The sequence below is a fragment of the Phyllobates terribilis genome, unplaced genomic scaffold, assembly GCF_046119375.1.
Source record: "Phyllobates terribilis strain yellow unplaced genomic scaffold, ASM4611937v1 Scaffold_5__5_contigs__length_657084704, whole genome shotgun sequence".
Classification (NCBI taxonomy): Eukaryota; Metazoa; Chordata; class Amphibia; order Anura; family Dendrobatidae; genus Phyllobates; species Phyllobates terribilis.
In genome coordinates this window covers 38,807,292-38,946,027 of record NW_027362765.1, presented here as the reverse complement: position 1 = coordinate 38,946,027, position 138,736 = coordinate 38,807,292, and the positions used below count along the sequence as shown (strand labels likewise).

Here is a 138,736-nt window from a genome sequence, read left to right as displayed (position 1 = left end):
GCATGACTGGGCTTACCCCCTCTCCAGGTGCTGCTGGCAGACTTCTTCAGCTCAGGCGCCCTGTTATTGGCATACTCGTCTGCCAGGGCGGCTGTAGCAGAAGCCCCTGTTGGTTTTCGGTCACGGAGGAACTGTCGGAGGTCCTCTGGGCAGTTCCACAAAAACTGCTCCGTGACGAACAGTTCCTGGACCTCCTGGCGGGTAGTAAGCGCTAGACCCGAGGTCCAGTGCTCTGCGGCTCTCAACAGCGCCCGCATATGATCGGTCCAGGTGTCCTTGGGGCCACGCAGCAGGCTCCGGAACTTCTGGCGGTACGACTCGGGAGTGAGGTTGTACTGCCGGATCAGGGCCCGCTTGATGCAGTCGTAGTTCTGTACCTCCCCGGCAGGTAAGTCCCCCAAGGCATCCAGGGACTTACCCCTCAAACGGGGGGTCAGGTATCTGGCCCACTGATCCCGGGCCAGATGGTGCTGAAGACAGGTCCGTTCAAATGCCACCAGAAAGGAGTCCAGGTCCCCATCCTTCTCCAGTAGAGGGAAGTCCTCAGCTCGGACTTTGGACGACTTGGTCTCCTGATGGGTTGGTTGCTCTAGCGGAAGCCCCCGCTGGGCCAGGTCCAGTTGGTGCTGGCGCTCCGCAGCTCGCTCTGCACGCTCCGCAGCCTCCCGGCGCTCTGCAGCTTCACGCTCCGCAGCCTCCCGGCGCTCTGCAGCTTCGCGCTCCTCCTCCGCTGCCTTCTCTGATGCTGCCAGGAGGGTTTTGTAGACGGCATCGCCATGAGACTGGAGACTTGCCATAGCCGCTTGTAAAAGGGCTTGTGATCTGGACAGGCTGGGCTGGGTAGGTGGTGGGCAGCCCACTGCGGGACCGTATACTGGGGACTGGCTCCCTGAGGTGCCCGGGCTGGACTCCTCCTCGCCATGAGTAACAATGTCCTCCCCTCCTGCCACACGGACCGTAGCATTAGCCTCCTGCAGGGTCTTGCTCCTGGTGCCGTCTGCCATCTTGGTAACCGACACCGCTGCAACCCTGAGTTTGCACACACCTTGTTATACTTTTAGCCTGACCGTCTAACGTTGGGCTGACCTTAAGACTCCAGCAGTGGAAGTTACCACTGGCAGTCTTTAGTGCCTGGGAGTAGGGGTCCCACAACACTATTATTCTGCAATCCCACCGCTCTGCCACCAATGTGATGAAAGCCGGCCGGTGGGTGCAGCTCTCTGGCGCCCCCTTACCTCTCAGGTCAGTCAAGGTACTGCACCTAGAGAAAGTAGTGCCAGGTAGCTGCAACCAGCGCAGGGAACACGGTAGTGTGTTATCCCTTCAACGTCACTACACAGCACAACTCGCTAGCGCCCTCTTAGCCTCAGGTCAGTCAAGGAACTGCACCTAGGATAAGCGGTCGCCAGAGAGACTGTCCTGTAACCTACTGGGTATCGGGGCCCTCTGTAGTGAGGGCGGTATATATATCTTCCTTGGCCGCGCCAGGAATATATATATCTGAACCTCCGACCGTCACTACTAGCCTTCCCCAATCCCCAGTTGGTATGCTGCCACCAGTCCCTATTTTAGATATACGCCCAGTCCGTGAATGGGCCTATATCGGGTCAGGAACCAACCCTGGGTAGCGTTTTTGGCTTGAGCCGAGCTCACACGGACGTGCGTTCGTTATGCAGAATAAAAGGCAGGCCCACAATTACTTGAGGTAATTGATTATAATAATACACTAGATACACGATATACAACTAAATATACACAGGTATAAGGTCAGGCTAAACTATACAACAATGGAATACAACACACAGAATCCCCACAGCATATCAGTTACCGGTTTCTTGATTTTCTTGTGACGCAGGGAGAGGATTCTGCGATCGCAGGCACGGTTCTTTGTTACAGGCTGAGGCCTACCACCGCATGGTCAAACTGCTCCTCCCCTTGGTGGCCTCAGCTGGTGCTCAGATGTTCAGCACACCACTCTTGGGTCAAGACTGACTTGTCTCTTGTCTGTCCTGCTATCTTACCTGCCCCGTCCCGCCCACTGCTGGTGAGGTCAGCTGGCTCAGTCTCCACCCTCAGGTCTAACTTCGATCAGAAGCCCAAATTCTATGGAACCCAATAACTTCTTCTGGGATGGTCTCATGATACCCCCAGGGGTTCCCATGGATTCGGGCCGCCGTAACCGACCTTTTGATATCAATTATGATACCATACGGTCCTCAGGAATGGCTCCGCGCTATATCTTGGCTTCCAGAGCATGTACAAACGTCTACCGCGGAGGCTTGTGTGCGCAATGGCTCCGGGACGCCGTGATATTTTTTTATTGGCCCATCCCACGCAACATGCGTGTACTATTCATGTTTCTATATCTTATGCCTCCATGCTTGTGACAGACAAAGAAACTAGTCCTATGGGACAAATGGTCAGGTACAGATAGACGAAGCACCCCCCCCTGCTGGCTGTGTTTCCTCTCGAAGTCTTTGAAGCTCCTAGCATTCAAGTGTTAAGTAGGCTTCTTATCTTACAGGAGCCTGGATGGGGGGAAACTATCTAGTTGACGTTTTAAAAGAAGGTCCCAAGGGTGGGGGCTGCTGAAGTGTGGCCATCCCTGGATATGATTTATCATTACCAAGATGGCGGCTACAGGTTCATCACAGATGGATTTAGCGGATAAAGGTGCTAGAGACATATGGAGTGGTCCCTTCTCTGACCTCAAACTAAAAAGTGTCAAAATGCCTCCGGTGGGTGAAACAAGCAGTATTGATATTTTTTCAAAATTAGTGACGGAGGACATTAAGAGAATTAACCATAAGATACATAAAATCCCTCCCAATTTCTCCTTCGTGGAACTTAACGCGTTACAAAACCTGAACATGGATACCTCCTTAGTTATTAAGCCATCGGATAAGTGGGGAAACGTGGTACTCCTCGATAGTTATCAATATGTAGAAATGTGCCAAACTATTGTCTGATACTACTTATCAGATACTCCGCAGAGACCCTATTCCTGACTATACTAAGATACTCTTGAATATCCTACGACACGCAAAAACGTCAGGTCTAATCTCATCAAATGAGTTCAATTTTCTGGTTCCTAAATACCCAGTTGTTGCCACCTTCTATGCGCTTCCAAAGGTGCACAAGGGGTATCCACCTCTGAAGGGATGCCACAGATGCCAACTTGCTCCTGGGCTGGTGGGAAGACACTGTTGTCTTCGAGAACGAGGATGTCATCTGGGCCCCCATATCCAGTATTGGGGTCGATATGTTGATGACATCCTCATCCTCTGGGCCAGTGACTGCACCTCTTTTGTCGCATTCATACAACATCTGAATGTTAACGACTTGGGTTTATAATTCACCTGTGAAATAGGAGACAAAATAGCTTTCCTGGATGTGATGATCTCTATTGACAAATTTGGCTCACTGAGGTCATCGATTTTTTGGAAACTAACAGCGGCCAACAGCCTGTTATGGTGGAAGAGCCATCATCCCACCCGCTCAGACAAGGTATCCCCAAGGGACAATTTCTAAGACTAACAAGGAATTTCTTCTCGGTTTTGGATTTTTTGCAATAAAGCCACTGTTTTAAAAAAAAATGTTTCATGGCTAAGGATACCCTGCTGATGTGATCAACCGGGCATACAAGAATGCATTGGGACAAGAGAGGTCCAAATTAATGGTGCCACGGATTAAATATGAATCTAACCCAATGACTAGATTAATCGGCAACTATGATGACCAACAGACGAAGGTCATGGGTATCTTAAGAAAACATTGGGGGATCCTAAGGACCGATTCAGATATCAGTAAGTGGATCTCCCAATATACATCAGTCAGTTACAGGAGGGGGAAATTGGTCAAAGAACATCTAGTGCATAGTCACTATCTCCCCCCTCGGAATGAGGGTACCTGGTTGGACAGGACATCTGTAGGCACTTTCATGTGTGGGCACTGCAGCTTCTGTCGACACACCGCTGGCAAAACACTTCAATGGATACCAGGAGGGCGATCTTAACTCCATTACCTATCGGACTGTGGAGATTATTTTTGCGTTCCACCACTGGGGCGCGATGGAAATGATGTCACGGCCAGTACTGACCGAGTGGCGGAAGTGATGTATTCATCATTGGAACGCATTTGTGTCTCATTGCTTTTAGCGCACCGTAAGTGACGTCACTTCAACATAATCCGGCGCAATGGAAGTGACACTTTCACCTTACATGTCGGGAATGTCTGACACACAGAATGCGTGTCACATTACGTACAAGCCTCCTACTTTTGGCGTGCAGTTTAGAAGGTACTCCCTAAAGATAGGGTAAGCGTCCTAGTGACCCTTGGCACCGACATTTTTCCGGTCGGGTCATTTCTCTTTCCCACATTTGCCCATTTACCCACTGTGGATATCTCCTAACATGGTCCCGTGATGAACCCGAAATTAGGAGGGGAGAAACGCGGTGGGACGGGACAATTGGGATCGTTTTATCATAATTTACAGATAAGTCTATTGCTTCCTAGTACATCAAAATGCTTAGAATACTATTTAAGTTTGAGGTTTGGTTAATACTCTCGTGTTGTGTACGCAATCAGTGGTTTCAGACCATACAGGAAGGTCTGTGAATTTTGTTTATGTGTGCCATCTTGCCTTTTTGAGCTCATCATCTGACTTGCAGTAATACTCTAGTGGTTTATTGATCGCCTGGACATATTATTATGCTTATGTCTTGTAACTGAATATATGGGTTTTTAATAAGGGTAGGGACATATTGTTGTCTCTTTGCCCCTTATTACTAGCACTTGTGCACTTTATTTGTCTAAACATTCTCTATATTCTATTAATGAGCTTACGTTTTGGTACATCTGACTCTGGTATATACACCACTACACTATATTTTTGCATTTCCCTTGTCTCTATTTGAATGCTATATTATATACTGCTTTTTTCAACATTCAGCGTAATGGAAGTAATATGGCTGTCTGTATTCAGCAATTTTGATGACTTTTTTTCATGTATATGTAAGTCTGTTTAAGGGAATAAAGGGTTAATAATGGATAGCCGACGTGGAGCAAGGGCACCAAATCGATTCGCTAGGGTGTCAATCTCCGCTGTCAGGCAGACCATCAGCCCATTAGGGATTTCTAGGGCTAGCCTGTATGCTGTTTGCTTTTTATATCTCATTACCCCTCCCCCCATACACATATCCTTGATGGGTTGTGTTTTTATATATATTGATAAGGGTACTTTTAGATCTATCTAATAAAAGTTATTTAGTAAGGGTTTTTTTTTGTTTTGCTTTGGTACTGGTTAATGAATATACCCCAACTTCTGTATCTTGTTGCCTTTTGGCATATGGTTTTGTCTAGTGATTCTATCACCGATATCCATCGGAAGAACTGTGACCTGTGCATTATTAACGGACTTTGCACCTATTAATAGAAACAAACTGTGTTTCTGCCCCCTTTTGCACTTACATACAGAAAATGGACCGTGTTTAGCCTTTGTTATAAAGACTGCACTTTTTCCTTCTTCCAGGGTCTTTACCTAGAAAGACCATAAAGAGATTACTACTAAGAATGATCTACCTCAAGAATATTGCTATTGTGTTTATATATATATATATATATATATATATATATATATATATATATATGCTGCTTTTATATTGCAGGTTTAAAGAAAATACTTTTTTTGCACTAACTTTATATATATATTTATATATACAGTACAGACCAAAAGTTTGGAAACACCTTCTCATTTAAAGATTTTTCTGTATTTTCATGACTTTGAAAATTGTACATTCACACTGAAGGCATCAAAACTATGAATTAACACATGTGGAATTATATACTTAACAAAAAAGTGTGAAACAACTGAAAATATGTCTTATATTCTAGGTTCTTCAAAGTAGCCACCTTTTGTTTGATGACTGCTTTGCACACTCTTGGCATTATCTTGATGAGCTTCAAGAGGTAGTCACCGGAAATGGTTTTCACTTCACAGGTGTGCCCTGTCAGGTTTAATAAGTGGGATTTCTTGCCTTATAAATGGGGTTGGGATCATCAGTTGTGCTGTGAAGAAGTCAGGTGGATACACAGCTGATAGTCCTACTGAATAGACTGTTAGAATTTGTATTATGGCAAGAAAAAAGCAGCTAAGTAAAGAAAAACGAGTGGCCATCATTACATTTAAGAAATGAAGGTCCGTCAGTCCGAAAAATTGGGCAAACTTTGAATGTGTCCCCAAGTGCAGTTGCAAAAACCATCAAGCGCTGCAAAGAAACTGGCTCACATGAGGACCGCCCCAGGAAAGGAAGACCGAGAGTCACCTCTGCTTCTGAGGATAAGTTTATCCGAGTCACCAGCCTCAGAAATCGCAGGTTAACAGCAGTTCAGATTAGAGACCAGGTCAATGCCACACAGAGTTTTAGCAGCAGACACATCTCTTCAACAACTGTTAAGAGGAGACTTTGTGCAGCAGGCCTTCATGGTAAAATAGCTGCTAGGAAACCACTGCTAAGGACAGGCAACAAGCAGAAGAGACTTGTTTGGGCTAAAGAACACAAGGAATGGACATTAGACCAGTGAAAATCTGTGCTTTGGTCTGATGAGTCCAAATTTGAGATCTTTGGTTCCAACCACCGTGTCCCTGTGCGACGCAGAAAAGGTGAACGAATGGACTCTACATGCCTGGTTCCCACCGTGAAGCATGGAGGAGGAGGTGTGATGGTGTGGGGGTGCTTGCTGGTGACACTGTTGGGGATTTATTCAAAATTGAAGGCATACTGAACCAGCATGGCTACCACAGCATCTTGCAGCAGCATGCTATTCCATCCGGTTTGCATTTAGTTGGTTTTTTGACCAAGAGGGAGAGTGATAGGGTGCTACGCCAGATGTCCTGGCCTCCACAGTCACCAGACCTGAACCCAATCGAGATGGTTTGGGGTGAGCTGGACCGCAGAGTGAAGGCAAAAGGGCCAACAAGTGCTAAGCATCTCTGGGAACTCCTTCAAGATTGTTGGAAGACTATTTCCGGTGACTACCTCTTGAAGCTCATCAAGAGAATGCCAAGGGTGTGCAAAGCAGTCATCAAAGCAATAGGTGGCTACTTTGAAGAACCTAGAATATAACACATAGGCATCAAAACTATGAATTAACACATGTGGAATTATATACTTAACAAAAAAGTGTGAAACAACTGAATATATGTCTTATATTCTAGGTTCTTCAAAGTAGCCACCTTTTGCTTTGATGACTGCTTTGCACACTCATGGCATTCTCTTGATGAGCCAGGTCATCTGGCGTAGCACCCCACCACTCTCCTTCTTGGTCAAATAGCCCTTACACAGACTGGAGGTGTGTTTGGGGTCATTGTCCTGTTGAAAAATAAATGATGGTCCAACTAAACGCAAACCGGATGGAATAGCATGCCGCTGCAAGATGCTGTGGTAGCCATGCTGGTTCAGTATGCCTTCAATTTTGAATAAATCCCCAACAGTGTCACCAGAAAAGCACCCCCACACCATCACACCTCCTCCTCCATTCTTCACGGTGGGAACCAGGCATGTAGAGTCCAACCGTTCACCTTTTCTGCGTCGCACAAAAACACGGTGGTTGGAACCAAAGATCTCAAATTTGGACTCATCAGACCAAAGCACAGATTTCCACTGGTCTGATGTCCATTCCTTGTGTTCTTTAGCCCAAACAAGTCTCTTCTGCTTGTTGCCTGTCCTTAGCAGTGGTTTCCTAGCAGCTATTTTACCGTGAAGGCCTGCTGCACAAAGTCTCCTCTTAACATTTCTTGAAGAGATGTGTCTGCTGCTAGAACTCTGTGTGGCATTGACCTGGTCTCTAATCTGAGCTGCTGTTAACCTGCGTTTTCTGAGGTTGGTGACTTGGATAAACTTATCCTCAGAAGCAGAGGTGACTCTTGGTCTTCCTTTCCTGGGGCGGTCCTCATGTGAGCCAGTTTCTTTGTAGCGCTTGATGGTTTTTGCAACTGCACTTGGGGACACTTTCAAAGTTTGCCCAATTTTTTGGACTGACTGACCTTCATTTCTTAAAGTAATGATGGCCACTCGTTTTTCTTTACTTAGCTGCTTTTTTCTTGCCATAATACAAATTCTAACAGTCTATTCAATAGGACTATCAGCTGTGTATCCACCTGACTTCTGCACCACACTACTGATGGTCCCAACCCCATTTATAAGGCAAGAAATCCCACTTATTAAACCTGACAGGGCACACCTGTGAAGTGAAAACCATTTCCGGTGACTACCTCTTGAAGCTCATCAAGAGAATGCCAAGAATGTGCAAAGCAGTCATCAAAGCAAAAGGTGACTACTTTGAAGAACCTAGAATATAAGACATATTTTCAGTTGTTTCACACTTTTTTGTTAAGTATATAATTCCACATGTGTTAATTCATAGTTTTGATGCCTTCAGTGTGAATGTACAATTTTCATAGTCATGAAAATACAGAGAAATCTTTAAATAAGAAGGTGTGTCCAAACTTTTGGTCTGTACTGTATATAGTGTGACCAAGTTGAGAAGCACTTTCCAAGTGATGCTAAAATCGCTTGTAAAGTGCTTTACAACCCGCATGCGGAAATGCATGTGAAGAACGCTTCACATTCGCATGTCCCTGGCAGGAAAATGCATGTACAATCCGCATGCGTTTTTTTCTGCCAGGGAGATGCAGAAACTCTCAGGAAAAAATCCTGAGCATTTCTGCATTGTGGGCACATAGCCTTAATGTATATTAATGTTATGGCGATTCAGCACTTTTCATACTAGTTTGTACAGAACAGTTAACATCCTCGCAGGTTGCCAAGAGAACAGTTGGTGGGTGGAGTTTTTCACACAAAACTAACATTACAATATAGTTTAGTTAGCAGAAGTAGAATAGAGTTATTCCAAGTCAGTTTGAGAGAGAAGATGTAGAAAATACGAGGAAGAGAGAGTCCATAATGGGTGTTAAGAAGAGAAGCTCAGCAAGCACCACTAAACATCCACAGTCAAGCATGTATTGAATTATCTTCCCTGTTTCTATCAGGCTGCGATGGAGCGGCTAACTTGAGGGAAAACATGAGGGTGCAAATTGGGGTGAGTAATCGCCTGATTCTACAGAGCACATACCTGTCTATTGCTGTTGCAAGTATGCCCAGAACGCAGGATCTACATTTGGACGTTTGGTGGTTACTCATAGAAGACTATGGGGATAATGTTATTCAATTGCACTTCATGTGATATGATGGTTAGTGAGGATGGGACAATTAGGCCTAGCATGGGTAGAGAGTCTGCAAGGAAGCTCTAGCATCAGTACTGGACACCAGACAGATACCTTGAGGGACTTATTGAAATCGTTCATTTGTCTTCCCATCTGTCTCCTCCGCTGCCGGATGTTGTCTGTAATGTGGAACTGTTTTACCATCAGCATGTTTGCCTGTACTGTAACCCTCTATGGCTGTTTAACCCTTTGAGCTGTGCAAGAGTAAAGTTACCATCTGTTTTACCGTTACCAAAGTCTCTTGGTTTCCATCACTCTCTCTCTCTGAACCTCCCCTCTTCCTAAATCCCTGTTCTCTCCTGCACCAAAAACCATGGGGAACGTCGACCACATCACAATGACGGGACAACATAAAACGACGTTTAACCCCAGCGCACCTGCAGCCGTGTGCCTCACATTTAATGTGCCTCTGCAGCGCCAGGCTTCGGGCACAGCCACCACTGACCTTGTGATCAGGGACTGCAGAAAGGATCCGATGCGTGCCTGGCGTAGTGGAGGGCCTCAGCCTTGTGCTTCGGGGATACCACATTTACAGTTCAAAGTCATGACGGGAATAATATGTCATAGTGCGGGAACTAACACCTACTCATGTTGAATCAACTTACCACCCGGGGGTGGCTGGGGAGCGAAACCTGGCTGGCATCCGGAGCCTGTGGAAAGTGGCAGCGGTGGAGCCGGGAGGTCCCAGGGTGAGTGGCGCAGGTGTCGGCGGTCGTGTCGCGGAGGAGAGCGGTGCCCCGAGCGGCTAGGACCGAAGGATCTGCAGCTACAGACGAGCCTGGAGGGTCTGATGAGCGCCGGGGAACTTGCGGTGGTTGAGCAGAGGAATACGCTTGCAAACGTCGCCGCCATCTTGCAATCCCCCCACACGCATCTACTTGTTGCCGCTGCCCTCGGATGCCGTCCTGCAGAGCCATTAATTCAAAGATTGAATTTTAATTTCAACTGAACCACAGGCTCCCCTATAGCACCAATCATAAAGGCCACACTGGGACTATTTTTTCAAAACAGACCCTCACCCCAGAAAGAATCAGGCTCAATCTCTGAGCGCCATCTAGTGGATATCTCAAAAACCACACTCCAAAAGAGGGGAAACATAAACTCTATTACTTTCTGAGACTTACCAACCACCTTCTCAATTCTCTATATGTAAAAAAATTATTACTGGACATTAGACAACCGGCTCTGGATTCACTCCATTCCTTACCATGAAGTAACCATGATTCTGTGAGTCTTCCGGTTCAGGCACCGACCATGTGATCTCTGTTTACCTGCTCTTGCTCTCCCACCCTGTACATCTCCTCCAAACTCCTAATTTTTGACCCCGCAGCTCAGAAATTTTTAGTAATTTTCACACAGCTGAAGGTCGTCTTCCAAAATTATCTTTGGCCTATATGGACCGCTACCTTCTCCGTAGCGGGCAAAAACAATCTTCCTCTTCCAATCATTCTGACTTCCCCAATCTTCATAATATGGCTCCTACCCCAGACCAAGAGGAACAGCATGTCCATCTTGAAGATGGAGGGGATCTACGTCAACCCCCTAAAACACCCCGCAATTCTACTTTGAGAAAAGGGGAATCACAAATGGACCCTTCGGAACTAGCGGCTGAGGTCACTGCTAGGCTACTTCCTGAAATCAAAATCATAATCCAATCCACACGAAATACTGCCCTGATGGATCTTCAGACCAGACAGGAAGAACAAGCCGAACAGCTCAGTGAGCTAGAATCACGAGTATCAAACATTGAAGATGATTCAAATGAGGACCACTCCAAAATAGTGGCTATGGCTCGTGAAAACTCAATTCTGATTGACCGTATAGATGACCTTGAGAACCGCTCTCGCAGGAGCAACCTGCGTTTGGTGGGTCTACCTGAATCATATCAGCAGAACACTCTGAAGCCCTTATGTGAGATCGAAGTTCCAAAAGCCCTAAAATTATCTGAAGGTAAAAAGGTAGAAAGGGTCCACAGAATTGGTCCTCCACCCTCTGTCTCTGGAGCCAACAATACTACAAGGCCAAGACAAGTCATTATGAAATTTTTGGATTTCAATGATAAAGCTGATATTATCCTAGCCTATAAACAATTAAACCACCCATTGATCATTCAAGGCCATAGAATCCTGCTTTTCGAAGACTACTCAATTGAAGTAACCAGGAAAAGGAAGGCCTTCAGCGCTTTATGCACCAGACTGCACAAAGAAAAAATCCGCTTTCAACTACGCTACCCGGCTACTCTACGCCTGAAAAACACTGATGGCTCCTTCCGGGAATTTATCTCACCTGATAAGGCACACTCTTTTGTCAACAGTCTCCTAGACCCTGGGGCCAGTCCTGAACAGACCCTCCAAGCAAAAACTCCCTCTAGTTCACGGTCCCCTAGGAGACCCACAAAATGAGGAGACAAAGGAGACCAAAGCTATAACAATCGCTGACTAAAGGAATTTCTCCTTTTATACGCCTGATGGCCCTGGAGTGAAAGTCTTTTATGGAGGCAATTGGTTTAGAAAATTTTGATAAATCACCTCAATTAAGGGGGGAGTTAGGTTTGAATTTGATTCTTATTTTAAATTTAATTGTAATCTGTTATATTACACACATAGTCGGGCAGAAGTGAAGCCCAGGAGATAGTCTTTTCCCTAGCGAGCAGTTAAAAATGTTTACGCTCTTGCTAGGTCAGTTCTTTAAAACTTTTGTATATTGTTTTTTGAGTTTGTTTCACATGTTCGAGCTTTGCTCGTTAGTACGTAATTTAACTACATGTCATCATTATTTTATAAGTTGTTCACCAAACATGTCTATCTTTACAGTCTTTGAATATGTATATCGTATCTTGGAATGTTAAGGGTTTGCGCTCTCCCCAAAAACGGATGAAAGTCCTTAGACATTTAAAACGTTTAAAGCCTGACATAGCCTTGCTACAAGAAACGCATTTGCCTGAAGCAGATTTCCCCCGGATGAAGAGGTTATGGGTTTGTGGTATCTGTGGTTCACCGTCCGTAGATAGAAAGGCTGGAGTCTTAATCCTTATTAATAAGCAGTTTATACATCAGGTCATAAGTCAGCAGCAGGATGGAGACGGGAGGTTGATTCAATTAACATTAGCTACGTCTTGTGGAACCTTCTCTATCTACAATGTATATGCGCCTAATATAGGCAACAAACCTTTTTTTAAACAATTGGAGACTAGACTCCTATTTGACTCCAACCCTAACAAAATAATAGGTGGAGACTTTAACTCGGTGGTTTCAGTTCATGAGGATAGGAAAAACACTACTGGTACTCCGCAATCGGTTACCTCTCATGACAAAGTACTGGCACCTTTTCTGTCTAGTTGCCAATTAATTGATTCATGGAGGTTTTTGAACCCCAGTAATAGAGAATATACACACTTCTCACACACCAACGACTCTTGGTCTCGTATTGACTACTTTTTTGTATCTTCTCCTCTGTTGGCTAAATTGGTAATGGTGCAAATTGATGATATTGTTATTTCTGATCATGCTCCAGTGAGGTTGGAACTGTCAAGGGATTTCCCTCGGGGCCCAGACTTCTTGTGGAAATTTCCAGATTATTTTTGCAAAGATGACTTTTTTTATTTCCTCTCCCAAGATTTGGTGGAACGAGTTCTTATCTGACAATTCGACGCACCAAGATAACCCCACATTATTATGGGAATCGGCCAAGGCGGTACTTAGAGGAAAAATTTTGGCATATACTTTTTCTCACAAAAAAAGGGTTATGAAAAAATATAGTGAACTGTCCTCTGAACTGAAACAAGCCTACACTACATTTCTTCTTGATCCTTCCCCTCTTAACACACATTAGTCCCAAAAACAATCCTTATTCAATCAATATGCAGATATGAGAGAAAAATTCCATTTATCTCAAACAGAAGCATTCTTTTATAGATTTGGTAACAAATCGGGGAGGATGATGGCCAATTTAGCTATGAGAAAGCCACAGGGAATTTTTCAATTAAGAAATAATAATGGGGTTATTCACACGGACCCTAAATCAATTAATGAGAGTTTAGGCTCATTCTATAAGAACCTATATAAAAACCAAAACAAATCTTGCCCCTCTCTAATACACTCTTGGATAAGATCAAATTACCATTTTTTTCGGAGGAACATAAATCTATATTAAATAAACCTATTTCATTGGAGGAGATTACCGCTACAATTAAAAATTTGAAACCAAACAAAGCCCCTGGACCTGATGGATACACTTCTTACTTCTTTAAATCCTTAATGGAAGAGGTGTCCCCACTATTAGTACCGATCTTCAACAAGATAATTTGTGGCAATCCTATTTTTCCTTCCGCAAATATGTCAAATTATTACTAAAGCCAGACAAAGATCCATTATCCCCCAATTCATACAGACCGATTTCACTTATAAATATCGACATTAAGCTTTTATCCAAAATAATGGCTGATAGACTCGCCTCCATTCTACCCCACCTTATATCCCCTGCACAAGCAGGCTTTGTTAAAGGTCACTCAGCCACACTAAATATTAGGAAAGTATTATTGGCGCTCGATAAAATCCAATCTACTCCTGATCTAAAGGGTTCCACAGCAATTATCTCCCTTGACGCCGAAAAAGCCTTTGATAATATAAATTGGGATTGGTTATACATGGTTTTGACTGAAATGTCATTGTCAGGCCCCTTTTTTAATTACATTCGTAATTTATACACGTCTCCTAAAGCCCAGGTATATACCCCGGGTTTTCTATCCTCCGCCTTCCCTCTTGAAAAGGGAACGAGACAAGGATGTCCTCTATCCCCCTTACTTTTTAATCTGGCTCTAGAACCCTTAGTATGTATTTTGTCAGACCCTAAAACTTTTTCAGGCATCCAATTTAACAAAAAATCAGTTCAGGCGGCTTATTTTGCAGATGACATCATTTTGTTCATGTCAGATCCCTTCTTACATTTACCTCTGGTGTTGGATCTACTTAATAATCACACTTAATAAGGCCTTCAGTTGTTTTATATGGAGAGGAAAATGGCCTAGGATTAGCCTTGACAAACTTATGTCGTCCAAGGATGATGGAGGCATCAATTTTCCAAGTATTAGAAATTACAACCTTGCTTGCCTTTTTCGCTACATAATTGACTGGCTCAACAAAAGACATACATACTCTGATTACTCTTTGGAATCGGACTATGCTTACCCCTTTAATTTAACTGCTCTTCTACACTCTCGCTACTCTTCTCTACCCCCAGCAATCAAAAAAATCATTAACTTTTAAAGACACCATTTCCGCTTGGAAAGCAGTTAGAAAAAAATATGGCCTTTCTTTCAGAGTTTCTAAACACCTGCCGCTATGGCGGAATCTGGAATTTCCACAGGGCAGCGAAAATAAATTATTTCTTAAATGGCAGCAAGCAGGTATACATAACATATCTCACCTACTCCATCCAACCGATCAGAGATGGTTGACGTTCCCAGAATGTATAGATAAATATGATCTACCTCTACAGCATGGCCTCCAATTTGAACAAATTAGATTATCCATTATGTCAAACTTAAAGGATGTCACCTTTGAGACCTTTCAAAACGAATTAGATATAATTTTACTATCTCCAACTGGTACTCCCTCAATTTCTAGTCTTTACTCGGCTATGAAATCTAATTTATTAAAGATACACCCTGATGTCTTCTTTAAATATTGGAAACAGCAACTAGATGACGTTGAAATCCCTACTAAGATCAGATCGGGTTGGAATATATTTAGAAAATACATTATAAACGAATCATGGAGAGAGACTCAGTATAAATGATAGGATGATTGCTTGCCCTAAATGTCATCACCCATACTCTGATCTTATGCACGGCCTATGGTCCTGCCCTGATTCAACAGTATACTGGAATCAAGTCTCAGATGTGATAAAGACTATTTGGGGCCCAGGATACACTCTCTCTCCATATGTAGTCATACTTCATTATTGGAATAACCCAGAAAATCCTGACCAAACATCAAAAGGCCCCCCAAAACTGCTTCATACTTTACTCCTCCTGGCAAAAAAACAGTTACCGTATATTCCGGCGTATAAGACGACCTGGTGTATAAGACGACCCCCCTACTTTCCTGTTAAAATATAGAGTTTAGGATATATTCACCGTATAAGACTACCCCTTTTCCAACGCATACCAAACACCGGTAAAAATTTTAAAAAAACAGATTTGAATTTAACATGGTCCTTTTTTAATTTAAATTCTTATGACATGCAGGTATATAGCAGGAAAACTGTCACTCATAAACATATTAAAATAGGGGGGACCCCACGTCATTTTTTGGGGGGGTCCCCCATTCTAATAGCTAGTAAAGGCTAGGTATTCAGCTGGGGGCTGATATTAGTAGCCTGGGAAGCTCCGTGGGTATTACCCCCTTCCCAGACTTCAAACATCTGCCCCAGCCGTCTGCTTAACCTCCGCTAGAGACTATAATGATGGGGGATCCCACGCCAATTTTCTTTTTAAAAAATCCTTTATTTTAACACTAAATGACAATTGAGGGGTTAATAAAGATGCAGTCCCTAAATTATTATTAATTTTGTAATTAATTTTTCCCAAAAATGTTGACGTGGGCTTCGCCATATTTTTGTGTCCAGCCAGGTACAGCAGGCAGGAACGGGCTGCCCCCAACCACCAGCTGCCTATTTGTACCTGGCCGGACACAACAATATAGGGAAGCCCTTTTTTTTTTAATTATTTCATGAAATAATTAAAAAAAAAAAGACGTGGGGCTTCGCCCTATTTTTGTGTCCAGCCAGGTACAACTAGGCAGCTGGGGGCTGGAATCTGCAGCGCAGGGAGGCCCAAGCTTTCTGGGCCCCCCCCCGCTGCAAATTGCAGTCCGCAGCCACCCCAGAAAATGGCGCGTTCATAGAAGCGCCATCTTCTGGCGCTGTACCCAACTCATCCAGGGCCCTGGTGCGGTGGCTCACTGGGTAATAAAGGGGTTAGGGCCAGCTTGGCATTATCAGCTGGCCCTAAGCCTGAAATTCATGGGGTCACGCCAATATTAGACATGACCGCCATGAATTTCTAGTAAAGTAATTAAAAAAAACACAACACCCAGAAAAAAGTCCTTTAATTGAAATAAACACACAATTTTTTAATGTTCTAAATTAAACCATACTTACCGTCACGCCCATTCCAGCTGAAGCCAACGATCTCCTGCAATAAAAGTAAAATAATAAAGCAACCTCATCCTTACCTCTCCATGGTTCCCAGGACCGGTCCAGCTCTGCTACATCGAGATGACAGGCTGCACCGCAGCAGAACGCTGCCATCCAGCCTGTCATCCCGCAGACACTGAGAAGCGCAGGCATGCTTGTGCTCCTCAGTGTCTGACTGTGACGGCATCCAGATGAGCCGAGATCATGTCCAATGAACTCGGCTCACCTCATGCACGTCACTGACAGCGTGGGAAAATTCTCCTGATCCCCGCATGCGCAGTAGAAGTTTCCCACGCTGTCAGTGACGGACGTCCAGGAGGTGAGCTGAGTTCATTGTCGGCTCATCTGGATGCCGTCACAGTGAGACACTGAGGAGCGCAAGCATGCCTGCGCTTCTCAGTGTCTGCGGGATGACATGCTGGATGGCAGCGTTCTGCTGCGGTCCCGCTTGTCATCTCGATGTAGCAGAGCTGGACCCGTCCTGGGAACCATGGAGAGGTAAGGATGAGGTTGCTTTATTATTTTACTTTTATTGCAGGAGATCGTTGGCTTCAGCTGGAATGGGCGTGATGGTAAGTATGGTTTAATTTAGAACAATAAAGAATTGTGTGTTTATTTCAATTAAAGGACTTTTTTTCTGGGTGTTTGTGTTTTCTTTTAACTTTGACTATGGGGTTAGTAATGGGGGCGTCTTATAGACGCCTCTCCATTACTAACCTGGGCTTGATGTCAGCTGGCATTATAAGCTGACATCAACCCCAACCCTATTACCCCACTGCCACCGCTACAGGGCAGTGGGAAGAGCGAGGCTAAGTGCCAGAATTGGCGCATCCTATGGATGCGCCATTTCTGGGGCGGCTGACGGCTGGTGTTTCTAGCCTGGGAGGGGGCCAATATTCATGGCACCCTTCCTGGGCTATTAATATCAGCCTCCAGCTGTCTGCCTAGCCTTTGCAAGCTATTAAAATAGGGGGGACCCCACGTCATTTTTTTGGGATCCCCCATTTTAATAGCTAGTAAAGGCTAGGTATTCAGCTGGGGGCTGATATTAGTAGCCTGGGGAGCTCCGTGGGTATTACCCCCTTCCCAGGCTTCAAACATCTGCCCCAGCCGTCTGCTTAACCTCCGCTAGAGACTAAAATTAAGGGGAACCCCACGCCAATTTTTTTTTAAATAAATCCGTTATTTTAACACTAGATGACAAGTACAGTAACCAGCACTGTCACTGTACTTCTTATATATGTGACTGACATGTTTCTATCTATCTAATCTATGTGTGATGCTCTATTCTTTCGTTTATAAATTGTCGGGTACAGATGCTGAATTGCCGGCCGGCTTTTTTAAAGAGACGGTGCATGAAAACACTAATATTTGTTTTAATAAATCCTTTACACTAAATGACAAGTACAGTAAGCAATACTGTCACTGTACTTCATATATATGTGACTGACATGTTTCTATCTATCTAATCTATGTGTGATTCTCTATTCTTTCTATTCTAAATTGTCGGGTGCCGGCTTATGCCGCTGCTGAATTGCCGGCTTTTCATATATTGTCACAGAAGCGATGCGAACTTCCCTGCTCCGGACACAGCGCAGCGCTTCTGTGACAAGTGAAAGCTGTCGGCACAGAAGCCCTGCGCTGTGTCCAGAGCTGGGAATACGCAGCGATGTGTCAGTTTCAGCACAGAAGCGCTGACTGTCTGGACCTACCGCCGCCGTATTTTAACTCCCTCCACCTTATATTAACTCCGACATGGCAGGGATACGGCCACGGCAGCTTATTAACACCCCCAGAGTATCCCCGCATGTCAATTTCTGAAAGTTCAAAAGCATTACCGGCGTATAAGACAACCCCAGACTAGACAGAAGATTTTTCAGTCTTCAAAAGTCGTCTTATACGCCGGAATATACGGTACTTAAACACTGGCTGGATCCTATCATTCCCCCTATAGCAGAGCTAATAATCCAAATGACACATTTTATGGGAGTGGAGCAATTAGATGCCCTTAGTGACAAAGAACAGCAAGCTGGGAAGTTTCTATCAAAATGGAAACAGTTTATTATAACTTGCTGTTCTCTGTCTGAAAAGAATAAAATTGTCCAACCATTTACCTCTACAGAATGGTATATTCTGGAGGATCTAAATAATAACCTAGGACTCTTACGTGTTAACTAAAGCAGGGGAGAAAATCATCACAATTTATCGTTATTTAATTAATTCCATTGAATGTGGATGACTGTAACTTGCTAATACTTAGTTTAGATGTCTATTTGTTAAGCCAGCTAACCGGAACTTATTGATTATTCATTGTACATGATCAGTGTACAGGTCCTTTATTTTGTACATCCTGGCTTTATTTTATTTGTTTTATATGTTTTTCTTTGATTTGTTCTGTTAAAAAAACAAATAAAAATGTTTGAAAAAAAAAAACCACCCACTCATGTTGGGCTATGTCCGTCATTGGGCATAAACAAGTTAATCCATTAAAAAAAGTGAAAAAATATACATACTTTGCAAAATGTTGAAGTGAATACCCTCCATAAAAAAACAAGGGAGGTTACACAGCGGCAAAAATCTCACCAAAAACTCATCGTGGGCACACAGACTACAGGGATATTCTGGCGCTGCTCACTTCACTTCAGTGGTGAATGGTGGTGATAACGTTCCGCCTGCACACACCGGCCGAGGCTGTGCACCATCAGGAGCTGTAGTCACCGGCTCTCGGTCATTAGAATATGACGTCTGCATGATACCGGCCGATCGTGCAGGTGACATTATTGGAGCAGTCACCTCTGCAGCCAGAGCGGCGCCATTAACAATCTTCCTTAACAGATAATGAAAACTTTCATAGATGAAGAAGATAAAATAGGAGAAATTCTGGCCCCTCAATGTCACTTCAGAAATGAGTCGTCTCCAAAAAAGAAAGATCCATTCTGGGAATTTCCTGCTAAACTTATAAGACTATTAATGTCCTAAACAAAACAGGACATTCAGCAATGTAATGCCGCCATATAGTAGAGGTCCGGTCACTGGGGATAATGACCTCCGTTGTGGGGTCTATTTGTCTCCAGAGAAATCACACGTTACATAATTGTGCCGTAGTGCGGAGCAAATAATGCTGTAACCGTGACCGAGGGTCCGTGTAAGTAAGAGACTGGGAGAGACTTCTACCAAGATGCCCCAAATCTCTAAGAGAGAGAGTGCTGGACCCCCGGGACTGAGCTCAGGGCAGAGAAAGGGGCTGCAAGGGGGAAACTGGGTGTGCCAAGGAGGAAACCATAATATACACACGGCTCTGCTCCGTACACCTCGTAGACGCGCGGCTCCGCTCCATACACCTCGTACACGCGCGGCTCCGCTCCGTACACCTCGTACACGCGCGGCTCCGCTCCGTACACCTCGTACACGCGCGGCTCCGCTCCGTACACCTCGTACACGCGCGGCTCCGCTCCGTACACCTCGTACACGCGCGGCTCCGCTCCGTACACCTAGTACACGCGCGGCTCCGCTCCGTACACCTCGTACACGCGCGGCTCCGCTCCGTACACCTCGTACACGCGCGGCCCCGCTCCGTACACCTCGTACACGCGCGGCTCCGCTCCGTACACCTCGTACACGCGCGGCTCCGCTTCGTACACCTCGTACACGCGCGGCTCCGCTCCGTACACCTCGTACACGCGCGGCTCCGCTCCGTACACCTCGTACACGCGCGGCTCCGCTCCGTACACCTCGTACACGTGCGGCTCCGCTCCGTACACCTCGTACACGCGCGGCTCCGCTCCGTACACCTCGTACACGCGCGGCTCCGCTCCGTACACCTCGTACACGCGCGGCTCCGCTCCGTACACCTCGTACACGCGCGGCTCCGCTCCGTACACCTCGTACACGCGCGGCTCCGCTCCGTACACCTCGTACACGCGCGGCTCCGCTCCGTACACCTCGTACACGCGCGGCTCCGCTCCGTACACCTCGTACACGCGCGGCTCCGCTCCGTACACCTCGTACACACGCGGCTCCGCTCCGTACACCTCTTACACACGCGGCTCCGCTCCGTACACCTCGTACACACACGGCTCTGCTACATCCACACTGTAAACCCCTCCTGACCCCACACATAACCTTCCCCTCATCCAGCACCATGACAACCAGCACAGCAGAGTCCTGCATCCACTGAGGCCCCTGATCATGTGACCCCTGACTCCTCCCCTCCTGTGACCTCATCACAGGTCCTGTGCGCACAGAACAGCCATATATGTGGTGGCGGCTCTGCAGGTGGAGGTATGTGGAGATCCCCCATTACTGGGTGCAGGGGGCATTAACCCCTTCAATGCTGAGACTGTTTGATGCTTTTCTGTTGTTACTTTCTAAGAATTACAACGTTTTTGTTCCTTCTCCTCTGATAGATACGACCCAACTATGGAAAACAGGAAACACATTTTGCTCTCATAGTACAGGGCCCTTTTATTGGCCCCACACAGTATAATGTTCCCCCAGTACCACCATCCCCCCACACACAGGGGACGTACTAAACTGCATATTGGGATGATGGGATGATGGGCTGCAATGCTAGACTCGACCACTAGATGGCAGCACATTTTTCAAATGCAGACCAGGAAATGATTTCTGGCCTTGAGGCTATGTGCCCACTTTGCAGAAATGAAGCAGAAAATTTCTGCTTCATTTCCGCATGTACTCTCCCGAAAAAACGCTTGCGGAATTTGGCAAGCGTTTTTCGCGCGTTTATGATGCGTTTGGGACATGCGGAATTGCCTTGCGTTTTTTATTGCATCGACAAGGCAATTCCGCATGCATGTCCGCAAAATTAATGGACATGCTGCGGATTTTTGAGCGCAGCATGGGCATTGAAATTGCAGATTCTCATTGGGGACCATGGGGGGCGGATTAACAAGCATTTCACAAGCGTTTAAGCTGCGGAAATTCCGCAGCATATATGCTTGTAAAACGCTACGTGGGCACATACCCTGATACTGGATTAGAAGAAGCTGCAGTTTTTAACTCTTGACCTGTAATATAGAAAGAAATCAGAGGGAATTCAATGGAAATACTTAAATGAATCAGAACATCCACAGGGCTGGATTAAAGTTTAATAATAGAACCAGGGAAAACAGATTGTAACTATTTGGGATTATGTGTAGAATATCAGGGTTACACATGCCTGGTGATATATCTCATCAACATCTCATAGGAATATAGGTATAATTATTGTTCTGTATGGGGATTATGGCTAAAATATCACAAATACACATGCCCAGGAACATACTTCATCTATTTTTCATAGGAATATGGGTATAACTATTGTTCTGTATGGGTTTTATGGGTGAAATATCACAAATACACATGCCCAGGAACATACTTCATCTACTTCTCATAGGAATATGGGTATAACTATTGTTCTGTATGGGGATTATGGGTGAAATATCACAAATACACATGCCCAGGAACATACTTCATCTACTTCTGATAGGAATATGGGTATAACTATTGTTATGCATGGGGATTATAGGTGAAATATCACAAATACACATGCCCAGGAACATATTTCATCTACATTCAAGCTTCTGGAGGACGGCGCGGAGCTGAAAATGACAGGTAAGTAAAAAGTACACTGACTCTTTAAACAGATCAAAAACAAGGAAGATTGCTATTTTTAGCCTGGAATCCAGAATTTTACAAGTAATTTGTATTCTATGGGCGCTTTAGACTTTCACTATTTTCCAAAAGTGCCCATAAAATACAGTAAAGAGTGTATAAAGGCTCTGAATTGGCATAATGTGTGTTCTGTACATCAGGAACGAATGTGCTGAACATAGGACTTTTTGATGGTGGCACAGCTAAACTGTGCAATCAGGGAGGCAGTGAGGGCAGAGGGAGAGGTGTGGGTAGGTCTGCCCACTGCCAATCCCTATTGCAGTGGAGAGGGAGGATGATGTCTGTGACCTATGTCAGGCAGACATCATCCTCCCTTGATGTCCACCCCTCCACATGAGTGTTCCAGCAGAGGTCAGAATTCTCCTGAAGAAGTAGAAGGAAATATGCCACGCACTGGACCCGGTTTCCGACGCACAGCAGAGGATGATAGTGGCATCACAGAAACGGACACACAAAAAAAAAATCTGCCCTGTATAGCGGGGAACAATATGAAATTTTCCATTCCCATTCAAGTGAACCTGGATGGAAAACAGGCACATACGATTCAATTATGCCTTGCCTACTGACTAAGAAGCAATACCGAGTCCTATATCAGACATGTGAATGTAAGCAGGATAATTTATTGTTCCATGAAAGCTATTTTGTTGTATTTGTTGTGATGGCCTTTGTATTAACCTAGAGACCAGTATACACTAAAATACATGTTCCATTTCCAAATATTTTGGTTAAGATGAAACCTATTATTTTATTAAAAGTTGTTTAAAAATTTTTCTATATATCTCCATTAAAAGTTATTGATGTCAACAAACCAAAGTAACCAATAAAACCCTCCAAAAGATCCAACGTCCTATAAAGAACAATGTGTTGAGAATAATATAGGTATATAAGCAAGAAGTATGGCGCAAGACTGCTCATCACTCTGACATGGCCAGCCTATCTAATAAGGAGCTATGATGCCAGGGCTCACATCTCCCAGGGGTGGGAGAAGGCAATGGACATGTAATCCTGTCAGATGCAAATAGGTTACAGGATCTGTATATCCATGGCATTCTGACCATAACCCCATATAGAATAATAAATATACCCATATTCTTACCCGAAGTTAATGAAATGTTTCAACATGTGAATTCATCATATTTTACCAATAATCAACATATAAAACAATAATTGTACACATATTCTTACCGGGAATTGATCGAATATGACACTGGGCATGTGTATTCATGATATATCACCTATAATACCCACAAAGAACAATTATACCCATATTCCTAGCAGAAGTAAATCATATATGTTACTGGGCATGTGTATTCATTGTATTTCAACCATAATTCCCAGTAAAAATATTTATACCCTGTGACGACTTCAGTCTCGGGATCGCCGCCTAGCGTCTCCAGGCGGATGGCACTCTTCAATTAAAGGCACTTCACATGGGTTTTAAAGGTAATTCTGGCTCCTGCCAGGTTTATTTCAACAGAAAAAGATACGGCTCAGTTACAGCACTGTTCAAACACTTTTGGGCCCCGTGCCCCAATAATTTTCCTTGCCCACAGGCCTCTCTCGCCTGCATGGGACCCTTCAGACTTCCGGGTCCGGCTCCCTCCTGGAGCAATGCACCACACTGCTGTGAGGGCATAGGGCCAACAAATAACCCTCCCAACAGTGTCCAAATTGCCCCACCCAATAGATTAACCCCTATGCTGCTGGGATGGCTGCTAGGAGGCCATATGGACACCCAACAACTATCATTACTGTGGTCAACCTGCCACAACTCATATTGTTTTTTTAAAATTGTTCACATATGTATTCCTGATATGTCACCCAAATTCAACATATAGAATACGAATTATACCAATATTCCTATCAGAAGTACAAGAAATATGTTACTGGATATGTGTATTTGTGATATTTCACCCATAATCCCCATACAGAACAATAGTTATACCCATATTCCTATCAGAAGAAGAAGAAGTGTGTTCCTGGGCATGTGTATTTGTGATATTTCACCCATAATCCCCATACTGAACAATAGTTATACGCATATTCCTATCAGAAGTAGATGAAATATGTTCCTGGGCATGTGTATTTGTGATATTTCACCCATAATCCCCATATAGAACAATAGTTATACCCATATTCCTATCAGAAGTAGATGAAGTATGTTCCTGGGCATGTGTAGTTGTGATATTTCACCCATAATCCCCATACAGAACAATAGTTATACACATATTCCTATGAGAAGTAGATGAAGTATGTTCCTGGGCATGTGTATTTGTGATATTTCACCAATAATCCCCATACAGAACAATAGTTATACATATATTCCTATTGAATGTAGATGAAATATGTTCCTGGGCATGTGTATTTGTGATATTTCACCCATAATCCCCATATAGAACAATAGTTATACACATATTCCTATTGAATGTAGATGAAATATGTTCCTGGGCATGTGTATTTGTGATATTTCACCCATAATCCCCATACAGAACAATAGTTATACCCATTTTCCTATGAGAAGTAGATGAAATATGTTACTGGATATGTGTATTTGTGATATTTCACCCATAATCCCCATATAGAACAATAGTTATACACATATTCCTATTGAATGTAGATGAAATATGTTCCTGGGCATGTGTATTTGTGATATTTCACCAATAATCCCCATGCAGAACAATAGTTATACATATATTCCTATTGAATGTAGATGAAATATGTTCCTGGGCATGTGTATTTGTGATATTTCACCCATAATCCCCATATAGAACAATAGTTATACACATATTCCTATTGAATGTAGATGAAATATGTTCCTGGGCATGTGTATTTGTGATATTTCACCCATAATCCCCATACAGAACAATAGTTATACACATTTTCCTATGAGAAGTAGATGAAATATGTTACTGGATATGTGTATTTGTGATATTTCACCCATAATCCCCATATAGAACAATAGTTATACACATATTCCTATTGAATGTAGATGAAATATGTTCCTGGGCATGTGTATTTGTGATATTTCACCAATAATCCCCATACAGAACAATAGTTATACATATATTCCTATTGAATGTAGATGAAATATGTTCCTGGGCATGTGTATTTGTGATATTTCACCCATAATCCCCATATAGAACAATAGTTATACACATATTCCTATTGAATGTAGATGAAATATGTTCCTGGGCATGTGTATTTGTGATATTTCACCCATAATCCCCATACAGAACAATAGTTATACCCATATTCCTATGAGAAGTAGATGAAGTATGTTCCTGGGCATGTGTATTTGTGATATTTCACCCATAATCCCCATACAGAACAATAGTTATACCCATATTCCTATGAGAAGTAGATGAAGTATGTTCCTGGGCATGTGTATTTGTGATATTTCACCCATAATCCCCATACATAACAATAGTTATACCCATATTCCTATTGAATGTAGATGAAATATGTTCCTGGGCATGTGTATTTGTGATATTTCACCCATAATCCCCATACAGAACAATAGTTATACCCATATTCCTATTGAATGTAGATGAAATATGTTCCTGGGCATGTGTATTTGTGATATTTCACCCATAATCCCCATACAGAACAATAGTTATACCCATATTCCTATTGAATGTAGATGAAATATGTTCCTGGGCATGTGTATTTGTGATATTTCACCCATAATCCCCATACAGAACAATAGTTATACCAATATTCCTATTGAATGTAGATGAAATATGTTCCTGGGCATGTGTATTTGTGATATTTCACCCATAATCCCCATACAGAACAATAGTTATACCCATATTCCTATTGAATGTAGATGAAATATGTTCCTGGGCATGTGTATTTGTGATATTTCACCCATAATCCCCATACAGAACAATGGTTATACCCATATTCCTATCAGAAGTAGATGAAGTATGTTCCTGGGCATGTGTATTTGTGATATTTCACCCATAATCCCCATATAGAACAATAGTTATACACATATTCCTATTGAATGTAGATGAAATATGTTCCTGGGCATGTGTATTTGTGATATTTCACCAATAATCCCCATACAGAACAATAGTTATACATATATTCCTATTGAATGTAGATGAAATATGTTCCTGGGCATGTGTATTTGTGATATTTCACCCATAATCCCCATATAGAACAATAGTTATACACATATTCCTATTGAATGTAGATGAAATATGTTCCTGGGCATGTGTATTTGTGATATTTCACCCATAATCCCCATATAGAACAATAGTTATACACATATTCCTATTGAATGTAGATGAAATATGTTCCTGGGCATGTGTATTTGTGATATTTCACCCATAATCCCCATATAGAACAATAGTTATACACATATTCCTATTGAATGTAGATGAAATATGTTCCTGGGCATGTGTATTTGTGATATTTCACCCATAATCCCCATACAGAACAATAGTTATACCCATATTCCTATTGAATGTAGATGAAATATGTTCCTGGGCATGTGTATTTGTGATATTTCACCCATAATCCCCATACAGAACAATGGTTATACCCATATTCCTATCAGAAGTAGATGAAGTATGTTCCTGGGCATGTGTATTTGTGATATTTCACCCATAATCCCCATATAGAACAATAGTTATACACATATTCCTATTGAATGTAGATGAAATATGTTCCTGGGCATGTGTATTTGTGATATTTCACCAATAATCCCCATACAGAACAATAGTTATACATATATTCCTATTGAATGTAGATGAAATATGTTCCTGGGCATGTGTATTTGTGATATTTCACCCATAATCCCCATATAGAACAATAGTTATACACATATTCCTATTGAATGTAGATGAAATATGTTCCTGGGCATGTGTATTTGTGATATTTCACCCATAATCCCCATACAGAACAATAGTTATACCCATTTTCCTATGAGAAGTAGATGAAATATGTTACTGGATATGTGTATTTGTGATATTTCACCCATAATCCCCATATAGAACAATAGTTATACACATATTCCTATTGAATGTAGATGAAATATGTTCCTGGGCATGTGTATTTGTGATATTTCACCAATAATCCCCATACAGAACAATAGTTATACATATATTCCTATTGAATGTAGATGAAATATGTTCCTGGGCATGTGTATTTGTGATATTTCACCCATAATCCCCATATAGAACAATAGTTATACACATATTCCTATTGAATGTAGATGAAATATGTTCCTGGGCATGTGTATTTGTGATATTTCACCCATAATCCCCATACAGAACAATAGTTATACACATTTTCCTATGAGAAGTAGATGAAATATGTTACTGGATATGTGTATTTGTGATATTTCACCCATAATCCCCATATAGAACAATAGTTATACACATATTCCTATTGAATGTAGATGAAATATGTTCCTGGGCATGTGTATTTGTGATATTTCACCAATAATCCCCATACAGAACAATAGTTATACATATATTCCTATTGAATGTAGATGAAATATGTTCCTGGGCATGTGTATTTGTGATATTTCACCCATAATCCCCATATAGAACAATAGTTATACACATATTCCTATTGAATGTAGATGAAATATGTTCCTGGGCATGTGTATTTGTGATATTTCACCCATAATCCCCATACAGAACAATAGTTATACCCATATTCCTATGAGAAGTAGATGAAGTATGTTCCTGGGCATGTGTATTTGTGATATTTCACCCATAATCCCCATACAGAACAATAGTTATACCCATATTCCTATGAGAAGTAGATGAAGTATGTTCCTGGGCATGTGTATTTGTGATATTTCACCCATAATCCCCATACAGAACAATAGTTATACCCATATTCCTATTGAATGTAGATGAAATATGTTCCTGGGCATGTGTATTTGTGATATTTCACCCATAATCCCCATACAGAACAATAGTTATACCAATATTCCTATTGAATGTAGATGAAATATGTTCCTGGGCATGTGTATTTGTGATATTTCACCCATAATCCCCATACAGAACAATAGTTATACCCATATTCCTATTGAATGTAGATGAAATATGTTCCTGGGCATGTGTATTTGTGATATTTCACCCATAATCCCCATACAGAACAATGGTTATACCCATATTCCTATCAGAAGTAGATGAAGTATGTTCCTGGGCATGTGTATTTGTGATATTTCACCCATAATCCCCATATAGAACAATAGTTATACACATATTCCTATTGAATGTAGATGAAATATGTTCCTGGGCATGTGTATTTGTGATATTTCACCAATAATCCCCATACAGAACAATAGTTATACATATATTCCTATTGAATGTAGATGAAATATGTTCCTGGGCATGTGTATTTGTGATATTTCACCCATAATCCCCATATAGAACAATAGTTATACACATATTCCTATTGAATGTAGATGAAATATGTTCCTGGGCATGTGTATTTGTGATATTTCACCCATAATCCCCATATAGAACAATAGTTATACACATATTCCTATTGAATGTAGATGAAATATGTTCCTGGGCATGTGTATTTGTGATATTTCACCCATAATCCCCATATAGAACAATAGTTATACACATATTCCTATTGAATGTAGATGAAATATGTTCCTGGGCATGTGTATTTGTGATATTTCACCCATAATCCCCATACAGAACAATAGTTATACCCATATTCCTATTGAATGTAGATGAAATATGTTCCTGGGCATGTGTATTTGTGATATTTCACCCATAATCCCCATACAGAACAATGGTTATACCCATATTCCTATCAGAAGTAGATGAAGTATGTTCCTGGGCATGTGTATTTGTGATATTTCACCCATAATCCCCTTATAGAACAATAGTTATACACATATTCCTATTGAATGTAGATGAAATATGTTCCTGGGCATGTGTATTTGTGATATTTCACCAATAATCCCCATACAGAACAATAGTTATACATATATTCCTATTGAATGTAGATGAAATATGTTCCTGGGCATGTGTATTTGTGATATTTCACCCATAATCCCCATACAGAACAATAGTTATACCCATATTCCTATTGAATGTAGATGAAATATGTTCCTGGGCATGTGTATTTGTGATATTTCACCCATAATCCCCATATAGAACAATAGTTATACACATATTCCTATTGAATGTAGATGAAATATGTTCCTGGGCATGTGTATTTGTGATATTTCACCCATAATCCCCATACAGAACAATAGTTATACCCATTTTCCTATGAGAAGTAGATGAAATATGTTACTGGATATGTGTATTTGTGATATTTCACCCATAATCCCCATATAGAACAATAGTTATACACATATTCCTATTGAATGTAGATGAAATATGTTCCTGGGCATGTGTATTTGTGATATTTCACCAATAATCCCCATACAGAACAATAGTTATACATATATTCCTATTGAATGTAGATGAAATATGTTCCTGGGCATGTGTATTTGTGATATTTCACCCATAATCCCCATATAGAACAATAGTTATACACATATTCCTATTGAATGTAGATGAAATATGTTCCTGGGCATGTGTATTTGTGATATTTCACCCATAATCCCCATACAGAACAATAGTTATACCCATATTCCTATGAGAAGTAGATGAAGTATGTTCCTGGGCATGTGTATTTGTGATATTTCACCCATAATCCCCATACATAACAATAGTTATACCCATATTCCTATTGAATGTAGATGAAATATGTTCCTGGGCATGTGTATTTGTGATATTTCACCCATAATCCCCATACAGAACAATAGTTATACCCATATTCCTATTGAATGTAGATGAAATATGTTCCTGGGCATGTGTATTTGTGATATTTCACCCATAATCCCCATACAGAACAATAGTTATACCCATATTCCTATTGAATGTAGATGAAATATGTTCCTGGGCATGTGTATTAGTGATATTTCACCCATAATCCCCATACAGAACAATAGTTATACCAATATTCCTATTGAATGTAGATGAAATATGTTCCTGGGCATGTGTATTTGTGATATTTCACCCATAATCCCCATACAGAACAATAGTTATACCCATATTCCTATTGAATGTAGATGAAATATGTTCCTGGGCATGTTTATTTGTGATATTTCACCCATAATCCCCATACAGAACAATGGTTATACCCATATTCCTATCAGAAGTAGATGAAGTATGTTCCTGGGCATGTGTATTTGTGATATTTCACCCATAATCCCCATATAGAACAATAGTTATACACATATTCCTATTGAATGTAGATGAAATATGTTCCTGGGCATGTGTATTTGTGATATTTCACCAATAATCCCCATACAGAACAATAGTTATACATATATTCCTATTGAATGTAGATGAAATATGTTCCTGGGCATGTGTATTTGTGATATTTCACCCATAATCCCCATATAGAACAATAGTTATACACATATTCCTATTGAATGTAGATGAAATATGTTCCTGGGCATGTGTATTTGTGATATTTCACCCATAATCCCCATATAGAACAATAGTTATACACATATTCCTATTGAATGTAGATGAAATATGTTCCTGGGCATGTGTATTTGTGATATTTCACCCATAATCCCCATATAGAACAATAGTTATACACATATTCCTATTGAATGTAGATGAAATATGTTCCTGGGCATGTGTATTTGTGATATTTCACCCATAATCCCCATACAGAACAATAGTTATACCCATATTCCTATTGAATGTAGATGAAATATGTTCCTGGGCATGTGTATTTGTGATATTTCACCCATAATCCCCATACAGAACAATGGTTATACCCATATTCCTATCAGAAGTAGATGAAGTATGTTCCTGGGCATGTGTATTTGTGATATTTCACCCATAATCCCCTTATAGAACAATAGTTATACACATATTCCTATTGAATGTAGATGAAATATGTTCCTGGGCATGTGTATTTGTGATATTTCACCAATAATCCCCATACAAAACAATAGTTATACATATATTCCTATTGAATGTAGATGAAATATGTTCCTGGGCATGTGTATTTGTGATATTTCACCCATAATCCCCATACAGAACAATAGTTATACCCATATTCCTATTGAATGTAGATGAAATATGTTCCTGGGCATGTGTATTTGTGATATTTCACCCATAATCCCCATATAGAACAATAGTTATACACATATTCCTATTGAATGTAGATGAAATATGTTCCTGGGCATGTGTATTTGTGATATTTCACCCATAATCCCCATACAGAACAATAGTTATACCCATTTTCCTATGAGAAGTAGATGAAATATGTTACTGGATATGTGTATTTGTGATATTTCACTCATAATCCCCATATAGAACAATAGTTATACACATATTCCTATTGAATGTAGATGAAATATGTTCCTGGGCATGTGTATTTGTGATATTTCACCAATAATCCCCATACAGAACAATAGTTATACATATATTCCTATTGAATGTAGATGAAATATGTTCCTGGGCATGTGTATTTGTGATATTTCACCCATAATCCCCATATAGAACAATAGTTATACACATATTCCTATTGAATGTAGATGAAATATGTTCCTGGGCATGTGTATTTGTGATATTTCACCCATAATCCCCATACAGAACAATAGTTATACCCATATTCCTATGAGAAGTAGATGAAGTATGTTCCTGGGCATGTGTATTTGTGATATTTCACCCATAATCCCCATACATAACAATAGTTATACCCATATTCCTATTGAATGTAGATGAAATATGTTCCTGGGCATGTGTATTTGTGATATTTCACCCATAATCCCCATACAGAACAATAGTTATACCCATATTCCTATTGAATGTAGATGAAATATGTTCCTGGGCATGTGTATTTGTGATATTTCACCCATAATCCCCATACAGAACAATAGTTATACCCATATTCCTATTGAATGTAGATGAAATATGTTCCTGGGCATGTGTATTTGTGATATTTCACCCATAATCCCCATACAGAACAATAGTTATACCAATATTCCTATTGAATGTAGATGAAATATGTTCCTGGGCATGTGTATTTGTGATATTTCACCCATAATCCCCATACAGAACAATAGTTATACCCATATTCCTATTGAATGTAGATGAAATATGTTCCTGGGCATGTGTATTTGTGATATTTCACCCATAATCCCCATACAGAACAATGGTTATACCCATATTCCTATCAGAAGTAGATGAAGTATGTTCCTGGGCATGTGTATTTGTGATATTTCACCCATAATCCCCATACAGAACAATAGTTATACCCATATTCCTATGAGAAGTAGATGAAGTATGTTCCTGGGCATGTGTATTTGTGATATTTCACCCATAATCCCCATACAGAACAATGGTTATACCCATATTCCTATCAGAAGTAGATGAAGTATGTTCCTGGGCATGTGTATTTGTGATATTTCACCCATAATCCCCATACAGAACAATAGTTATACCCATATTCCTATCAGAAGTAGATGAAGTATGTTCCTGGGCATGTGTATTTGTGATATTTCACCCATAATCCCCATACAGAACAATAGTTATGCCCATATTCCTATCAGAAGTAGATGAAATATGTTCCTGGGCATGTGTATTTGTGATATTTTAGCCATAATCCCCATACAGAACAATAATTATACCCATATTCCTATGAGATGTTGATGACATATATCACCAGGTGTGTGTAACCCCGGTATTCTACACATAATCCCAAATAGTTACAATCTGTTTTCCCTGGTTCCATTATTAAACTTTAATCCAGCCCTGTGGAGGTTCTGATTCATTTTAGTATTTGCATTGAATTCCCTCTGATTTCTTTCTATATTACAGGTCAAGAGTTAAAAACTGCTGCTTCTTCTAATCCAGTATCAAGGCCAGAAGTCATTTCCTGGTCTGCATTTTAAAAATGTGCTGCCATCTAGTGGTCGAGTCTAGCATTGCAGCCCATCATCCCAATATGCAGTTTAGTACGTCCCCACACACAGTATAATGTCCCCACAGTACCGCCATCCCCCCACACACAGTATGATACTACATGGTGCCCCCCACAGTCTGGTACCACCCACCCCACTGACTAATAAATACTCACTTAGCCCCATTCTTAATGTCTGTACAGTTGAACCCGGGACATATGAGATAATCATCACACGATAGTTGTGTAGGATAATAGAGTATAATAAAGTCGTTGTGGACGTGATTTCACCAACATTGTGCAGGGAGATTGTTTTCTCTATAGTGATGTATATTTCTTATTGATTAAATTCTGATATTTGTATTTTTTCTTCACTTACAATCTATTTTGAATCTCTTCTCCACAACCCTCATTAGAGCGATCATACAACATACAAGCCTCTGATTGCTGCGGTGATGCACTGCACTACTGTAGTGCTGTGTATTATCCCTCCTGTCAGTGTAACACTAATGGCCCCATACACATTAGATAACTGTCGGCCAAACGATCATGCGGCTGACGGCTATCTCTCCTGACTCCCCCATACACATGAACACTCTGGTTGCCCAAACCTTCCTGTGGTCTGTATGAGAGAGCTGCTGGCAGATTCCTGTGGCAGAAGATTATCTCCAGGGAGATTTTCCACTGTAATTTAGCATAACTGATCATTTACTCAACTATCATCTGTCAGGAGGCCTATTAGGCAGCCGATCCTGCTCAAATCAGCGGATTTACCTGAATTTAGTTTAATGTGTATGGGGCCTAAGAACATACCCTCCAACTTTAACCAAAGAGAAGGAGGGATAAGTCATGTGGCGCGCCTAGACCCAAATCCGGGACTGTCCCACTGTATCTGGGACTAGAGATGAGAGGGTCAATTCACGTCACTTCGGTCCAGCATGTTGGGAGGCCGCAAATCTTATACCTTCCAGCGTTCCCGATGCGTTTTTTTTTTTTTTTTTTTTTTTTAGCCAGGGCTGGGGCTGTGCTCATCTCCAGTTGGGACCTACGGATTTATTTTTTCTTCATGGTTGTAGCTGCCAGAACTTTCTTATTTTTATGAAAGCTTCACTATATGACATCTGACTTTTTAGTGACTGTAAGGCTGTGTTCAGACGTTGCATAAATACTTTTTGTTTTGTTTTCTGCAGGTATCCGCACCAAACTCCACAATAACAATCTTTTCTAGTTATTGCATTTCTGCTGCGTTTATAAGCAGTTTCCCCTTATTTGATGCATTTTTGGTGCAGCTTTTTGAAAGTGTTTTTTATAGTACAGAAAAGCTTAGATTCTGCACATAAAAAAGTAACTGCAGTTTTTTACATGCGTTTTTTTCAGCTTTTTTTCATAGGAGAAAAAAAGCACCAAAACTGCACTGTGCAACATCATATTTGGACGTACAGAGGACACCGTTTTCATGAAATCACATCAACTTTGCTTGGACAGTTAAACACAGCCGAATTTCTATGCAAAACAAGCAACAGAAAAAAAACGCTACATGTGAACACAGCCTAAATGTTGAAGCAAAAAGGATGTGATTTCATGAAAACTCTGCCCACAGTGCATCTAAAGAAGCTGCTGTACTGTGTAGTATTGGTGCATTTTTTCACTATTGGCTTCTATGTGGAGCTTGAAAAAACACATAAAAATGAAAGGGCGTTTTTTTCATTTACAAGTACAGAATCAAAGCTTTTCTGTACAATTAAAAAGCGTTAAAAATGCTGCTTCAAAACTGCACCAAAAATGCATGAAATATGGGGGAAAATGCATAAAACGTAGGAAACACATAATAATCCATGAAGATTATTATGTTGTGTGATTCGGACGTCTTCAGAAAACATGCGGAAAAGAAGCAGTGTACAAACAGCATGAGTGAACACTACATATTTATTCAATTTTTTATGATTTTAATGGAGAAAAAAAACAACAATCTTTCCATTTTTTTATGCCATTTACCTGTCATTGTAAATAATCTGATTGCTGTGTTGTGCGGGTTTTTACGATTACAGGGACACCAAATATGTCTGTTATTTTCTGATTTGTGTTGTTTATTATTTTTTTAACAAAAATCACATTAAACATGACATTATAATAATTGTTCTTCATTATTTTTTATTAATTTTATAGAAAGAAAAAAAATCTGACTTTTACTTTCCCTCTAGAACAGAGGTACGCAGAAATAGACTGCTATGTACAGATGTATCTCTATGTACTAGTATAATCTGCCTGTAGGTTCAGAGCCTGCACTGTAGCTTCAAGTATACAAAACTCTCTAACACTTGTCAGTGCAGGCTGTGGCTCAAAGTTTTAGCTACTGCTTGCAATGATAGAGGTTGTGGGTTTGATTCCTGGGAAGACCAAATCACAAAAAAAGAAGAGAATTGTTTATTTACTTAATATAAGTGTGTGCAGAGCAGAGATGCCATCCCTTGCTCTCGAGAAGGAGGAGCCGAGAGAAGACATCGCGCAGAGAGTGAAGAGAGTGAGTTGAGTGGAAATTGGGACACAGCCCTGATGTAGCAGGACTGCCCCCTCAAATTGTGGACAGTTCCGCCGAATCCTGGGATCGTTGGGAACTATGCAAAGAGGTATCTTATTATACTACACTCTGCCTTTGGCATGGCCTCATAGACTTTCATATGTTGCAGGCCAAGAGGCCATTTTTAAGCAAATAATTAAACAGCTAGGATTATCGTTGCAGTCTTGCCTATACCATCAATGTGACAAACATGAACGTTGTGGTGCTCAAAAGACTTAAATTGTTTTTAAACTAATGTTTAACATTTGATAAAAACGGAGCACGTCTCATTCTTTACAAAAATTGTTCTTGCCAATTTTATTTTGTAATATTTTAACACCTGCTTTTTTTCTGCCAATTTTCTTGTAATATAAGGAAGCCTAAAGGAAAAATCAGAGATAAAAAAAACATAAAAAAATGCCACAACACTGTCCATGTAGACTTTGTAACAGTTATTGCTGTAGGTTTCAAATAACTCCTGTCCCTGGTGTTTTTGGAAACAAGCCTCAAGCTTCTATGTGTGAATCAGACATGAGATCTAACACGATAGAGGATTACAGCTCAGGGAAGATGGGAAACATTCACACAGACGGCTGGTGGTGATGTAGTCAGTGACGGACTCTGGCCAGATATGTATATAGAGCTGTAGTAGAAAAAGAAGATGTTGTCCTCATCATGAAGTAATTATTTCGCTTTCACGTGTAATGAATATCTCCTGCAGTATTGCTAATGCTGATTCCAGTGTTAGTAAATGAGATGAGAATTAGTGTTATGGAAGATGAGTCTATGAGAAACGTATTCAGCTGAAGTGTCCGAGGAAGAAACTGCTTGTTGTGTGTGCCCTAAAATATATAGGTTTTATTATTAGATATGAAGAAAGAAGCAATACTAGAAAATAATACTGGGACTAGGCCTCACAAATGTATTATTACCATTTTTATTATTGCTGCACTATTAAAATTAAAAATGTAGCCGTTTTATTATTTATTTTTTGTAATTTTGTTATTACACAGGATTGTTTATGTTCTTATATTGGCTCATCTTTTTCCCATTCAGGTCCCTACAATATCGGATACTCTCAAAGGAGATCTTCTATATAAGAGAATTTTCCTAATTGACCCATCAAGGATGGATAGGGACAGGGACAAGATGGCGGAGAGGATATTACACCTCACCCTAGAGATCCTCTTCCGGCTTACTGGAGAGATGAGAGATTCTGATGACGTCACATTACATCATTCTTATCTATGGGAATAACAGATGGACAGAACTGGAGAGGTGAGGACTCTGGAAATGTCTGTAGTGAGATTTATTAATGTGTCTCTCCATAACCAGGATTACACAGTAGTGAAGAAGACCTCTAGTGAGCGCTGTCCGGCCCCTGTGTCTGAGGGTTGGGGAAGACCCCTGAGCCCAATCATGAGGCCTCCACCTCACCTCCTGATACATGAGGACAACAATGACCAGAAGATCCTAGAACTCACCTACAAGATGATTGAGCTGCTGACTGGAGAGGTGACACTGCTGGGAATTCTGGGATATTATACAATAACGCTATGGAGGGATCGGGGGGGTGACTGTGTCATTGTATGTGTCAGGTTCCTATAAGGTGTCAGGATATCACTGTCTATTTCTTCATGGAGGAGTGGGAGTATTTAGAAGGACACAAAGATCTGTACAAGGACGTCGTGATGGAGGTTCCCCAGCCCCTCACATCACCAGGTAATAGACAGGACTAAATACACACGGCCTATAATTATCTGTATGTAATGAATTAATTCAGTCCCTGTATGTGTTTCCTCCAGTTCTATCCAGTAAGAGGACAGCACCAGAGAGATGTCCCCGTCCTCTTCTTCCACAGGACTGTAAACCAGAATATCCCAATGTTCCTCAGGATCATCAGGTAGATGGAGAGAAGGTGTCATGAGATCTCCCCTATGATGTGTAGACTGATGTGAAGGTCTTGTGTTCAGTCTTATTTTATCCACCAGTATTATATGTTTTATACTTGTGTAATGAGAACGGTGTAGATGGCAGGATTAGAGCTGATCATAGATGTGACTTTTCCATCTATCTGTGACTTGTACAATATTTATTCCAGGGTAAAGATCTGACCCATATTAATACTACAGAGACATATGTGAGGGGTGATGAGCGGTGTAAAGAGGAGATTCCTACATATGACTACACAGGTGAGTTGTAACCACTAAATGCAGATAAGTCACAGATTCTTTTGGCTGTGGCTGCTTTATCTTCAGTGTAGTCTGGCCATATCACAATCAAGCCGTCACCATTCTCCTGCTAAAGCAAAACTGTCTCTATTAATTTGGGCATTGGAAGTTCTTATGTTAGAGTGAGACCTGTTCCGGTCAGAGCTTACATCATGGAGAATGCTCCTACTACCTGGAATTAGAAGATGCTGACCCTTACCTTCCCAGATCTCTAAACTGCAAAGCCAAATGACAGCGTAGGTAGAATGTGCTGACAGCATAGAAAATCATGTGAAAAAAATATAATCCGTATGGTGGGCTTTGCTTTTATGATGAGACCCCAGTCCAAGTACTTTTTATTTATATGCTCAAATATAAGCAGTAAACACATGAATATAAGAAATATAATACATTTATCATGTTTTTTCCTTTCTTTTTATATTTAAACGCTTCTCTGACACACATTCAGAGGAGAGAAAAGAAGCTAAAACTCTTCAACCATTAATTCTTGCCATATTTCCTAAACTCTTTGCTTCTACTTATCCCAGCAATTAATTTATTTGGACGTGTGACTTGGCCCAAGCTGTTGTTAGAAAAATATATATTTTTCGAAGTTGTCCAGTCCTTAACCCCTTAACTACCGGTGACGTATTAGTACGCACATTTGCGTACTGCCCGTTCAGTGAGGGCTGCTGCGCTGAGCCCTCACTGAACCGAGCACATGTCAGCTGATTCTTACAGCTGACATGTGCCCGCAACAGCCGCGGGTGGAATCGCGATCCACCCGCGGCTGTTAACATGTTAAATGCCGCTGTCAATCTCCGACAGCAGCATTTAACGCGCGCTTCCGGGTTGCGCGTCATAAGCCCCGCCCATCGGCGACCCCTTCACGTTATCGCGGGTCACTGATGGGTGGGCATGACAACCCAGGGTCTGCAGCAGACGCCTGTGGTTGTCATGATCTGGTTGCTATGAGCGCCACCTAGTGGTCGCCGCTCATAGCACAGGACCATTTCTGCTGCATGCAGGGGATCTGCTGGTTCCCTGTATGTAGCAGAGACGATCGGACAACTGCTGCTTCTAGTCTCCTATGGAGACTATTGAAGCATGCAGTAAGTGAAAAAAAAAAGTTTTTAAAAATATAAAAAAAATATAAAAGTTTAAATCACCCCCCTTTCGTCCCATTCAAAATAAAATATATATATAAAAAAAAAACCTACATAGACATATTTGGTATCGCCGCGTTCAGAATCGGCCCATTTATCAATATAAAAAAATAATTAATCCGATCGGTAAATGGTGTAATGAGAAAAAAATTCTAAACGCCAGAATTACGTTTTTTGGTCGCCGCAAAATTGCAATAAGATGCAATAACGGGCGATCAAAACATCGGATCTACCCCAAAATGTTATCAATAAAAACGTCAGCCCGGCGCGCAAAAAATAAGCCCTCACCCAGTCCCTGATCACGAAAAATGGAGACGCTACAGGTCTCGGAAAATGGCGCTATTTAAAAAAAAAAAAAAATACCAAATTTTGGAATTTTTTTTCACCACTTAAATATAAAATAACCTATACATGTTTGGTGTCTACGAACTCGTAATGACCTGGAGAATAAGAATGACAGGTCAGTTTTAGCATTCAGTGAACGTGGTAAAAATAATAAATAAAAAACAACTGTGGTATTGCACTTTTTTTGCAATTTTACCGCACTTGGAATTTTTTTCCCGTTTTCCCGTACACGATATGGTAAAACTAGTAATAGCGTTGAAAAGTACAACTCGTCCCGCAAAAAATAAGCCCTCACATGGCCATATTGTCCAAAAAATAAAAACGCTATGGCTCTGGGAACAAGGGGAGCAAAAAACGAAAAAACAAAAACGACAAAACCCAAGGTTGCGAAAGGGTTAAAAATCATTCCCCTTGCAGATAACAGTGAAGTAATTAGATCCTTAGTAGGACAATCCATCTTGACTCCTATAAAAGAAAATGAAATGACAAAACAATATTCAGCCTCTCAGCAACAAATGTGATAACTGGTTCACAAAATTCCCTAATTTCCCGGCAGTCCCAATACATATGAGATAAATCTGCCGCCTCTGAGTTACACATGAGACATCTAGAATATTTAATATATCCGATCTTCTGTATAAAAGCCGGGGACAGAGCAACCTGTGAATAACCATAGACTGGAACATTCTCTCATGTGACGTAGAGAAGAACATTAGCAGAATTTACAATCATTTCCCATTGTTTAAGATAAATCCAAGATCTGATTCCAGAATTTATTCTCTTCTGAAAGTCGATTAATCAAATGTTTTTAAAGGGAACTAATCCTGACTTTACAGATTTCACTTGACAATAAATAATCCATGAAAGGATATGTTCCCCCAAAACGAAAAATATAAATGCGCTAAGATTTCTCAATTATTTCTATTGTGATTCAGATTTCATATATTTCATGTTTGCATGCTTAGCGCTACTTTATTTGTTCATTATATATGGAGATGGGTACTCCTAGTAAGTATCTGTACACACAAGTATTCTGTTGGACATGAAGGTCAGTTTTTTTCGTTTATATGAATAGGCCTTCTGACTGAGCACTCTGCCTCTGAGCTACAGGCGTTTTTAATTACAGCAGGTTATTACCTTCCCATACACATTAAGACTTTAGTCTCTAAGAGCGGATACACATTGGTAGGTCCTGGTATCGAGAAATGCCTTATCGTGGCTACCAGGTACACATGAATTGGCTACTATTATGCGCTAAGATTTCTCAATTATTTTTATTTTCTTGAACAGTATTGCTATTGAAATTTCATAAATTTCATGTTTGCATGCTTAGTGCTATAGAGTGCTACTTTATCTGGCCTGATACTAGCCACACGCCTTTATGTTGAAGCTGGGCTTTGGGCCTCAGGTGCTGACGTTATGTTTCCGGAACAGAAGTTGGGCCTCTGGCCTCCGAGTTAACGTTAGCCAACATGCCTGGGCTATGGACTCATTGTTTGACTTCAGTTTGCTGCCTCATAGCGGCTGCTCTGCCTTTGTTTTCAGGGTTTGGCTGCTCAAGGCCTCATGATTGGGCTTCAGAATTTTAACTTATGCCGGGCCTAATGTTTGTCCGCATTTTGTGGTTGATTTACACTCACATGTTTTCACTGTTGTTTTGCCAGACCTGGTTTTGTCTGATTACTTCATCTATAGGAGGGCATATGATGCAGCACATTATCTTGTATATGAAGATGGCTTTCCAGCTGCACCTCATGGCTTCAGCCTTCGGGATTGTGCCCCATGTCTCCGTGCTTGGGCCTCGTAAACCTCGGGACTCATAAACCTCAGGCCTCTGAGCCTCTAGCCTTCGGCCCCTTGGTCCTATGCCTCGGGCCTCACTGCCTCATACGCCTCATGTCTCTGGGCTTCATGCCTAGGGCCTCTGGCTTCACTCCTCGGGGCTTGCTTTTCACACCTTGGTCTCTATCCTCGACTCCGGTTAAAGGGGCCTTGTGCCTCTGGACCTGAATCCAGCTTCATTTCCCTCATTCTGTCGGACTCTGCCATTAATTGATAAACTCCAGATTCTATTTTCTAGTTTTTAGTTGAAGGGAAACCTATCTATGTCTATCAAGTTCATCCTAGAACATGATATATTATTCATTCAGGGAAAGGAGTTAAAACCCCATAAAGCTGATGCTAATTTCTCCATGTTAAGGGAAAAGTTCCTTCCCGACTACACATAAGGCAATCAGACTAGTTTCGGGATCAACATCCCATCACAGAATCTGGTGCCTATAACCTGTATCATATTTATCAAGAAAGGCATTCAGGCCCTACTTGTACTTTTGTTGGGAATCAAACATTACAGCATCATGTTACAGTAGAGAATCCATAGTCTCTCTGGTCTGACAGTAAAGAGTCGCCCTCTGTGATTGGGAAGAGACCTTCTTTCCTCTAGACGTAGAGTTTGGCCCCTTTTCGGTGTTGCAGGCTAGGCGTAAAAGATCATTGGGAAGATATCTTGCTGTTTCCTCATATACTTGCACATTTAAGTGGACTTGCCTTTAGGCCTTTGTAATGCAGCGACTTGCTGGCATTACGGTAATGGTCCAGGATGTGTTTTACCTGACCATGTACCTTCCCCCCTCAGGTGACTGGTCACATGACTGTGACATAGCACAGGTCCTGCGCGCACAGAATGTCTGTCTGATCACATGACTGTGACATCAGCAAGGTCCTGTCTGTGTGTGTGTGTGTGTGTGTGTGTGTGTGTGCACGGGATGGATATATAAACCCTGCTTGATGGGAGACAGGTGTGTTCGGTGTGTTGGGCGTGAGGCCTGTTCCCCGTGTGTGTGGGACACCGTGATACCGTGAAGCCTGGCAGCCTGAAAGGTCCAGGTTGGATCTTGTGTAGATGCCAGTGGCCTTGGAAGGCAGCGGCTTGGTGAAGAGTCCGGAAAGGCGCAGACTGGATGTGTGCGAGTGAAACATTCCAGTAGCCTTAGACAGAACGATGGCTAGAGACCCCCACCTGGGAAAGCCTTAAAGCCACAGTGGTGGCGGATTAAATGGACTGCAGCAACTAAACCTGGCAAAGGTAATACACTTTGTTATATGGACACTTATATAGACATTGCTATAGTATTACCTTGCTGAAGGCTGTAACTTGGGCCAATTGGGCCTGTCTGCTACTTGAGAGACTCCCGGATGTTAAGTGTGTAAACATGCCGGTGATAAACTAAGAAGGACTGTGTGATATGCGGTTTATGATAATATAATAAACTGCTGTATTGAGAAAATACCGGAAGGACATTGCACGTGTGCTTAATTTACCCGTTGCAGCGAGTATCCCCCAGGATGATGACTAGCGCTGCCTTACACCTTTGTTCTTCCAATCTGAGTGAACCCAAGTTCGATAACCTGTCCCAGTTACGAAGGAAAAAGAAATTATGCACATGTCCACACAAGTTTCACCTACCCCATTTCCTTGTAGATTGTAAGCTTGCGAGCAGGGATCTCACTCCTAATGTAACTGTTTAAACTGTCTCACCTTGTATTGAATTTATTGTCTGTACATGTCCCCGCTTAATTGGAAAGTGCTGCGGAATATGTTGACGCTATATAAGTAAAAATTATTATTATTATTATTATTAAAGAGAATCTGTCACCCCCTCGGAGATATCAGACCTGCACTATGGGCATACAGGTTATAGAAAAGTAAATCTATACATACCTGTATGGCCCATAGTAGAGGTTTGATTGCAGAGAAAAGTGTTTTTATAAACTCAGCTTTGCACAGGCTTGGCGTCCCCCGGACGCCAAGAAATCCCGCCTAACTGTTTATTATTCCCCGAGATCCCTGCCTATACAGTGGGGGAAAAAAAAATATTTAGTCAGCCACCAAGTGCAAGTTCTCCCACTTAAAAAGATGAGAGAGGCCTGTAATTTACATCATAGGTAGACATCAACTATGAGAGACAAAATGAGAAAACAAATCCTGAAAATCACATTGTCTGATTTGGAAAGAATTTTTTTTCATATTTTGGTGGAAAATAAGTATTTGGTCAATTACAAAAGTTCATCTCAATACTTTGTTATATATCCTTTGTTGGCAATGACAGAGGTCAAACGTTTTCTGTAAGTCTTAACAAGGTTGGCACACACTGTTGCTAGTATGTTGGCCCATTCCTCCATGCAGATCTCCACTAGAGCCTCCAAAGGTTTCCTATAGGGTTTAGATCTGGAGACAGGCTAGGCCACTCCAGGACCTTGAAATGCTTCTTACGAAGCCACTCCTTTGTTGCCCTGGCGCTGTGCTTGGGATCATTGTCATGCTGAAAGACCCAGCCACATTCCATCTTCAATGCCCTTGCTGATGGAAGGAGGTTTGCACTCAAAATCTCACGATACATGGCCCCATTCATTCTTTCATGTACACGGATCAGTCGTCCTGGTCCCTTGGCAGAGAAACAGCCCCAAAGCATGATGCTGCCATCCCCATGCTTCACAGTAGGTATGGTGTTCTTTGGATGCAACTCAGCATTCTTTCTCCTCCAGACATGCCGAGTTGTGTTTCTACCAAACGGTTCTACTTTGGTTTCATCTGACCATATGTCATTCTCCCAGTACTGTTCTAGATCATCCAAATACTCTCTAGCAAACTTCAGACGGGCACGGGCATGTTTAAAAATATATTTGTATACTTTATTCAAAAATAATTTTTATTCTTGGCAGATGACTGTACCAGGAGATCACAGGGACAAGTGATATCTGTAATTTTTAACTCAGATGACCTTGAGATCACACAAGATATAACTGAAGTGAATGCCAAGAGTGTGCAAAGCAGTCATCAAAGCAAAAGGTGGCTACTTTGAAGAACCTAGAATATAAGACATATTTTCAGTTGTTTCACACTTTTTTGTTAAGTATATAATTCCACATGTGTTAATTCATAGTTTTGATGCCTTCAGCGTGAATGTACAATTTTCATAGTCATGAAAATACAGAAAAATCTTTAAATGAGAAGGTGTGTCCAAACTTTTGGTCTGTACTGTATATCTGGAAGGAACAAGAAGGAGATAGTAGGTAAATTTAGCTGCGTTATGTAGCATCGGCGTCTCTGCCCCCTGCCAGGCAGAGACGCCGTCCCTCTCACCTCCCCACTCCCCGCGCGGCGTCCTCCTGCTCTCCTCTTCCTGCTGCTGCCGGCGCGCGCAGCTTCCCGGGCACTGTGCTTAGGGCGCACGCGCGCTCCCTCTCTCTTAAAGGGGCCGCGCGCGCCGTCCTAGGAGTCCCTGGCCAATAGCCGGAGGACCTCCCATATATAAGGCACCTCCTCCAAAATGGAGGTGTCCAAGCAATAGTTGTTGCACATGTACAGTACAGACCAAAAGTTTGGACACACCTTCTCATTTTAAGATTTTTCTGTATTTTCATAACTATGAAAATTGTACATTCACACTGAAGGCATCAAAACTATGAATTAACACATGTGGAATTATATACTTAACAAAAAAGTGTGAAACAACTGAAAATATGTCTTATATTCTAGGTTCTTCAAAGTAGCCACCTTTTGCTTTGATGACTGCTTTGCACACTCTTGGCATTCTCTTGATGAGCTTCAAGAGGTTGTCTCCAGAAATGGTCTTCCAACAATCTTGAAGGAGTTCCCAGAGATGCTTAGCACTTGTTGGCCCTTTTGCCTTCACTCTGCGGTCCAGCTCACCCCAAACCATCTCGATTGGGTTCAGGTCTGGTGACTGTGGAGGCCAGATCATCTGGCGTAGCACCCCATCACTCTCCTTCTTGGTCAAATAGCCCTTACACAGCCTGGAGGTGTGTTTGGGGTCATTGTCCTGTTGAAAAATAAATGATGGTCCAACTTAACGCAAACTAGATGGAATAGTATGCCGCTGCAAGATGCTGTGGTAGCCATGCTGGTTCAGTATGCCTTCAATTTTGAATAAATCCCCAACAGTGTCACCAGCAAAGCACCCCCACACCATCACACCTCCTCCTCCATGCTTCACGGTGGGAACCAGGCATGTAGAGTCCATCCTTTCACCTTTTCTGCGTCACACAAAGACATGGTGGTTTGAATCAAAGATCTCAAATTTGGACTCATCAGACCAAAGCACAGATTTCCACTGGCCTAATGTCCATTCCTTGAGTTCTTTAGCCCAAACAAGTCTCTTCTGCTTCTTGCCTGTCCTTAGCAGTGGTTTCCTAACAGCTATTTTACCATGAAGGCCTGCTGCACAAAGTCTCCTTTTAACAGTTGTTGAAGAGCTGTGTCTGCTGCTAGAACTCTGTTTGGCATTGACCTGGTCTCTAATCTGAGCTGCCGTTAACCTGCAATTTCTGAGGCTGGTGACTCGGATAAACTTATCCTCAGAAGCAGAGGTGACTCTTGGTCTTCCATCCCTGGGGCGGTCCTCATGTGAGCCAGTTTCTTTGTAGCACTTGATGGTTTTTGCAACTGCACTTGGGGACACTTTCAAAGTTTTCCCAATTTTTCACACTGACTGACCTTCATTTCTTAAAGTAATGATGGCCACTCATTTTTCATTACTTAGCTGCTTTTTTCTTGCCATAATACAAATTCTAACTGTCTATTCAGTAGGACTATCAGCTGTGTATCCATCAGACTTCTGCACAACACAACTGATGGTCCCAACCCCATTTATAAGGCAAGAAATCCCACTTATTAAACCTGACAGGGCACACCTGTGAAGTGAAAACCATTTCTGGTGACTACCTCTTGAACCTCAGCAAGAGAATACCAAGAGTGTGCAAAGCAGTCATCAAAGCAAAAGGTGGCTACTTTGAAGAACCTAGAATGTAAGACATATTTTCAGTTGTTTCACACTTTTTTGTTAAGTATATAATTCCACATGTGTTAATTCATAGTTTTGATGCCTTCAGTGTGAATGTACAATTTTCATAGTCATGAAAGTGCAGAAAAATCTTAAAATGAGAAGGTGTGTCCAAACTTTTGGTCTGTACTGTATACTTACCTCTGCTTCAGCCCTCAGGTCCAGTTGCCAGCCTGACTACTGTTCCAGTCCGCCAGCCTGACTACTCTCCAGCGCGACAGTCTGCCTTCCGTTGTACCCGCCAGTCTGTCTATGGGCAAGCCCGCCTGCTTACCAGGAAGCACCTGCTAGTTACCTGTCTGCTCCCTGCCGTGCCTGCTCACCTGGGAGCACTAGCCTGTTACCTGCCTGTTACCCGCTAGCCTACCTGGAGGCTCTGCCGTCACTTGCCGTGACCACCCGTCTGCTAACCTAGAGACTTCAGCCTGCTTGGCCGTCACTTGCCGTGACCACCTGATAGCCTACCTGGAGGCTCCTGCTGTCACTTTCCGTGACCACCTGTCAGCTATCCCAGAGACTTCTGCCTGCTTGTCGTGCCCACCCGCTATACCGGTGAGTCCCAGTCATCTGATCCGTGGGAGCCACCTGCTCTCTTACAAGGTCGTCCCCAGAGTAGCACCTGGTCCCTCTGCTCGGTCCCTCCCTGGTCACGGAGTCGTTAGCCGCCGTACGACCAGGGTCGGTCTGAGTTGATACTTAGTTACGCCCCTCTGGGTCCCTCCTTGCACCGCGGCACAGAGGTTCCACCACCCTGACCCGTAACACGTTGCAGTGCTACATCGTGTGAACATTGCCATACAATACTGTGCAACATGCAATCTCAATACTGAATTAAATATTTGTCTTCACATTTTGTATTGTATCAGTTTATCTTTTATTTTACCTAAAAGCTTGTTACATTAACTCTATATATGACACAATTATTGTAAGATAATAATAATAATAAGGCAGAATATTGTTGGAAATATCGGCCTAAGGCTATGTTCACACGTTGGGTTTTTCGGCATTTTTTGCAGCAAATTTTCAGCTGCATTTTGCAGTGTCAGCAAAGTCTGTGAGAAACCAGAATTCTCTGTTCAAGCATCATGGGGTTGTTTTTTGCATATTTTTTGCCTTGGTTGGGTTTTTTGGAAAATAGAGCATGTCCTTTTTCAGCATTTTTTCACCCATAGGAAGTCATAGGTAGTGAAAAACTCTGAAAAAAAACAAGATGTGTGAACAGGCTGCCTTTTTAGTGAAAATAAAAAGTATGTGAAAACAGTATGTCAAACATTTATTTTTGTGTTTTCACCATCTTGTCTTGGTCACTGAGATGGTAGTTTGCATAAGTAGTGTTTTAATTAAATTAGTGATGTGTAAACATTAGCTGAGCTACGTGTGAGATTGAATAATACCTGTGGCCCAGGGAAGTGTGAAATTGAACAATGCCTGTGCAACTGAATGGCAGACCCCATAGTGTGAAAGTAAATAGTCATACACACTGGCAGTGCATTGAGTTTGTTAGTTAAACTATTCCTGAACAATTCACCTCCCCCACTGTTATGCCAAAACCAGAATGAGATTTTTTTTTTCTGAACTTAATATACGTGCATAAAAGTGACAAAGCATGAATTAGAAACACAATTCTGCAAAAAAAAACATAAAAAACACATCAAGAAATGCAGCAAATCCTGTGTTTTTGACACAGCTGATTTCCTGCCAGAGATCAGTTTTGCTGCAGATTTGTGACGTAAAGAAACAACAACATGTGTGAACATAGCCTAAAGAAAACTGCAAACTGCTAGAAAGGGCAAAATGGTACATGTAATCAAAAATTTGAAAAAGGTAAAATGTGTATACACTATTGATGATATACCTAAATATATATTTATGCAAGCTCCTAGAAGAAGAATCATTCATGTAATTCTGTTGTGTCTTATTATCTAGGCTTACACCACCTAAGAACTTTGCAGTAGACACCATAAATTTAGAGACCCTGTATACATTATGTGTACAGTATATAAGAAACCCACTTATTGTTGCATTTCTAATAGAAGCATATATAATGTTATATATGCATTATTATTATTCCACTAATGCTATCTATACCATATATAATTCATTATCGTATCATAAGCACTTCCATAGAACAATTAAATGGATACATTTCTGTGGGCCATTTGGACCAGGTGTCTAGAGTCCAATAGATTAACAAAAACAGTTAATGGGAAAAAGACAGAAATGATTAGACATAGATTAGTTGTTAACGGTTCTATTACAGATAAAGCCCGTGATATATTTATGCTTGGACAAAAAAATCTCATCAAAGTATTAAAGACTTAATAAATTAACATAGTGTCCTTTCGGAAATTTAACCCATGGGGAAACTTGATGTTTAGCTGAATGGTGGTATTGCCGCCATGTCTCCTTTCCAAACTATAAGTGTGTCATCGACATAGCGGCCATACCACACTATGTCCTGGAAGTATGGATTAGAAAAAAAATCACAAACTCTTCCCACCATGCAATGTATAAAATGGCGAGCGAAGGTGAAAAACTGAATCTCATTGGGGCTCCTTTGGTCTGAAAATAAAACTGAGAGTCAAACATAAAAAAATTATGTTTCAATAAATAAGCAATACCTGTTATAATGAATTCGTTCAACGCATCGCTATAGCTACTCTACTTATTAAGATGGTACAAGATGGCCTTAATAGGCAATTCATGCGGTATGCACGAGTACAAATTAACAATATCACAGGATATGAAACTGTATTCTTCCAGCCATACAAAAGAATCAAAATGCTGAAGTACTGCAGAACTGTCTTTGAGAAAGCCTGAAGTTGTGGTCATAAGAGGGTGTAAATTTCAATCTATCCAGGTGCTAAGCCCTTCATTAAGAGAATTGACACCAGAAATAATTGGGCGCAGCAGTGGTGGAAAGACTAGCTTGTGCATTTATGGGAGACCATAAAATATGGGAATCATAAAAGAATCTTTAATTAAGAATTTCTTTGTTTTTTGATCCAGAACTCCCAGGTTTTCTCCTTCATGAATCAACTGTTCTAGTACCTGTTTACAGCAACTAGTTGGGCCCTCTGACACCGGAAGAAATGTCTCCTGACTGTTAACGATCTTGCAGATCTATTCACATCCAGTAAGGAGTGAAAAAGATCAAAGTTTTGATTAGGAACAAAATTAAGACCTTTAGAGAGCAACGAGAAATCATTTTCCTATAGAATAAATGGAGAGATAACAATAACGCTGTCTTTATTGTCCAATTTGTTTAATATCGCTTGTTTCCTTTCCGTGTGAAATATCTCTGTGGGGCATAATCGTCTTTGACCTGTTTTTGCCCTCCTCCTCATAGCGTTTTTTGAGCTGCTTCCTGCATCTAAAAAATTGGAGGCTGTTGCTCCTTGGTCTGAATTATGTCCTAAGGAGTCAGAGGTATTTGCGTCTGATGACGAAAAACTGAGATTTCTTGCAGAATACCAAATCTTTTTGTATTTGCCATCTTTGAGAATAGATTATAGGGAGCTGGTGGATGGAGATTTTTTCCAATTAATGAATTAGTCTGATTGTCGTATGGAGTCAGGAAGGAATTTTTTTCCCCAATGTGGAGCTTAGTGTTTGCCACATGTTGTTTTTTTTTTTGCTTCCTCTGGATCAACATGTTATTCTATGGGTTGAACTAGATGGGCTTAGTCTTTCTTCAACCTTAAAACTATGTTACCTGATCCTACTTATAATTCATACTATTTTTAATACATTTATTTTTCTTTCAAACATCATTTTTATTTGTTTTTTTAACAGAACAAATCATAGAAAAACATATAAAACAAATAAAATAAAGCCAGGATGTACAAAATAAAGGACCTGTACACAGATCATGTACAATGAATAATCAACAAGTTCCGGTTACCTGGCTTAACAAATAGACATCTAAGCTAAGTATTATCAAGTTACAGTCATCTACATTCAATGGAATTAATTAAATAACGATAAATTGTGATGATTTTCTCCCCTGCTTTAGTTAACACGTAAGAGTCCTAGGTTATTATTTAGATCCTCCAGAATATACCATTCTGTAGAAGTAAATGGTTGGACAATTTTATTCTTTTCAGTCAGAGAACAGCAGGTTATAATAAACTGCTTCCATTTTGATAGAAACTTCCCAGCTTGTTGTTCTTTGTTACTAAGGGCATCTAATTGCTCCACTCCCATAAAATGTTTCATTTGGATTATTAGCTCTGCTATAGGGGGAATGATAGGATCCAGCCAGTGTTTGAGTAACTGTTTTTTTACCAGGAGGAGTAAAGTATGAAGCAGTTTTGGGGGGCCTTTTGATTTTTGGTCAGAATTTTCTGGGTTATTCCAATGATGTAGTATGGCTACATATAGAGAGAGAGTGTATCCTGAGCCCCAAATAGTCTTTATCACATCTGAGACTTGATTCCAGTATACTGTTGAATCAGGGCAGGACCATAGGCCGTGCATAAGATCAGAGTATGGGTGATGACATTTAGAGCAAGCAATCATCCTATTTGACAAGGGATCTTTTTTTCGGTATATTAAAGGCGTAAATGGCCCCGTGTATTATTTTATACTGAGTCTCTCTCTATGATTCGTTTATAATGTATTTTCTACAGTGATGGCCAAAAGTATTGGCACCCCTGCAATTCTGTCAGATAATACTCAGTTTCTTCCTGAAAATAATTGCAATCACGTTTTAGGCTTTCTCAGGTAAGTTTTGGCAAACTCCAGCCTGGCTTTTTTATGTCTCGGGGTAAGAAGTGGGGTCTTCCTGGGTATCCTACCATACAGTCCCTTTTCATTCAGACGCCGACGGATAGTACGGGTTGACACTGTTGTACCCTCGGACTGCAGGGCAGCTTGAACTTGTTTGGATGTTAGTCGAGGTTCTTTATCCACCATCCGCACAATCTTGCGTTGAAATCTCTCGTCAATTTTTCTTTTACGTCCACATCTAGGGAGGTTAGCCACAGTGCCATGGGCTTTAAACTTCTTGATGACACTGCGCACGGAAGACACAGGAACATTCAGGTCTTTGGAGGTGGACTTGTAGCCTTGAGATTGCTCATGCTTCCTCACAATTTGGTTTCTCAAGTCCTCAGACAGTTCTTTGGTCTTCTTCTTTCTTTTCTCCATGCTCAATGTGGTACACACAAGGACACAGGACAGAGGTTGAGTCAACTTTAATCCATGTTAACTGGCTGCAAGTGTGATTTAGTTATTGCCAACACCTGTTAGGTGCCACAGGTAAGTTACAGGTGCTGTTAATTACACGAATTAGAGAAGCATCACATGATTTTTCAAACAGTGCCAATACTTTTGTCCACCCCCTTTTTAAGGTTTGGTGTGGAATTATATCCAATTTGGCTTTAGGACAATTCTTTTTGTGTTTTTTTCATTGAAGACAAATTAAATGAAGATAATAATACCAAAGAATTTGTGATTGCAATCATTTTCAGGAAGAAACTGAGTATTATTTGACAGAATTGCAGGGGTGCCAATACTTTTGGCCACCACTGTAAGTATTTTCCAGCCTAATCTGATCTTAGTAGGGATTTCAACGTCATCTAGTTGCTGCTTCCAATATTTAAAGAAAACATCAGGGTGTATCTTTAATAAATTAGATTTCATAGCCGAGTAAAGACTAGAAATTGAGGGAGTACCAGTTGGAGATAGTAAAATTATATCTAATTCGTTTTGGAAGGTCTCGAAGGTGATATCCTTTAAGTTTGACATAATGGATAATCTAATTTGTTCAAATTGGAGGCCATGCTGTAGAGCTAGATCATATTTATCTATACATTCTGGGAACGTCAACCATCTCCGATCGCTTGGGTGAAGTAGGTGAGATATGTTATGAATACCTGCTTGCTGCCATTTAAGAAATAGTTTATTTTCGCTGCCCTGTGGAAATTCCGGGTTCCGCCATAGCGGCAGGTGCTTAGAAACTCTGAAAGAAAGGTCATATTTTTTTCAAACTGCTTTCCAAGTGGAAATGGTGTCTTTAAAAGTTACTGATTTTTTGATTGCTGGGGGTAGAGAAGAGTATTGAGAGTGTAGAAGAGCAGTTAAATTAAAGGGGTGAGCATAGTCTGATTCCAAAGAGTAATCAGAGTATGTATGTCTTTTGTGGAGCCAGTCAATTATGTAGCGAAAAAGGCAAGCAAGGTTGTAATTCCTGATACTTGGAAAATTGATGCCTCCATCATCCTTGGGCGACATAAGTTTGTCAAGGCTAATCCTAGGACGTTTTCCTCTCCTTATAAAATAACTGAATGCCTTATTAAGTGTGACTACGTCAGAGTGTTTCAATAGTAATGGTAGAGTTTGGAGTTGATACATAATTTTAGAGGTACTTATCATCTTAACGAGATGCGCCCTACCCAAAAAAGACAAGGGTAAATCCTGCCACGACTTCAACTGATCAGTAATTTTTTTGATGAGGGGGGGATAATTTAATGTATATAGAGAAGATGGTAGCCGGCCTATTTTTATACCTAAATAGGTGATATGGGATGTAGTTATGTTAATATCATAAAAAGATTTCTTTGGGTAGAGTTTCATACCCTTTTCAGTTAATGGTAGCAATTCACATTTTTTAGTGTTTATTTTGAAACCAGAATATGAGCCAAAATTTTTTAAGTAGATCCAACACCAGAGATAAATGTAGGAAGGGATCTAACATGAATAAAATGATGTCGTCTGCAAAAAAAGCCGCCTGAACTGATTTTTTGTTAAATTGGATGCCTGAAAAAGTTTTAGGGTCTGACAAAATACAGACTAAGGGTTCTAGAGCCAGATTAAAAAGTAAGGGGGATAGAGGACATCCTTGTCTCGTTCCCTTTTCAAGAGGGAAGGGAGAGGATAGAAAACCCGGGGTATATACCTGGGCTTTAGGAAACGTGTATAAATTATGAATGTAATTAAAAAAGGGGCCTGACAATGACATTTTAGTCAAAACCATGTATAAACAATCCCAATTTATATAAATTAATGATGACATGTAGTTAGTATATAATCTAACGAGTGAAGCTCGAACATGTAAACCAATATCCAAAAACAATATACTAAAGTTTTAAAGAACTGACCTAGCAAGAGCGTAAACATTTTTAACTGCTCGCTAGGGAAAAAACTATCTCCTGGGCTTCACTTCTGCCCGACCATGTGTACAATATAACAGATTACATTTAAATTTAAATTTGGATTCAAATTCAAAACCTAACTCCCCCCTTAATTAAGGTTATTTATCAGAATTTTCTCAAGCAATTGTCTCCATGAAAGACTTTTACTCCAGCGTCACCAGGTGTATAAAAGGAGAAACTCATTAAATCAGCGATTGTTATAGCTCTGGTCTCCTTTGTCTCCTCGTTTCGTGGGTCTCCTAGGGGACCGTGAACTAGAGGGAGGGTCTGTTCAGGACTGGCCCCTGGGCCTAGGAGACTGTTGACAAAATAATCTGCCTTATCAGGTGAGATAAATTCCCGGAAAGAGCCATCAGTGTCTTTCAGGCGCAGAGTAGCCGGGTAGCGGAGTTGAAAGCGGATTTTTTCTTTCTGCAGTCTGGTGCATAAAGCGCTGAAGGACTTCCTTTTCCTGGTTGCTTCAATTGAGTAGTCTTCGAAAAGCAGGATTTTATGGCCTTGAATGATCAATGGGTGGTTTAGTTGTTTGTAAGCTCGGATAATGTTAGCTTTATCATTGAAATCCAAAAATTTCATAATGACCTGTCTTGGCCTGGTAGTATGGTGGGCTCCAGAGACAGAGACTGGAGGACCAATTCTGTGGACCTTTTCTACCTTTTTACCTTCAAATAATTTTAGGGCTTTTGGGACTTCGTTCTCACATAGGGGCTTCAGAGTGTTCTGTTGATATGATTCAGGTAGACCCACCAAACGCAGGTTGCTTCTGCGAGAGCAGTTCTCAAGGTCATCTATATGGTCTGTCAGAATTGAGTTTTCATGAACCATAGCCATTATTTTGGAGTGGTCCTTATTTGAATCATCTTCAATGTTTGAAAGTCGTGATTCTAGCTCAGTAAGCTGTTCGGCTAGTTCTTCCTGTCTGGCCTGAAGATCCATCGGGGCAGTATTTAATGTGGATTGAATTATGATTTTGATTTCAGGAAGTAGCCTAGCAGTGACCTCAGCCACTAGTTCCGAAGGGTCCATTTGTGATTCCCCTTTTCTTAAAGTAGAATTGCGGGGTGTTTTAGGGGGTTGACGTAGATCCCCTCCATCTTCAAGATGGACGTGCTGTTCCTCTTGGTCTAGGGTAGGAGCCATATTATGAAGATTGGAGAAGTCAGAATGATTGGAAAAGGAAGATTGTTTTTGCACGCTACGGAGAAGGTAGCGGTCCATATAAGCCAAAGATATTTTTCGAAGACGCCTTCAGCTGTGTGAAAATTACAAAAAATTTCTGAGCTGCGGGATCAAAAATCAGGATTTTGGAGGTGATGTACAGGGTGGGAGAACATGAGCCGGTAAACAGAGATCACATGGTCGGCGCCTGAACTGGAAGACTCACAGAATCATGGTTTGTAGATAGTGGTTACTTCATGATAAGGAATGGAGGGAACACCAAAGCCGGTTGTCTAATGTCCAGTAATAAACTGCGTATGTGAGGTCAAGTCAGGTTATTCAATACATTTCTTTTTCTTCATAGGTGTAATGTTCTTCTCTAATTTATCCATGTTTTCTCTTAATTTATTATGCAGAACATCATAATCTTGGGCAGTGGAGGATTTAGATACTGAGTGTTTTAATAGACCCCATATCTGTTTTTCATGTCTGGAGTCTAGTTTCTTCCTCTCTGACAATTAATTAATTAATAGTGTTCCACACTATTAGAAATTGGTCAGAAAAAAATCGATGTTGGAATTTTTTAAATTCTTAATCCTCTCGGTATCATCTGTTTCTCCACATAGGTGTTTAAGGTGTTCCGATCCCACCAAGCTCTTAGCTCTTGGCTGCAGACTTTCTTCAAACGTGTCATTAGATCATTTGTTTCCAAACACGTGTATGTATTAGAGTTAGCATTTCCAAATATCTCTGCAAGCTTAGAGTGCCTTGCATCCATGGTAAATACGAAGATTGCCGCTTAGCAATATAAAAAAATCAATAGTCGAAATATATACGGTATTATGCATAAAGTGCATTCACGGAAAATTGTTTCAAATCATGCAAAGAAATAAAATGTCCATAGGAGCAAACAGATAATAGCATAAGCTTCTTATGTGCAGAGTACATCAGTGTATTACCGATGGTCTCTCATTATATACTTCTTTATGTTCATAAATCATCTGATGATTAGACCTTTATCGCTATAGTATTTCACTGCAGATTTATATATGAACATGGGCAATTCCATGGGTCAATGGGAACACCAAGTAAGAAAAAAAGGGAAGGAAGCTTCACCGTCTATATTTTGTGATTTAGTTGCTCCAAATTATTGCAGTCTGATTCCAATCCATTGACCACCGGAATGAAGCAAAAAGAAACTGAAGGAAAAATGGAATCCTGGCGGCTGACAAAAATGAGCAATCTTTATTTCATGTCTTTAAAAAAGGATATCCATATAATAAAAAACAGTGAACATTCTGACGCGTTACTGGCCGAAGCGCTTAGTCATAGAATGTGAATGATAAGCTATGGAAGTGCTATTTAACCAAATTATCATCCAACGGTATTGGGACTCAAATTACCATATGTTAATTATTTGATACACAACAGATGGAAGAAAGAGAACGCATTCAATACATATTTGTTCAAAGCGACAATCATATAACAATATTAGGTACAATATGTGATGACTCAAAGCTTCCAAAGTAATCATTCATATTGGCCCGTGGTTGCATTTTTTAGCTGGTTTTTCATCGCTGCCTCAACTTGAGGGAATTAATATGTATTCAGTGCATTGTGGAATCTGTGTACTACTTTGTGTCACACACCCATGTTCACATGAAGTAGCCATGTAATACAATGTGTTGCATGATGTGTTATTATTGGTTTTCTACCTTTTTATTCCTTTTTTGCAGGCCTGTGGAGTTGGTAAGCCAAACCTCCGACTCCTCAATTTCCTTGACACCGAATCCACGACTCTGACTCTCTCATACATGGCTCATGTTTAAGTGATAAATTTACTGTAGCACAGATTCATCTCCACTAAAAGTCTAGACCCTTAGATCAGGAATAGGACAGACCTTTATAGGATATTTCATAACTTTCCCAAATTCTTAAAAAAAAAAAAAATATTCCCCACAAACTTCATTGAACTATTGTACCCAATTTATTATATATTTTAGGAGTCCGAGTCGGTCCATTTTATACAGATTCTGACTCTGACTCCACAAAAATGGACACAGACTCCGACTCCACAGCCCTGTTTTTTTGTGGATACATGCATTACTTGTGATTATACTTTGGAAGCTGTGCATCATCTCATATCGTACCTAATATTGTTATATGACTATTGCTTTAAACGAATATGTATTGAATGCGTTCTCTTTCTTCCTCCTGCTGTGTATCAAATAATTAACATATGGTAATTTGCGCCCTAATATCGTTGGATGATGATTTGGTGAAATAGCACTTCCGTAGCTTATCATTCACATTCTATGACTAAAGGCCCTGTCACACTGAGCGACGCTACAACGATACGACATTGTAGGGATCGTTACTGCGTCGCTATGTGGTCGCTGGTGAGATGTCAAACAGTCCGATCTTACCAACGACGCTGCAACGATACAGCGACCTGTACAATGATGTCGTTGGTTGTTGTGACCCTGTCACATAGCAGCTACTCTGACGATTCATACCTCGATGCGGGACGTACTGTGTGACGTTGTAGTCATACAGGCGTGCATTTGCGTTGCCTTTTCCGCGCCCATTCAGTTCCAATTGGTGGTCGCTACTGCGTTCTGATTGGGTGACGGCCTTGCCTTATGAGGCGACATAGTAGCGCTTCCGTCCTTTGTTCCTGACCGCGTGCTGGTTTACAGATCATAGTAGAGTTCTCCAGGCTGCGACTCTTCTTCGATTTATCTATTCTTCAACGGTTCTCTGACACCTATACTCTGTTCACGGTAGGTATCGTTTGGGGTCTAAAATGCGTTCCCATTGCCTTCTTAATTTATAGGACACCTACTAATTATCTGCTGTCATTGCTCTGGAGGGAGGGAGGGCTTATCTTCTATCTGTGTACATATGCTTTTGCATGGGCAGCCATTTTAGGGGGTCTCGTGTGCACACGGTAGTGTGGTTCAAACAGTATTTTTTTCTTTTTTTCAAATGCTCCATGTATGCTCACTGTATGCTATTTTTTATTTCAGATGTCTTACAATAGCGAGGAATTTGTCCGTGAATTAATCGAGATGTATCGGTCCCTGCTCTGCCTTTGGCAGATTAAGTCTGCCGAGTACAGTAACCGAAATAAAAAAAGGGAGGCATATGGGAAATTATTTGCTCTCTTTAAGCAGCATAATCCCTGCGAGAAGGTGGATGAGACTGTTGTTCGGAAAAAGATCCAGGGTCTTCGCACAGTCTATAAAAAAGAGCTGAACAATGTGGAGAAGTCAATGAAGTCTGGTGCCAGCACAGATGAGGTTTATGTGCCCTCGTTATGGTACAATGACTTGCATGGCTTCACCCGTGACCAGGAGCTGCCGCGCACAACGGTATCTTCGATGCGGCAGACCCTGGATCAAGACCCTGTGATCCCAACTGACACCCCTGTTGGAGATGTAAGTACCTTCTTTGCTTGCTTCCCTGTAAATAGCATTTAAACTTGGTATGTACATGCCATAGTTGAATAGAAAATATTAACTAATGTTTTACCTGCTTAATTCTGCAGTTTACAAAAGTTATCCCTTCCAGTTCAGATAAGTACACTCCTTTACTATTTTCGCCCCACTCAGTTCTCATACCGTTGAATGACATTTCATATCCTGTACTGCTAGTGCTTCCCCTCACATTTGTTTCCAGTGCACGTTTACCCATGCTGGTCATGATATATCCAATGCCAACACATTTCTGTGGTGTGGTGCTGGATGTTGTAAATTAATTTTTGGGTTTAGCTTTAACATTAATTTTCTGTTCCCGCAGCAACATCAGCAAGATCTGTCAACCACAACAAGTGACGACATCCTGTGTGACGAACCTAGCCTGGCGGAGGCTACTGAGGGGTCGAGTGAAGACCCTGCACCCTCAGCCCTCAACTCAGCTACTGTACCTCGGCGAATAATCAATTCACGTAAGAGAAAGGCCACCTTGTTTCCATCAACAGAGCTAGTCTCTCTGGCAAAGCAAATTTTAAGCCAGCAGACCAACATCAGCATGGACAGCTTTGCCAACTTCGCCGCTGATCGACTTCAGAAGCTGGATGACACATAGAGGATCCATGCCGAAAGGGTCATTTTTGAGACTTTAAGTAAAGCGGCAGCCGGTCAACTGGATGAAACGTCAACTGTACATAGTAGGATCGACCGTGATCCTTGTGCAAGGCAGTCATGGACCCAAATGCCAGAGCCACTGCGTAGCACACCAGTGCAATGGATTGTACCTCAGCAAAACCTGCTCCTTTCCCCCTCTCCCCCCCCCCACAATATCCCAGGTTTTCTCATTCTTTCCTTGCAGAACTATCTTCTCCGCCCAGGCAAGGATTTTTGAATGCAGAAAACCAATATCAAGATCTTTAGTGACGTTTTACTTTTAGGGTTTAAGTTTAATGTTTAAATTGTTAAGTTATTGTTTATTTAATATTTAATTGTTTATTCATTTATTAAAATATTTGTTCGTAATAAAAATGTTTTTTGGATTAAAACTTTCAGCCTGCTTTACTGAATTCAGCATATAGTTATTAGCAGGTCTACTAGGCGGGGTAATGGACTGGGTGCATCTATACAGATGCATACATATAATGGGTGTGAGTGATGAAACATGTTATTTGTTTGTAACAAAGTGTACACAACAGCGGATATAAACTTTAACGTTTTTTTCTAACAACAAAATAAATATAACAACAACTAAAAAACAAAAATATAGTAACAACAAAAAAACAAAAAAGTTAGTGGCTGCCGCGCCGCTGTTGGGCCGCCACAGACCTTTCCAGCATCACTCCGTGCTGTTGGACTGCTTCTGTTAGTGTCCGCTGTGACGCCAGGAGGTCGTTCAATGTAGGGATTTCTACGGAGGGAATGGTAAAACTTAAGACGAATAATTCTGTACATTCATCTAATTAACAGGTACATGTTTGTTATTTAACACTTACGTTTTTCGGTTTGCTTGGGTGATGATGAGCTGATGGACCACCCGGATCCTCTGGCATCACCGGATAGGGAAAGACACAACACTTCATAGTACATGACAGCCCTATACTTTCCAAGTTGTATGGACCTTATTTTATGTGAAAGAATTACCGGAAGACAAAGCTACACCCATATAACGGAGTGATGCTGGCGAGCCTGTAGGTGACTCCTGCTGGGGCTCTGGGTCAGCAGGTGACTCCTGCTGGGGCTCTGGGTCAGCAGGTGACTCCTGCTGGGGCTCTGGGTCTGCAGATGCTGGAGAAAAAATAACTTATTACATACCTGAGATACTGCACTATAATTACAGTTGTAACCAATGTGCTGCCATATACTGTGCTAACCTATGTTAACACCACTCACCACGATGGGGCAGGGTCTGTGACCGGATGCTGGTGATGCGGTCACTAGATCTGTACCTCAGATCCGCCAGCTTCTTTCGGATCTGGGTAGTGGAGCGCTGAACCCCAAATCTTCGGGCCAGGCCCCGACTTATCCTCCACAGCACAGCCTGCTTATGGAGCACTGGATGTCCTGGGTGCTCATGGCACTCATAGTCCCTGGCATCCAGCTTTGCTATCAGGTAGCACAAAGAACACAAGGAATGGACATTAGACACACCTCCAGGCTGTGTAAGGGCTATTTGACCAAGAAGGAGAGTGATGGGGTGCTACGCCAGATGACCTGGCCTCCACAGTCACCAGACCTGAACCCAATCGAGATGGTTTGGGGTGAGCTGGACCGCAGAGTGAAGGCAAAAGGGCCAACAAGTGCTAAGCATCTCTGGGAACTCCTTCAAGATTGTTGGAAGACCATTTCCGGTGACTACCTCTTGAAGCTCATCAAGAGAATGCCAAGAGTGTGCAAAGCAGTCATCAAAGCAAAAGGTGGCTACTTTGAAGAACCTAGAATATAAGACATATTTTCAGTTGTTTCACACTTTTTTGTTAAGTATATAATTCCACATGTGTTAATTCATAGTTGTGATGCCTTCAGTGTGAATGTACAATTTTCATAGTCATGAAAATACAGAAAAATCTTTAAATGAGAAGGTGTGTCCAAACTTTTGGTCTGTACTGTATCTATATTTTTAGATAGGTATGCATACTTGTATGTCTGTGACTATGTATGTGTGTATGTAGGTATCTGTATATATGTGTGTAGATTTTTATGTATCTGAATATGTATGTGTATAAGGATGTATCTGTATACAGTTATATGAAAAAGTTTGGGCACCCCTATTAATCTTAAGCTTAATGTTTTCTTAAAATTGGTGTTTTTGCAACAGCTATTTCAGTTTGATATATGTAATAACTGTTGGACACAGTAATGTTTCTGCCTTGAAATGAGGTTTATTGTACTTACAGAAAATGTGCAATCTGCATTCAAACAAAATTTGACAGGAGCATAAGTATGGGCACCTCACCAGAAAAGTGACATTAATATTTAGTAGATCCTCCTTTTGCAAAAATAACAGCCTCTAGTCGCTTCCTGTAGCTTTTAATGAGATCCTGGATGAAGGTATTTTTGACCATTCCTCTTTACAAAACAATTCCAGTTCAGTTAAGTTTGATGGTCGCCGAGCATGGACAGCCCTCTTCAAATGATCCCACAGATGTTCAATGATATTCAGGTCTGGGGACTGGGATGGCCATTCCAGAACATTGTAATTGTTCCTCTGCATGAATGCCTGAGTAGATTTGGAGCGGTGTTTTGGATCATTGTCTTGCTGAAAGATTCATCCCCTGCGTAACTTCAACTTTATCACTGATTCTTGAACATTATTGTCAAGAATCTGCTGATACTGAGTGGAATCCATGCGTCCCTCAACTTTAACAAGATTCCCGGTGCCGGCATTGGCCAAACAGCCCCAAAGCATGATGGAACCTCCACCAAATTTTACTGTGGGTAGCAAGTGTTTTTCTTGGAATGCTGTGGTTTTTTGCCGCCATGCATAACGCCTTTTTGTATGACCAAACAACTCAATCTTGGTTTCATCAGTCCACAGGACCTTCTTCCAAAAAGAAATTGGCTTCTCCAAATGTGTTTTGCATACCTCAGCCGACTCTGTTTGTGGCGTGCTTGCAGAAACGGCTTCTTTTGCATCACTCTCCCATACAGCTTCTCCTTGTGCAAAGTGCGTTGTATAGTTGACCGATGCACAGTGACACCATCTGCAGCAAGTTGATGCTGCAGCTCTCTGGAGGTGGTCTGAGGATTGTCCTTGACTGATCTCATCATTCTTCTTCGCTGCCTTTCTGATGTTTTTCTTGGCCTGCCACTTCTGGCCTTAACAAGAACTGTCCCTGTGTTCTTCCATTTCCTTACTATGTTCCTCACAGTGGAAACTGACAGGTTAAATCTCTGAGACAGCTTTTTGTATCCTTCCCCTGAACAACTATGTTGAATAATCTTTGTTTTCAGATCATTTGACAGTTGTTTTGAGGAGCCCATGATGCCACTCTTCAGAGGAGATTCAAACAGGAGAACAACTTGCAAGTGGCCACTTTAAGTAGCTTTTCTCATGATTGCATACACCTGGCTATGAAGTTCAAAGCTCAATGAGGTTACGAAACCAAAAAAAGTGCTTTAGTACGTCAGTAAAAAGTAGGTAGGAGTATTTAAAACAAGAAAATGATAAGGGTGCCCATTCTTATGCACCTGTCAAATTTTGTTTGAATGCAGATTGCACATTTTCTGTTAGTACCATAAACCTCATTTCAAGGCAGAAACATTACTGTGTCCAACAGTTATTACATATATCAAACTGAAATAGCTGTTGCTAAAACACCAATTTTTATAAAACATTAAGCTTAAGATTAATAGGGGTGCCCAAACTTTTTCATATAACTGTACATATGAGTACACCTACGTATATACGGGCCCTTACTACTGAAAGAATGAGAATCAAAGCTTTTGCAAAGTAAAACACACAGTTTATCAGACAAATCAGTACAAAAATGAAAGTAGTGTTTAAATGTCAGTAGTAGCCCACTATAATTTCTGATGCTGCCAAGTAACAGCACCAGGACCTTTAAAATATTGGCAGTAGTTGTCTCGGCAGGTCTTCGCATCGTGGGTGTCTCTGCCGGGTCCCAATGGTTGAAGGCCTGCAATTGCGGGATTGTTTGCACGCCATTCACCGAGCTGCACTTCCCCATTTGTTAGACCCACAGAGTCCACGAAGCCAGGCGGACAGTATGCCAATGCATCGTGCCGGCGAAGGAAGTTGTGAAGCACGCAACAAGCCAAAACAACTGAGTCTATTGATTCAAGCTTCATGTTAATAGGTGTGTGGAAAACTCTGAAGCGATTGGCCATGATACCGAAGGCATTTTCTACAACCCGACGTGCCCTTGACAAGCAGTAATTGAAAATTCTTCTTTCTTCCGTCAGACTTTTTTGGGTGAACGGTTTGATAAGATTGGGATGAAGCGGGAAGGCCTCATCACCGATAAAAACAAAATTAAGGTTGCCTCTAGTCTCAGAGTTGGGAGGCAAGTGAAGGTCACAGTTGTTCAAACGCTCTCCAAAGAGTGTGTGCTCTAAAACACCACCATCGGAAACCCTTCCGTTCATGCCAACATCTACATTTATAAATTCATAATTGGCGTTAACAAGGGCCATCAAGATGATGTATAAATAGCCCTTATAATTAAAGAAATATGATCCGCTGTTTGGTGGTTGAGTGATCCGGAGATGTTTCCCGTCCAAAGCCCCACCACAGTTAGGGAACTGCCAAAGCTGGTCAAAAACGGAGGCAACATTTTTCCATTCCTCCTCCGTGTTGGGAAACTGCATGTAGCTACAAAGACTGTGGAAAATCGCATTACATGTCTCCGGAATTAGAACGCTGAGCAGGGGCCTTGAAATGGCTGCAGAAAAATGCAAGTCTTGCAGTGAGCGTCCGGTGGCCAGGAATCGCAGCGTGACTGCCAATTTTTCATCTGCCGGGATGGCAGCACGCATCGCTGTATCCTTCCGTTGAATCAGTGGAGTAATTCTTTCCAGTAAATGTATGAAGGATTCCTCTGACATCCGCAGATAGTTGCAGAAATCATGAGGATTCTTCTCCTGAAGCTCTCTTACAAGTTGCATGTGGGCCAATCGGACCTCTTCTGCAGCCACTCTCTGGTCCACATGCAACGCTTTCGTTTGGAACGCCTCTCTAGCATCCGTGCCTCATCTTGACGCTGAGCTTCCTCAACCAGCAATGCAGCAAACACAACAGCAGACTGCGCATTGTTCATGATGCTGCAAACTGAAAAATATAAAATGAAAACATGAGAAAAGTAAAAAAAAAAAATAAAGCAATAAATGCATTCCATTCCGTTAGCGCGCGTGCCAGAAAACATGCTGCACGGGTGAGCGCACACGAGACCCCCTAAAATGGCTGCCCATGCAAAAGCATATATACACAGATAGAAGCCAAGCCCTCCCTCCCTCCAGAGCAATGATAGCAGATAATTAGTAGGTGTCCTATAAATTAAGAAGGCAATGGGAACGCATTTGAGACCCCAAACGATACCTACTGTGCACAGAGATAGGTGTCAGAAGAACAGTTGAAGAATCGATGTGGAGCGCAGCCCAGAGAACTCTACTACAATCTGCAATCCACCACGCAGTCAGGAACAAAGGACGGAAGCGCTACTATGTTGCCTTCTGTTTAAGGCAAGGCCGCCCAATCAGAACGCAGTAGCGACCACCAATCGGAGCTGAGGGGTGCGGAAAAGGCAACACAAATGCACGCCTATGTGTCTCAATTCTGAGTCGCTTACTAGGTCGTTGGTAAGGTGTCAAACGCACAGATGCATGCTACCCAGCGGGATTTCAACGATTAAAAAAAGGTCCAGACCTTTCCGACACGACCAGTTATTTCACAGCGGCGGCCTGGTCACTGCTACATGTCACACTAAGCGAGATCGCTACTGAGGTCGCTGTTGGGTCACAGAACTTGTGACTCAGCAGCGATCTCGCTTAGTGTGACGGTGCCTTAAGGACTTCAGCCAGAAACGCGTCAGAATGTTCACTGGTTTTTATTATATGGATATCCCTTTTTTAAACAACAATAAGAACCTGGCACTCCAAGAGATGGTGAAAAGATTTAAGGAATTTATTTACATGATTCTTCAATATTAAAGAAGTTTCAGCCTCATACGGCCTTCATCAGAACAAGATTCTGCCCAATGGATGTATGGAGGATCAACAAAATGCAAAGTCACTGGAGAAGAGGGCATAGATGTAGTGGCGCTAAATGGAGAGGAGCACAACCGTGCATTTCTCATAGCACCCCCAACCGATCAGCTGCTATCAGTGCCGGCGGCGGCCTCCGGCCGGAAGTACTTACTTGTGGGGCTTGGCCGTCTAGCTGTAGTGGCTACCGTGGCGTACTGCACATCTGCCTCCCATTGTATTGAATAGGAGGTGGATGTACAGTACCCCGCGGCGGCCACTACAGCTAGACCAGGGGTCTCAAACTCTGCTGGGTATTTGGGCCGCACATGTAAAAAATTTGAATTTGGGGGGCCGCATTCTTTGCAGGTCAAAGTGACATTTTTAGTGATACCATTTTTTTTGTATACACCGCCTGAACATTTTTGCTGTGTTTATTTTATTTATAGCTTGGGTCATTATGGATGTGGCGATAATAAACGTGCACTTTTTTGTGTTTACTTTAGTTTATATATAAAACAGCATTTTTAGTGGCAAAATATTTTTTCATGTTTTATTTTTAATTTTTTTTTTTTTTTTTCATTTTTACAATTTTGTTTTCTCCAATTAGCCACATACCGTAATATTGTTTTACAATTAGCACCATATACTAATTCTGGCAAACATATAGTAATGTGCCCCATCCTGGTGGTCCCCATCTTGCAGTAATGTGCCCCATCCTGGTGGTCCCCATCTTGCAGTAATGTGCCCCATCCTGGTGGTCCCAATCTTGTAGTAATGTGCCCCATCCTGGTCTCCATCTTGTAGTAATGTGCCCCATCCTAGTGGTCCCCATCTTGTAGTAATATGTCCCATCCTGGTGGTCCCCATCTTGTAATAATATGCCCTATCCTGGTGGTTCCCATCTTGCAGTAATGTGCCCCATCCTGGTCCTCGTCTTGGAGTAATGTGCCCCATCCTAGTGGTCCCCAACTTGTAGTAATGTGCCCCATCCTGGTGGTCCCCACCTTGTAGTAATATGCCGCATCATGGTGGTCCCCATCTTGTAATGTGCCCCATCCTGGTGGTCCCCATCTTGTAGTAATGTGCCCCATTCTGGTGGTCCCCATCTTGCAGCAATGTGCCCATCCTGGTGGTCCCCATCTTGCAGTAATGTGCCCCATCCCAGTGGTCCCCATCTTGTAGTATTATGCCCCATCCTGGTGGTTCCTATCTTGCAGTATTATGCCCCATCCTGGTGGTCCCCATCTTGCAGTAATGTGCCCCATCTTGGTGGTCTCCATCTTGCAGTAATGTACCCCATCCTGGTGGTCCCCATCTTGTAGTATTATGCCCCATACTGGTGGTCCCCATTTTGCAGTAATGTGCCCCATCCTGGTGGTCCCCATCTTGCAGTAATGTGCCCCATCCTGGTGGTCCCCATCTTGTAGTAATGTGCCCCATCCTGGTAGTTCCTATCGTGAAGTAATGTGCCCCATCCTAGTGCTCATCTTGGAGTAATGTGCCCCATCCTGGTGGTCCCCATCTGGTAGTAATGTGCCCACATCCTGGTCCCCACCTTGTAGTAACGTGCCCCATCCTGGTGGTCCCCACCTTGTAGTAATATGCCCCGTCCTGGTGGTCCCCATCTTGTAGTAATATGCCCCACCCTGGTGGTCCCCAACTTGTAGTAATGTGCCCCATACTAGTGCTCATCTTGGAGTAATGTGCCCCATCCTGGTGGTCCCCATCTTGTAGTAATGTGCCCACATCCTGGTCCCCACCTTGTAGTAACGTGCCCCATCCTGGTGGTCCCCACCTTGTAGTAATATGCCCCGTCCTGGTGGTCCCCATCTTGTAGTAATATGCCCCACCCTGGTGGTCCCCAACTTGTAGTAATGTGCCCCATACTGGTCCTCGTCTTGGAGTAATGTCCCCCATCTGGTAGTAATGTCCCATCCTGGTGGTCCCCATCTTGTAGTAATATTCCCCTTCCTGGTGGTCCCCATTTTGCAATAATGTGCCCCATCCAGGTCCCCATCTGGTAGTATTGTCCCCTGCGCTGTTCCTCACACACATAAAAAAGAAAAAAAAAAGATTCTTCTCACCTGTCCTCCGTTCTCTCGGCGTCCTTTGTGCACATGCGGCCCGCAGGCACAGACACCTTGATGATCCGGACCTGGTCCAGGAGGAGCCGCCGACAGCAGCGCTGCATTGCTGTGTACTGCGCAGAGACCGGCTCTCTGCACTGCATTTCCAATGCCAGCTGCCAGCCAATCAGAGGCCAGCAGCTGACATCTGCGCATGGCAATGACGTCATACGCCGCTGCGCTGGGACGCAGATATCAGCTTCTGATTGGCCGGCGGCTGGCATTGGAAATGCTGTGCAGAGAGCCAGTCTCTGCGCGGCAATGCAGCGCTGCTGTCGGCGGCTCTTCCTGGTCGGGATCGTCTACGGGTCTGTGCCTGCGGGCCGCATAAAGCAGCCTCAAGGGGCTCATGCGGCCAGGGAGCCGTGTGTTTGAGACGGACAAGCTCTGTAACTAACCACTTGCGGCCGCTGCCGCTGGCATCGATAACAGCTGATTGGCGGGGGTGCCGGATCCCAGATGATCAGACATTGATGCCCTATCCTACCGATGGGGCATCAATGTAAAAGTTGTGGACAACTTCTTTAATAAATATGTTCATTTTGCAAGTTACTATTTACGATCAATTCCTTCTTTATAGGAACATCTAATGGGATCCATTTTTTTTAATTATATCCATGCTAAGTATAGTAGTTTTTCACCATCATTGGGAACGGATTTCCTTTTCTATACCCCAATACATATATTATTGGCCTAAGGGGATTTGATTTTAAATACTTTAAATTGTCTCAATAACCTGACCCCCTTCCAAAATTTACAGCATAGTATAACAATAACATACCATGGGTTAATCTGACACTTAAGATCCTGTTTGCTATTCACCTTTGACAATATCTCTGGTGTTAAATAAATCTTATGTACAATGAACAATTACAAAATTCTACACCTGTCTTAATGAGGAAGGTTCAGAAGAAAGATGTGCCAAATCCATTTAGAGTCCACTTAGTGAATTTGGTGCATATTATTAGTGGCGTGTGCCGCACCAGAAATAGTTCTCCAGTTAGGGGTGGAGTAACATTCCTGGTGTAAGAAACAAGAAGCTGTTACACATCTTTCCCCGATGTAGGGTCTGCTCCATCTGCCGTGGTCCATTTAAGACACACCCTGGTCTTGGAATTGAATTTGAGTCTAGACTTGCAGTTTGTGTGTGCACAGCAACCTAGCTGCAGGATGTCTCCTGTAGACCAGCAGTTTCTAGTGACTCTTACTACCTGTCTGCGGCTTCTAGTACCTTCAGAGTTCTGTCAGCTATCTGTCCCTGGGTCTTCTGCACCTCTTCTCTGTATCTGTGGTTTTCAAGATGTCTTCCTGGCTTTGTGCGGCTTCCATAGTTTCTAACTTTCCTATTACTCCGGAGTGTTATCTGCTACCTTGCTACGGTTTCCTGGACATCTCCAGCTTACTTGCCAGCGGTTTCCTGCACTCCACATGTCTACCTATGGTTTCCAGGCCCTCTACTCACTAACCTGCTGCAGCGAAACCCGTGGCCCATGTGCCACCTGGACCTTGGGCTCAGAGGATCCACCTCCACCTTGAACTTCTCGTACCAGAGGCAATTAGACATATTTTATTACAGTTTTTTTTAACAGAAGTTACAATAAGATTCCTCCCTCTCCCCCTTTTCCCAATCTGGAATGTTGGGGTAAGATTATCTCTACAGAGGCCTCATGTACATAAATGTTAGGGCTACAGCAACATCACATATGTTATACAGAAGAATAGCGCTATCTCCATAGTTCTCCTCCTTAATCCGAACCTCACACCTCTGGCTCCAAGACTTCTCACGTGCCACGCCAGTTTTCTGGAATGCACTGCCCCAAACGATCCGACTGATATCTAGCCCCCATGTCTTCAAAAATTCTTTAAAAACATATCTGTTTAGACAAGCCCATCACCTCAACTCATCAACCTAACTCTCCCTTGTTCCCTCCTAAATCTTAATCTGCCCCTGCGTATTCATCTGTCTCCACATCCGCCATGCACCAAATACCACACGGTAACTGCCCTTAGACGGATACTGGCTGATGACCATGTTCTTCCTATTGTGTCTCCCACCCCATTTCCATATAGATTGTAAGCTTGCGAGCAGGGCCCTCAATCCTCATGTAACTGTTGAAATGTGATTCATTGTATTGTTTATATTGTCTGTACATGTCCCTACTTAATTGTAAAGAGCTGCGGAATATGTTGGTGCTATATAAATAAATTATAATTATTATTATAGTACAATAACATATAGATCAGACAAGATCCTCGTATTTAGGCAGTGTCTATTATTCTCAAACCTTCTTTATCTGAACAAGATCAGAGTCTCATTATATGGAGTAGAGAAGCTCCAGGGACAAAGACCCCGTCTCGTACTAACACGCTGGAGGCCAGGTCCAAAGTATCCAGCCATGGAGGCCAGATTCTCTCACTTTTGGTATCTAGCATTTCTTTTAGAATAAATCGTTTTCTCATACAGTCCTGTAGTAATGACTTTGTTCATCACATTTTGTAGGAGGGTTCATCTGAATCCATCTAAATGTTATCAATTTATGTGAAAGAAACAATAAACACCCTACCTCAGTTTTACCATATGTGTCTAGTGTCAGTTCTTCTACATACCCTAATAAAAAACCATGAGGTCTCTGACCAAACCTGCTGATGATTATGCAATTCTAAAAAATATTTATAATCTCGCAGCACGTGTATAAGGTCAAATCCGCAGCTTTCGCTAAGTACTTCGGAGCTTTGACCTCTCGACGTATCCCAACCTTGTGGAGAAACAGAGAGGTCATATATTCCCAATGGATAAAATATAATTGTGACCATCTGCAAAATTCTCTTGGGGATATAGATCTGATCACTTCAAGTATGCTTGTCCATTGGTTGGCAGTAACGGGCACAATATCTATTTCCCATTTACTCATATAAAGGATATTTTTCCACATATTTAGATAGCGGCATTTTATTAAGTCCAGAAATCTTACCAAATGTTCTCTCTGAATTAGATATTGCATGTACAGTATCAAATGCATTTGCAAAATTCAGATAAATAACATCAGCCGGATTACCAACATCCAGATTTGCACTTACCTCCTCATAGAACCCCAACATTTTGGTTAGACACGACTTATCTTTCATGAATCCGTGCTGGTTGTCAGTTATATTATTCTTTGCAATATATTTCTGCAGGTCATCTCTTAAAATGCCCTCAAAAACTTTGCACACTACTGATTTCAGACTTACCTGACAATAGTTGCCTGGATCCACCTTACCTTTCTTAAATATTGGCACCACGTCAGCCACCCTCCAATCCTGTGGCACCAACCCTGTTACAAGATAGTCTATGAAGATGAAATACAGTGGTTTGTCAATTACTGAGGTCAACTCCCTTAATATCCGTGGATGAATGCCATCTGGACCGGGGGATTTGTCAATTTTTAATTTGCTCAGACGCAAGAGCACTTCTTGTGTTAAACTAGTTATATCAGGTGGAGAACTTTGATTTTTGTCTGGTTGAATGATTCCTGAAACAGTCAGTTCATTGGTGAGTGTGAATGAAAAGTGCCTATCTAATATATCAGCCTTTTCTTTGTCCTCTATAATTATCTTGTTATTGTCGTCTTTTAAGGGTCCAAAAGCATGTGTTTTTTTTGGCATTGATGTATTTAGAAATAATTTTGGGATTTATTTTAATGTCGCTGGCAGTTTTTGTTCCTGTAGAAAACTTTGCTAGCGTGATTTCTTTTTTTACATTTCTTATTTAGATCTTTATACTCCTGAAATGCTATTTTTGTATTCTCTGCCTTCAGGATTTTGAATGCCCTTTGTTTTTGTCTTATTACATTTTTTACTGTCTTATTTATCCATTATGGTTTATTTTTATTCCTGGACATTTTCTTACCAGAGGTTATAATTTTTCTACAGGTTTCTAGTAGTATTTCCTTAAACATGCTGCATTTATTTTCGGTATCCCCAGTTACCATGACAAGGTCCCAGTCTACACGATTAAGCTCTTCCCTTAATTTGTTGAAATCAGCTTTCCTAAAGTTCCAGGTTTTGGCATTTCCCCTTTGAAATGTTTTATTGAAACTTACCATATTATGGTCGCTTCATCCTGAATGCTCCTAGACCTGTAGATCTGAAATTGTATCTGGTCTATTTCACAGGACCAGATCCAGCAGATTATCTCCCCAGGTTGGTTCATCTGACAACTGATAGAGATAATTGTCTTGGACTGCGGATAAGAACTTGCCGCTTTTAGCACAACCAGAAGATTCTATGTCCCATTGAATGTCTAGATAGTTAAAATCCCCCATAATAAGGACCCTATTATTATTTGCTGAATTTTCAATCTGTTGCAGTGTTTCATCCTCTACCTGTTCTGCTATATTAGTAGGCTTGTAGCAAACTCTAATTAGCAGCTTTCCATTATTGCCAACACAATTTACATTTACCCATACTGACTCTACATTGGCGCAGCTCCCCCCCCCCAATGTTGTTATTGAGCACAGGTCTTAAGATGGATTTCAAGAAAATACAAATGAATCCAGCTCACCATGTGACATATCCTTTGCTTGTTCAGAGCCTGGAAAATGTGTCAAAGCGTGGAAGCAATCAATGGGTGAAGAACAAGGATCCAGCTCAACTAACTGTGAACAGTCTTTATTCACTTGGATACAAAGTGGAGGATAATACAAGGCTTCTTCACATGACAGGTGGCATCAAAGTGTTCATGACACCTGTCATGTGAAGAAAATTGTAAAAGTACTCCTAGCAGCATTGATATGCTATTGAATTTTTTTTTTTACTGTATGCTAATTTTTTTTTACAGTTTCAATAACAATTTCATATTTCGTATAATACTATATACAGATGAAATTACCTCAGCCTTTGTTTGGCAATTGTAAACATTTTCTTTCGGCATAAATGCCTCCAATATGAGATCCAGACTCCAAGACATGTAGCAGACACAGAGCAGCCAGTTCCAAATGCACTGACTTAGGCAACGTTTATGTGAATAAAAGAAGATTTTACTTCATGCAATGTGCCACCCCCTGCATTTCTACGTGACTGTGACAAAGGTACATATGTTTACACATAGATAGCAAAGTGGAAGAGGCTGTCGCGGGTTTACTGCGACAGAGAGGAGCCAGAAGACCGCAACGTCTGAGTTCACGTACTCCTGCATTGAATAGAAGCAGTTGTCCCTCTTATTAAATGGTGCTGGTTTCTTTCAGCAGCGCACAAGTTAATCTGCTCAGCTTTAACTCTCTGTAGCTTCCTTCTTGGAAGTTCTCAGCTGTGTCCAAAAAAAATCCTGAATTGTTGGTTTTTGCTTAATCTGCCACCCAAAAATCAGAATAGTAAGCGATCAAAAAATGTCACGTGCCCAAAAATGGTACCAATAAAAACGTAAACTTGTCTTGCAAAAAATAAGCCCCTACGTGACTTTGCCAGCCGAAATATGGAAAAATGATAGCTCTCAAAATATGGCGATGCAAAAACTATTCTTTGCAAAAAAAAAAGGCTCTTTTAGTGTGTGACAGCTTTTAATCATAAAAACCAGAAATGAATCTGGTATCGCTGTAATCGCACCGACCCGAAGAATAAAGTCTAATCACTTATACCACATGAGGAACGGCGTAAAAAATAAATAAAACCAATTCTTCACCTGCTGTTGATTTGTTCATTCTGCATCCCAAAGATCGCAGTAAGGCTCGGCTCACATTTATCCTGCGCTGAGCGCTTACACCGGGGCTTCTGTGTGAATCTCTGAAATACGTGATTCAGATGGAACCCTTGGTGGAAGATTTCCTGTAATGAGGCAGACGGATGCTGTCTGGCCTGTGATTCCACGGTGTCTGTCTTTTTATTAAGCGTGCATAAAAGTGCTGTCTGCCACAGTTTTGTGAACCTCTGGAAAAAAAGGACACCGCTAAACAGAGGCCAAACGGAGTCCAGAGTAACTCTGCTGCCTCATTATAGTGAATGGATCCCTCAGGATAGGGTTAGGGTTGTGTTAGGTTTAGGTTGTGTTAGGGTTGTGTTTGGGTTAGGATTATTTCATGAGAAAAAAAACTCCCTACTTGAGTTTGCAAGTGTACGGAGCAGGGCCATGTGTGTACGGAGCAGAGTAACGAGCAAGTGCTCGTTACCTGAGTTTGCATCGGGTGCTCGGGTATGCACCAAGTATCGCGGATGCTCGAGTGACATGCTCGAGTCCCCACCCCGCATGTTTCGCGGCTGTTATACAGCCAATAATAATAAGAAGAATCTTTTTATTTATATAGCGCCAACATATTCCGCAGCGCTTTACAATTCAGACAATTTACAGGCATTAATCGGCACTGTCCCCATTGGGGCTCACAATCTACAGTCCCTATCAGTATGTCTTTGGAGTGTGGGAGCAATCCTCGCATGTTTTTTTTGGGTTTTTAATAACTGTGAAACATGCGGGACGGGGACTCGAGCATGTCACTCGAGCACCCGCGATACTTGGAGCATTGCCAAGCACCTGATGCAAACTCAAGTAGCGAGCACTTGCTTGTTACTCCACTCCGTACACCCCGTACACATACGGCTCCGCACCATACACACGCATACACACACAGCTCCGCACCGTACACCTCGCACACGTGCGGCTCCGCTCCATACACCTCGCACACACGGCTCCGCTCCGTACACCTCGTACACGCGCGGCTCCGCTCCATACACCTCGCACACTCGGCTCCGCTCCGTACACCTCGTACACACGCGGTTCTGCTCCGTACACCTCATACACATTCGGCTCCGCTCCGTACACCTCGTACACACGCGGCTCCGCTCCGTACACCTCGTACACGCGCGGCTCCGCTCCGTACAACTCGTACACGCGCGGCTCCGCTCCGTACACCTCGTACACGCGCGGCTCCGCTCCGTACACCTCGTACACGCGCAGCTCCGCTCCGTACACCTCGTACATCCATGTCTCTGATCCGTACACCTCGTACATCCGCGTCTCTGCTCCGTACACCTCGTACATCCGCGTCTCTGCTCCGAACACCTCGTACACACTCGGCTCCGCTCCGTACACCTCGTACACACGCGGCTCCGCTCCGTACACCTCGTACACGCGTGGCTCCGCTCCGTACACCTCGTACACGCGTGGCTCCGCTCCGTACACCTCGTACACGCGCTGCTCCGCTCCGTACACCTCGTACACGCGCGGCTCTGCTCCGTACACCTCGTACATACGCGGCTCCGCTCCGTACACCTCGTACACACGCGGCTCTGCTGCGTACACCTCGTACACGCGCGGCTCCGCTCCGTACACCTCGTACACACGCGACTCCGCTCCGTACACCTCGTACACGCGCAGCTCCGCTCCGTACACCTCGTACACGCGCCTCCGCTCCGTACACCTCGTACACTCGCGGCTCCGCTCCGTACGCCTCGTACACGCGCGGCTCCGCTCCGTACGCCTCGTACACGCGCGGCTCCGCTCCGTACGCCTCGTACACGCGCGGCTCCGCTCCGTACGCCTCGTACACGCGCGGCTCCGCTCCGTACACCTCGTACACGCGGCTCTGCTCCGTACACCTCGTACACGCGGCTCTGCTCCGTACATCTCGTACACACGCGGCTCCGCTCCGTACACCTCGTACACGCGGCTCCGCTCCGTACATCTCGTACACACGCGGCTCTGCTCCGTACATCTCGTACACGCGCCTCTGCTCCGTACATCTCGTACACGCGCGGCTCCGCTCCGTACGCCTCGTACACGCGCGGCTCCGCTCCGTACGCCTCGTACACACGCGGCTCCGCTCCGTACGCCTCGTACACGCGCGGCTCCGCTCCGTACGCCTCGTACACGCGCGGCTCCGCTCCGTACGCCTCGTACACGCGCGGCTCCGCTCCGTACGCCTCGTACACACGCGGCTCCGCTCCGTACGCCTCGTACACACGCGGCTCCGCTCCGTACGCCTCGTACACACGCGGCTCCGCTCCGTACACCTCGTACACACGCGGCTCCGCTCCTTACACCTGGTACACACGCGGCTCTGCTCTGTACACCTCATACACGCGCGGCTCCGCTCCGTACACCTCGTACACACGCGGCTCTGCTCCGTACACCTCGTACACACGCGGCTCTGCTCCGTACACCTCGTACACACGCGGCTCCGCTCCGTACACCCCGTACACACGCGGCTCCGCTCCGTACACCTCGTACACACGCGGCTCTGCTCCGTACACCTCGTACACGCGTGGCTCCGCTCCGTACACCTCGTACACACGCGGCTCCGCTTCGTACACCCCGTACACACGCGGCTCCGCTCCGTACACCTCGTACACACGCGGCTCCGCTCCGTACACCCCGTACACACGCGGCTCCGCTCCGTACACCTCGTACACACGCGGCTCCGCTCCGTACACCCCGTACACACGCGGCTCCGCTCCGTACACCTCGTACACACGCGGCTCCGCTCCGTACACCTCGTACACGTGCGGCTCCGCTCCGTACACCTCGTACACGTGCGGCTCCGCTCCGTACACCTCGTACACGCGCGGCTCTGCTCCGTACACCTCGTACACACACGGCTCTGCTCCGTACACCTTGTACACACACGGCTCTGCTCCGTACACCTCGTACACACGCGGCTCTGCTACATCCACACTGTAAACCCCTCCTGACCCCACACATAACCTTCACCTCATCCAGCACCATGACAACCAGCACAGCAGAGTCCTGCATCCACTGAGGCCCCTGATCATGTGACCCCTGACTCCTCCCCTCCTGTGACCTCATCACAGGTCCTGTGCGCACAGAACAGCCATATATGTGGTGGCGGCTCTGCAGGTGGAGGTATGTGGAGATCCCCCATTACTGGGTGCAGGGGGCATTAACCCCTTCAGCACTAGTACTGGGGGCTGGCTCTTTTGGACCCCTATGTAATATGTATTCTCCCTCAGGTGATCACATGTTTGGTAAAATCCCCATATTCTGATGCCCCCGTCCCCCCATTGCTGAGTGTTCTTCTGGGCTTTCAGCTTTATGTGAATCTGGTCATTTTATCCCCAGTGAGAGTCCAGAGTGACCCCATTTTGGAAACAGCCTCTTGAGGAATTCACCTAGGGGTGTATTGAGCATTCTTAAAGGGGTTGTCTGGTCGAAAGCGATAAGTCTGCAGTCGCTCTATTTGACTGCAGACTTATGAATCTCCTCCAGCACACGCACTGTGCGCTGCGGGGATTCGCCTGTTTCAGACCCGAGACCGGAGTTTATGTATGTGTTATACATATCCGGGGCCAGTGGGCTGTTGGGACCAGATCTTACACATGTGGTAACACTGGGGTCAGTGTAATAGAAGATTTGTCCCGGTCTCTTCCTTCCCCCGACACTGGATCCTGTTCGCAAAATACGGCCTACAGCTAGATTAGATTCAAACCTAATCACCTGTCCTCCTCTGACCTCAACTGTGGGAGGAATGAGGGATCTGGTGAGACCCTTTATAACATGTCATCTAAGGAATATTGGTGTCAGACCCCAGGAGAAGCCATGAGTATTGCAGATCTGTCCATACAGATGCTTCTCACAAAATTAGAATATCCTCAAAAATGTAATTTATTTCAGTTCTTCAATACAAAAAGTGAAACTCATTATATAGAGTCATTACAAACAAGGATCTATTTCAAGTGTTTATTTCTGTTAATGTTGATGATTATGGCTTACAGCCAATGAAAACACAAAAGTCATTATCGCAGTAAATTAGAATAATTAAGAAGCCTTTGCAGGTGTTTTTTGTTAAGTGTTTAAAAAGGTCCCTTAGTCTGTTTCAGTAGGCTCCACAATCATGGGGAAGACTGCTGACTTGACAGATGTCCAGAAGGCAGTCATTGACACACTCCACAAGGAGGGTAAGCCACAAAAGGTCATTGGTAAAGAAGCTGGCTGTTCACAGAGTGCTCTATCCAAGCATATTAATGGAAAGTTGAGTAGAAGGAAAAAGTGTGGTAGAAAAAGGTACACAAGCAACCGGGATAACTGCAGACTTGAAATGATTGTTAAGAAAAGGCCATTCAAAAATTTGAGGGAGATTCACAAGGAGTGGACTGCCGCTGGAGTCATTGCTTCAAGAGCGACCACACACAGCCGTATCCAGGACATGGGCTACAAGTGTCGCATTCCTTGTGTCAAGCCACTCATGACCAATAGACAACGCCAGAAGCATCTTACCTGGGCCAAGGAGAAAAAAACCTGGACTGTTGCTCAGTGGTCTAAGGTGTTGTTTTCAGATGAAAGTAAATTTTGCATTTAATTTTGAAATCAAGGTCCCAGAGTCTGGAGGAAGAGTGGAGAGGCCACAATCCAAGCTGCTTGAGGTCTGGTGTGAAGTTTCCACAATCAGTGATGGTTTGGGGAGCCATGTCATCTGCTGGTGTAGGTCCACTGTGTTTTATCAAGAACAAAGTCAGCGCAGCCGTCTACCAGGAAATTGTAGAGCACTTCATGCTTCCCTCTGCCGACAAGCTTTTTGGAGATGGAAAATTCATTCTCCAGCTGGACTTGGCACCTGTCCACACTGCCAAAAGTACCAATACCTGGTTTAAAAACAACAGTATCACTGTGCTTGATTAGTCAGCAAACTCGCCTGACCTTAACCAAGAGAAAGATGAAAGACGCCAGACCCAACAATGCAGACTAGCTGAAGGCTGCTATCAAAGCAACCTGGGCTTCCATAACACCTCAGCAGTGCCACAGGCTGATCGCCTCCATGCCACGCTTCATTGATGCAGTAATTGATGCAAAAGAAGCCCTGACTAAGTATTGAGTGCATTTACTGAACGTACATTTTGGATTTTAAAACCATTTTTCAAGCTGTTGTTATAAAGTATTCTAATTTACTGAGATAATGACTTTTGTGTTTTCATTGGCTGTAATTCATAACCATCAATATTACCAGAAATAAACACTTGAAATAGATCACTCTGTTTGTAATGACTCTATATAATATGAGTTTCACTTTTTGTATTGAAGAACTGAAATAAATTAACTTTTTGATGATATTCTAATTTAGTGAGAAGCACTGATTATATATATATATATATATATATATATAATATATATATATATATATATATATATATATATATATATATATTAGTGCCGGCAAAAAAAATCTTTACACTTGCGCAGCAAAAAAAAAACTTTACATATAAAATCCACATCATAATTTCACTTTTTAAAAGTGTACACAATGGGGGAGATAATAAAAAACTGTCTAATATTAAAGCTGGCTTTGTTGCAAATATCAACCAATCAACGCTCAGTTTTCACTTCTCTGGTAAAGCAAAAGCTGCACTCTGGTTGTTATGTGCAACTCAGCCAGTTTTGCTATTAGGCAGTCTTTTATTATCTCCCTCAGTTTTTTATTATCTCCCACAATGGGTCGAAAGAAGCTTAAAATGGAAGAGAAATCCCATGTCTTGACTCTGCTCGAGAAGGGGGATTCGGTGATTGCTGTAGCTAGAGATCTGGGAGTGTCAAGAGAAGCAATTTATCAACTGAAGCGGTCGGCGGCATAATTGCCTCCTGGGATGGTCCCGCAGAGGAAGTCAGGCTCTAGCGCACCTAAGAAGACTTCACCAAGGACTGATAAGCTTCTGAAGCGTGAAGTGATGTCACATCCTTCTATAACTGCCGTTGAAGTAAAAAAAAAAGAACCCTATGCTCCTCCAGAACATCGCAACTAGGACAATTCGTCACCGCCTGCAGAAGGACCTGGGTCTACCAAGTTGCCGTGCCGCAAAGAAGCCCCTGCTCACAGCAGCAATGAAGAAGAAAAGGCTTGCCTTTTGTAAGAAATATCAAGATTGGACATCTGAAGAGTGGAAGAAAGTGATGTTTAGTGATGAGAGCACTTTCAGGCTGGTCAGGGGAGGCTCAAAGGTTGTGCGTCGTCCGAGTACCGTGTCACGGTATGACCCAAAATATACAGTTAAGACTGTTAAACACCCTGACAGTGTGATGGTGTGGGGTGCATTCAGTGGAAGCATGGGCAGGGCAGGTTTGTACTTCCTTCCCAAGATTGTAACTATGAAAGCTAGCAATTATATTACTGTTTTGGAAGAACACATGCTTACTTTTTGGGTCATACATCAGTGTGATTACTTTATGCATGATGGAGCCCCTGTCCACAAAGGCAAGGCCGTGAGAAAGTTTCTCAGTGACCATAACATTAACATTTTAGAGTGGCCAGGTAATTCCCCAGACCTTAACCCCATAGAAAATGCCTGGAATTTAATGAAAAACAAGGTTCAAGAGACACGACCCAGCAACATCAACAATCTAAAGGAGGTGCTGAAGACACTGTGGGTAAACATGGACTCCACCTACTTAGCCAGCCTTGCTGAATCCATGCCTAAACAACTGCAGATGGTCATAAAATGTAAGGGTGACATGACAAAATACTAATTGTAATAAAATATCCACAATAAAACACTTGAATCCACTTGAATATTAAGATTATATTATATATATATACAGTACAGACCAAAAGTTTGGACACACCTTCTCATTTAAAGATTTTTCTGGATTTTCATGACTATGAAAATTGTACATTCACACTGAAGGCATCAAAACTATGAATTAACTCATGTGGAATTATATACTTAACAAAAAAGTGTGAAACAACTGAAAATATGTCTTATATTCTAGGTTCTTCAAAGTAGCCACCTTTTGCTTTGATGACTGCTTTGCACACTCTTGGCATTCTCTTGATGAGCTTCAAGAGATAGACACCGGAAATGGTTTTCACTTCACAGGTGTGCCCTGTCAGGTTTAATAAGTGGAATTTCGTGCCTTATAAATGGGGTTGGGACCATCAGTTGTGTTGTGCAGAAGTCTGGTGGATACACAACTGATAGTCCTACTGAATAGACTGTTCGCTGCTTTTTTCTTGCCATAATACAAATTCTAAGTAAAGAAAAACGAGTGGCCATCATTACTTTAAGAAATGAAGGTCAGTCAGTGCGAAAAATTGGGAAAACTTTGAAAGTGTCCCCAAGTGCAGTTGCAAAAACCATCAAGTGCTACCAAGAAACTGGCTCACATGAGGACCGCCCCAGGAAAGGAAGACCAAGAGTCACCTCTGCTTCTGAGGATAAGTTTATCCGAGTCACCAGCCTCAGAAATCGCAGGTTAACAGCAGCTCAGATTAGAGACCCGGTCAATGCCACACAGAGTTCTAGCAGCAGACACATCTCTTCAACAACTGTTAAGAGGAGACTTTGTGCAGCAGGCCTTCATGGTAAAATAGCTGCTAGGAAACCACTGCTAAGGACAGGCAACAAGCAGAAGAGACTTGTTTGGGCTAAAGAACACAAGGAATGAACATTAGATCAGTGGAAATCTGTGCTTTGGTCTTATGAGTCCAAATTTGAGATCTTTGGTTCCAACCACCGTGTCTTTGTGCGACACAGAAAAGGTGAACTGATGGACTCTACATGCCTGGTTCCCACCGTGAAGCATGGAGGAGGAGGTGTGATGGTGTGGGCGTGCTTTGCTGGTGACACTGTTGGGGATTTATTCAAAATTGAAGGCATAATGAACCAGCATGGCTACCACAGCATCTTGCAGCGGCATGCTATTCCATCCGGTTTGCGTTTAGTTGGACCATCATTTATTTTTTAACAAGACAATGACCCCAAACACACCTCCAGGCTGTGTAAGGGCTATTTGACCAAGAAGGAGAGTGATGGGGGGCTATGCCAGATGACCTGGCCTCCACAGTCACCAGACCTGAACCCAATCGAGATGGTTTGGGGTGAGCTGGACCGCAGAGTGAAGGCAAAAGGGCCAACAAGTGCTAAGCATCTCTGGGAAATCCTTCAAGATTGTTGGAAGACCATTTCTGGTGACTACCTCTTGAAGCTCATCAAGAGAATGCCAAGAGTGTGCAAAGCAGTCATCAAAGCAAAAGGTGGCTACTTTGAAGAACCTAGAATATAAGACATATTTTCAGTTGTTTCACAATTTTTGGTAAGTATATAATTCCACATGTGTTAATTCATAGTTCTGATGCCTTCAGTGTGAATGTACAATTTTCATAGTCATGAAAATACAGAAAAATCTTGAAATGAGAAAGTGTGTCCAAACTTTTGGTCTGTGCTGTATATATACAGTACAGACCAAAAGTTTGGACACACCTTCTCATTTAAAGATTTTTCTGTATTTTCATGACTATTTATATATGCACACACACAGTAGTGTTGAAAATAATAACAGTCCAATATGACTAATCCGATTTCATATCTGTTTTTGGTATAAATTATATTACCACATGTCAAACAATTTACCAGTTGGTGCAGTAGATTCTAAGAAAACCAACAGACTCAGCATTCATGATCTGCATGATTTTGAGTTTGTTTTTGAATAAGGGGTGTGTTCAAAATAATAGCAGTGTGGAGTTCAATTTGTGAGGTCAATCATTCTGTGAAGAAACAGGTGTGAAGCTGGTGGCCCTTATTTAAGGGTGAAGCCAGCACATGTTGTACATGTATTTCTCCTTGAAAGCCTGAGAAATATGGGTCGTTTGAGACATTGTTCAGAGGAACAGTGTACTTTGATTAAAAAGTTGATTGGAGAGGATAAAACTTATAAAGAAGTGCAGACAATGATAGGCTGTTCATCTAAAATGATCTCTAATTAGGAGTCCGGTGATGCTGTGGGTCCTGCGCTTGGAGGAGGGGATGTCTGGTGGTGAGACGCTGCGTGTCCCAGTGTGGTAAGAGGGGGTGGTGGACGGTACTCGGTGGTGTGGGGGGGCTCCGCTGACATTTTGTGAAAGTCCGAAGTCCCCACACTTCCATGTTCTCTATGGATTGGACTCCGGGAAAATGGACGCTGGAGGCTGCACTTGCGCAAATTGAGATCCCGTCTCCCTGCTGCGCAGGACCCGCAGCGTCACCCAAAGTATTGACAGACTCTAGCCACTGAGCACCGCTGAGCAGCCGCTTCTTCTAGCCTTGGATGGGACTCCCAGCATCACCCCTCTTCCCCTCTGTGTCAAACTTGTGCTGGCGGTGTGGCAGTGCAGCTGGGTCTATGTTACATGCGTGGTGGGAATGCCCATTGGTTTGTGGGTTATGGAATTCAATTTTCTCACTGGTAGCAGAGTCACGCCCTCCCCCAAACAGGCCTACTTTCCATTACTCCGGATTCAATCTCAAAGGCAAAGAAAGGTATCATTAACCGCTTCCCGACCACCCACTGTATATTAACGTTGGCACTGCTTGGGCTCTGTGCAGCGCTGACGTTTATAAACTGTTGGTGGTCCCGCAGCGCTCAGGACCCCCAGGGTCCTGCAGGCACTGCGGTTGCGGTTCAGATCAGTAGCAGTGACAGGGGACATCATCAGGACCTGACTGGATCAGGTCCCAATGATGTTAACCCTTTGCTATCTTCTAGATGCCGTGATCTATAGCGATCGCGGCATTTAAACGATAGTGAGAGGAGAGGGGGTCATCCACTTACCTCTCCGATGGCCCCCTGATGTCTGAGAGGACCTGCCATTGTCATGGCAGCCGAAGGTCACATGACCACCCTCGGGTCTGCCATGTACGGAGTCCGGTTAGGCTCAGCCTGCAGCTGAAGTCTAGCAGGAGACACTGACTGTGAAACTGTCAGCAAAGCTCTCATGCAATGCAATACATTCTATTGCATTGCATGAGAACAGTGATTAGAAAAATAAAAATTGATGTCCCATAAAGGGACTAAGTAAAAATGTAAAAAAAAAAGTCAAAAAAAATGTTTTCAAACTGTTAAAAAAAATCACAAAATAAATAAAAATAAATAAATAAAATATTAAACCAATAAATCCGTATATTTATGCAAAAACAAAAAAAGTACACACATTTGGTATCGCCGCGTCCGAAACAACCCGATCTATAAAACTGTCACGCTAATTAACTCCTTCTTTGCACACCGTAATAAAAATAAATAAAAAACGGAGCAAAAAACTATGCTTTTTCATCATATCGCCAAACAAAAAGTGGAATAAAATGCGATCAAAAAGCAAAATGGAAATAAAAATGGTACCGCTGAAAACGTCATCTTGTCCCGCAAAAAAAACGCCGCCATACAGCTCCATCAGCCGAAAAATAAAAAAGTTATAGCTCTCAGAATAAAGCGATGCAAAAAAATTATTTTTTCTATAAAATTGTTTTATTTTGTAAAAGCGCCAAAACATAAAAAAAAATATACGGTAAGTGTAGTATCGCTGTAAACGTACTGACCCTAAGAATAATGCTGCCTAATCACTTTTACCACACGCAGAACGGCATAAAAAAAAACCTCTAAAAACAATTCCTGAATTGTTGTTTTTTGTTAATTTTACCTCCCAAAAAATGGTATAGAAAGCAATCAAAAAATGTCACGTACCCAAAAATGGTACCAATAAAAAATGTCAACTCATCCCGCAAAAAACAAGCCGTCACATGACTGTCGGCCGAAATATGGAAAAATTATAGCTCTCAAAATATGGCGATGCAAAAACTAGATTTGTTGAGGAAGGGCAATGGCCCTTCACGGTTGACCAAGTGAGTGTCAAATTATTTTACAAGGTTGATTGCAATCCAATAGAAAACCAGACAGAGGCAAAGCTCTGTATGGGGGGATTCAAGAATCTCTAATACCGTTTATTTCTACTTAGCATTTTATATTGTTTTGAGTATATCAATAGCCAATCACCTACAGCCATACTACAGGCTTAGGCCAATGTTAGTGCAATTATTACGGAAACACACATATGGTCATATGTCATCTTTAGTTCGGTGCATGATGCTAGATAGCCAGATAACAGGAGCAGGGTGTCTCATGTTCCAGAGAGAAAAGGTTAGTGTGGGAAAGTTGCTTGTGAATCAAGAGGAAAGAAGGAAAGAATGTATGTATGATTTTAAAGCAAGCAGACAAAATGGAGTTGCGATAGCATGAATATCAATATGTCCTTTACATTTCCCCCCTAAAAATTATGCTATTATCAACAATAGAGGTGCTATCCCAGGGTCATGGTTTGAGCCTGAGGGACATTGGTCTTCACTCAATTTGTGCCCTTGTAACCAATTGAGGCCGTCGCGGCATGTCAATCTCCCCTTGTTCGTTGATATAATCATAAAGCTCTGATCTTCAGACGTGAGGTCATCTAAGTAGTCAGTGACTTCCACTAATTTGTCCCACATTTGTGTAACCATAGGGTAGAGGAAGACAGTACTGGCTATCTTATTGAGTATACTCATTTGTACTAAATTAGGTCTTCCTGATGGGCGTGGGGTGTTGTCCTTAGCACGTTTATAGATGGTATGAAGAGGGATGGCTCTCATATCTACTTTACTATGGGTAATAAGATAAGTGGCTGGAGTTAGCCGGGCCAACGTACAAGTCTCCCCTACTCCGACCGGGAGCCATTTGTACGCATTATTCCCACAGACCCAATATGTGGCTGATGGCAGATCCCATAAAGCAGAGTGCTGTAATACTAATTTATGTACCAAATCAATAAAAACGGTGTTATTTGATAGCATACACCATGAAGGCATTTGTCCAAGGGGGCTACAATATCCAACATCTAGATTGCCACATGTTGGATCACTAGGCTTATATTCAGAAAATTCATGTTTTACTGCTGTTGGGGTTGTCAGGAGCACTTGGTATGGTCCGTCATACAGTGATTCTAGTCCGTGTTTCCGAACATGCTTCTTCACACACACATAATCTCCAGGTTTGAGGGTATGACAACCTTCTGCATCAGCTGGATCTGGAATAGAAGATGATACTAACGCATGGGTGTTCGTTAAGGCTTTGGCAAGCTGAATCACATATTGCACAACATGATCTGTTTCTTCTGATAATTGTTTTGGGGTAAATCTAGCTATGGCTGGTTGTGACGCAAATAGTATCTCATAGAGTGACAGTTTGTGTTTCCCTATGGGGGTGGTGCGTATGTGATATAGTGCAATGGGAAGGAGCTCAGGCCAATGGGCCGTAGTCTCCTGCATCATTTTGGTCAAGTGCCTTTTCAGTGTGCCATTCAATCTCTCCACCTTGCCACTTGACTGTGGATGGTAAGGAGTATGTAACGTCACTGTTGATCCGATCATGGTAAGTATTTCTTGATATATGCATGAGGAAAAGACTGGTCCTTGATCACTTTCGATAACTTCTGGGATTCCATACCGGCAAACAACTTCAGAGACCAGCTTCTTGGCGGTGGTAAGGTTGCAGCCTCTACCAATGTATCTTCAGTTGTGACAGCATATCCAGTATGAAACCTGCCAGAGGTGTCAACATATCTGGATCCATCCGTATATAACGTAAGTTCTGGATCATCCAAGGGTACTTCCCCCACTAGAACAAGTGGAGTTGACTCCGCAGTAATTTGTTCCAGACAATCATGCGATGGAGCCTCTTTCCCCTCTCCTTCAGGTGCTGGTAGCAGGGTGGCCGGGTTGATGGTGGTGCACCGGTTTAACTTCACATTTTCTGGCAAAATCAACGAACACTGCAGCCGCTGGTGTCTCTGTGGACAGATGTTTAGGTTTCTGTAAAGCCAAAACAGCCGCAATATCGTGTGGAGCATAAATGTGAGTCTCATGTCCAAGGATGATGTCCGCCGTCTTCTCAAGTAACTGCTGTGTGGCGTGAACCACTCGTAGACAGCTGGGGGAGGCCCTGGCTACCGGGTCCAGATGCGCTGAGTAATAACCGACTGGGTGCTGCTTTGTACAGTGTCTCTGCATGAGTACCCCAGCTGCATGCCCTCCCGGCTCAGAGACATACAAATGGAAAGGTTGAGCATAGTCTGGGTTTCCAAGGGTAGGGACTGTCATTATCCTTGATTTTAGTTGCTCAAAGGCTTGTTGCAGCTGTTCTTGGTGATCCTTGGTGTTTACATCAACCAGAGTGTCTTTTTTCAATGCATTATATAGGGGTTGCATCAGACGTGAGGCATCTGGAATCCATTGTCTGCAATATGTGCATAGTCCAAGGAACTGTTGCAGCTTTATGGGATCTTTTGGGAATGGTATCAGGTAGATGGCCGTCTTTCTTTCTTCTGTGAGATGTCTGGCACCCTGAGTAAGGCAGTGGCCTAAGAAGACCACTTGACCGAGGCAGAACTGAAGTTTCGAGGCTGAGACTCGACAATTCAGTTCTGCTAGATGCTTGAGGAGGCTAACACTGGCCCTGATGGACACTTGCTCCGTGGGGGCACACAAGAGAAGATCATCCACGTATTGTAATAGTACTACCTCAGAGTTGTCCGGCTGCCAGCTAGACATGTTCTTTGCAAACTGATTAGGCAAAGATACCGGTGGAAATAAATGGCAGGGCTAGGGTTGGGACCGCATGAAGCTGTGATGCATATGCTATGGTGTTTTGGATTGTTTCTGTAAGCAGGTGTTGTTACCTGGGTATATCCAGGGGATCATATCTTGGTCCCACGGCATTTATAACATACTGACATGATGATCTTCCTCATACACATTCTGGGTGTAGTGTGTATTGCGGCCTGTATTCCGGGTGTGCCAAGATGGCCGCCACCAGAAGGAAGCACACTACAGGAAGGGTGCGTTCCAGTAGGAAGGAGCACACCCACTGACATCTGGTCAGAGGCTGGAGGTGATGCAATGGGTGTAGTAACATGGCCGCTGCAGGAAGGGTTGGAACTTTGGGCGGACATAGGTATAACAGATGAGGATGGGGCACTAGGAGTGGCTTGGGTAGTAGCGAGGGGTGGGCCTCTTGGACGGGGTGCGTGACATGCAACACAATAATCTGCTAACAATGGATTCTGCTGGCCACAATTAGTACAGGTCAATCCCCCCCCCCCTCCGCCATTATCGGGCGGTGGCTGGAGAGCAGTATCTTTCTAATACACATAACATGGCATCTTTCCCTTATTGTCTGTATTTTATTCCTCCACCCACCCTTCTTTGACAAATTCTCTGCTGTTCTATACCAAGCCAAAGCTATTTGTAACGATCCTTTATCGTCTAACTTGCCCTTTTTCTTCTTCATAATTAAACGGCCCTTATGTGGTAGCTCGCATATTTTAGTTAACTGTTTAAGTTTCTGCACATACTTTTTCCCTTCTTTCGATAAACTCAGCGCAGCCTTTTTTCCACATCAGCTTCATTTTGTAGCACAAAACAGCCAATCTTTGTTACAGCGCTAGATAATTCTCCCTTCTTGACATAAAGATAATTGAAACAACCAGGCTTCGTCTCTTCCTCTATTTCAACATATCCTTCATCACAAATCTCATGTTCAACTTTCCTGAACTTTTCAGCGTCTTCCAACAATCCACAGTCAACTAGTCTACCCCTTTTCTGCCGGATGCCTTCGTCCCACAACGCAGGCTGAAGTCTCCCCTCCACGGGAAAATTTAACACCTTTAAACACTTTTGGTGCATTCTTAAATGATCTTTTTCCCCTCTCGACCGACCATGATATTCATCACATCCTCTCCCTTCTGCGGGAGAGACAATTTCTTTCCGCTCCACGGAAACATTGATTAATCTCTACAACTGACAAAAGATCCTTCATTTGTGCACAGCATGAGTCCGGCCGGACCTCACCTGCTGTTCCACTGACTTCACTTCACCCCTCCCGTCGGGGGAGTCACGAACGGCTCAGATGAAAGGAGGAGAACTCTCATCCGCAGCTCTCCGGACACTAGATATATGTATATCTGTGTGTGTGTCCTACCCAATCTTCGATCACCTGCCGCGACTGAACCTAACAGTGTTCAGTTTAATAAGGATCTTTGTCAGAAGTTAAGGAAGATTCATACAATTTTCACTTGTCAATCCGAGGTGGTATTGTTTTAAAAGTTATCAATATCGGACCCCTAATGGGACTACACCCCTATAGTCTCACCTCTGACTATATCCAACCAGGACGTTCGGAGATACTGCAAACAACCACACACCACATGGAAACCACGCCAAATGGTCAGTATCACTAGTAAAGAACTCGTGCACTTACCGTGGCTTTTTGTGGGGGATGATCAGTACCAATTCCAGCGGGGGAGGATGAAAGCAAGTTTCTCTTTGTGGACGTCCAGGGGTGGTGGGGCGTCCCTGGTTAGGGATCCGAGTCACGGCACCAAGCTGTTGAGTTAGGGCAATGGCCCTTCACAGTTGACCAAGTGAGTGTCAAATTATTTTACAAGGTTGATTGCAATCCAATAGAAAACCAGACGGAGGCAAAGCTCTGTATAGGGGGATTCAAGAATCTCTAATCCCGTTTATTTCTACTTAGCATTTTATATTGTTTGGCTATTGATATACTCAAATCACCTACAGCCGTACTACAGTACTACAGGCTTAGGCCAATGTTAGTGCAATTATTACGGAAACACACATATGGTCATATATCATCGTTAGTTTGGCGCATGATGGAAATTTACAAGGTCGTACATCCCGGCTCAGACTAGCTAGATAACAGGAGCAGGGTGTCTCATAGAATGTTCCTGAGAGAAAAGGTTAGTGTGGGAAAGTTGCTTGTGAATCAAGAGGCAAGAAGGAAAGAATGTATGTTATGCAAAGAGTATAATAACATGATTTTAAAGCAAGCAGACAAAATGGAGTTGCCATAGCATGAATATCAATATGTCCTTTACAGATTTTGCAAAAAAAAGTGTCTTTTAGTGTGTGACAGCTGTCAATCATAAAAACCCGATATGAATCTGGTATCTCTGTAATCGCACCGACCCGAAGAATAAAATAATCTCATCACTTATACCGCACGAGGAACGGCGTAAAAAATAAATAAAACCAATTCTTCACCTGCTACTGATTTGTTTATTATGTCTCCCAAAGATCGCAGTAAGGCTCTGCTCACATTTATCCTGTGCTCTGCGCTGAGCACTTACACCGGGGTTTCTGTGTAAATCTCTGAAATACGTGATTCAGACGGAACCCATGACGGAAGATTCCCTGTAATGAGGCAGATATAGGCACTGTGGATGCCGTCTGGCCTGTGATCCCACGGTGTCAGTTTTTTTAGGCGTGCATAAAAGTGCGGTTGGCCATAGTTTTGTGCACTTCTGAAAAAAAGGACACCGCTAAACAGAGGCCAGACGGAGTCCAGAGTAACTCTGCTGCCTCATTACAGTGAATGGATCCCGCAGGGGCTTCATCTGAATTACATCACTTGGAAATTTAGATGGAAGCCCGATGTTAGTGCTCAGCATAGAGCACCGGATAAACAATATGTAAAATGTTCCCAATAAAAGCTTCAACTCAGGTCCGTTATCTGTTAAAAAATATAAGGGACTTCCAAGTTACTGGTAGCAGAAAGGCTCTGGAAAAGAAAAATGGCCCTTGCCCCCCAAAAGAAATTCAGAAAATTTTGTGCTCCCAAATCCAAATGCCTATTCTATAATAATTTGTTCTCCAATTGTCAATTAGCGCTCCGTCCCTCCCAGATCTCACCGTATGGCTTAGCGGCACAATACAGCCACATATGGGGTATTGCCACGTTTAGAAGAAATTTTGTGACACATTTCGGTACCATTTTTACCCATTGTCCTGTGTGAAAATGTAAAATCTGAGGGTAAAACATTTTTTTGTGGTAAAAATATAATTATGCTTTCTTAAATGGTATAAATTTAAAAATTTAAAAATACTCACTACTGCCCTAGATGAATTCCTTGAGAGGTGTAGTTTACAAAATGGGGTCACTTGTGGGGGTTTCTGCTGTTTCGGCATGTCAGCGACTCTTCAAATGTGACATAGTGTACAACCTATCCCAGCCAACATAGCGCTCCTTTCTCTTCCAAACCCTGCCGTACACCAAAGCAGTGGTTTTCCCCCACATATGGGGTATCGGAATACTCAGGAAAAATTGCACAGCAAATTTCATGGTGGAATTTCTCCTGTTATCCTTATGATAATGCAAAATTAGGGGATGAAAATCATTTTTGTGGAAAAATGTATTTTTATGCCTCAATATTGTAAACTTCTGTGAAGCACCTGGGGGGGGGGGGCAAGGTGCTCATCACACATCTAGGTAAGTTCCCTAGGGGGTCTAGTTTCCAAAATGGTGTCACTTGAGGGGGGTTTCCACTGTTTAGGCACATCAGGAGCTCTCCAAATGCAACATGGCGTCCGCTAATTATTCAAGCAAATTTTACACTTAAAAAGTCAAATGGCGCTCCTTCCCTTCCAAACCCTGCTGTGCGCCCAAACAGTGGTTTTCCTCCACATATGGGGTATCAGCGTGTTCAGGAGAAATTGCACAACAAATTTCATGGTGCAATTTCTCCTATTACCCTTATGATAATGCAAAATTAAGGGATGAAAAACTTTTTGTGGGAAAAATGTGAAAATTTTATTTTTACAGCTCATTATTATAAACTTCTATGAAGCACCTGGGGGTTCAAGGTGCTCACCACACATCTAGATAAGTTCCCTAAGGGGTCTAGTTTCCAAAATGGTGTCACTTGTGGGAGGTTTCCACTGTTTAGGCACATCAGGAGCTCTCCAAATGCAACATGGCGTCGACTAATTATTCAAACAAATTTTACATTCAAAAAGTCTAATGGCGCTCCTTCCCTTCCGAACCCTGCAGTGCGCCCAAACAGTGGTTTTCCCTCACATATATGGGGTATAAGCGTGCTCATGAGAAATTGCACTACAAATTGTGTAGTCCATTTTTTCCTGTTACCCTTGTGAAAATAAAAAAATTGGGTCTAAATTAACATTTTTGTGAAAAAAGTTAAATGTTCATTGTTTTCTTCCACATTCCAAAAATTCCCGTGAAACACTTGAAGGTTTAATAAACTTCTTGAATGTGGTTTTTAGCACCTTGAGGGGTGTAGTTTTTAGAATGGTGTTACTTTTGGGTATTTTCTGTCATAAAGGCCCCTCAAAGTCACTTCAAATAAGATGTCCCTAAAAAAATGTTTTTGTAAATTTTGTTTGAAAAATGAGAAATCGCTGGTCAACTTTTAACCCTTAGAACTTCCTAACAAAAAAAAATGTTGGTTTCAAAATTGTGCTGATGTAAAGTAGACATGTGGGAAATGTTATTTATTATCTATTTAGTGTGACATATCTCTCTGATTTAAGGACATGAAAATTCAAAGTTTGAAAGTTTCAAAATTTTCACCAAATTTCCGATTTTTTTCACAAATAAACATAAGTGATATTGAAGAAATTTTACCACTATCCTGAAGTACAATATGTCACAAAAAGCAGTCTCAGAATCAGGGGAATCCGTTGAAGCGTTCCAGAGTAATTACTTCATAAAGTGACAGTGGTCAGAATTGAAAAAATTGGCCTGGTCACGAAGGCGAAAACAGGCTCTGGCACGAAGTGGTTAAGCACTTTCTAACAGCTGTTAAAACAATTATTCCACATCACTGGAAATCCACAAAAACTCCCATTTTGGGTGAATGGGTGGAAGATGTTAACAATATTCTGAAAATGGAAAACATGATTGCACATGATAACAATCGCCTTAAAGGTTTTCATTGCCAATGGACATGTTGGATATTATTCAGTGAGGGGAATGGCCTGGCAATCTGTCAGGAAATAATACTTTAAATAGAATGTCCGTGTAGATGTGGTCTCCTCTGAAGTGCTGGTTTCAATAAGTCATGTTTTTTTATCTTTGGTCTCCCCCCTCCCCATTGCCTTTTCTTTCCCATTTTTTCTCTTTTCGCCCTCCTCTCTTCTTTACATTCCTGTAGCATACACATAATCATTTGGTTCATGTAAGAGCATATATTAATACCTCATCAAGCTGATTATACTTGCATTCTAATGTTTAACGATAACTTGATATTAACAACTGTCAACTTTTTATTGTTACTATTGAACGTAATTAGAATGTTATGTTTTCATAATAATGTTGTTAAAACCCAATAAAAATATTTAAAGTAAAAAAAAATGCCATTATGCCAGAATTTTGGCGTAAATCGCTTTCAAAAGTTGCAAATTTTTTGCACAGTGTAGAGTTTTGCCAGTTTCATGACAGTTTCACAAAGTCCAAAATGGGCGGAGCTGTGTTAGAACAGGGGCTCACTGTTGGGGCCTAATGCAACTGTAATGGAAGTGGTGGAACCACTGTGCCATGGTCCGAGAAGAGCCTGGAGGGGTGTTACTAGGTGAACACCTCATTTTTCACCAGAGCCCTTGAAGGTGGGGTGCAACAGCAGGACAGACCATGGACGCACGGCAGCTGGCCCCCAAGGGGGAGCTGTAACGGCCCAGAAGGAGAGTGCAGCTGGTACACGCCGGCACGGCAGCAACACAGGAACCGCAGGTGCTGGCGGGAGCGGATGATATACAGGCAGGCACTGGCAAGTGTAGGCTGGTATACAGGCAGGTGCAGGCTGGTACAGCTGGTATACAAGCAGGCACTGGGAGGTGCAGGCTGGTATGGCTGGTATACAGGTGAGCACGGCAGGTATGGCTGGTATATAGATGAGCATGGCAGCTGCAGGCAAGTACGGTTGGTATGCAGATGAGCATGGCAGATACAGGCTGATATATGGGCAGGTACAGGCAAGTACTGGAAAACAAACTAGAACAGGGGACCTGTGAACTAGCAAGCATGCGACAAGCAGAATGTACACATTGCTCAGGCACCTCTCAACAGGTGGAGGTGCCTTAAATAATAAGTGTCTTCCAGTCATTGGTTGGGGACCTTTAGGATGGTGCGCTGTCCCTTTTAAGAGGGCAGGGCCCGGGGATCTGCGAGCCCTTGCGCAGACCCGGGGTAGCAGGAGGAGGGCAAGCGGGACAAAGGCCGCAGCGGGGAGTAAGTCGACGTCTCTGCTGGGGGAGGGAGGAAACATGCAGAGATGCCGGCGCTACAGCAACTCATGTTTCAGTCCATACTAGAAGAGCATATACAGAATCTACACATTCTATCTCCTTATATGTTTCTCCTTATTATCCAGCCATTGTATTACTACACCGGATACTTTAGGATGTTACATCGGCTCATCTTCTCCCCATTCAGGTCTCTACAATATCGGATCCTCCCAGTGGATATCTTCTGTATAAGAACATTTTTCAGATTTACCCATCTAAGATGGATAGAGACAGAGACAAGATATCACAGAGGATATTACACCTCACCCTAGAGATCCTCTTCCGGCTTACTGGAGAGGTGAGAGATTCTGATGACGTCACATTACATCATTCTTATCTGTGGGAATAACAGATGGACAGAACTGGAGAGGTGAGGAGGACTCTGCAAATGTCTGTAGTGAGATTTATTAATGTGTCTCTCCATACTCAGGATTACACAGTAATGAAGAAGACCTCTAGTGAGCACTGTCAGGCCCTTGTGTCTGAGGGATGGGGAAGACGCCTAAACCCAATCACGGGGTCTCCACCTCACCCCCTGATACGTGAGGACATCAATGACCAGAGGATACTAGAACTCGCCTACAAGATGATTGAGCTGCTGACTGGAGAGGTGACACTGCTGGGAATGCTGGGACATTATACAGTAACGCTATGAAGGGATCGGGGGATGACGGTATCTTTGTATGTGTCAGGTTCCTATAAGGTGTCAGGATGTCACAGTCTATTTCTCCATGGAGGAGTGGGAGTATCTAGAAGGACACAAAGATCTGTACAAGGACATCATGATGGAGGTTCCCCAGCCCCTCACATCATCAGGTAATAGACATGACTAAATACACACAGCCTATCTGTATGTAAAGAATGAATTCAGTCCCTGTATGTGTTTCCTCTAGTTCTATCCATTAACAGGAATACACCAGAGAGATGTCCCCATCTTCTTTCTCAGGACGGTAAACAAGAAAATCCCAATGTTCCTCAGAATCATCAGGTAGATGGAGAGAAGGTGTGATGAGATCTCCCCTATTATGTGTAGACAGTTATGAAGGTCTTGTGTTCAGTCTTGTTTTATCCCCCAATATTATATGTTTTGTACTTGTGTAATAAGAACGGTGGAGATGGCAGGATTAGAGCTGATCATTGATGTGACTTCTCTATCTGTCTGTGACTTGTACAATATTTTTTTCAGGGTAAAGATCTGACCCATATTAATACTACAGAGACATATGTAAGGGATCATGAGTGGTGTAAAGAGGAGACTCCTACAGATAATCGCTCAGGTGAGTTGTAACCACTAAATGCAGACAGGTCACAGATTCTTTTGGATGTGGCTGCTTTATCTTCGGTGTAGTCTGGCCATATCACAATCAAGCAGTCACAATTCTCCTGCTAAACCCAAACTGTCCCCATTACTTTGGTAATTGAAAGTCCTTCTGCTGGAGTGAGACCTGTTCTGGCCAGCGTTAACAGCCAAGAGAATGCTCCCTACGACCTGGAATTCTACTACAGAAAACTACCCAGGTGAGTAGTAACCACTAAATACGCAGAAGTCACTGGATGTGGCTGCTATATCTCTGGTGTAGTCCGGCCATATCACAATTAAGCAGTCGCCATTCTCCTGCTAAACCCAAACTGTCCCAATTACTTTGAGCATTGGAAGTCCTTCTGTTGGAGTGAGACCTGTTCCGGCCAGAGCTTACAGCCCTACTACCTAGAATTAGAAGATGCTGACCCTTACCTTCTCAGATCTCTAAACTGCAAAGCCAAATGACAGCGTATGTAGAATGTGCTGACAACATAGAATAATCATGTGAAGAAAAATATAATCCGTATCTTGGTCCTTACTTTTACAATGAGACACCAGTCCAAGTCCTTTTTATTTCTATGCTCAAATATAAACAGACACATAAACACAAGTCCTCTCCTGAACACTAGACCTTCGGGCCTCAGGAGCACAGGAGCAGAAGAGGCAACCAGTTTAGTGACAAGAATTGAAGATACCTTCACTGGATCCATCTTCAATTTAGTGTCCAGGATGATAAATCTTTGAGGTGGAGAGGACTAGGTAACAGACCAATGGACCCCGATTCCTCTTCGAGGCCAAATTATAGGGAAAGAATGGAAAATGCCTTCTCCTGATCTATCTTCAATTCGGTGTCCGGGATGATTCGTCCTCTAGGAAGATACCTGAGGCTGGTCTCAGGAACCATCACCCAGTTCGTGTGTGGGTAACGACTCTACTTCCCTCCTTTAGGAGACGTCTGCGTATATCCTGGCTGCAGATGGAATCAGCGACGACCGCACTGGACGTACAGGAACAAGACACTTCTCGTAACAAAATTGGAAAGAACGGCACTCTTTTAGTTGAAAAAAAAGGTGCACGGATAGGGTTCCAACCCTTACGATACAAAATATATGGAATCCGACACCTTTTAAAGCTGGATATTTATTGAAATCAAGAAAATCGTGTATCAAATATATTGTTGTTTCAGTGTAATTGACCTTCATCAGATATACACTAGTAGCATATAATTTTGTAAATGCCTGAAGATTAGACTTCGGCTGTTTAAATTTAAAATAGCAGCCCTTGTGCTTGAGAAATCAGGAATGCCTGGTGCAGTATTGCGATTGCGACGTCCGTCGCAATGGTTGCCAGCTTGCTTGCAGCTCCAAGCACAAAAGGGCCTGGGGATCAGCGGAGTCCATGGCCTGTACAAACTGTGTCCCGCGCACGTGGATCGTGGACTCACTGTGCCATTGGGCTGGGCTTACCTAGGAGGGGCATGGCTAAGCAGCTAACTTGTCTTCACTAGAGCTCATGATGGTGGAGTTAGACTTGAGCTGCAGGTAGTCGCCAGGTACCACTCCTTGGCAGTCCCCGATACTGCAGCTGCTGACCTCAGCGGTCAGGATCACAGACACGGACTCAGGGTCACTGGCAGGACAGGATTCGGACGCTGTTCAGACAACACAAGTTCTGAGTCATCGGCCAGACTGGACACTGACACGGAGTCAGAAGCAGAGCTGGATTTGGACTCTGGTCAGACAAACACAGGTTCTAGGTCATCAGGCAGAACGGATACTGACATGGAGTCACAGGCATGGCTGGATTTGGTACTGGGACAGGCTCTGACAGTAAAAACTCTAAAACGCTAACCAGGGCAGACACTGGTGCTTATTCAAGTACTGCCAGTGCGGCTTCAGGGTTGAGGTACCGTGGGTGCGGCTTCAGGCTCAGGCCACACAAGGACCAGGAAATTCGGGTTCGGACCCTGGCCACACAAGGACCAAAGGGCTTCAGGTTCAGCACCGTGCCGCACAAGGACCAGGGGGTTTAGATTCTGGCCCCGGCCACACAAGGACCAAGGAGCTCAGATTCTAACAGACTGTGACGATACAGCTTTTAAACTTTATCAGCCAGACGTTTAGATTTGTTAATCCAAGAGAAATACACTTATCTTTGTGTTGACTTTTATTGGGCTGTTGAACAATGAATGTTTGCTAATTATATTAATTAACCTTTGTGGACCCTGTGGCTTATTGACTCACAAGACAGGAGGACAAACTAAGCAAATTCATTAAATGCTCAAACAATGAGACATGAGGCTGCCCTCCTTAACCCCTTACCTGTGAATGTGTACTTGCAAGGACAACTGTGACTAATTTAAGGGTCATGTGCTTCTGTAGCAGAGAGACATAAAACAGAGAATCAAGGAGAAGCAAGAGTACACACACTGTCTGAGACCATCAGCTTGGAAGTATGGTTTTTTCACACAAGCAAGGGCATGTGTCATTGGCTGCGTATGTCACATGTCCTTGCCCTATAAGACCCAGCCATTTTCCACGTCGCCACCATTTTCTCACTGCTGCAGCTGAGTGTTAGACGGCACCACTGCTGCTGTGTGCGCGCTATACAGTAAAACTGTGTGAATTGCAAGCGAATTTTATCTGAAATAGACAGGTTGGGAGTAGTGACTAGTTGTAATTGCAGCCCTTTTGAGGGCTAGGTTACATCAGTTCCTATCACTTTTTGCCAGGCAGGTCTGTTTTAGTGCTGTGCAAGTGTTTTTCACAGCATTTGGCTAAATCTAGCTAAGCAAATCCTTTTGGGCCTCTTGCAGTGTGTGTTAGTCAGTGGAGTAGCCTATCTGTGTTGCAAGCTACACCACCTGTGTATGTAATACAAATTTTTTACTGCACCTAGCCAAGTAAAACCTTTTGGGCATATTAGCAGTGTGTGGTACTCATTCTATTAGGCCATCTATACTAAGCTCCACCAGCTTTCAAATTACTAATAATTTTTAGCTGCATCTTGCCTGTAAAATAATATTGGGCATATTAGCAGTGTGTGGTACTCATTCTATTAGGCCATCTATACTAAGCTCCACCAGCTTTCAAATTACTAATAATTTTTAGCTGCATCTTGCCTGTAAAATAATTTTGGGCATAGTAGCAGTGTGTTGTACTCATTCTATTAGGCCATCTATACTAAGCTCCACCAGCTTTGAAATTAATAATAATTTTTAGCTGCATCTAGCCCGGAAAATAATTTTGGGCATAGTAGCAGTGTGTGGTACTCATTGTATTAGGCCATCTATACCAAGCTCCACCAGCTTTCAAATTACTAATAATTTTTAGCTGCATCTTGCCTGTAAAATAATATTGGGCATATTAGCAGTGTGTGGTACTCATTCTATTAGGCCATCTATACTAAGCTCCACCAGCTTTCAAATTACTAATAATTTTTAGCTGCATCTTGCCTGTAAAATAATTTTGGGCATAATAGCAGTGTGTTGTACTCATTCTATTAGGCCATCTATACTAAGCTCCACCAGCTTTGAAATTAATAATAATTTTTAGCTGCATCTAGCCCGGAAAATAATTTTGGGCATAGTAGCAGTGTGTGGTACTCATTGTATTAGGCCATCTATACCAAGCTCCACCAGCTTTGAAATCAATAATAATTTTTAGCTGCATCTAGCCCGGAAAATAATTTTTCTTCCCAATAGTGGTAGCAATAGAAATATGGGGCGCGCGCCTGGCTAACAAAAATATACGCTTCATAACAAAAAACACCAGCCTAGCGCACTGCATTAATAAGATGGCATCATCGTCTCTCCCAGTGCTAGGCCTACTACGCCAGCTAGCATTCCTGTGCCTAAAACACAATGTATGGGTCCGCGCTAGCCACGATGCTGAGGGGTCTAACGCTGCTGCTAACCCTTTATCACAATTCAATTGGCAGATTTTCACAGAGCTCCTCCCCAACGCCCACCCATCGGGCAACAGTTGCCCACCCTCTCTATGGGATCTAGTGGCGAATAGTTGATGCCATTAATCAAAGCGTCAGTTGCCCCGTCGACGTGGAAAGCATACGGTAAGGCATGGGAAGAGTGGACACGACTAGTAGCAGGTAGACGGGTTGACCAATGTGAACAAGCCAGATTACAAGTCCACCAGCTAATGATGAGGGGCATATCAGGGGCGTCAGCGCAGCGGTGTCTGATCGGAGTAGCATTTCACTTCCAACAACTGAATTGGGGAGATGTGACAAAGAGATTCATCATCAGACAATCCATAAAAGGGTGGAAAAGGGGTCAGCCAAGTCAGGAGTGTAGACGTCCCTTCCCGTGTCACTTAAACTGATTTCTCACATCATATCCCTAACACCATTAACATGACACTCACAATTTGAAGCAACACTACTGTGTACTGCATTTGCGATCGCCTTCTTCGGGGCGCTATGCATAAGCGAATTAGTCCCTCAATCCAAAATTACCACCAGTGGAGGCTTATTACACCAGGACATAGTCATAGCCAATAATGCAATACGTCTACGCATACGCAAATCGAAAACGGTTCCAGCAGGCAGGGGCACTTGGGTACTTCTACAACCCACAAATGGTACACTGAGTCGGGTAACAATAGTAAAAACATATATAACCATCAGATCACAAAGTAATTTCTTCCTATCACACATTGATGGAACGCCATTATCAAGATACCAGTTCCAAGCTATATTTAATAAATGCCTAACATCGGCAGGGAACCACCCCAAAGATTATGGGACACACTCATTCTGCATAGGCGCGGCTACGGAAGCAGCAAGAGCAGGACTGTCAGAAATGGAAGTTTAGAGGATAGGGAGATGGCGATCCACGTGTTTGGCGAGATACATAAGACCGGACTTGTTATCCTAACGTGGTTTGTTTTTTTTTACAGGTGACTTTAAGCCAACAGTGTGGGTGATAGGCCACTCGTATATATATTGGGCAGAAAAAAGGGCGAAAGTCCGCCCAGGCGGGAGGAAATTAGAGTTTCATAACACATATTTCAACTGGAGAGGTATTAGAGGCCTGCAATGGCCACAGGTACTAATGGAGGTAATCAAGGTAGGGAGAGAGGCAAGAGGTCTGGTCATCTTAGTTATACAGGCCGGGGGAAACGACCTAGGTCATCACAAGAGCGCATAACTAATGGAACTAGACACTGAGCGCTTCAGAGAATTTTTCACAAAACTAACTATAGTATGGTCAGAGATTGTGCCGATAGCGGTATGGCAAGGTGCGCGAGACATCACGGCCATCGAACGGACAAGGCGGGTAATAAATATTCGGATGGCAAAATTTAGAAGTGACAGAGGCGGTGTAGTGATACGACACCGACAACTGGAAGGAGATAAAGCAGGCCTCATACGGCCCGACGGTGTTCACTTAATGGATATTGGACTGGACATATTCCTGTCAGGACTCCAGGACGGAGTGGAACAAGCGTTAAGAGTGATGGATGAGGGTCAGAGTCCTGCATACGAGTACGCAGGATCCTCCGTGGCCTGGAAATAGAAAGGACATGTTGGAGAGTTACACTTGTTGGCCAACTTGCGGAGACACAGGGCATGCTGCAACAAGGTGAAGTATTTTAGAAATAAAATGCCTTTCTAATGGAATGAGTATAAAGAGTTAATAAAGCTGTGACCGATCCTCACCCATCCAGTTGTAAGAGTTACATTATTGTATTGTCAAGGAAAGGGGGGCGGTAGGGGGGCTGAGCGTCTGGGTTTGGTTGGGGGTCCCCACAGTCTGCCTAGACTAGATGCAGTTAAAAATTCTTATTAGATACACAGGCGGTGTAGCTTGCTTCAGAGCCGGGCTACTACGCTGACTAGCAGACACTGAAGCTTTGGAGCAGACCTCTGAGTAAACAGCTCTTCAGACTCAACCATCTGTGTTACCCCAAACCATAGTGTATGTAGTTTCTTACGGTTAAAAGGGGGGGGGGAGCGACCCAACCCATCTGGAATTGACGATGCCAACGTCACGTAAAACACAGCAAGGGGACTCCAAAAAGAGTCTCCATTTTTTCCAAAAATTGTGGCACAGACACCACTTAAGTGGCATCAATTGCCCCAGAGTTGCTTAAAACGGTTGGTGAGGTGATTTTACCAAATCCTCAAGCTTTTAGTCTCCCCAGGATGACACAGGGGTAGAAAAGTCCTTGTGGATCCATGATTTGTTCATCTTTATGAACGTGAGTCTGTCTACATTCTCAGTGGACAGCCGCGTGCGCTTATCTGTCAGCACACCACCAGCAGCGCTGAACACATGCTCAGAGAGAACGGTGGCTGCAGGGCATGACAAGATCTCCAAGGCGTGAGTGGCGAGCTCCGGACATTTTTCCAGATTAGAAACTCAAAATGAGCAAGGGTCCAGTGACACAGTCATGGCTTCGATGTTCACTTGGAGATACTCCTGTACCATCCTCTCTAGGCGTTGACTATGTGTCAGACTTCTTGTCTCCTGTGGCCTTGCAAAGGATGGTCTAAAAAAGTGGTGAAACGATTCCACAAAATTGCTGTTACCAGCAGATACTGTGTTACTGTTACGGTTTGAGTGATGAAGACTCGACAGTCCCACGGTTGGCAAGTTAGAACTGTGAGATTCACTACGTGCACCACTGGTGTTTTGTGGAAAAGCACATGTAAGATTCTGCAACAGCCTCTGCTGATACTCCTGCATGCGTGAATCCCTTTCTATGGCAGGAATTATTTCGGCAAATTTACTTTTGTATTGGGGATCTAAGAGTGTGGCAACCCAGTAGTCGGGATTACTTCGAATTCTGACAATCCGAGGGTCATGTTGCTGGTAGTGCAGCAAGAAGGCACTCATGTGTCTTGCGCATCCAGGAGGACCAAGTCCTTGTTGTGTTGGTAGCGAGGTAAGAATCATGCTTCCTTCCTCTGCCCTCTCCCCCCAACCTCTCACAACAGAAATGTGATCAAGGTCTCCCTCATCTGATGAGTCTTCCATGCCCATCGCCAGTTCGTCCTCCACTTCGTCCTCGGTTTCTGCACCTTCCTCAACAATTTGGCTGCTAACATACGCCCTGGTTAATCCCTCTCCCCCCCCCCCCCCTCCCATGCCTGCCGCCTTGGTGCTGCCGACCGTCTGGACCTTGGAGATGTTATCCCTTCCGCATACGACTCCTCCTCTACTTCCTCCACCTCCTCTTGTCCCACCACCTGACTCCGAATTCTGTTTAACATGTGCTCCAGCATGTAAATCAACGGAATAGTCATGCTGATAATGGCATCGTCAGCACTAAACATCTTCGTTGCCATTTCAAAACTGTGCAGAAAGGTGCATAGGTCCCTGATCTGAGACCATTCCTGCAGCGTGATTTGCCCCACCTCTGGATCTCTTTGGCCCAGGCTATACGTCAGAACGTATTGCACCAGGGCTTGTCGGTGCTGCCACAGTCGCTGCAACATGTGCAGAGTTGAATTCCACCGTGTCGGCACATCGCATTTCAGCCGGTGAACTGGCAGGCCCAACGACTTCTGTAGAGATGTAAGTCGTTGAGCTGCGGGATGCGAATGGCGGAAGTGAGCACACAGCGACCGTGCCCTCTGCAGAAAGCCATCTAGTCCGGGATAGTGGGCTAAAAATTGCTGGACAACCAGGTTCAACATGTGAGCCATACAAGGCACGTGTGTGACATTGCCCCGGCGAAGGGCCGCACCCAGGTTTGCAGCATTGTCGCACACGGCCTTCCCTGGTTGCAGGTCCAGTGCAGACAACCATTCATGAAACTGGGTCTCAAGAGCTGACCACAACTACTCAGCTGTGTGACTCACATTTCCCAGACATTTCAATGTAAACACCGCCTGATGCCGTTGAGCCCTGCTGCCAGCATAGTAAGGAGGTGTGCAGGATTCCTTCTGCGCAGTTAGAAAGCGGGTGGCATTACCAGACAGGCTTTGGGTGCAGGTGGAGGACCGAGAGGAGGTTGAGGAGGCAGAAGCAGTGGAGGAACTTCTAGATAAAGAGGATTGACACACAACTCGTGGGGACGGCAAGACTTGGACAGCAGCCCCTTGTCCTGCTGTCACCATAGTTACCCAGTGCCCAGTCAGCGACATGTAATGCCCCTGTCCATGCCTACTCGTCCAAGTGTCTGTGGTGAAATGCACCCTGTCACACACAGAGTTTCTCAAAGAAGCGGTGACGTTGTGTGCGACATGCTGGTGTAGCGCAGGCACACCTTTCTTTGAGAAGTAGTGCCGACTGGGCATCTGGTACTGGGGCACTGCGACGGACATAAGGTCTCGAAAATCCTCTGTGTCCACCAGGCGGAAAGGCAGCATTTCTGTAGCCAACAGCTTGCAGATGGTGAAATTCAACCTCTTAGCTTTGTCATGGCTAGGAGGAAATGGTCTTTTACTTGTCCACATCTGAGGGACCGAGGGCTGGCTGTTGTGCTTAGATGGGGTTGAGTAGGGTGTCCCCGGCAAACTGCCGGTCTGTGAGGAAGATGCAGGCGGAAAAGTTAGGTTCCCTTGATCCAAAGGTGGTGCTCTCGATGTCGGAGAGCGCTCAACACCAGCTGGTGTTTCCACTTCCCAATGAAATGATGACCTGCCAATCACACTGGCTGTTGCAGGTAAAGAGGTGGCAGGTCTGCGTCCAAAAACATGTGTGACTGCTGTCCCCCCAGTCACAGAGGATGAAGAGGCCGCGGATGCACAAGATGGGGCAGACGGTTGGCCCGGCCCGCTAGGCCGCATTGTAGCACAGTGAGCTTCCCACTGCAACTTATGCTTCATATCCATGTGACGGTTCATGCATGAAGTACTCAAACTATGGATTTTTTGGCCTCTACTTAGCTTTTGGTGACAAATATTACAGATCACACGAGTTGGGTCATCCTTATCGATCTGAAAAAATGCCCAGGCTATGCAAGGCTTAGAGCCCATGCGACCTGAAGAGCCACCACGACTTGTGGTCAGAGGCTTAGTTGTGGTTGAGGATGCAGTTGTTGACGTGCTCCCAGTACTCCGTCTCTGTCCAGGAAGGCGCAACCTAACCTCGTCGTCAATAGCATCTGTGACGCCCAGCTGCGCTTGGTATCACAGATCCTAGAGGAGTGCATTGATGGAATCCTCCACAAGAGGCCCCCATAAACATTCACACATCTCCACCTTCCACCTCAGACCAGCAGAGGGAGCCCTTTAGGGATATAAATAGGGAAGGTGGAGCTAGGCAGTTCAGTTCCTCTGAAGAGTTCCTGCAGTAGAGAAGCCTAAGAGAGGTCAGTCTGCCGTGGAGCTCAGTCTAGTCTAGAGAACTCAGTTAATAGTTCAGCAGTGGAGCACGAGGCTCCTGCTAGCTAGATTCAGGGAGCCCAGTTAGAGCTTAAGGTGTGCCGGCGTCATAAGATCTGTGAAGAGCGGCAAGCTGCCGTTAGTTTGTATAGCCTAGTGAGGGCCCGAGTAGGCCGAAGGCGAGTGGAGAGTTAGTACATAGGGGACAGAGGAGCTTAACCAGCTCACCCCGAAGCATTTACCGGATCCGAGCTTACCGGGATCTCTATGACCCAGTAAGGCATAACCGGAATCCCTGGAGAACTACAAGTCCCAGGATCGCTAAGGTGCTGATACGTAACAGAGCCAGGAGACGCTTAGGCCCCGCATACTGGGAGCGTGGAAGGCCCTACCACAAGGTCAGCCAGCGCAGGACAGAGACAAAGTTAGGCCTAGCTCCAGGCAGGTCAGAAACGTACTACCCAGAGGCAAGAAACAGGAGGCCCTACACCCGCTCATTGGGGAGGATCCTGATATGCACCCTTCACACTACAGTTCTCCGCGATGTGCCTGAATTTCCACCAGTAAAAGGTACTGAAGTGACTACCGTGTCCATTCCCTTTCTTGCTCTGACCCAGCTGGGTCTCGCCTGTCCTACATTCCCCCTGCATATGCTGCCCTGAGGCCTAGCTCCACCTGTGGGGAGCTATTCCATCGAGCTGCCTTATCACCGGCCTCAGTGGACTGCTGCAGCGCTGGTGCTTCTCACCAGATACCACATGTGGCGTCACGAACTCTTATAAAATTAACAATTATCCACCCTTTTAAAGAGTGACCCCAGGGTACGGGCCCGGGAGCCGACCACCGCGACATCCCCAAGGCCAGGCAAAGGCCCGGGTACCGAGTCATCCCCATCCCCTGGGCTAGTCACATCCTCCTCCACCTCCTCTGCTGACCTCATCGACTGGCTGACTGTGGGTTGACAGTAAGTGGGATCTCCAACCTCGTCATCATCACCCTGTGTGTTCTCACACCCGTCGTCCTCAGAGCCAACCTCTTCCTGCCCTGACCGAAAAGTCAAGTTGTCGCTCCAATCAGGTATTTGAGTCTCATCATCGTCTTCATCATTGTCTCCACCAACAGGAGTTACAGTTTGGGAACGAGGGTCTACATTATGCTCAGAACCTTCTTCATCTGGTCCTGGATCCGACTCATAAAGATTCTGGGCATCAGTGCAGATCATTTCCTCGTCTGGATTAACAGAAGCTCTGGAGAAGACCTCTGATTCCCAGGCTATAGTATGAGTAAACAGCTCTGCAGACTCAACCATCTGTTCTACCTCATACTCAGACGGGCAGCTGGAGACTTGGGAGCTGTGAAGAAGCAAGTGCGATTGGGGTGACACCTCTGAGGACTGGAGTATTTGTGATGTTGAAGTTGAGGTGGAGGAGAGCCCACTTGAAGGAGCACTTGATATCCGTTGAAGCACCTGCTGTTTTTGTGCCTCATCTGGAATTTGTAGCGATGGGCGTGTCCGTAAGAAAGGGATCGTATCACATTGTCCACAAAAAGAAGTAGACATCTTAGTTTGGCTGGAAGATGGTCTTTCTTCTGCAGATGTTACTCCCCCCCAATGCGGGGGGGCTCGACCCACCAGCGGACAGGCACCAGTATTGGGAGAGGGGGGCTGGCCGACAGGGTCCACCGCGGCTCTGGCACAAACCCGGCAACACGGAGGTGCACGGGCAGGAACGGACTGGCCGTGTCAGCTTCGCACTCCAGCGTAGTCCCTCTGACCGCTCGCGCCCGTAACCTCAAAGGGATGCGCAAGCGGCTTTTCTTCCCAGGGCTGTTCCCCGCCCAGCAAGAACGTGGGGGAGCTCAGGTCGGCCTTCCACTGTACTCCCTTACCTCCCTCGCCCTCTTTCCTTCTTCCGTTCTCCATCTAACCCCTCGGCTCTGTGGTGTCCGCTCTCCCTCCAGCTCTCTCCTTCTCACAGGTGGACTACCGCGTGTATTCACACTGTGGCGAATCTTTTGGGCCCAGGCATAAGAAGTTGTCGAGGTAATGGATAATATGTGCCCCCTTAGAAACGTCCATTACAGCCCATTCGATGAAGCAACTAAACGCCTCAAATAGTGAGCAGGATCTGGACCACCCCATTGGCAAACAGCGATCTATATAGTATGCTCCTTCCCAGAAGCCGGCCAATAGGTGGACACTATTCGGAGGCACAGGTAGTAAGTAACCGGAACGCCGCATCAATGTCTGTTTTGGCCATTAGGGTGACCCTTCCCAACTTCTTGATCCGCCTGATTGCCTTGTCAAAGGATGTACAGTATATACTACTGTACTTGGTTCCGCGTCGATGTTGTCGTTTACTGACCTGCCCCTTGGATATGACAAATGGTGGATTAGTCCGAATGTATTGGGTTCCATTTTTGGCACAACTCACAATGGGGATACCACTACGTCTTGTAAGATAAGTGTTCTGAATGGAACCGCCATTCTACCTAAAGATACTTCTTTTTTTAATTTCCTTGTCACGACGTCTGGGTGTTGGTAGGCTGATTTTAGATTTTTACTCCAGCTTTTCTTGATTTTAGAAGGGCATGACATGCCTATATCTGTGTTCTCCCCCTCCTTTTACTCCTCCACCTCTTTTCTTTTCGCATGACTATATGTACTTGTCACTTTTCCATGTGTTAGTTGTGTCTTCTGAGCAGTTTGTCAGCTTTTGGACACCTTTGAAGGTGTTTTCTATGTGTTTCTATGTGTTTTTGTTTGCCTGCCATTGGTTTTAACGGTGTTCAACGAACAGTTCGACGAACAGTTCGGCGAACATACGGGTGTTCGACGAACCGAACCGAACTCGAACACTACGGGGGTGGCTCAACACTACTCACTACCAGGGCTGTGGAGTTGGTAAGCCAAACCTCCGACTTCAACTCAGACTCCTCAATTTCCATGACACAGACTCCGACTCCACGACTCCGACTCCCTCATACATGGCTCATGTTTAAGTGATAAATTTACTGTAGCACAGATTCATGTCAGCTAAAAGTCTAGACCCTTAGATCAGGAATAGGACAGACATTTATAGGACATTTCATAACTGTCCCAAATTCTTATGAAAAAAATATTCCCCACAAACTGCATTGAACTACTGTATCCAATTTATTATATATTTTAGGAGTTGGGGTCAGTCCATTTTATACTGACTCCAACTCCACCAAAATGGACACAGACTCCGACTCCACAGCCCTGCTCCCTGCAGGAGTGTGTGCCTTAAAAGTGTGCCTTAAAACTAGATGCCTCCCAGTTATTGGCCGGAGGCATATTCAGAGTGCGCTCTGCCCCTTTAAGAGCCAGGAAGCGCGTAAGTACCAGGTGCACCGCCAGAAGTCCAGCAAACTGTGCGCAGTACCTGGGAGCTGGGGATCGTGGCAGGACAGGGTGACGCCGCCAAGCAGCTGCGGCGGTGTGGGCCGGCATTAGTGTTACAACGGTCCCACCCAGCCAGCACCACCTGCTACAGGCAGCCTGCACGAGCGCTAGGCCCCTCACAGCAACAACTCGCCAAACCAGCCAGGACCCACTCTTTTCATGTAGCGAGCCAGTGCATGAAAGGAGGAGACGAATGCTTCTCCCGCGCCACCACCCATCCCCACGCTACAGATGAATCACGCTCTTCTACCAGATGGTGTGATGATGAACCCAGCATTAGTAATGGCAGAGGAGGATAGCTGCCAGACGGTAATTGTATATTTCTTTAGTTTCAATGGTGGTCCAGCTTCTGACTTGAGGCCTAGGGATGTATTGATTTAGAATAGATGTCAGTGGGCTTCACCGCGTGTAATGTAAGAACATCCCAATACTGTGCCTATTTATCCATATCCTAAAGGTTATTGGATTAGTCTTTTCTCGTTGTGGTATGGTAAGCTGTTCTGTACTCAGAGAATCCTTTTCTGTACAATAAAAAGTGTTCAATGTCTATTCTATGGCTGCGGAGTTTATAAGTATAATTCATCTAACACATTTATTGCGGCTCATTATTGGCATTGTGGTACAACAGTGGGATTGTCGCCCTCTATCCGGTTTCAGTTCTAGATTGCAACTCCAGGGAGGTACTTCATTGGGAACAGTTTTGTTACGAGAAGTGTGTGAGTCCTGTACATCCAGTTTGGTCGTCGCTGATGTCTCCAAAAGGAGGGAAGCGGAGTCAGTACCCTCACACGAACAGGGCGATGGTTCCTGAGACCTGCCTACGGGATCTTCACCCCTAGAGGATGTATCGGTTTCTACAGTGGCATGTAAAAGTTTTGGAACCCCTAGTCAAAATTACTGTTATTGTGAACAGTTAAGCTAGTTGAAGATGAAATGATCTCTAAAAGGGCTAAAGTTAAAGACGACCCATTTCCTTTGTATTTAAGCAAAAAAATATGGATTTTCATATTTTACATTTTCAAAAAGGAAAATGAGCCAATGTAAAAGTTTGGGCACCCTGCATGGTTAGTACCTAGTAGCACCCCCTTTTCCAAGTATCACCGCTTGTAATGCTTTTTGTAGCCATCTTTCAATTCTTGTTTGAGGGATTTTCATCCATTCTTCTTTGGAAAATTCTTCCAGTTCTGTGAGATTCCTGGGTTGTCTTGCATGCACTTTTTTGAGGTCTAGCCACAGATTTTCAATGATGTTCAGATCAGGAGACTTTGATGGCCATTGTAAAACCTTCAGCTTGCGCCTTTTGAAGTAGTCTATTTTAGATTTTGACGTGTGTTTAGTACCATTATCCATTTTGTAGAAGCCATCTTGTTTTCAACTTCAGCTTTTTTCTACATGGTGTTCTATTTGCATCAAGAATTTGTTGAAATTTCATTGAATCCATTCTTCCCTCTACCCATGAAATGTTCCCCATGCCATTGGCTGCAACACAACCCCAAAGCATGAGTGATCCAACCCCATGTTCTTTTCCTGAAATTTTGTGCCCTTTTATATTCCACGCATACCTTTAATCATTGTGGCCAAAGAGTTCTATTTTAACCTCATCGGTCCACAGGACTTGTTTTCAAAATGCATCAGGCTTGTTTAGATGTTCTTTTGCATATTTCTGATGCTGAATTTTATGGTGAGGACACAGGAGAGGTTTTCTTCTGATGACTCTTCCATGAAGGCCATATTTGTGCAGGTGTCTCTGAAAAGTAGAACAATGTACAACAGCTACAGAGTCTGCTAAATCTTTCTGAAGGTCTTTTGCATTCAAGCAGAGTTTCTGATTAGCCTCTCTAGCAATCCTACGAGCAGGTCTCACTGAAATTTTGCTTGGTCTTCCAGACCTTATCTTGACCTCCACTGTTCCTATTAACTGCCATTTCTTAATTACATTTCGATCTGGGCAAAGGGCAATTTGAAAACATTTTGCTGCTTCTTATAGCCTTCCCTGCTTTGTGGGCCTCCACCATTTTAATTTTCAGAATGCTAGGCAGCTGGTTAGAAGAACCCGTTGCTGCTGTTTTTGGCACAAGGTTAGAGGAGGCTGGGTTTTTATAAAGCTGAGAAATTTGCATCACCTGACCTTTCCTAACGATGATTGTAAACAAGCCATAACCCTAACAGGCTAATTAAGGTCTGAAACCTTGGTCAAAGTTATCTGAGCACAGAAATCTCCAAGGGTGACAAACTTTTGCATCAACCCATTTTCCGTTTTGTAATTTTTAAAATGTAAAAAATTACATATATATATATAATATTGTGGTAGATCACCCTGGGGTGGAGATATGGAGAACAACCTCCCACTCGCTCTATGGTTGTTCTAAAAAACCAAGCCCTTAAAAGGGCTGCTTAACCCCTCTCAACACTTAGTGTGCTGGAGCAAAACTTCTGGGTTTACAAATCACTGAAGCTAATGGCCTTAGTGAAAGATACCTCCACTCCAGCACTTTGCCAGTGACTTTGTCACATATATCCCCCCTCCTCTGCCCAAAGTCGGGGGGTTTGGCACTTTCACTCGCTAAACAGGGAAGTCTGGACAAAGCCTCTGCGTTACCATGTAGCTTTCCAGACCTGTGCTCCACATAAAAACTAAAGTCCTGGAGCGCTAGAGACCACCTAGCACCTGTGCATTCTTCCCCTTCCTTTCCCTCATCCATCTCGGGCGCATGATCTGACACTAGCCTGAACTTCTGGCCTAACAGGTAGTACCCCAACATGTCAATTGCCCATTTGATGGCCAAACACTCTTTTTCTACGAGGGCATAGTTCTTTTCAACACAGCTCCTAAACCGACCTCTGAGACATCCTTCTGAATCACAAATGGCTTAGTGAAGTCAGGTGCGATCAAGACCAGCTGTTTATATAAGACGAGCTTCAACTCCTGGAACGCCATCTCTGCTTAAGAGGACCATTTGGCCATTGACGTCTCCATGCCCTTAAGGAGATCAGTCATGGGGGCGGCTATCATGGTGAAATTCGGGATAAAACGCGCATAGTATCCCACAATTCCCAGAAACCTCTGAACTTGCTTCTTGGAGGCCGGTTGCGGACAATTTTGGATAGCCTCCACCTTATTTACCTGCGCCTTTATTTTGCCCCTTCCGGTGATGTAGCCCATGTATTTTGCCTGTTCTTTCCCCATGGCGCACTTATTTGGGTTTATGGTAAACCCTGCCTTCCTCAGCGCATCCAGTACAGCCTGGACCTTCTGGAGATGACTTCCACAATCCGGGCTGAAGATCACAATGTCCTCAAGTAAGCTGTAGCATACTTTTTGTGAGAGGCTAGGATCCGCTCTATGGCCCTCTGGAAGATAGATTTGGTTTCCCTGCAGACTGAACGGCATCCTTGTATACTGCTTGGCATCCTGTAGTCATCTACTTGGCATCCTGTAGTCATCACAGAAATGCCACTCGTCATCTGGCTTCGGCACAAGGACAATGGGACTGGACCAGCTGCTTTTTCACTCCTCGATGATACCCAGGCTCAACATTCTCCTCACCTCCTTGGAGATCACCTCTCGGCGGGCTTTAGAAATCCGATAAGGCTTTTGGCTCACCCTCACATGAGGTTCCGTCAGAATTTCATGTTCCAGAACCTGCGTACAACCTGGCAGCTCCAAAAACAGGTCCCAGTTCAGCTGAAGCAGCTATCTGCACTGTTGCTTCTGGGCCAGTGACAGTGTCTCTGCCACTGTGACATCCTCAACCCTGGCTTCAGCATGGGCCTCAGGCATGTAGCTTCCACCGGTTCCCTGTCTCGCACGGTTTGAGCAGGTTAATGTGGTACACCTGGTATGGCTTTCTTCTCCCTGGTTGGTGGACCTTGTAGTTGACGTCACTCAACTTTTCGACCACCTCGTATGGCCCTTGCCACTTGGCCAGGAACTTACTTTCCACCTTGGGGATCAACACCAACACCTGGTATCCAGGGCTAAACTGTCTCAGTCTCACTGACTGATTGTAGACCCTTGCCTGGGCCTCTTGTGCTTGAAGGAGGCTCTCCCTCACAATCAGCATCACCCTTATGGTCGCTTCCCAGGTCTCCTTTGCAATGTCCAGAAGTCCCCAAGGGTGCCGTCAGTAAAGCTGCTTGAAGGGTGAGAGCCCCGTAGAGGCCTGGGGAACTTCCCTAATTGATAATAGTAGGTAGGGGGAGTAGGCAATCCCAGTCTCGGCCATTCTTTTCCACGACATTCTTAAACATGGACTTTAGGGTTTTGTTGAACCTCTCCACCAGGCCGTCCATCTGCGAATGGTACATGGATGTCTTGAGTTGTGTAAGATTCTACAGATTACACAACTCCCTCATCACTTTGGACATGAAAGGAGTTCTTTGGATAAGGATCTCCTTCAGCAGGCCCATCTCGGGCCATCCAGAAGATATGGACTAGCTCTCGCGCTATACGCCTGGCAAAGGAGTTTCTCAGTGGTACTGCCTTCGGGTATCATGTTGCATAGTCCATTACCACTAGGATGTACTGGTGCCCCCCCCCGGGAGAATTAACCAGGGGCTCAACAAGGTCCATGGCAATCTGGTCAAATGGGACCTCTATAATGGGCAATGGCACTAAAGGGCTGTGGAAGTGGGATACTGGAGCAGTTAGTTGACATGTAGGGCAGGATTGGCAGAAATTAACAATCTCTGTGACATCCAGGCCAGTAGAACCTCTTCAGATGCCCACCCAACACATGCGAATGGGCCAAGTCTAATACCCTATGTCTATAGGGACCCGGCACTGCTCTATCACTTCCCCTTTTGGTTTAGTGACCTGATAAAGCAGCTCCTCATTCAAGGTAAAATATGAGAACCTGGTGTCAGCCCCTGGCTTTTGAGCAACCCCATTTATTACAGTCACATTATCAAATGCACCTTTCAATGTAAGATCCTGCATTTGCGCAGCACCAAAATTCCCCAAAGAAACCCACAATTCCGGAACTTCATCATCATGGTTCACTGTCTCGTCCTTGTCACCAGCAATGACACATAGGGGGAACTCATCCGCTTCCGACTGCAATGGGGATTCTTCATGCACGAATCGGCTCCGGTCTGAGTTAGTGGGCACCCCCGCTTTTCCCCACAAGTCCAAGAACAAGTAGCAAGTCTCTGGCTACCCCAACCTTATGGGATTCAGTCCCATGTTTCATTTTTATAGTCAATCGGGCGATGGGGTAGCCCTTGGTGTCCCCGTGGATACAGCGGACACCCACGTGCTTCCCTGGGATCAACTGTTGGGGGAGTGTGGCCCTTACCAGGGTCACCAAACTTCCTGAGTCCAGCAGTCCTGATACTAGTACACCATTTATGGTCACGGGACATGCCTGTGACCCCTCACTGAGCTGATAGTCCACACTGCAGGCGGGATAGGCATTATGCATAGTATGAGCACCGCCTCCCTATGCTGCAGTCCATTTGTTCAGAGGACATAGGACAATTGGCTGGCTATGTGTTCAGGACCGTGACACCTCCAGTAGAGCAAGTCTTTGCCAGCAGCATTTGGCTACCCCTCAACAACTCCTTTGGGAGGTTGGATTCCCCCCAGATGTGGCTCTACTACCCATCTTTAGAGGTTTAGGCTCCTTCTGGGTACCCCAGGATGGGGATGCAACACCGCCCAGCTCCTTAGGAACCTCTCAACCACCTGATATCTTTCTACTAGGCCAACCAAGTCATCTGCATTTTGGGGGTCCCCGTGGGCAACCCAGGTCTGCATCGGCCTGGGGAGGGAGTGGATAAACCTATCTATCACGACCCGCTCTACCATCTGGTCTGGGGTGGAGGACTGCGACTGCAACCACTTTTGTACCAAATGCAGGAGATCAAACATTTGAGAGCAAGGGTTTTATCACCGCAATATGCCCAGTGGTGGACCCTTTGAGCTCGGGCAGACATGGTCACCCCTGAGCGTGCCAGTATCTTAGTTTTTAATTTTGAATATTTCTGGGCATCCTGTAAGGCCAGGTCATAATAAGTCTTTTGGAACTCGCCAGACAGATAGGGGGCCAGCAACTCTGCCCACTGCTCTGGCGGCAGCTTCTTCCGCTCTGCTACCCGTTTGAAAACAGTCAAAAATGCCTCCATATCATCCCATGGGGTCATCTTTTCTATGGCTTGTCTTACCGCTTTCCGGACATACGAGTCATCACCTGGACATGGGGGAGAGGCTGCCGGCCTCCCCTGAATTGCCTCTGTGAGCAATTCCATCTGCTGCTGCTGTTCTTGTTGCTGCTGCATAAGCAGCTTACTTGTCTCCTGCTGGGCTAGCACAAAGTGTTTAATCAGGTCTTCCATGCTCTCTGTCGTAGTTTCCTGGCTTATGGCCGCCTTTACTTAGCACATACGGATTGTCCACAGCCGCTACACTTTTCCTGGAATGTTGCCCGCATTCAAAACACCTGTGGTAGATCAGCTCACTCAGCTGCACTTGGAGGTAGACACAGGAACACTGTTTCTGTAAATTTCTCAGTTGCTTATTAACCCCTTTACCCCTGAGGGTCGTTTGCACGTTAATGACCGGGCCAATTTTTACAATTCTGACCACTGTCACTTTATGAGGTAATTACTCTGGAACGCTTCAACGGATCCCCCTGATTCTGAGATTGTTTTTTCGTGACATATTGTACTTCATGATAGTGGTAAAATTTCTTCGATATCACTTGCGTTTATTTGTGAAAAAAACGTAAATTTGGCGAAAATTTTGAAAATTTTGCAATTTTCTAAATTTGAATTTTTATGCCCTTAAATCAGAGAGATATGTCACACAAAAAAGTTAATGAATGTAACGGGTCTGGGAGGCGGAACCTCTGAGCTACTATACAAGGGGGCGGTCCTTGTAAGGGAGCGGGTGGCAACCAGGGAAGACGGGCAGGCAGTCACAGCAGGTGACCGGGACAGTCTCTGAGTGAACGGGCTGGAGGTCACGGCAAGTGACCGGGGCAGTCTCTGGGTAAAGGGTAGGTACGACCTGTGATGGCAGAGCCTCCAGGTAGGCTAGCAGGCAGATGGTAGATGTGTGCTCCCAGGTGAGCAAGCGAGAGTCTCTGGAATGGCAGGTGGTCACAGCACGTGACGGCGGAGCCTCCAGGTAGGCTAGCAGGCAGGTAACAGGTGTGCGCTCCCAGGTGAGCGGGCAGGAGTCTCTGGAATGGCAGGTGGTCACAGCACGTGACGGCGGAGCCTCCAGGTAGGCTAGCAGGCAGGTAGGAGGTGTGCGCTCCCAGGTGAGCGGGCAGGAGTCTCTGGAATGGCAGGTGGTCACAGCACGTGACGGCGGAGCCTCCAGGTAGGCTAACAGGCAGGTAGCAGATGTGCGCTCCCAGGTGAGCGGGCAAGCTGGTCCATAGACAGACTGACAGGAGTTGGAGGGCAGACCGTCGGACCTCAGGCTAGCAGGCAGGTAGCAGAGGAGCGCTCCCAGGTGAGCGGGCAAGCTGGTCCTTAGACAGACTGACAGGAGTCGGTAGGCAGACCGTCGGACCTCAGGCTAGCAGGCAGGTAAGCAGAATATCAGGCAGGAATCAGACAGCAAACTGGCAGGAATCTGGCAGGTAACTGGCAACGGGACCTGAGGGCAGAAGCAGAGTAGTGAACAGTGCAACAACATTGCTCGGGCACCTCCATTTTGGAGGAGGTGCCTTATATATGGTGAAGTCCTCCGGCCATTGGCCGGGGACTCCTTAGGACGGCGCGCGCGGCCCCTTTAAGAGGGAGGGAGAGCGCGCGCGCCCTAAGCACAGTGGCCGGGAAGGAGCGCGCGCTGCCAGCAGAGCGGGAGGAGGACGCCGGGCACGGAGCAGAGAGGTGAGGGGAACAGCGTCCCTGCCTAGCAGAGGGCAGGGACGCCGGCGCTACAATGAATAACATTTCCCACATGTTTACTTTACATCAGCACAATTTTGGAACCAAAATTTTTTTTTGCTAGGAAGCTATAAGGGTTAAAAGTTGATCAGCGATTTCTCATTTTTCCAACAAAATTTACAAAACCATTTTTTTAGTGACCACATCACATTTGAAGTAACTTTGAGGGGTCTTTATGACAGAAAATACCCAAAAGTGACACCATTCTAAAAACTGCACCCCTCAAGGTGCTCAAAACCACATTCAAGAACTTTATTAACCCTTCAGGTGCTTCACAGGAATTTTTGGAATGTGGAAGAAAAAAATGAACATTTAACTTTTTTCACAAAAATGTTACTTTAGACCCAAATTTTTTTATTTTTGCAGGGGTAACAGGAAAAAATGGACCCCAAAATTTGTTGTGCAAATTCCCCTGGGCAGATACCCCATATGTGGGGAAAAACCACTGTTTGGGCGCACAGCAGGGCTCCGCTTGAATAATTAGCGGACACCATGTTGTGTTTGGAGAGCCCCTGATATGCCTAAACAGTGGAAACCCCCCACAAGTGACCCCATTTTGAAAACTAGACCCCCCCCTGGGAACTTATCTAGATGGGTGGTGAGCATTTTGAACCCCCAGGTGCTTCACAAATTAATGCGTAAAAATGAAACGTTTTTTTTTTTTCACTTTTTCATTTTTATGAATCAATTTGTGAATGGAAAATTGAATGGAAAATCCGCTCAAATTGTTAGCGGACACCATGTTGCGGTTGGAGAGCCCCTGTGTGCCTAAACATTGGAGCTCCCCCACAAGTGACCCCATTTTGGAAACTAGACCCCTCAAGGATTTTATCAAGGGGTATAGTGAACATTTTAAACCCAGAGGTACGACACAGAATTTGATAACATTAGGTCATCATATTGAATAAGTTGTCATTAGTCTTGAGCGCAAGTACTCGCTACTTGAGTTTGCATCGGGTACTTGGGTATGCACCATGTACTGCATGTGCTCGAGTGACATGCTCGAGTCCCTGCCCCGCATGTTTCACGGTTATTAGACACCCAAAAAAAAACATGCGGTTATCGCTCATGCATGGCAGGCAATCCCCGCAAAGTTTTTTTGGCCGCGAAGTATATGGGGCGGAGACTCGAGCATGTCACTCAAATACCCACTATACTCAATGCATACCAGAGCACCCGATGCAAACTCAAGTACCGAGCACTTGCGCTCAGCACTAGTTGCCATATCGCCATCTTTTTTTCTTACTTTTGAAAAAAATCCCAACCCCAACCCCAGCCCAACCCTAACCCTAACCCTAACCCGAGAGTTTATTTTTTACGCCGTTCCTCGTGCGGTATAAGTGATTAGACGACTTAATTCTTCGGGTCGGTGCGATTACAGTGATACCAGAATCATATGGGGTTTTTATGATTGACAGCTGTCACACACTAAAAGACGCATTTTTTTGTAAAATCTAGTTTTTGCATCGCCATATTTTGAGAGCTATAATTTTTCCAGATTTTGGCAGACAGTCATGTGATGGCTTGTTTTTTGCGGGATGAGTTGATGTTTTTATTGGTGCCATTTTCAGGCATGTGACATTTTTTGATCACTTTTTATTCCGATTTTTGGGAGGCAGAATAAACAAAAAACAACAATTCAGGAACTGTTTTTTTAAATTTTTTTTTATTCTGTTCCGCGTGTGGTAAAATTGATAAGGTAGCTTTATTCTTTGTGTCAGTACTTTTACAGCGGTACCACATTTATATAGTTTTTCTATGTTTTGGCACTTTTACACAATAAAAGCTATTTTATAGAAAAAATTATTTTTTAGTATCACTTTATTCTGAGAGCTATAACTTTTTTATTTTTCTGCTGATGGAGCTGTATGGCGGCTTGTTTTTTTGCGGGACGAGATGACGTGTTCAGTGGTAGTATTTTTATTTATATTCGTCTTTTTGATCGCGTGTTATTCCATTTTTTGTTTGGCGGTATGGTGATAAAGCATTGTTTTTTGCTTCGTTTTTTTTTTTTTTTTTTTTTTTACCGTGTTCACTGAAGGGGTTAACTAGTGGGACAGTTTTATAGGTCAGGTCGTTCCGGACGCGGCGATACCAAATATGTGTACTTTTATTGTTTTTTTTTTCATAATATTTATTGATGGGTACATTATATTTTTATTTTTGGTGGATTATTTTTTTTATTTTTTTTTAAATATTTAAACAATTTTTTTAAAATTTTTTAACTTGTTTACTTTGTCCCACTCTGGGACTTTAACTTTTTTTTCTCTGATCGCCTACATGGCACAGGAATGAAGCACCATCCCTGTGCCGTGCAGGCTGTCAGCGCTGCACAGGGAGAAGATAATTTGGAAATGCACTGCGCATGTCCAAAAAATCTTCCTGCTGTCTGGTGACCCGGATGTTGTCATGATGACATCGGGTCGTCATGGCAACATCCTGGAAGCCGAGGCAGATAGCGCTGGAGGCCGGAAGAGGAGGTGAGTATACCGATCACCTCCCCTTAGCCACCGCAATGCTGCGATCGACTTCGATCGCAGCATTGCGGGGGTTAATGTGCCGAGAGCGGTGCGGGACCGCTCCCTGCACATAGCACCGGGTGTCAGCTGTGATAATCAGCTGACACCCGGCGGCGATCGCGCCCGCACAGCCTGTGTGCGGGCGCGATCGCGATGACGTACTAATATGGCACAGGCTTTTAAAACCCAGTGCACAAACGCGTATTAGTACGTCATAGGTTTTAAAGGGGTTAAAGCACAACATAAACCACCGTAAAGTCCATCAAAACAAACAGGCCTTTCTTGGCATAATGGGTAAGCAAAAGAAAATTGGATAGCCCAGTCTGGAGGCCTGCGAGGATCCGCCCGCACAGGGTTAGCAAAACACACGCTGTTCAGGTTAGCACAATGACAAGCTCCTTTTTCTGGAGCTAGCCTCTCCAGATACACTGAATGCCTCAGCAGGCTGTCTGTTTAAACTTCAGACCACACCCTGGAGTGGAGATATGGAGAACAACCTCCCACCCGCTCTATGGTTTTTATCAAAAACCCAGCCCTTAATATGGCTGCTTAACCCCTTTCAACACTTAGTGTGCTGGAGCAAAACTTCTGGGTTTCAAAACAGTGAACCTCATAGCCTCAGTGAAACATACCTCCCCTCCAGCACTTTTTCAGTGACTTTGTCACATATACCCCCCCCCCCTGCCCAAAGCCGGGGGTGTTAGCACTTTCACTCTCCAAAACAGGGAAGTCTGGACAGAGCATCTGCGATACCATGTAGTTTCCCGTGCCGGTGCTATTTTTCTGGTATTGCTCCTGTGTGCTGTCAGGAAGGACATACTTGAAATTAGACCTACCGGTAATTCTATTTCCAGGTAGTCCCTCAGGACAGCACCATTATTTCTCCTTCGTTATGTTTTACCTGTGAGTTTCTATTGGTTCCTATAGACCATTTGCATCCATCCGTCTGTGGTAATTTAAAAGACACTGGAGGATGGAGGTGGGAGCGGCCTTTCGACCTCTCTGTTATCCCTGTATAGTCAGTTCCCCTTTTTAGGATCTACTGAGTGGATTTGGGACTTTTTTTTATAGCATTCTAATATGCTATAAAAGAGGCCCTATTGGTGTTGGCCATATTTTATATGGGGAAAACCTGGTGACAGGTTAAAACATAAAGGTCTGATATTTTTACCTTCAAGAGCCTGAAAGATGTTTTCTCTGTTATGAATTCTACTAATGTCCATTATATAAGAACTTGTATTGGAGCCATCCATTGTTGAGTTTGAGGGGCCAGAAAATAAAAGTCCGCCTTTTATTACAAGAGTAAGTGAAGTTAACCCTTTAAGAACCAGAGTATTTCTCATTTTTGCACTTATGTGTTTTCCTTTTCTTCTTCCAAGACCCATAACTTTTTCTGTCTTGTCGACATAGATGGTTTAGTGCTTGTGTTTTTGTGGGACACGTTTTTAGTTATGAATGACCCTATTCCGTTTACCATATAATGTACTGAAAAACAGGGGAAAAAATTCTTAATGCAACAAAATGTTGAACTTAGGTTTTGCTTTCACAGCGTTAATTTTGCAGTAAAAATGGCTGGCGACATAATTGTCCACATCAGTCTGATTACAGCAATACTAAACATTGATCAATTTTTTTTTTCTTTTAAGTGATGAAAAATTATTTGGAATATTTTTCGAGACCCATTTACCGATCGGGTAAATTTTTATTGGTATAATTTTGGCCTACATAAAAAATTTTTGCTGGTGTATTATTCCAGTATAATCTGAGATCTGATGTTTGATTGTCAACTGGTTTTGTGTACATAACTTACAATTTCTATATACAGTGCATTGTGAAAGTATTTGGCCCCCTTGAACTTTTCTACCTTTTGCCACATTTCTGGCTTCAAACATAAAGATATAAAATTCTAATTTTTTTTTAGGAAGAATCAACAACAAGTGGGACACAATCGTGAAGTGGAACGAAATTTATTGGATATTTTAAACTTTTTTTAACAAATTAAAAACTGAAAAGTGGGGCGTGCAATATTATTCGGCCCTCCTTGAGTTAATACTTTGTAGCGCCACCTTTTGCTGCGATTACAGCTGCAAGTCCCTTGGGGTATGTCTCTGTCAGTTTTACATATCGAGAGGCTGAAATTCTTGACCATTCTTCCTTGCAAAACAGCTCGAGCTCATTGAGGTTGGATGGAGGGCGTTTGTGAACAGCAGTTTTCAGCTCTTTCCACAGATTCTCGATTGGATTCAGGTCTGGACTTTGACTTGGCCATTCTAACACCTGAATATGTTTATTTTTGAACCATTCCATTGTAAATTTTGCTTTATGTTTGGGATCATTGTCTTGTTGGAAGATAAATCTCCGTCCCAGTCTCAGGTCTTTTGCAGACTCCAACAGGTTTTCTTCCAGAATGGTCCTGTATTTGGCTCCATCCATCTTTCCATCAATTTTAACCGTCTTCCCTGTCCCTGCTGAAGAAAAGCAGGCCCAAACCATGATGCTGCCACCACCATGTTTGACAGTGGGGATGGTGTTTTGAGGGTGATGAGCTGTGTTGCTTTTACGCCAAACATATCGTATTGCATTGTGGCAAAAAAGGTCGATTTTGGTTTCCTCTGACCAGAGCACCTTATTCCAAATGTTTGGTGTGTCTCCCAGGTGGCTTGTGGCAAACTTCAAACGAGACTTTTTATGGATATCTTTGAGAAATGGCTTTCTTCTTGCCACTCTTCCATAAAGGCCAGATTTGTGCAGTGTACGACTGATTGTTGTCCTATGGACAGACTCTCCCACCTCAGCTGTAGATCTCTGCAGTTCACCCAGAGTGATCATGGGCCTTTTGGATACATCTCTGATCAGTCTTCTCCTTGTTCGAGATGAAAGTTTAGAGGGACGGCCGGGTCTTGGTAGATTTGCAGTGGTCTGATACTCCTTGCATTTCAATATGTTCGCTTGCACAGTGCTCCTTGAGATGTTTAAAACTTGGGAAATCTTTTTGTATCCAAATCCGGCTTTAAACTTCGCCACAACAGTATCTCGGACCTGCCTGGTGTGTTCCTTGGCCTTCATGATGCTCTCTGCACTTGAAACAGAACCCTGAGACTATCACAGAGCAGGTGCATTTATACGGAGACTTGATTACACACAGGTGGATTCTATTTATCATTACCAGTCATTTAGGACAGGGTTCCCCAACTCCAGTCCTCAAGGCCCACCAACAGGTCATGTTTTCAGGATTTCCTTAGTATTGCACAGGTGATGGAATTATTGCCTATGCAGGTGATGCAATTATCACCTGGGAAATACTAAGGAAATCCTGAAAACATGACCTGTTGGTGGGCCTTGAGGACTGGAGTTGGGGAACCCTGATTTAGGACAACATTGGATCATTCAGAGATCCTCACTGAACTTCTGGACTGAGTTTGCTGCACTGAAAGTAAAGAGGCCGAATAATATTGCACGCCCCTCTTTTCATTTTTTATTTTTTTTAAAAAGTTTAAAATATCCAATAAATTTCATTCCACTTCACGATTGTGTCCAACTTGTTGTTGATTCTTCCCAAAAAAATTAGAATTTTATATCTTTGCTTGAAGCCAGAAATGTGGCAAAAGGTAGAAAAGTTCAAGGGGGTAAATACTTTTACAATGCACTGTATATTTTAGAAATGTTATACAAATATATTTAAGAATATTTTATTAAAAAATAATAATCTTTATTCTTGGCAGATGACTGTACCCGGAGATCACAGGGACAAGTGGCATCTGCAATTTTTAAATCAGATGACCTTGAAATCACACAAGATATAAGTGAAGTGAATGCCGTTACTCCAGATATATTATCATCCCTTCACAGCAAAGATCTGTCATCTGATCCTTTTAAACAGGTCCAAACTTCTGTTTCATCACAGACTATTAAGAAAAATAAAAGACACACAAGATGCGTTAAAAATCAAAGTGCTTTTACAGCAAAGAAGCCATTATCAACTGCAGAAAATATAAATATTTTTTCCTTTAAAATGTCTTTTGTTAATCATGAAAAAATTGACACAAAGGAGAGAAGATTTTCTTGTTCACAGTGTGGGAAATATTTTAACCATAAATCATATCTTGTTAGACATGAGAGAGTTCACACATTGGAGAAGCCATATTCATGTTCAGAATGTGGGAAATGTTTTCATCGGAAACCACATTTAGTTGGCCATCAGAAAACCCACACAGGGGTGAAACCTTTTTCATGTTCACAATGTGGGAAATATTTTACAGAGAAATCAAATCTTGTTAGACATCAAAAACTTCACACCGGGGAGAAGCCCTTTTCATGTTCAGAATGTGGAAAATGTTTTAATCAGAAATCAAGTTTAGTTGTCCATCAGAGAACTCATACAGGGGAGAAACCTTTTTCATGTTCAGAATGTGGGAAATGTTATGCTTATAAATCACATCTTGGTACACATCAGAAAACTCACAAAGAGGAGAACCCTTTTTCATGTTCAGAATGTGGGAAATGTTTTACGGAGAAATCAAATCTTATTAGACATCAAAAACTTCACACCGGAGAGAAGCCCTTTTCATGTTCAGAATGCGGGAAATGTTTTAATCAGAAATCTGGTTTAGTTATCCATCAGAGAACTCACACAGGAGAGAAGCCCTTTTCATGTTTAGAATGTGGAAAATGTTTTACAGAGAAATCAAATCTTGTTAGACATCAAAAACTTCACACCGGGGAGAAGCCCTTTTCATGTTCAGAATGCGGGAAATGTTTTAATCAGAAATCACATTTATTTGTCCATCAGAGACCTCACACAAGGGAGAAGTCATACATTTTGACAAATTGTAGAAAACAACACATAACAGAGACAGTCAAAGTAACGACAAATGAGAAAGGAAAAGCAAGTTAGAGCTTACATTAAAATTAAAATATATGTAGTTCCTAATACACATCTTATCTGAAAAGCAATATAACATTAGCATTAAATATTTCATATTATTATATATTTGTATATTTACTATATGGACAAGAGCATTACAACCCCCTCACCCTACACCCCCCCCCAAAAATACCCAACATTTCTTCCTCTTTTTTTCCTAACACCCAATCTTAGTGACCTGCCATTCATTACAGTTTCTTTAAATCCACAATCTCCATGACTGAACAAATGTCTTTAGCTTTAGTATATTACAATAATAAACATGTTCATGTTGCAAGTTACATCTATAATCCATTCCTTCTTTATAGGAACATCTGATGGAATCCATTTTTGGTAAGCACTTTCCGTGCCAAGTATAGTAGCTTTTCACCATCATTAGGAACTTATTCCCTTTTCTATACCCCAATACACATATTATTGGGTTTAAGAGGATTTGATTTTAAAGGCTTCCTCAATTGTCTCAATAACCCGATATTCCAAAATTTACACGTTATAGCATAACAATAACTTGATGGGTTAATCCGACACTTAGGACAATCAGGGTCCCTTTTGTTATTCATCTTTGACAATACCTCTGGTGTTAAAGAAATCTTATGTACAATGAACAATTACAAAATTAAATACTTTGGATTTTTGTAAAACAAAGTCTTTGACCCCAAATAATTAAGACATACAGCAATAAGAGGCACCAAATTCATTGAGTGGCGTCTTTTAATGAATTTGGCACATCTTATTAGTGCCATGCACCTCACCAGAAATAGTACTCCAGTCAGGCACCAGACTAACATTATTGATTTAAGAAAACAAGAAGCAATCAGATATATTTTAATACAGGTTTTTTTGAACAGAAACAACAAAATGTCTGCCTCTGTCTTCTTTCCCAATCCAAAATGCGTAAGATTATCTCTACAGAGTGAAAAAGAGAGTAAAGCCCTCGTCTCACATAGCGATATCGCTAGCGAGATCGCTGCTGAGTCACGGTTTTGGTGACGCAACAGCGACCTCACCAGCGATGTCGCTATGTGTGACACTTTGCAACGATCAGGCCCCTGCTGTGAGGTCGCTGATCGCTGCAAAGTTTCCTAGACCATTTTTTGGTCGTTGCTCTCCCGCTGGTCAGCACACATCGCTGTGTGTGACCAGCGGGAGCAGCGATCAGGCTGGTAACTATGGTAAACATCGGGTTACTAGGGGCACACGCGCACTTAGTAACCCGCTGTTTATCATGGTTACGAGCCTGCTAAAGTGAGCGGTAACCTCCCGCTTACTGTAGCAGAGTGGTAACCATGATAAACAACGGGTTACTAGGAGCGCGTGTGCCCCTAGTAACCCGATGTTTACCATAGTTACCAGCCTGCTCCTGCTTCAGCAGGCTGGTAACCAGGAGCAGGACATCGTGGAAAGATTCTTTCCACAATGTCGCTGCTCCCCTGATCGTTGGTGAGCCAGCCTGTTTGACAGCTCACCAGCGACCACGTAGCGACGCAGCAACGATCCCTGACAGGTCGTATCGTTGTCGGGATCGTTGCAGCGTCGCTAAGTGTGATGGGGCCTTAATGCTCATCGACACTACAAGCTCCAGATAACAGCTACTTAGTAAGACAGAGAGGGAAACACCCATCCACAGATCTTATAACACTCCCAAAGGCAGATAGTAAAGGAAACACAGGTAGTGGTGCTTAGCTTATAGTCAGAACTATGTTGTAATACAGGTAAGAAAAATAAAGAGCTGACCTTTTACTGAAGCATGAAATTGCTAAACCGGGAAGATGGAAACCCATTCGGCCAACGCTGATTTGAGTGAACACTTACTTTCTCAAGGCCTCATCAAACGCTCTTTATATGAACAAGATCAGTGAGTCTCATTTTACTGAGTAGAGAAGCTTCAGGGACAAAGACCCCATCTCGTACTAACACGCTGGAGGCTAGGCCCGAAGTATCCAGCCACGGTGCCCAGATTCTTTCATTTTTGGCTTTGTCATTTCTTTTAGAATAAATCCCTTTCTCATACAGTCCTGTAGTAATGAATTTGTTAATCACGTTTTGTAGGAGGGTTCGTCTGAATCCATCTAACTGTTATCAATTTATGCCATAAACAATAAACATCCTACCGCAGTTTTACCACGTGTGTCCAGTGTAATTTCTTCTACATTCCCTAAGAAAAGAAACCTTGATGTCTCCGACCAAACTTGCTGATTATGATTATACAATTGTAATAACTTTACTCCCCAAAAAAACTATAATACCGCAGCACGTGCATGGTTCAGCAGGGTCCACTAAGCACTTCAGATTTTTGGCCTCTTGACGTATGCCAACCTTTTGGAGAAACAGATACCGTATTTTTCGGACTATAAGATGCACTTTTTTCCTCCAAAATTTTGGAGGAAAGTGGAGGGTGCGTCTTATAGTCCGACATATATATACTATGGGTGGTTGTGGTGTGGAGGGACCTGCAGCGGCGGAGGAGCAGGGCACAGGAGGCAGGAGCCGCCTGCTGCAGCCAACACTGTGGCCGCTGCTAAAGAAAATGAATATTCACTGCTCCACACGCCCATGGGCATGGGGAGCAGTGAATATTCATTTTCTTTAATAGCACGCACACTGTACCTGCAGCGCGGCTCCTGGTAAGTATGGCATCCCTCTTCCTGGTATGTATGGCACCCTTCATCCCTCTTCCTGGTATGCTTGGCACCCCTCATCCTGGTATATATGGCCCCCCTCATCCTTCTTCCTGGTATGCTTGACACCCGCTGATCCCCATCACGCTGCACACAAAAAAATAAACAATTATACTCACCTCCTCTCTCCTCCAGCGCTGCGTCCTGCTCTGCTGCCCACAGGGATTTCACTGTGTGAGCCGCGCATGGATTAACTGCCATGCGCCCTAACACTGTGAGATGGTCTGCTGGAATAGTCACTGCTCCCCTTGCCGGGACTGTGCATGGGGAGCAGTGACCATTCACTCACCTTAATAGCATGCACACTGTAGCCACAGCGCGGCTCCTGGGGCCGCTCGGCGGTCATGTGTGCCTGCTATTAAAGTCCATGAATATTCACTACAATCCACTCCCATGGGTTGTAATGAATATTCATGGTCTTTAATAGCGGGCACACGTGGCCGCCGGCCGCAGCTGGAGCCGCGCTGCGGGTACAGTGTGCGCACTATTAAGGAGAGTGGATGGTCACTGCTCCCCACGCACACAGTCCTGGCGTGGGAAGTAGTGACTATTCCTGCACAGCATCTCATAGTGTGAGTGCACATGGCAGTTACGCCATCCGCGGCTCACACAGTGAGATCCCTGCCTTCAGCAGAGCGGGACGCAGCGCTGGAGGAGAGAGGAGGTGAGTATAATTCTTTATTTTTTGTGTGCAGCGTGATGGGGATCAGGGGGTGCCAAGCATACCAGGATGGAGGGATGCCAAGCATAGCAGGAAGAGGGGTGCCATACATACCAGGAAGAGGGATGAAGGGTGCCATACATACCATGATGGGGGTGAGGAGGGCCATACATACCAGGATGAAGGGGACCATACATACCAGGATGAGGGATGAAGGGTGCCATACATACCAGGATCGGGATGAGGGGGGTCATATATACCAGGATGAAGGATGCCATACATACCAGGATGGGGATGAGGGGGGCCATACATACCAGGATGAGGGATGAAAGGTGCTATGCATACCAGCATAGGGATGAGCGGTGCCATGCATACCAGGATGGGGATGAGGGGTGTAAAGATGTGCAGTTGTGGATTTTAATAATCACCTAGGCAGGTTATCGATGCAAATAGTTTTATTCCTTCCGACCACGGTGAACAGCAATTCCAGGTAAATGTCCAACAGGCAATTCTCTTAGTCCTTGATTTTCCAACCTGGGATCAGTAGTTCCACTGCCCCGTACCAGATGATACCCACTGTCCCCCAACTTTTGGTTGGCCCACAGCTTTTTGTATCTCCTGCCGGTATATTGGCAGTCACAGCATATGCTCCTTCGGATGATGGAAATCACAACCGCAGCCCATGATACCACCCAGCTCAGTCCGACTAGCAAAGAATGTTCTCTTTCTCCTGCACAGGGTTAAGCCCCCTGAATTGGCAGAAGAGCTCACCCCTCCCTCCCCCAGCTAACTGTGCCTTAGTGGAGATATTTTCTCAGGTGGAACCCATCCCCTGGGTTTGCATGTGAGACTACCTGTGGTGACGGAGAGAACAATGGTCCAAGGTCTCGGAGATATAGTCTCTGAATGGAATAGATACCTGAGGTTGAACTGATGAGCAAACAAATCACTAACAAAACACAGCAAGCACATTTCTAACAAAACACAAAAATAAGATCGATGAAAATGGGTGCTCTGTGCTGGAAAAGTATTTAGTAAGTGGCCAGGTCCTCACAAGCGGTGCCATGTATAACAGGAAGGAGGGGGCCATATATACCAGGATGGGGGATATTAACAGAATTGGGGGACATTACCCCTAGAACAGTGTCAGAAGCAGACCCCCTCCCTCTTAATCAGGGCATCATGACAACATTTTTTTGCTTACATTTTTTTTTCTATTTTTCTACCTCTAAAACCTAGGTGCATCTTATGGTCCGGTGTGTCTTATAGTCCGAAAAATATCATAGTCAGGGCCTGCTGTAAGAGAAGAGAGGGAAGGATTGCCAAGGATATCTTTTATTTCCCTAGTTTGTACTGCGCATGTGACGCGCCCCCTGGGCCATGTTTGAGGAATACCCGGAGCCGGATCTGTTGGGGGTAGTAGTCCTCGTGGCGGTGACCCGGTCCGTGCCCAGGGTGTCAAACTCAGTGGCGGATTTTAGTATAAGTTGTTATATTGTTCGACTACGCCACCCGTTGAATGCGGTTACGAAACTGCCGCTGCAGGGCAGACCGCTGAGGCCGGTGGTACAGTTGTGCAGCGTGGGTAGTATAACCCCCAACGGGAGGGGTATGGGCTCAGGGCAGCGGACGTGGATGATGGGGATGGTAGAATTGCACGCAGGCACCAGGAACCACTCAGAGACGGTGCGGTGTAGTTCAGGGTCTTTACTGGTGACAAAGATAGACCCTCCCGGGAGTACTGGCTAGCGGTCGGGGTCTGGTCAGTCCGTGAGCAGACAGGATCTCCCCTGGCCAGGCGGAGTTGTAGGCCTCCCCAACTAACTGTACTCTTCCTGGCTACCTTGCTAGAAGCGGGTAAAAGTAGCCCACGTCCCTGAGTGTACCGTGTGGTGCTCACCCGTATGGCCGGTGACTCGGGGCCTTCTGGTAGCCTCCGCTCCACGACGGCGGTGCTGGTCCCTTGCGTGTGACCGTGCCTTCGGGTTTCTTGGCCAGAGGACCTGAAATCCCCTGCCGGTCGGTTTCTGCTGCTGGGTATGGAACAGTCCCCACAGCCTCGGACTCCGTGTCCGGTGAGATCTCTTCAGCCAAGGCGAGCTATCTAGCTTCCAGCCTCTGGCACTCACTCCTGCTCCTACAGAGCTCCTGTTGTCACTTTCCCTGCAACTGCTCCACACCAGACCAGACTGTGTCTCTGTCTCTGTCTGTGTTCTTCTGTTCTTCTAACCGCACCTCAGCCCCAGTTTATATAGGGGAAGTTCTTCCCCTCCCAGGACTGGGCAGGAGGTGTGGCATGCTTAGGATTCCTGACCAGGAGACCTCCCACCTGCTCACAGACGTAATATTGCTATTACTGTGGTAACCAGACCCCTGGGGTTCCACATTCCCCCCTAGTAAAATTTAGTACTCCGGGACTAAACATATTTTTTTTTTTGAAAACATAACAGGGTATAAACAGGAACAATACAATAAGGAAAAACATGTTAAAGTGGTCACGGCGTGTCCGCAACCGGGTGCAATTTTTGAAACAAAAAGGGTGTCCATTTCACCAAAGAACAGGGAGCCTTAACCAGGTAGGGGTCTGTCCTGCCCCGAGTCTTTAACAGTCTTTAGTCCGTTCCTGGGTTACGCTCCAAACATATATACAATAGAGTTCTAGTAAATCCACAAAAGATACCTATAAAATAACTGGAAAAACATAATTATTTACAAGCAATAGTAAACAGGTAAATATTAATAAAACAGTCTAAACACTTTAGATCCTCCAACGTACGGGCAACTGGCCTCTAGTGACTCTAGTGGACCTACGGAGCTGACTAACTGGTCCTGCACTACAGGGTGTAGGAGCTGTTAAAGGTAAGCTGGGCAGCTGTCTACGGACTCTTTGGCTCACTAGGGGCACGGCAGGCTCACTATAAGCAGAGGGTCGATTCTCCTGGTCTGCTTGTGTGGGGTCTTCTGCCTCCTGGACCGGCTGCTCTTCCAGCTCTACCTGTTTTTCCGTAGGCACTTGGGATGCTGGCTGGAGGAAGGTGAGAACGGGTACTACAACAGCGCCATTCACTTGTGTCCAAGATCGAGGGAAGTCTCCGAGTACAGTACTGACCATCTCTTCCCCTTCCTCTGCGGGTCGAGGGTTTTCTTGATCTTCTTCAGGGTTTCGTAGCTGCTCGGGACACTTCTTCAGGTGATCTCGGGAGACAATGGCTGTGGTTTCTCCTCCATCCTTACTGATTGTGCAGACTTTCGGGTTTTCATGGCTTGAGGGCAGTACGGTGTACGGGTCCTTCTCCCACTGGTCGTCCAACTTGTGGAGCCGTCTTTTCCTCTTCAAGACCTGCTCTCCAGGTACCAGGGGAACAGCGGGAGCATGCTGGTTGTAAGTCTTCTCCTGTCTTTCTCTTGCTTGATAGAGACTTCGCTCAACGCTCTCCTGTACTTTCCGGTACTGCTGCTGCCTCTCTGTGTCCCAGTCTGCTTCTGGTGAAGTGTCCTCAGGTGTCAGGACTTCCATATCCAGATCAACAGGCAGCTTACCAGGTCTTGCTCTCATTAGGTAAGCCGGGGTACAGTTGGTAGAACCTACAGGGATGTGGTTGTATAGGTCCACCAGATCAGGCAGTTTCTCAGGCCACAGACTGCGTTCTTCCAGGGGCAATGTTTTCAGAAGGTCTATCACCACCTGGTTCATCTTCTCGCAGAGTCCATTGGTTTGCGGATGATAGGGTGTTGTTCTTATCTTCCGGCAGCCATACAGAGTGCAGAACTCCTGGAAGACTTCCGCTTCAAAGGCAGGTCCTTGGTCCGTCAGCACCTGCTCTGGGTATCCGTGTGGACGGCAGAAGTGCTGCTGGAAGGCTCTAGCTGCTGTTTGAGCCGTTAAGTCCTTGACGGGGACTACAACCAAGAACCGGGAGTAGTGATCCACGATGGTTAACGCATAGACGTAGCCACTTCTGCTGGGGGTCAGTTTTACATGGTCCAAGGCTACCAGTTCCAACGGCTGCCTGGTGACGATGGACTGCAGGGGAGTCTTCTGGCTGGCACGGTCCTTCCTTCTTAGGTTGCATGGGCCACAGTCTCTGCACCACCTCTCGATGGTTCCTCTCATGCCTACCCAGTGGAACCGCCCGCGCAGCAGGAACTCCAGCTTCTTCCATCCAAAGTGCCCAGCTCCGTCGTGGTATGCCTCCAGTACCATTGCCGCGTCTCTTCTTGGCACCACTACTTGCCAGACCAGTTCATGCGTCCGGGAGTTAACCATTCTGCGGCACAACTTCCCCTTGTAAAGGAACAGTCGACTCTTCTCAGCCCACAGTTGTTGCTTGGTCTCCTCCGGAGCGTCTGGGTCAAGGCGGGCATCTGGCTGAGTCAGCATCTCCTTCACCAGTCGGACGGCGGGGTCACTGTCTTGCGTTTCTGCCCAGTTGTAATGAGGTAAGGGGTTGAACGTAGCGGATTGCTTACCCCTTACACGGTGGGAATACTGGGTAGTCCCATGACGGTGAAACGTGGGGAGTTCAACTTCTTCCAGTTCCCCTGGATCTTCCCCTACGTCCGGTAGGTTTGGCATTCTGGACAAGGCATCCGCGTTGGTATTGGAGCGTCCTGCCCGGTATTTGATCGTGAACTCATAGTTGGACAGGCGGGCCATCCATCTCTGCTCCAGGGCACCGAGTCTTGCAGTGTCCAGGTGTGTCAACGGGTTGTTATCCGTGTACACGGTGAACAGGGAAGAGGCGAGGTAGTGCTTAAAGCGTTCAGTGACTGCCCACACCACTGCCAGGAACTCTAGCTTGAATGAGCTGTAATTCTCAGGGTTTCTTTCGGTGGGTCACAGTTTTCGGCTGGCGTAAGCAATTACCCGTTCTCTCCCCTGCTGGATCTGGGACAGTACGGCTCCCAGCCCGATGTTACTTGCGTCGGTGTAGAGGATAAAGGGCTGGCTGTAATCAGGGTACGCCAGGATTTCATCCCCCGTGAGGGCCATCTTCAGCTGGCGGAAGGACTCTTCTTCCAGCTTCTCCCATCTGAAGGGCGGCTTCTGGTTCTTGGCCTTCCTGGACTGGCCTATCAGGAGGTCCTGCATAGGAGCTGCCTTTTTGGTGAAACCGGGAATGAATCTTCGGTAGTAGCCTACCAACCCGAGGAACTGCCGCACTTCCTTTACGCTGGAGGGTCTTGGCCATTCCTTAATCGCGGTGATCTTATCAGGGTCGGGGGCCACTCTGTCAGCACTCACCACGTGTCCCAGGTACTGCACTTTTGGTTTTAGCAGGTGACACTTTGACGGTTTCACCTTCAGACCGTAGTTTGCCAGGGCTTCAAACACCTCCGCCAGGTGTTTCAGGTGGTCCTCGTAGGTTTTGGAATAAACTATAACATCGTCCAGGTACAGCAGGACCGTCTCAAAGTTCCGGTGTCCCAGACAGCATTCCATCAATCGTTGGAAGGTTCCTGGTGCGTTGCAGAGTCCGAACGGCATGCAGGTAAACTCGCTAAGTCCCATCGGGGTGGTGAATGCGGTCTTCTCCCGGTCCGCCTCTGCTACAGGAACCTGCCAGTACCCGCTAGTGAGATCCAAAGTGGAGAAGAAGTTAGCAGATTTTAAAGCAGCCAAAGACTCCTCTATCCTTGGTAAGGGGTACGCATCTTTGTGTGTGATACGGTTGATTTTCCGGTAATCTACACACATTCTCATAGTGTTGTCTTTCTTTTTAACCAAGACTAGTGGAGCTGCCCAGGGGCTACAGCTATCCCTGATTACCCCAGCCTCCTTCATGTCTCTAAGCATCCCCTTGGCGTGTTGGTAGTGTGCAGGGGGTACGGGTCGGTATCTCTCCTTTATGGGAGGATGGTCTCCCGTGGGGATGTGGTGTTCTACCCCCTTTACTCGCCCGAAGTCTAGCGGGTGTTTACTAAACACTCTCTCGTACTCTCGAACCACCCGATAGACTCCCTGTTTCTGGTGTGAGGGAGTGGAGTCAGTACCCAAATGCAGTTGCTGACACCAGTCCTCCATTTGTTGCTTAGAGCCGTTACCTTCCTCTGGATGAGATGGAGGCAAGGGTTCCACGGACTGTACAGAATTTTGGTTGATGGTATACAATTTGGCTAGCGTAGCATACCGGGGCAGGTACACTTCCCTCTTCCCGATATTTATTATGCGAACGGGCACCCTCCCATGGCGTACATCAACCACCCCCCGTGCTGTCAAAATGGTGGGCCTACTGTCTGAGTAGACGGGTTCTACCATTGCTTGGTAGTCTCTACCTCTGAGACCAATAGCTGCCCGGCACCAAATCATCATCTCACTTTTTGGGGGCATGGCAATAGGGAACGGGTCACACATTCTCACGCTACCTATCTCACCACCGGAGAGTTCCACTTGTTGCCGTCGCATCAGTGCCCGGATCTCTTTTTGGAGCACTCGCTGCTGGCCGGAGCTGGCGTTCTTGGCAACCTGCTGTAAAATGAGAATCACCTCCGCAAGACAATTTTCAATCACATTAGTTCCTAGAGTTATCTTTGGGTGACTCTCGCGCTTGTCAATGTCTACAATGATCAGTCCCTGTGCTGCCAGTTCGACTTTACCGATTTTAATGGTCATCTCTTTAAATCCGATCTGTGGCACGGGCTGACCATTGCTGGCGATGATACTCAAGTCGTCGTCTGGGTAGCGGGTTATATCCGAGTCATTCCAGTACTGCTTGAAGAGCACGTACGGGATGGTGGTGACCTGTGACCCGGTGTCAAGTAGGGCACTCATAGGAATGCCATCCAGTACTACAGGCAAGACTGGACGTCCTCCCACGTATTTGTCACGCCAGTTCGATGGGCCTGGTGATCTTATTCCTAGGGGTTGGCCCTCTACCCCAGGTTGTGCCAGTTTAAAGGACAGTACCTTGCCATATGTCCGGGTTGATTGCAGCGGCGGCAGATGGGTTGTCCGTCCTCGTTGTATCGGTCGCTGGGTCTTCCTCTGGCCGGTGGGGTCCTCCTTGGTCGGCGCCACGGGATATCCTCCGGTCCGGATGCCAGCTGGATCTTCCCTGGAGTAGAAACCTGTAAAGACTGCACAGTTCGGGTTAGCGCGGCAACGCTTTTAGTTAGCTCTTGGACCTGACGGTGCAGGTCTGTAGCCGGGTCATTGTTTAAAGCCTGCGCATCAGCTCCCACAGGCCCTGCCGACAAGGGCGCCGTCTCCTGGTGGTAAATGGTAGCAGGGCGTTTGTGGGTCACAGCGCCACCTGGTGCCGGTTCTCGGAGCACCCGGATGGCTCTGTCCTTGAACTGTGCAAAGTCCAGATGAGGGTCCTGTAAGGCCATGGCCCGCAACTGGGTTCAGTGGGCATTACAATGTAGACCCTCTATAAATTGTTCAGTCAACAGTTTGTCTTCGTTTCCCATGCCGTCAGGGTCGGCCTGCTTAATGGCTCTCAGGGCCTCTTGTAGGTTTAGCGCATAGTCCCTTATATTCTCATGTGCTCGCTGCTTGCACCCGTAGAATCTAAGCTTGATCTTGGCTGAGGTACGGGTATCAAAGGTGTCCTTCAGCCGGGCTAGTATCTCTGCGACAGTCCTCCTCCTCCCAAGTGGCCAGGACTTTACCTCCCTTTGGGCTGCCCCTGTTAATTGAGCCACCAGGATGCTCACTTTTTGCTCTTCTGTGAGGGGGTACACCTGGAAGAGGCTATCCAGCCTTTCTCTGAAGTCATTTAGGGTATGTGACTCCCCTGAGTACTGGGGTAGCCAGGCTGCCCCCGGGATGTAGGGCATGGTGAAAGGCATGACCGCAGCAACGGTGGTGCTGGCGGTGGCTGTGGCAGTGAAGCTCTCCTCCGTATCCGACATCCTCCTCCCCCTAGTGGACCGTGGCCTACCTTGCGATGATCCTCTTCCGTAGGCCGCGGCTCCGCAGTGGATCTTCAGGGTTGAGGACCTTCCGTCGCGCTCCTGTGACGTCGGCGTCTGCTGGGTTCCTTCCAGGACCTTACGCAACGTCCGGACGTGAGGCGGGGCTTCAGTTCTCGCGCGCTTTCGGAGTCCACGCCCCTCTTCTTCCCGCGCGGCGTCCTCGAGATGGCGTCCAACGGCGGGAAAACTCCACGGATGGCGGGAAGAAGGCAAAAGATGGCGTCGGATGGCGGGAAAACTCCACGGATGGCGGGAAGAAGGCAAAAGATGGCGTCGGATGGCGGGAATCTTCACCACAGGTAAGTTTAACAGTCTTTTTCAGGCACGCAGTACCCGGTGGTTGCGGGCACGAAATCCTGCCGACTACGCCAAAAGTTGACGCGCCCCCTGGGCCATGTTTGAGGAATACCCGGAGCCGGATCTGTTGGGGGTAGTAGTCCTCGTGGCGGTGACCCGGTCCGTGCCCAGGCTGTCAAACTCAGTGGCGGATTTTAGTATAAGTTGTTATATTGTTCGACTACGCCACCCGTTGAATGCGGTTACGAAACCGCCGCTGCAGGGCAGACCGCTGAGGCCGGTGGTACAGTTGTGCAGCGTGGGTAGTATAACCCCCAACGGGAGGGGTATGGCCTCAGGGCAGCGGACGTGGATGATGGGGATGGTAGAATTGCACGCAGGCACCAGGAACCACTCAGAGACGGTGCGGTGTAGTTCAGGGTCTTTACTGGTGACAAAGATAGACCCTCCCGGGAGTACTGGCTAGCGGTCGGGGTCTGGTCAGTCCGTGAGCAGACAGGATCTCCCCTGGCCAGGCGGAGTTGTAGGCCTCCCCAACTAACTGTACTCTTCCTGGCTACCTTGCTAGAAGCGGGTAAAAGTAGCCCACGTCCCTGAGTGTACCGTGTGGTGCTCACCCGTATGGCCGGTGACTCGGGGCCTTCTGGTAGCCTCCGCTCCACGACGGCGGTGCTGGTCCCTTGCGTGTGACCGTGCCTTCGGGTTTCTTGGCCAGAGGACCTGAAATCCCCTGCCGGTCGGTTTCTGCTGCTGGGTATGGAACAGTCCCCACAGCCTCGGACTCCGTGTCCGGTGAGATCTCTTCAGCCAAGGCGAGCTATCTAGCTTCCAGCCTCTGGCACTCACTCCTGCTCCTACAGAGCTCCTGTTGTCACTTTCCCTGCAACTGCTCCACACCAGACCAGACTGTGTCTCTGTCTCTGTCTGTGTTCTTCTGTTCTTCTAACCCCACCTCAGCCCCAGTTTATATAGGGGAAGTTCTTCCCCTCCCAGGACTGGGCAGGAGGTGTGGCATGCTTAGGATTCCTGACCAGGAGACCTCCCACCTGCTCACAGACGTAATATTGCTATTACTGTGGTAACCAGACCCCTGGGGTTCCACACATGTATCACAACTAACACGCACAGTACAAATGCGATCACAGGGAGCAAGCACAGGAGGCCAGACCTCCAATCAAATGCAGAGAGTGAGTCAAGTGACCGCTCTTCTACCGTCTGTGGAGGAGAGGGAAGTTCACTCACCCAATCCTGGCTTAGCGCTCTTCTTTAAAGTTCCCTCCAGCAAAGCTCAGCTGCTGCAGCAGCCAATACACTGAGGGGCTCTGTCTGACTGTGACAGCCGAGGGGCAGCAGCCAGGACCAGAGGACATGAGGGGATGTAAGAAACACAGCAAACAAGCAGGTTATTGTCAGGCTGATAACAGAGAGCACAAGCAACACCGAACACAAACAGTGAGTGACCGGCTGATAACAGCGAGCACAGGGCATGACTGATAACAGAGCACAGGAAACACAGGGAGTGACAGACTGATAACAGAACACTAGAATACAGGCACAAGGGGTGGATGACAAGCAAATGGTTGAACAAAAGTACCAGGGTTGGGAGGCAGACAACAGAGGATAGTAGCTCACAGAATGAGATAGAGGATGCTAGCACAGAGAGTGAGAAGCAGATGAGATCACTAGATCAAGAACTAAATATAAAAATGGAAACTATGGCAAGAAATGAGAAGCTGATAACAGAGGGCATTAGTGACGAAAAGAGAGAGAGAGGCTGAGCCGGCTTCCCGGATATAGGGGTTATACAGTGGTGTGAAAAAGTGTTTGCCTTCTTGATTTCTTATTCTTTTGTATGTTTGTTGCAACTAAATGTTTTAGATCACAAAACAAATTAAAATATTAGACAACGATAATACAAGTAAACACAAAATGCAGTTTTTAAATGAAGGTCTTTATTATTAAGGGAAAAAGAAATCAAAACCTACAGTGCCCTGTGTGAAAAAGTGATTGCCCCCCCTTCCAAAACATAAATTAACTGTGGTTTATCACATCTTTAGGAAGCTGAGTTCAATTTCCCTAGCCACACACAGGCCTGTTCTCACACTTGTTCTCAATCAAGAAATAACCTAAATAGGACCTGCCTAACAAAGTGAAGTAGACCAAAATATCCTCAAAAGCTACACATCATGCTGCGGTCCAAAGAAATTCAGGAACAAATGAAAAACAAAATAATTGAGATTTATCAGTCTGGAAAATATTATGAAGCCATTTCTAAAGATTTGAGACTCCAGCGAACCACAGTGAGAGTCATTATCCACAAATCGTGAAAACACGGAACAGTGGTGAACCTTCCCAAGAGTTGCTGGCCGACCACAATTACTCCAAGAGTACAGTGACGACTCATCCAAGAGGTCACAAAAGACCCCACAACAACATCCAAAGAACTGCAGGCCTCACTTGGCTCAGTTAACGTCCGTGTTCATGACTCCACCTTAAGAAAGAGACTGGGCAAAAATGGCATGCATGGCAGAGTTCCAAGATCAAAACTACTGCTGAGCAAAAAGAATATAAAGGTTTGTCTCAGTTTTGCCAGAAAACATCTTGATGATCACCAAGACTTTTGGGAGCATACTCTGTGGACTGATGAGACAAAAGTTGAACTTTTTGGAAAGTGCATGTCCCATTACATCTGTAACAAAGCATTTCAGAAAAGGAACATCAAACTAACCATAAAAAATGGTGGTGGTAGTGTGATGGTCTGCGGCTGTTTTGCTGCTTCAAGACCTGAAAGACCTGCTATGGTAAATGGAACCATGAATTTTGCTATCTTCCAAAAAATCTTGTAGGCGATTGTGTGACCATCTGTTCGTGACCTCAAACTGAAGCGCACTTGGGTTATGCAGCAGGATAATGATCCAAAACACACCAGCACGGTGTAGGTTTGGATTTCTTTTTCCCTTAACCCCTTAAGGACCGAGCCACTTTGTAGGTTAATGACCACGCCTCATTTTTTAAATCTGACAAGTGTCACTTTGAGGTAATAACTCTGGAACGCTTCAACGGACCCCACTGATTCTGAGATTGTTTTTTTCATGACATATTGTACTTCATGATAGTGGTAATATTTCTTGTATATGACTTGCGTTTATTTGTGAAAAAATCTGAAATTTTTAATTTTTTTTAACCATTTCACAATTTTCAAACTTTTAATTCTTATGCCCTTAAACCAGAGAGTTATGTCAAACAAAATAGTTAATAAATAACATTTCCCACATGTCTACTTTACATCAGCACAATTTTTGAAACATATATTTTTTTTGTTAGGAAATCATTAGGGTTAAAAATTGACCAGCGATTTCTCATTTTTCCAACAAAATTTACAAAACCATTATTTTATGGACCACATCACATTTGAAGTGACTTTGAGTGGTCTATATGACAGAAATTACCTAAAAATGACACCATTCTAAAAACTGCACCCCTCAAGGTGCTCAAAAACACATTCAAGAAGTTTATTTACCCTTCAGGTGCTTCACAGGAACTAAAACAGTGTGGAAGCAAAAATGAACATTTAACTTTTTTTTTTTTTACAAAACTTTTACTTAAGACCCAATTTGTTTTATTTTCACAAGGGTATCAGGAGAAAATGGACCCCAATATTTGTTCTGCAACTTCCATGGAGTACGCTGATAACCCATATGTGGGGGAAAACCACTGTTTGGGCACACGGCAGGGCTCGGAAGGGAAGGAGCACCATTTGACTTTTTGAACGCAAAATTGGCTGAATTTGAGAGCAAACGCCATGTCACGTTTAGAGAGCCCCTGATGTGCCTAAACAGTGGGACCCTCCCCCATATCCACAAGTGACCCAATTTTGGAAACTAGACCCCTCAAGGAATGTATCTAGATGTGTGGTGAACACCTTGAACCCCCGGTGCTTCACAGAAGTTTATAACATAGAGCCGTGAAAATAAAAAAATCTAATTTTTTCCACAAAAATTATATTTTAGCACCAATTTTTTATTTTCACAAGGGTAACAGGAGAAAATCGACCTCATTAGTTGTGCAATTTCTCCTGAATGTGCCAATACCCCATATGTGGGGGAAAACTACTTTTGAGGCACAGTGCAAAGCTCAGAAGGGAAGAAGCACTATCTTGGAGTTCAGATTTTGCTGGAATGGTTTGAGGGTGCCATGTCACATTGGCAGAGCCCCTGACATGTCAGAACACCAGAACCTCCAAAAGTGACGTCATTTTACAAACTACACCTCTCAATGAATTCATCTAGGGGTGCAGTGATTATACTGACACCACAAAAATTTTGTTTTGGCCCCAGATTTTACATTTTCACACAGGGAAATAGGTAAATATGGCACCAAAATTTGTCACACAATTTCTGTGAAATGTAGGAATACCCCATATGTGGTTGTACAGTACTGCTTAGCCACACGGCGAGACTCGGGAGAGACGGAGCGCTATTTCCTTCCTGGAGAGCAGATTTTCCTAGAATAGCTTGTGGGCTCCATATACAGAGCCCCTAAGTGATAGAAGAGCAGAATCCTCCTCAAGTGACCCCATTTTGGAAATTATACTCCTGCCAAACATGTGGATGCTAAATGTGGTTTAGGTACACTGGGGCACAGAAGGGAGGGGGAAATTTGGATTTGGGAGCACAGAAGACGCTGAAATTCTTTTGGAGGGCAAGTGCCATTTCGCTTTTCCAGAGCCTTTGTGCTACCAGTAATGTGGAAGCCCCTATATTTCTGTTAACAAATGACGGATCTGAGTGGGGTCTTGCGTTTTTTTGTGGATTGTGGTGAAGCTTTAACTAGGAGCATTTTACATAACGTTTGGAATAACATTTATCCTGCGCTCTACGCTGAGCACTTATATCGCTGTTTCCATCTAAATCTCTGCGTGACGTGATTCAGATGAAACCCTGGAGGGATGCATTCACTATAATGAAGCAGCAGAGTTACTCTGAAATCTGTCTGGTCTCTGTTCAGAGGTGTCCTTCTTTTCAGAAGTGCACAAAACTGTGGCGGGCCGCACTTTTATGCACGCCTAAAAAGACGGACACTGCCGGATCAAAG

General features: G+C 44.1%; 2 protein-coding genes across 4 annotated transcripts; both read left to right on the top strand.

The window, feature by feature from the left end:
- Positions 1-20,694: 20,694 nt before the first annotated feature.
- On the top strand, positions 20,695-123,272 carry LOC141270647 (uncharacterized). 3 transcript variants are annotated; one of them, XM_073680735.1, is made up of 7 exons: positions 20,697-20,761; positions 35,279-35,739; positions 36,726-37,184; positions 37,313-37,391; positions 37,475-37,572; positions 93,904-93,994; positions 120,885-123,272. In XM_073680735.1, exons 3-7 carry the CDS (start codon positions 36,930-36,932, stop codon positions 122,054-122,056), a joined length of 1,695 nt encoding a protein of 564 aa, XP_073536836.1. In that variant the 5' UTR covers positions 20,697-20,761; positions 35,279-35,739; positions 36,726-36,929; the 3' UTR covers positions 122,057-123,272. The 3 variants fall into 3 exon arrangements, with proteins under 3 accessions (XP_073536835.1, XP_073536836.1, XP_073536834.1); XM_073680733.1 differs by having other exon boundaries at positions 37,268-37,391; positions 120,885-123,267; XM_073680734.1 differs by lacking the exon at positions 35,279-35,739 and having other exon boundaries at positions 20,695-20,761; positions 37,268-37,391; positions 120,885-123,267.
- On the top strand, positions 57,597-58,954 carry LOC141270684 (uncharacterized). The gene is made up of 2 exons (XM_073680781.1): positions 57,597-58,008; positions 58,119-58,954. Exons 1-2 carry the CDS (start codon positions 57,598-57,600, stop codon positions 58,326-58,328), a joined length of 621 nt encoding a protein of 206 aa, XP_073536882.1. The 5' UTR covers position 57,597; the 3' UTR covers positions 58,329-58,954.
- Positions 123,273-138,736: the final 15,464 nt, after the last annotated feature.

Bases quoted from the DNA above. Each gene is read 5' to 3' on its own strand.
- LOC141270647 (XM_073680734.1), top strand. From the start codon at position 36,930: ATGGACAGAACTGGAGAGGTGAGGACTCTGGAAATGTCTGTAGTGAGA. The intron at 37,185-37,267 runs GTGACACTGCTG...TGTATGTGTCAG, and splicing joins TTGAGCTGCTGACTGGAGAG to GTTCCTATAAGGTGTCAGGA. The intron at 93,995-120,884 runs GTGAGTTGTAAC...TATTCTTGGCAG, and splicing joins TCCTACAGATAATCGCTCAG to ATGACTGTACCCGGAGATCA.
- LOC141270684 (XM_073680781.1), top strand. From the start codon at position 57,598: ATGTCTTACAATAGCGAGGAATTTGTCCGTGAATTAATCGAGATGTAT. The intron at 58,009-58,118 runs GTAAGTACCTTC...TTAATTCTGCAG, and splicing joins CTGACACCCCTGTTGGAGAT to TTTACAAAAGTTATCCCTTC.